This window comes from Xiphophorus maculatus, chromosome 14, assembly GCF_002775205.1.
Source record: "Xiphophorus maculatus strain JP 163 A chromosome 14, X_maculatus-5.0-male, whole genome shotgun sequence".
Taxonomy (NCBI): domain Eukaryota; kingdom Metazoa; phylum Chordata; class Actinopteri; order Cyprinodontiformes; family Poeciliidae; genus Xiphophorus; species Xiphophorus maculatus.
The window spans coordinates 27,031,645-27,152,071 of record NC_036456.1 but is presented as its reverse complement, the minus strand read 5'-3'; the positions used below and the strand labels follow the sequence as shown (position 1 = coordinate 27,152,071).

General features: G+C 37.9%; 3 protein-coding genes across 5 annotated transcripts in view; all 3 read left to right on the top strand.

Annotated features, from left to right (window-relative positions):
• Positions 1-13,225: 13,225 nt before the first annotated feature.
• On the top strand, positions 13,226-93,088 carry fgf11 (fibroblast growth factor 11). 2 transcript variants are annotated; one of them, XM_023345540.1, is made up of 6 exons: positions 13,226-13,431; positions 13,751-14,587; positions 51,049-51,159; positions 65,881-65,984; positions 83,546-83,744; positions 84,798-93,088. In XM_023345540.1, the coding sequence occupies exons 2-6, from the start codon at positions 14,395-14,397 to the stop codon at positions 84,938-84,940; spliced, it is 750 nt and encodes a 249-aa protein (XP_023201308.1). In that variant the 5' UTR covers positions 13,226-13,431; positions 13,751-14,394; the 3' UTR covers positions 84,941-93,088. The 2 variants fall into 2 exon arrangements, with proteins under 2 accessions (XP_023201308.1, XP_005810460.1); XM_005810403.2 differs by having other exon boundaries at positions 13,226-14,587.
• Positions 93,089-96,843: 3,755 nt separating this feature from the next.
• Positions 96,844-113,864, top strand: LOC102220371 (acetylcholine receptor subunit beta). Its single transcript, XM_005810404.3, has 11 exons — positions 96,844-96,907; positions 99,578-99,711; positions 101,565-101,609; positions 101,972-102,081; positions 105,066-105,174; positions 105,261-105,408; positions 105,673-105,858; positions 106,236-106,459; positions 109,386-109,561; positions 112,954-113,101; positions 113,209-113,864. Exons 1-11 carry the CDS (start codon positions 96,844-96,846, stop codon positions 113,353-113,355), a joined length of 1,491 nt encoding a protein of 496 aa, XP_005810461.1. The 3' UTR covers positions 113,356-113,864.
• A 4,316-nt stretch (positions 113,865-118,180) lies between these two features.
• Positions 118,181-120,427, top strand: part of LOC102220633 (acetylcholine receptor subunit beta-like) — a 16,945-nt gene continuing 14,698 nt past the window's right edge. For both annotated transcript variants that reach the window (XM_023346591.1, XM_005810405.3), the window contains exon 1: positions 118,181-118,293. In XM_023346591.1, coding sequence (XP_023202359.1) covers positions 118,206-118,293 — 88 coding nt within the window. In that variant the 5' untranslated portion in view covers positions 118,181-118,205. The remainder of the gene's footprint in view (positions 118,294-120,427) is intronic.

The window sequence follows — 120,427 nt, the reverse complement described above, 5'->3', positions numbered from 1 at the left end:
ACAGTGTGGTCACAACATTTTCAGTTCATTTATTATGGGCAACGCAACGCTAAAATCAACTCGAGGGCACCAGAAGGGAGGGATGCTGTCAAGCTGAAGATAGAGGCCTATCGGGTGGTTTTGGACTGTGGATCCCTGGAAGAAGCTGATGGGTCCAGGCAGTCCAAGCAGCATGATGTCAAGAATTGGTGGTGAGAGGTGGTGAGGCAGACGCTGTAGACCCAGGTAAGATGAATAAATGATTTTAATAACGAAAACACAGTCCAACCAACGGGCAGCACGGCCGAACAGAAGCCAGGGCTCGACTCCGGTAGCAACCGCTAAACCGAATGGCGAACACGAAGGACTCGGAACACATTAGACGAGGACCCCACAGAGACACAGGTGACACTAAACACACACGGGGTAATTAGGGAATGAGAAACACCTGGGAGTAATCGAGGGGAGAACAGGACAACACGGAGACACAGAGACACCGAAAATTCAAAATTAACACACAGAAAACACAGAACATGACATTGCCCCCCCATCCCCCTCAAGGACGGCTACCAGACGCCCAAAAAACAAAAAACACAACAAGGGTGGGTGGAGGGGCGCTGGATGGGGGGCCAGAGTCCAAAACGACAAAAAAAAAAAACCGACCCAACGGAGTTGGCGGAGGCAGAGGAAGGGCCAAGAGTCCAAAACAACAACAACAAAAAACTACCCACAGGGTGGGCGGAGGCAAAGGAGGTTGGAAGGTTGGGCTGGAGGCGGGAATCACGGAGGTGGTCCGCAGCGCTGGAGGTGGCGACGAAGAGTCTCTGGGGCCACCCTGAGGCGGCGACGACAACAACGACAAGGAGTCCCGGGGGCCTCCCAGAGGCGGCGACGAAGAGCACTAAGAGGCAGGGTCTCGGGAGGAGCACTAAAGGGAGGAGACTCAGGAACACTGAGGGGCGGAGACTCAAGAACACTGAGGGTTGGGGTCTCGGGGGGGAACACTGAGAGTTGGGGTCTCGGGGGGGGAACACTGAGAGTCGGGGTCTCGGGGGGGAACACTGAGGGGCTCTGGAGGAACACTGGGAAAGTCTGATGGAGCAGAGAACCCACTAACTGGGGCAGAGAACCCACTAACTGGGGCAGGAGACCCTCTTTTAAATGCATAGGATTAATAAATCTAAAACCAGTTTATTAACAAGGTAGATGTTCAGGTTAATGACTAGTAAGAACTAGTCATAAACCTGAACTATATTTGAAAATCATACTTAGAAATTTCATTACCCTTATTTTTGTCTGACCGTTATGCGGCTGTTGTCCTTTTTTCTTTAAAGCAAAAAAAGCTAATAGATAATTATCTATATCGATTGATATGAAACGCTCATATCGTGACATGAGCGTCTATGCAAAAGTTTATTCTCATTTTTCAATATCTTCTGAAAATTTATTTCACTGTTTTATTTTTTCATATTCTGAATTGAATGTTTTTTTTAATCATGATTTATTTCTTCTCTCGTATGTTTAGAAGGCCGACTTTGTAACTGTCTTTATGTGACTCTGTTATTAAAGCTAGAAACTACTGAAATCTGGGTGTGGTAATGAATTTGGACCAGGACCTTCATATATAAGGCATATTTGTTGTTTGAACTATTTAAAAAAAGCATTTATGAGCATTTTTAGAGGAAATCACAAGTATTTTTGATTTTAGCCATTTAAAAGCAGCTGTGAATACCAGAGTTCCACTTGTACTGGAGCTAATTAGGTTAATTTATTGTCTTGTTGAAATGGTAAAGGTTAAACAATGACAGAATGAGATTGCTGACTGCACAAACAGAGGAGACCTGCAGCAACAAACAATGTGCTTCCTGTCTGGTGCTGCGGACACTGTAAAAATCACTGTCTGATTTAAGACTGTAGCTTTATTCGCCTCATGTTTTAATGTTCGGCCGTCGCTCAGGGTTTACAGAGGAGCGTCCTCATTCATAAAGGCTAATCCTATTTATTAAATCCCCACATATGGATCCTTATACAGTATGGACCAAACTTATTAGCATGCATAAGGGGGGAGACGTTTTAACACAGAACATTATATGCTTTAATACCATTAAAGGTTATTCCTATGTGCTGAGCAGGCTGGAAATGAATGATATATATCAATAAACAAATAAAATATCACAAATGATAAGAATAAACTGCGCACAAGAGAACTTTATGTTCAAGTGGGACGAAACCAAAGTTTATTTGTGTGTAACAAAAAAATGGAATAAAAATCTTCCCTTTGAGCCCATTTTCAGCTGCAGAATAATAAAAAAAAATCAGCTTTGTATGATCCAGTCCCTCTTGTCTCTTGTGTGGATCATGGCAGACTAATCTCAATCTGTTTTGCTGTGATATCGCACAACGGCTCCACGGCCCGGCCGGCGCCAGCCTGCTTGGCTCGCCGCTCTGCCAGCCGGCATCGGCGCACAAAACGCCGCTCTATTGAGGCTGACTGTCCTTTGGCGCCGTCCAGACGCTCCAGTCTGACTAAAGTGTGTCTAAGCCTCCACTTCTGCTTGTCATCTCCATTTCCAAGAGCATCGCTTTGACATTTCCCACAAACTTAGCGGCTTTCTCTGGTGAAACCAGCTCAGAAAATAACATAAAAACATCTGAAAAGTGCTTCAGAAGTCAAATATTTTCTATCAAATATAGTTTTTTTTTCTTTTTCAAATAAATTTCAATGAAAGATTAAATTTAATCTTATTTTTTCGTTAACCAAAAAATGTACACACATTAAAAAGTATTTTTCATTTGAAAGAAAAATACTTTTCTTGTAAAAATATTTTTAAAAGAAAAAAAGTATTTCTTCTTTAAAAAGAAAAAAAATACTTATTTTTATACATTTCTTTATAAAAAATTATAAAGAAATTTGTAACTGTTTATAAGTTTCTTCATAAAAATAAAGAAATGTATTTTTTATTTAAAAATAAATGTAATTTTATTTTACATTTTGTACTAGGAGCAAATCAATTCTATTTAATTTGGTTAATGGAATATATATATATTTTTTGTCAAAAAAAGTTCTCATTTTTGTTGCTAGTAAAAAAAAAAAAATCCCAGGCCACGTAAATTAAAAAAAATATTCTTTTTAAAAATTAGGGAACTGTCCGCCTTGTTTTTTTGTTTTATTAATTTTTTTCCTGAGCAGATAAAAAAACAAAAATTATAAAAAATTTTGCGTTTTAAGTTGGAAAAACGATATGGCCTCGGAGTTTTTTTCAACTTTAGCTTTTTGACCCTTTTTGCATAAAGTTTGTGCACCGCTCCTCAACAGTACAGAATGGGGTGCACTTGCTTTTTCACTGAGATTGTTTAATTCTGTCAAGCTGAATAAAAGGATTTTACTCGTAAAATACAACAACATGTTGTAAGTTTAGCAGCCCAGGAATACAAAGGACGTCTTTTAGGAAGTTGTCATTAAAAGCTTTAATCTCTAATTAACTTTTTGAGCTCAGCAAAGTATTAAAAAGTATTAAAAAGGAACATCAGAAAGAGATTAAGGTGAGCACACCTGGGAAATCTCACAGAGGCACAGTTACAGAACGTGCTCCCGTCTTTCTCAGAGCGCACATATGGAAACGCTGCAACAGTTAATTAAAGTTTTCACAGTGGAGCTCCAGTCAAGAGCTGCCTCAGCGATAATTCAATAAACTTTTAAAAATGGAGCATTTTTAAATGGAAGACACCAAGTTAATGTCGAATTACTAGATTAGAAACAGCAAAGTGACAAGAAAATGGAAAACAGAAGAAAAACAGAATATAAGAATAAAAGACCTGCAACTGAGTAGAGTAATTGTAACAAAGTGCTACATATTCATGTATTTTTGTGCATAAGATCCAGATTATTCACAAGAAATTAGAAAAAAAAAAACTTAAATGAAGAGCAGAGATGTAAAAACTTATTGAATTTGTTGGGAGCAGTGATGGTTTTAAAGTAACAGCTGCTGCAAAAACACAAAATTTTACCAAGTATTTTTGGTCTAGTCTAGAGTAAATATCTCAATAAACTTGAAATAAGACAAAATAACTTCTCAGCAATAATAATTCCTTAATATTGATATAAACAGCTTTACTTCCACTGGCAGATTATTTGACATTTTTACGATGTTAAAAGTGAAATAATCTGCCTGTGAAAATTTTACTTTTTATATCAATATTAATAAATTATTGACTTAAAACAACCTGCTATGTTAATAAGTTATTTTTAAGTAACCATAAATACTTGGTAAAAGGTCCGGTTGTGGCAAATAAAGCCCAAATCATCACCCTTCCACCTCCATGCTCTATTATAATGCAGTGGTAAAATTAAAGGGGCAGTATCATATTTTCCAAGTACATATTGCCACTTTAATCAAGTAACTATGACACCTTCAGTTGTTATAAAAATACTGACTTAAAATACATTTTACTTGATTTAACGCCTTGAAATTGGGCCTCTGTCTCTTTAAAGTAATAATTGAGAAGTATCTCCTCTAACGAGCTCAACAGATGTTCTGGGTGTTTGCCAATTGCTGCTGGCTAGTCTGAAGGAGCTGAGTGGGGGAGGAGCTGCGTCTTGAAGGCGGAGCTAGGACCAACCAGGCGTTTCCACAGCTGAATGGTTGCCATGGAGATGAAGGGATTTCTCAAACATGCATGAAAGAGCCAAAGCAACACTCCAGATAAGTTTTTTGATCTAACATTATAACACGACGCTGGTTTTTCATGATACTGCCCCTTTAAAAAGGTTTAAGTAAACCGTCAAACAGTGCAGTTTGTGTCCTACTTCCTCTTTGTGGCGAACGGATCTGGTTTGGGTCTCTGAGCTGCAGAGGGATTGTTTGGTATCTCCACCAGGCAGCGGGTCGGGTCCGTCCTCCTCCTCCTCCATGTCTTCGCCGCTTCGGCTCCTTGAGAATTCAAAGCTGCGTGCATTTCTTCCTCCCTTGCTTTCTGTCGGTTCAGATGGAGCTTTTCTTTTTTGTGCCTCCCTTGTCAGCTTCCCTTCCCTCATCTTTCTGTTTTTTCCTCTCCTCCTTTCATCTCCTCTCAAGTCGTCCTCTGCGGAGCCGCAGAGTTCTGTCTCAGGACATAATGTCAGTGTCTCCTGGCCTCTGTCCTGTCAGGTCCTCTCTTCCCGTTTTTAACCGCCGCTCATGACTTCAGACTTCTTGTCTGTGATTCTGCTCACTCATGAATATTCAGAACACACAAAGAGACAATGTTTACGACGCCGGACGGTTTGGAAAAGATTGACTCATCACAGATGGAGGCACCGCTGCGCCTGCAGTAAGCCACAGGTCTGATCCTCCGGCCGTAAATCGTTGGTCGTATCGCTGCTGAATCAGAAACAAAAACTTTGTCAATATTCCGCTGATGTCAAAATAACACAATTTCCAGTCGGAGTGTTTTTATATGTGTGGCGCAATAAGAAAATCTTTTTTGTCCAGCGTCCACCAGGTGTTTGCTAATCGCTACTGGCTAGTCTGAAGGAGCTGAGTGGGGAAGAACGTTGCTATGGGAGATTACAGGATTTATAAAACATGCATGAAAGAATCAAAGCCGCACTCCAGATGCTGGCGACTCGTCTTGTTCGTCTTGCATTTATCACTGAAATCACTCACTTAAGCTTCAAACTTCAGGTTCTCCTCCAACGGCGCCACTTGAGTTCCACAAGGCTCTGTTCTGGGCCCACTGTAATTTTAATTTTACATTATTCTGTATTTTTATGATACTGGCTGACGACATCCGACTGTATCTCTCATTTAAACTACACCTTGTCACGAATCACTAGCTGCGTTTCCATTACAAATGTGTGCAAACCTTTGTTGATATCCCGCTAAAGTAGAAAAAGCACAATTTCACAATAGCTGCGTTTCCATTAAATAAAAAACGTAATTAAAATCACATTAAAAACATGCTACGCCATGACACTCCTACCACTTCCTGTCGTTTTCTTCATCGTTTCTGCCAGTAGCAACATCCGGTTGTTGATCACATGACTTGTGTGATGCAGAAAGAGTGTTTGCGTTGCCGTTTTATGAAATAAATAAATATTAGTACAGCTGAAAAACCACCCCAAGCAAACGCTAAAACTTTAAATAAAAAAGCGAGTTTTAAAAAAAAAGTTTAATCAAAACATCAAATTGTGTAATTATATGATCAATGGAAAAACAGCAAGAGAGTCAATTTTGTTCTTCGAGTTGTTTCTTTTGAGATTTAGGTTTCTTTTCTTTGTCAAAGTAGAAATCTTCCTCTATAAGTTCTAATTTAGATGTTTATGAATATCACATAAAACAACATTTTCCATCTAAAGTTGACTTTAACTAACGAGACAAAAAGAAAGGAGGAAACCATTAATCACAGGCATGAATGCTGCTTTAATTCAGGAGATTTTGATCATCTTTTGGTGCTGCTATATTTCCAGTCGACAGTTTTTCCTTTCCGTCGAGGCTCAGACTTTCTGCGCTCGCATGATGGTTCCAGTCTGCAGACTGGGACGTCTCTGGCAGAACCATTAGCGGGAGCTTCAGTGTTGTTACTCGTCTTGTAGAACAGACAGAAAAGTGTAGAAAGTGACGCTTTGCTGCTCTCACATAATCGCTTGGTGGGGAAAACATGAACTTTTCTCTGCTCACATGGTCACAAATTAGAGAGGAAAAAACTGACGGTCGGATGAATAAGCAGCAGCTAACGAGGTTAGTAAGTCCATCCAATCAAACGTCTGAAAATCCTGATGTTTTTATGAGTCTCAATTCCAGGATTTGTCGTGTAACTTGGTCAAGTTACTTGGAAATAGTAATTAGTTACTGCAAAACTAAAAGAAAATATTACCAAATATTTTTGTATTACAGTATTTCAAGTGCAAATTGAAATAAGAAAAAATAAGCAACTTTTCTGCAAGTTATATCAGCTTTATTAAAAAGTCAATTATTCCTTAATATTGAAAAAGTTCTTGTTCCGTTGGCGGATTATTTAACTTACAACATGATGTTTTCCCCTTGAAATTTCCGAGTTCGTTCTAGAAAATTTCCAAGATTAATCTAAAAATTTCTGAGTTTTAAGCAGAAATTTTCTCCCCTTTTGTGTATCTACAGTATCCATAACAAATCATAAGAAGCAGTCACATTACGAGAATAAAGTCATAAAGTCATGATATTATGACTTTGAAAACTTGGAAATTTCTGAGTTTGAAGAATCGAAGATTTAAAAATTTTTCAACTCAGAATTTTCCAGTTTTTTCTAGGAAATTTCTGAGATTAATGAAAGTTTTAGAGTAAATTTGTATGAGAATAAAGTTTAATATGAAAATAAAGTTGTAATATGAGAATGAAGTCAGAATATTACAAAGATAAATTCTCAATATTACAAAATAAATATAAAAACATAGTTGTATTTTTATTTATCTTATTATGATTTATTTATTATTGTAGATAGACACAAATAGCAGGAGTAAATTTCTGCTTATAATATGACTTTATTCTCGTAATATTCAGACTTTTTTCTTGTAAAACTCACCTTGGAGACCTTACTGATTAAAATCCAGCACCATAGGAAAGTCTGGCTAATTGGCAGAGCAGCATACATGTTACTGGTTTATAACTTTTGCACAGTCCGACACGCTGCGGCGTCCAGCAGATTTATGTGAATCTGTCGACCCAATCTGCAGCAGGTGTAGTAAAACCCGGCCACCATATATCTGCATTCCAGCCCGGTCTCTTTTTCTGTCACCGACTTTTATTTGCAGCATCGAGGGAAGTCGGAGTGGCGGATACCTGCATTATGTGTTCATTTAAAGTTCCCCGCAGGAAAGCCGCCATATCAATCCCAATTTGGGGCCCATTTGTCTCGGGCTGGTGCCGGTTAACAGCCCCTGACTGACACACAGGAGCAGTCCATTACTACATTATCTGAGACAGTGCTGTGCCGCTGAGGTGTAATTCAGGGTCTAATTCACTGCTGTGTCTGGAGATTTAGCGTTATACATGGTTTGACTCGAAAATGGAGCGCCGTCCGCCAACAGACCCACAAACTCAGGAGCAACAACATGGCTGCAGCGTAAACTTTCCTTCCTTATTGGATTTTATTTATTATTTTTTGTCTGGGCCACCAAAGACTTGGAGGGATGTTGGTTGAAATATGAAGTCATAATACATCTGCGCCCTCAGCTCCCTTCATGCAATTCCCCATGTTGAGATGACAAATCCTGACTAATAGGTTTGGTATCTCTACCATTTTTTATTCCTCCAGATGCTAAAACGTGATTAACAACAACCACAGTCACGAACGGGACGAATGGAGGAACCGGAGCTACTCTGGGACCAAAATCAATTTGAAAAGGCCAACTGGGTAAAGCTAGCCTTGTTTGTCTGATATTATACGCTTTTATTTTGGTAAACCTCTGGTTAGACTGCTGTACCGTAGCAACCGTGTTCCGTTGCTACGGTAACGGAACACGGTTCTATCTGAAAAGGTTATCAGAAAAAAGGATAACAAAGCCGCTCAATTTTAGCTTCAGTTAGTTCTGCCACAGTAACAAATTTTGCTGGACGATGAATTGTCTCAAAAGTTATTGCGATAAACAATAATGTTGTTTTGAGACGATTTTCAGGTGATATAACAGTAAAGGGAAACTTTTAATTCTAACAAACACTTAACAGTGGAGGAATATCCAAAACAATTAAACAAAACAACAGAAACAACAAGTAAAATGAATTAATAAGTTTCTGCAAACAAATTTGTTTGTATAAAAAAACCCACTAATTTAGACCAAAGCACCAAACTGAAGACTTTTATCATCCAGTTTTTGATAGGAAGAGAGAAAACATAAAAATGGAAATTATTGCTTTTGTTTCAATTTATTACGCAGTTAATTGATTTATTACTTGTTGCAATAAATCAATTTTATTATAATTAAATCAATAATAAATCGCAATAATTGCAATATATCAATAATAAATCAATAAAATTTAGCTTCAGTCGCTAAGGGAACAAGGTTTGTAACTAGGATTGAAGCTTAATTGATTAACTTGAAATGTTTAGAGAAAAATCTGTGATTGTTGATTGTAATTATTATTTATTCTTGTCTAGCTCTCAGGTTTGTTGATGAATGTTATGATGGCTGTAATAAATCATTATTTAGCCATCAGTTCTGGCCTTCTCAAAATTTACTGGACGCTACATAAATGAATGTAAAGGTGGAGCTGGTAAATAAATCAATAGCAATACAAACATGGTCAATATCAATAGATAATTCTATCAGATGATAGAATATTCAATAATTTCACCGGGACAAAGACTTTAACCTCTCACAGCCAGCTAAGCTCTCTTTGGTTACCTAGCAACTCATTCGTTCTGTGGTTACCTAGCAACAACACGTAGAGTAACTGGCACAGCAGCGGCTTAATGTTTCACCACTGTGCCTAAAAATAAACTGCAAAACCCCCCAAATCTTACCAAGTTTTATTGGTCTAGTTTCTAGTGCTGTACCTGAATACACTAGAAATAAGTCAAAACTAACTTTTCTGCAAGATATAAGAACTTATTTAAAATAAATAATTCCTTAATAATGATTAAAAGTATTATTAATTTTGTTTGTAACAATCTACAGGTTGAACTAGTGCCTTTTAAATCAATATCAAGGAATTATTTAATTTAGAAAAACTCCCAAATGTTGGTGAAAAAATACTTTTAAGTTGGTAAACCTGAAATTTGATAAAGCTAAGATATTAGCAGTAGCAACTAGACAAAAATACTTGGTATGATTTTGAGTTTTTGCAGTGTAAACAATAACAGCATGGAATGAAAACTGGATAAAACAGGAAGCCAGTTAGGCAGTTTTTCAGATATGTAAATCAAAAAAATGTAGCAATATTGACCGATATGAAACTCTTCCATAGTGACACGTTTCTCAGGCATATTGTACAGCCGCATGTACAAGTAACACATTTCAAGAAAATATTTCTTCTCATACTCACACCCCGACAAATTGGCTATGAGGTCTAATCCAATCCTCTCTGTGCCTCTTTGTTTTATTGTCCCTTTGTCTCCGTATATCTGTTTCTTGGCCAGAGTTTGTGTTTGTCTCCTTAGCGTTGCTGTTTTCTCCCCTGGCGTTCCCTCTTCTGTGTCTTGGCTGGTTTGTGCACAGTGATGTCTTCCTTCCAGTCTGCTGGTGTCTGTATTTTCCACTCTTTGCTTGTTGAGACTTTGTTCTTAAGGGTGAATCCCCATTTCACTTCTCGCCTCTATCACTTAGGCTCAATTCTGTTTCCTTGTGTAAAACTAAAACAGGAGTGTCCCTTGAACTTCTTATTTACGTATTTTTGTCCCTCGAGGCAGCGGTTAGGATACTCAGGTCTCCATGCTAGGCACTCTGGGTAAGTCTCTCCTTTTGCCAATCAAATGGTTTATTTTCACTTAGCATTTTTTCAGTGTGGCTCGACTCATCCTTAAAGCTCCAAGTACGCTCAGTCGTTGTAAGTTTTTACAAATGGCGGCTCTGATTATGGAAAGGGAGTCGCTCTTGTGACACAGGCAGTAACTCCAACCCCCTGGCAGAGCCGATGTGAATTAAGCCTCCACGCCACCAGGGGGCCTTAATTGATGTCGGTTCATAGACGCATTTACCGTCATAAATAAGCGCAAGTATTTCCAAATTAGTACCACAAACCCTTTGATTTTTATTGCAAAACATCACAAAACAATTATAAAATCCTGGAGGGACTCAAAAGATGTTCAATAATATTTTTTAACTTTAAGAATTCATTGATATTTTAGCAGTTTTGTGAACAGGTTTTATCAATACAATCTGCCACAACCGACCTTTTAAGAAGATTTATGATCTCGATTTGACCCTAAACAAAAATGAGTTTGACTCCCCTGATTTAGAGGAAGCTAAGTGCGCTAAACGTTTTCAATGTTAGCTAAAGCAAAGTTAGCTAAAGTTATGCTAAAGCAATAGAAAACTTGTCCAAGGCACAACAAACAGTAAATGCAAGTTTTTTATTCTGGTGCTTAGGGAGAGAAAATCCTGCCAGATTGCTTGTTAGGTTTCTAACAGGAATTGACGGTTTCACCCTAATTGACCCCAAAGGAGTCCCATCATGTTATTCACCGTAAATTTGCCAGTGTTTTGTTTCCGTTTAGCAGACTCTCTGAGTTTGTACCACATTGATCCTCATGGTGAATGTTGTGGATGCCTCCCACAACGAATACTGCTCTGAGTAAAGCACTGTAGTGCGGAGAGATAATTATGTTATTTAACAGCTCAGGAAACCTGCCACAGGTGAGTGTGTGTAAAGGGGGGGAATCCTGCAGGGTTTTCTCCTGCTGCTCTTTACTAGGCCAGCAGAAACGGAGAGGAATAGAGCGGCAGCGGCGGCAGCAGGCCATTTCCTCTCACAAATCACAGATTCCCTCGATCACTTTACATTTCATCCCAGGGGAATGCCGGCTGCTCCAAGGGGTGAGCACTCTTGCTTAGCTGTCATCTCAGTTTAATGCAAACCTTGTATAACATCAGAGCGGAAATTATTTTTCACCCTTTTTTCAGCTTGTGTGGGCAGTTTATGACCGCAGCTCCACTAAGTGAATTTTCTCCTACGGTTGCTAAGTAAATCTAAAACTCTTGTTTAACTCCAAAAATGACATCTTTTCTCCTATAAGTGAGCAAACTACCCTGACTTTAAGACAGGAACAGAATCTGCCTTGTCAACTCCACTGTTATGGAAGGGAACGGGGGTAGAGACTTTACTCATTCAATATTGTTTGGTATCTTTCGTGTCCTTTCATGGCTGCAATGAAGCAGGAGTACCCAGAGAGAACCCAGATATGGATAAGGAGAACATGCAGAAAGAGCCCAGACTGGGATTCACACCCAGGACCGTCTTTCTGCAAGGCAGCAGTCCTAAAACTGAGCCACTGTGCATTTTTATTAAAGGGAACCATTATTAAAAATTCGTATTTTGCTTGTTTTTATACTTTTATGTGAGTCTCAGCTGCTCTCGGGCAATTAGAAAATGTGTTTTGGTGTCTGGAAAATGAGTCATTTCACAAACCTCCCAATTGTTAGGTCACATTGGACTGGCACTGCGCTGTTACCCAAGCAGAGCTCTAGCACATTTGATCAGTTAGTTTTACCACTCTATGCGGTGTACAATGCTTGTTGGAAGAGAAAAGTGTTTTGTTGTTGACTTACCATCCAGAAACCACTTGCTGCATTCTTGTTGGTTGTGCAGGAGGCTCTACTACTGCTTTTCGAAGGAATATGGTTGTGTAATTGCACATCTGTTTGCAGCCATTTTCATGTGCGAGTGTAAAAGTTGAGTTGGGGGGCGCAGCCAGCAACAGCAGCTTATTTGAAGTGACTAAAACGGCTGGTTCTGAAAGGAACTCAAAACAGAACTTACCAGAATACAACCTCATTATTAAGACTCATTTTAGCCAATAGACTTATCCTAAGTTGTTTGATTAAGCATAATAGGTGACCTTAAAGCGGCAGCAACACTCTGAGTTTTAAAATCTCATTTACATGGGTGTCTTGGACCAAAAACATGATAAAATCCCATTTAACACTCATAATTTTACAAGTTATGAATCATCAGGTGATCACCAAAGCATAAAAAAGAGAAACAGTCAAATACTCGCATTCAGATCTTTGACTTACTGAAAGTTGGCTTTAGAACTACCTACAACAAGCAGCCGGGATCGCTGTAGACCAGAGTTTTTGTGCAAAGGTCCTTGTTCATATCCGGTCAAATCCGACTTCTTGTCATGTTAAGCCAGGCGGTACAAGTGTTTGATGGAGCGTTTTAGTGTTTGGCGTACATGACGGCGGTGACGTAAGGTTGGTGACTGGCCCAGACTGTGTCACGGCATCTTTACGTCCTTTCCAGAGCTCAGCACTGACAGGCTGGCTCAGTTTGTCTCTTTAAGCCAACATCATTCAGAGCGTGGTGTTGAGGGGGAGAAAGGGTGGAGCCAGGGGTACCCCACCAACCCCCGCCAAGCCCGACCCAACCCAACCCCGACCCAGGCGATAGGTGGGACCTAAAATCTCCGACGTGGAAGGCGGGATCTGAAAGACGGAGGGGGAGGAGAAATGGGAAAGAGAAAGAGGAGTGTTCAGGGAAATGAATTAAAGAGAGAGAGCGGGACTGTGTGTGTGTGTGTGCGTTGGCGTGTGTGTGTGAAGCATACTCGCTCAGTAATGCACTGTGAACAGGGAATGAGACGCCGAGTCACACACACACTCACCCCTTCACATGCCTCTGTCACACACCTTCACCTTGTGCCACCGCTCCATCTACACGTGCGCATTCAGAGAGGTTGCCCCCCGACCACTGACTCCTCTCCACACATTCATGGACACCCCTGCGCCCCAACCGGACCGGACCACTGTCCCCCTCCAGCGGAGACACGCGCATGAGAGTAAGGCACATCTACCTGCAAGATCACTCCACTAACCCCCACCCTCGTCATCTCATCTCCTCCTCTACATTCATTCATCCCCTGTCCCCCTGCTGTGAGGCGGCATGCCTGGCTGAAGGACACAGCGCCGCGCTCCGCTCTCAGAGTTGGAGAGCTCGATCGGACAGAAGGGGGGAATACGAGAGACTGAATGCTCTTCTTCTTGAACCCCCCTCCCTCTTCCCTGCATTCTTTCTCGCTTGTTTTTGAATGTCACCTCTGTCTCTGGGCAGTAGTGGATTCATCAAGCCTTTGTGTCTCTTTTTCCTTCTTCTCTCAGCGCGCAAGTGATCGGAGGGGTGATGCCAGGGGAGCTAGAGAGAGAGCCTGGAATCAAGGCACGCTCCATTCATCAAGGACCGCGTCCCTTGACAAGCTTGCAGACCTGATAACACGGGCCGGACGGGAGTGCTTCTTCTGACTCGTCTTGCTCCGACGCGGTCACGGATGGAGAAATTTTACTGGTGAAGGACAGAAGGTGAAGGGGCTGAAATCTGGACTGATTTGTGTTTGGGCTCATGATGTGGCGGATGGTTCGGTGTCCTTTTGGACTTGGTTGAGCTGAACTTGGCCGGAGCCGGGATTGCTCTCGGGGGAATTGGAAATGGCTCGTCCCAGCAGAAGATCGGTGACTTCAAACCAAAAAAATCATCTATTTCTTCACCTTCTTCACCTGCTTTCATCGAATCTTTACGGGATTTTGAAGTAGCCACCCTTGTTTTCACATCTTCCTCCTTATTTCTTTGGACCGTCCTGAATCGGAACCACCCCAACGTCTTCGTCCAATCTGCAGCTTTCCCCTCAGCGGTGCTTCAACGTGCTGGGTGAGCGGGCGGTGGGGGTCGCCCGAGGAACCCCTGGACCCCTGGGCGCCACCGAGCCGCCAAAGGCCGGCGAAGAGGGGTAAGGCTCGGCGCTGGGAAGATGGCCGCTCTCGCCAGCTCCCTCATTCGCCAGCGAAGGGAGGTCAAGGACCCCCAAGCAAACCGGCAGATTGCCAGCAAGCGCAAGCCGTGCCCAAAGAGCAACAAGTCGCTCTGCCAGAAACAAATCCTCATATTGATATCGAAAGTTCGACTATGTGGCAGTCGAGGGAGAAAAATGGAAAAAAGACCGGGTGAGTTGACTTTCTGTCCTTCCTTGCTGAGTTTTACAGCTAAAAGGATTTTGATTAATCCTGAACCGGAAAGCCTCACCAGAGTACATGCACAGCCCTTTAATTTCAGACTTCAGAACTTAATCTGAATCTGGAAAACGTCCCAACCAATCCTTCTTCACAGCTCTGCATAACAGCATCAGCAGGAAGGGGAGTAAACTCCAGCTTAACGTGCACGGTTCAGTTACACTGACCACCGCGTTGTGACTGCAGAGATGGCTCTGTTGGGGCACGTGTCAGCACACGGACACATGCTGGTAAATCTGGAGGCACACGGTGAACTTGGCTCTAACCGATAGTGATACACAGCGCTAAATAAAAATGTCAAGAGACGTCTCATTTCTGATTCTGAAAGGCCGGTACTCTGCCAGGGCTTTAGTGAAGGCAGCTCACACACTTTTACATGTGTTGCAGCTAATTGTGGTTATTACAAACCAATGAAGAGAACAATTTTGCTTCGGTTTTATCTAAGCTTTTGCCGTATATTTACCTTTTTTTCTGCTGTGTGATTAGTTTTGGGCATTTTGGGCATGTTTTAAAGGTTGAAACCATATAATATCACTGCAAAAACAAAAAAATCTTAAAGTATTTAGTACACTTGAAATAATAAAATAACAAATAAGTAACGTTTAAGCAAGATATAGGGACATGTTTTAGGTAAATAACTCTTTAATATTGGTGAAAAACTACTATTTCCATTGGCAGATTATTTTACTTATAATGAGACATAAGTAAAATAATCTGCCAGTGGAACTAATACTTTTTAAAAAGAATATTAAGAAATTATTTACTTAAAACAAGCTACTATATTGTGCTAAAAAGTTACTTATAAGTTATTTTAGTCTTATTTCAAGCCTTACAAGATATTTGTACTAGAAATCAAAAATACTTGGTAAGATTTGGTGTTTTTGCAGCGTAATTCTTCAAATATAAAACCATTTCAAAAACATGGTTACATTAGTTTAGACCAGGGGTGTCCAAACTGTGGCCCAGGGGCCCTTGGACTTATTTTGTGAGGCCCCCAAACAGCAATTAAAAAATTTTACAGATGAGACTTTTAATTTGTAATTAGGGTAAAAATTGTTACCAACATAATTTTCTTACACAGGAAAATGTAATGTACAACGCACAGTATTCTTGTTTTTCTAACTTTAACAAAAGGTAAAACCAAGAGACTTTTACTGAAAGTCAACTTTGTGGCACCCAAATCAGCTTTTATTCTTTCTTACACTTGGCTAAATATAGCAAGCATTATGAAAGAGAGAGACCCAAATCCTTTTCTTATTACTGATAATAAATTTATTCAGAAAGAAACTGGAAACTAGATTTCTTTCCTTTAATAAAGCAAACATGCAAAATCTGCTATGCTGTATTAGGGCAGTTGTAGAAAAAAAGGCAGTAAATTGTTGACCAAAAAAGTCATAACGTTAGAGAGTAATCTCATAAAATTCCTAGAAAAAACAAGAAAATTATCTTTTAGAAAATCACATTTTTAGATCAACATAAGAAATTTTCTGAAAAAAACGTGGAAAATTTCAAATGTCGAAAATTTTCTTTTGAACGTTTTTCTAGAAACTTTCCAACTTTTTCAGATAATTTCTGAGATTAATCAAATATTTTATGAGTTTTTGCTGGAAATTTATTTGCTCCCTTTTTTCTACCTACAATGACCCTAAAACATCATTATAAAAATCACTTCCAAGTTTTTGATCTACAATAAATATCGAGCTACTTTATTTGCGTGATGTTACGTTGGGTTTTTTGGCCCATGACTTCTTTGGAGTTGACAATTTTGGCCCAGTTGGCAAAAAAGTTTGGACAGCCCTGGTTTAGACTTTGCTGTTGCCACTTCAGTTTAAACACAGACTATATATTTGAGAAAACATGTTCGTCCATGTCTTCTATCTAAACACCAAAGAAATCTGCCCAAATTACTTTTGATTTTGCTAAATAGAAATGTGTTTCATTCACATAAATGACAAATAAGTTATTGTTTACATAGGGAAGAGGATTAGAGCCACTGAAAAACAATTTTTTGACTTTTTCCTCATAATAATTCTACTGAAGGGAAGTCCTTGGTGTTAAATCATGACACCAATTAAAAGGATAAATCTCAATAAAGACACGGTAAAACATGGTTAATATAAAAATGGCAGAGTTTCCTTAAGCAGATGAAGCAGATGAACGACTTCACCTTTGACTGAAGTGACTTTGTGCTTTCTGGGTTTTCCTCCTAAAATCAATAATGATATTTTTGGTCTTATTGGTGTTTAGATGGAGGGAAGACGTTTCCCACCATGGGAAAAAGTCGTCTGATTGGGTAAAAGGCTCCATTGACCCTCAGTATGATGAACAGATCGATGATTGGATGGTCTCTCAGTTTAACTGTTTTTTTAATGAGCTGCTATTAGATGGTTTTAATCAAATCAGTCTTATAATTTCAGCTTAATCTGTTTTCATTCATTAGAGAGCACTACTGAATGTGAAACCAAATAAAGTGCTTCTCTTACACACTAAATTTATCTGATAAATGTTGAGATTAAGTAGAGAGAAAAATCAACATTTTGAATAAATTATTATCATTATACTTATGTCCATTTTTAACTGAGTTTCCATCAGCATTTTTTTTTAAGTATCGCATTAGAAAATGTTGATGGAGTTTTAACATTTTTTTAAAATAAGTTTCTCAGTTTCACCAAAAATTGTTACGTACGCTTGAGGTGGTTTTTGGATTTTTTTGGAAGCACATTTCCTAACTAAGTTCTGAGTAGTTTATGCCAGTTTTCAACCTCTACTTCCTGTATATTAGGCTTAATTCACATTTTTTTTCTTCTTCTTCTTCTTCTCTACATTTTAAAATTTCGCTCGAGATTCACTTGACAATTGGATGAAAACAAAGCTGCTGATAAAGCTATTAATGCTTCAGTACAACTTTAATCTGAAATTTTAGGAGGTAATACCATGTAAGATAACAGCAAAGTAACGTTTTATTAATGTTGCTGTAACAGTTTGGTGTTAGTAAGATAGACATTAAATCCCCCGAGGAAATAATTCAGTGAACATTAGTAAATATTTTGGAAAACAATCAGTTTTTCTGTGTTTGAGCCTCCAGTCTACATGAAAATTTCACTTTTTTAATGAGAAAAACTGAGATATGCAGCATAAACCTCACATATATGCTTATACTATGTTGAAATTGTTGCTGATGTTTCAGAGTAAAAGTTTTAAATGTATATTAATGTTAAATCCTCCTTGCTAGCTACATTGCCTCCGCGTTATGAATGTAGGTAGAAACTAAAACTTTTAGATGTTTTCTTTTTTATTTTCTTACATCCATCTGTCTCTGTTGTGCCATAGTCAGTTTAATTAAAATAAAAAAAATGCTAAAATTATGTCAAAAATAACACAACTCACAGCATTTATTTTGTAATTTGATTGGTTGACTATGTAGACATTACCGCCATCTACAGGTGTGGAGGAGTTATTACAGCATTTCTTTGAATTTTTGTTATTCTCTTTTCGATTGAAATTATGATTAGATATAATTTGTTTAATAGTACCACTTATCAGTGATGCAGTACTTTAACAACATATCACAAATACTGCCATTTAGAATATATTGTAAATATTACATCACAGTACAAAGTTTCTTCTGATAATTGTTTTTTGGGGTTTTTTTAGTTAGTTTCTTCTTGCTTTATTTGTCTAAATAATTTTTGGGGGGTAGTTTAATTAGTTTTTTCTGCTCTCCACATGAAAGGAACATTCATTTATGATACTTTGAATAGACCCAGTCTTCGCGTGGAGCATGTTTTCATGTTATTACCCATTTCCTGGTTTCCTGACTGCTGCTCCTTCTTCTACCTGACTCCATTTTCACATAATGTGTGTGTGTCGCCTTCCACCTTGTGTAAGAGCAGCTGTGTGTGAGTGACTTGTGGTATTTATTACCTGAGTATGCCAAGTTCATCATGATAATTACGCGGGGAACCTCTAACGGGGAAGCAGCAGCTGCTATGGAGGCAACCGCTCTCTTATTGTAATTATGGTTGTAAAATTTGTTGGACAGGCCGTGGCAGTGAGGGCTCTTTGAGAAAAGGCCACACGTGAATAATAGCTATTGTTTGGACTAATTTGCACTCGAACAACCTCTCAGCTTCATATGGATTCAGTTGAAATTGGGCTACATATGACATATTTATCCATAAAAGCGCAGAGATGACTGAGTGTGTGTGAATGAACATTAATCTCCATCTTTCCCTTGAGCTTTCTGAGTATTTAGTATGCAGTATTGAACAAGATTAGAAGATTTTCTCTATTTTTGCTTGGTTTTGTTCGGCTTAGGTGTTTAAAATCATCAAACAAGTAAATACAAAATGCAGTTTTAAAACAAGCATTTCATTAACTGAAAAGCACTATCCAAACCTTTCCAAAGGGAACATATTACGGAAAATTCACATTTTGCATGTTTTTATATTTCCATTTTGTTCTCAACTATTTCTAAAAAACAGCCCAGGCGCTTAAAAAAAGTCTACCCAACTGTTGCTTTGGTAATAAAAAAATTTTTGGGTGTCTGGAAAATAAGACGTTTCAAAAACCTCCCAGTTGTTAAGTCACATTCCAGGGGCACTGCGCCGTTACCTAGCAACCTCAGGAGACCCCAGCCCCGTTACCTAGCAACCCAAACGGAATTCCAGCGCGTTTGGTTGTTGACTTACCGTCCAGAAACCACTTTCTGCATTCTTGTTGATCCACAAAATTATCTTAAGATTTGTTTCGAAAAAACACAATTTCGCAATTATGGTGTTTCTATTAAGTAAGAAGCTAAATAAAAATCACACATGAATAAGCTTGTTGATGTGATAAATCATCAAAAATCATGGTAGCAACAGGTGTTTCGTTAAATATATGAAACCAACTGTACATTAACTGCGTTTCCATTGACCATATAATTGCATAAATTGGAATTATGAACAAAAATATTTGCTCAATATAAACCAATTATGAAAAAGCTGAAGTGAGTGGTTTTTTTGACTGTATGAAAATTTATGTATTTTGTAAAACTGCATTGGAGACACTTTTTTCACATCACACAAGTGAAAAACTGCATGTTACTACTGGCGGAAACCACAAAGAAGACAACAGGAAGTGGTAGAAATGATGGTGCAGCATGTTTGAACACAGTCACGTGCAATTTTTTTATTTACTGGAAACACCACAATTGTAAAATTGTGTTGGGTTTTTTTGACATTAGTGAAACATCAACATAGTTTTGCACACAGTTATTGTCCAAAAAGAACAACAAAAACCAACCATCATGCTCCAACTACTTCCTGTTGTCTTCTTTGTGGTTTCTGTCAGTAGTGACATCCTGCTGTTGATCATGTGACTCGTGTGATGCACAAAAAGGGCTTTGAAATGGCAGAAAAATCACCTCATCCTAGTGCAAAAACGTTTTATTGAAAATTAATTTTATTTTCTAATTTACAGTGATTCCATGACGCAAATTTCTTTGATTTTGTATTATTTTATGGTCAATGGAAATTCAGCTACTGCCAGTTACCGCCAGTTATCACCTAGCGAGGTTTGACTTGGTAGCTTTTTATTCTCAATAAACAAAATCATCTGAAGACTGTTTTGTATTTATCAGTCTGTATTTGCCTGGGATAAATTTTTGTGATGATCTGAAACTACTAAGTATGACAGTAAAGAAGACTATAATGGGGAAATACTTTTCCACTCCGGTGTATGTAGGACACTTCTGACCTCTGGCCATGAATATGTGTGTATGAGTGAATTCTCCTCATCTGTGAGTTTCTTCCTCCCTCGCTGAGCTTCATCCTTAGGCCACGTTTGACCCTTGGCCAAGAATAATCGACTAGAATATTCCTAAGTCGTGTCCTCCTCTTCCTCCTTCTTCTCTTCTTCCTCCTGCTGGCATAACTTCAGTGGCCTGCTTACAGTTTGCCATCACTATGCCATTAAATGCCTTCCATTGACTGGCCAGAGAATAACAGTGGCATGTTTTAATAAAATATTGTGCTCTATCACATCTTTCTTTAACATTATGGCTCAGCTGAGAAACCGTTTGCTATATATTTGAAATATTAGTCAAACAGTTCTGTGTTAATTTTGTTAATATTTGTCATTTTTCTATCTTGAAAATATTGGCAGTAGTAGCAGTCTTGTTTTGAATCTGTAGAATGTCTTTGTTTTTTTGCCATCTCCATCTGGATGGTAAAATATGTTCTGGCATGCCATTGTTTTACCGTAAGTATTTGTGATTTCAACACGTACCAATTTAAAAAATGAGTGACTGCATCTAATCACAATTTTATGGACTAGATATTAAGTTAGTAAATTTCTCTGTAATATTGAATTTAGAGCTGGTTTTCACATATTTACCTTTGCTGGACTAAGATAAGCAGTTATCTTGACTCAAATTAGCTGTTAGCTTGACCCAGATTAGCTGTTTGATTTACTCAGAGGTGATGTTAGCTTCACTGTGATTAGCTGTCAAGCTAACACCCAGGCATTTTGCACTGCTGTTAGCTTAACTCAGATTAGTAGTTAGCAAGACTCTGATTAACTGTTAGCTTGAATCTGACTAGATTTTAACTTGACTCTAATTTGCTGATAGCTTAACTCAGAGAAATTGTTTCTTTTTTATTATTTCTTTACATGGAGACAAATGTTACATATAAACACAAACATTTATTCCCTTAGCTAATTTGCAATGCATGTCTCTAGATGGGTCTTAAACACCATAAAACAATTATGTAAATTAGCTTACAAAACAATTAGGGAAGTTAGCCTTACTCAGATTAACCCTTAGCTTTTCTCAGATTCGCTTTTAGCTATACTCAGATTAGCTGTTAGCTTTACTCAATTTAACTCATTGGTAGATCGGGCACTTGGTACTTCAGTCTTTGGCAAAAGACCACAAATAATTTCTTCCGTGTGTTTTGATTATATTTACCCAGAATGCCCAGGGTAAATAGTCCACTTCATATATGCATTCAAACCGCACCAGAGTTCACTTCAACCGAACCGAGACCGAGGCTTTTGGGCGGACCAGAGTCCAATTGCGCGTTCACATCTCCCCAAATGAACCAGTTAGATTAAACTGGTGTGAATGCACCCTCAGTGTATCAGCACATTGTTAGATTCCGGTGTAAAAATCTGTTCTCTCCATTTTAAGCCCACATCTTTCCCTGTGTGTAGACGTTATCATGCATCTAACGCTGTCTGTTACTGCGTCATTACATTGGGACCGGATTGTTCAGGCTCCCTTTGTGCTGCTGAAGGCCATTTGAAGCTATTGTAGGAGAGGAGGAGGTGTTACAATATAGCAAATGCATGTGTGTGTTTGTGTGTGTGTGTTTCCTCAAACAGTTGTTGCCTCTATGTGACGGATGGTGGTGGTGACAAATTTGTGTGTCCCTTTTTGACCCTTTGGTTCGCTCTTATGTGGCTATTCCCCATCTCTCCCCCTCTGTGTTACCCTCTAACCTCCACAAACACACACAAACACCGGCTAACCTAACCCATACTAATGATGCCCCGGCACTACAGCCCACTCAGCTTATAACAAGGTCATCTCGCCCTGCAACAACACACACACACACACACACAGGTACCAAGAATCACAGCAAAATAAAACACACCCACACACATTTAGAAAAACTAATAAATCAGCAGACACAAACACAAACAAATGATGAGATTCTGTGATAATTGAGGAAGGGAGTGTAGGTGAGAGATAATTTCACCCCGGCTTTCTGTGTGTGTGTGTGATATAATCTACTGAGGATGATAAGCCGCCTATTGGATATCAAACAGAAATAGCTCAATGTTAACAGGCTGGAATAACACTCGGAGTTGCTGTTGTTGCGGCGAAGGGGCTAAGTGTCCGTCCTGGTGCTGCAAATTAGTTTCTGTGTGTCACACACTCTCCGTTTTCTGTGTGTGTGTGCGTGTGTGTGTGTGTGTGTGTGTGTGTGCGTGTGTGTGTGTGTGTGTGTGTGTGTGCGTGTGTGTGTGTGTTTAAGGCTCATTGTGTCATGATTCATCAGACCACATTGGCTTCTCTCATTAACACATACTGATTTATCAATAATGTGCAGCGGCGTTTGGAGAGCGCACACTGAATCCGGGGAAATTTACTGTCTCATCTCTGGGCGGACGCTGTGGAAAATCCACGCTTAGTGAGGACTGTTTTATCTTCCTCCCTCCTTTCAATCCATCACCTCACTCCTCTTCTCTCATTCTAACCTCCCTTTCTTCTCTCTCCCTCTTCGCCACAGCCTTGATCCCCCTCCACACTTATCATCTCAAGGACATCTAGACTCTTATAACTGTCTGTCCCAGGGTCTTTCCGGCTCTCGTCTCTCGCTGTGCCTAATCATCTCGTCTTTGGCCCAGTCACAATATAACGATGGCCATGTCAGCTAGTTTGGTAAAAAAATCTGCGTTTTGTTCAGACCCTCTGCTATTGACTTCCTGTTGGAGATTTTACCCACTCAACAACGTTTCATTGCAAAAACACCAAATCTTACCAAGTAATTTTGGTCTAGTTACTACTAGAGATGCACCGATCTGATATTAATATCTATATCAGTAAAATATGTAGGGGCAGTTTTATGTATTTTCCATTTTATAGCCAAATCAAGCAACTATGTTAGCTCCAGTCGTTAGAAAAATACTACATTAATCAAATATGATTTCAATAAAATTTTATTTCCTGATTGAAATCGGGTCTCTTTAAAAACTCTGGCTCATCACAACACCGCTCCTCTATCAACCCTTTCACACGGGTTTTTACCAACATTTAAGCTCATAAAATAAGATGCATAGTTCCACCAGGTGTTTGCTAATTACTTCTGGCTAGTCTGAAGGAGCTGCTCTGTGAGATGGAGTCTTGGTAGCTTGGAAGAGACGCCTGAAAGAGCAAAAAAAAAAAGCCTATTTAAAGTATTTTTGAATTTGAACGGCAGCACTGAGGAGGAGCTGCGTCTAGAAGGCGGAGTTATGTCCACCCAGGCGTTTTCCACAGCCAAATTGTTGCCATGGAGATTAACGGATTTCTCAATCAAAGCAACTTTAAAAAAAAAAATTTGTGTTTCGGCTGTTTTACAATTTCCCAGAAGTTTGTTGATGACAGCCAACCTGTTCTGTACTTTATATTATACGTCACCATAAGTCAACCAGACTCACTCTTTTCTCTGAACCAGCCTCAACTGCAGACATAACTCATAATTTGGACATTTGGTGATCATTGTTTTCCCTCCAAACCGCTTTCATTTCTATCAGCCTGTCATATCTGGTGTATGTTTGGTTTCTCTCAGAACAAGAGGAGCTGCTTGGACTCTATGTGGATCGTTCTTGGCACAGATCCGCGCAGACATCACCAAAGTGTAATTAGAGCAGGGCAATGAAGCAGAGGGACCTCGGATCTGGTGGCTCTACACTTGAAATGACCTCCAGCTGAGATTGTGCCGCGCACATTTTATCTACCCAAGCATGCCACATCTTCAGAGCTCTTAAACCTCAGTGTCCTCAATGTCACAAGAAGAGTGCGCTGGCCCTTTTAATCGATATCTTATGGCTCAAATTGCGATATTAACATGCAGAGGACAGTAAAGCCCGCATTAGCATTTCACATGCGATCAATTTGCCGCATGGCTTGCGTGCACAGCTGAGCGGGACGCGTGCCACATGGCGACGGCGGTGCAGGGCTGCGTGGCAAAACGTGGAGGGGAGATGAGGAGCTGGAATCCCAGCGAAGTGTGGAGAGCCTGATCTCTCTCTCAGCGCCGCCACAGCGTCCCTGACCGGAGCAACACTGTCCAGAAGACAGCTCTTTAAATCACACCATGCCGCTCCCCCTCTCTCTCTCTCTCTGTGCGTGTGTGTGTGTTAACCTCTCACACACCTGCTGTCCGTGAAACCACATAACAAACTGGCCTTATGGGAAAAGACTGCATGCTTTTCTGCTTGCGTATGTATCTGATTACGAGCTAATTTACTTTGATCACAGAGGCAGCGGGGAGGAGAGGGAGTTACTGACAGCTGCTGCAACAGACCAGACCTCTGGGAAAGAAACTTAGAAATCATCACTTACTCATTTCTAGTTTTTCTATAAACAATAAATAGATAGATCACAAGATAAATTAAAGGTTACGTTCACTCCAGCGTTAAGTGACCAAATCGGACTTAGTTTTGTCCAAATGCGACCTGATCTCATCGTTTTATGGCCGTCTGAACAACACAGGCCAATTGATTATGTGTTCCTAAATCCAATATGTATCTTTATCTTTTCATATATAACGTGAATTTGCGCAGCCAAGTCAGAGTCATCCGACCGGACCGTCTTTGTTACTCGACGAACGTCATTATTCTGCGTCCTGATACGCAAAACGGGAAGAAAAACAACCATAATGAACGATGATGAGGATTATGTTATTAATATGCTTATTCCGGTTGGATAACAACTTTAAAACCGTAAAAATGCTGTTTGGCATCCATGTTTACTTCCGCAAACACTGAGCACTGCTTCTTCTTCTCCTCTTTTATGGCGGTTGGCACTGAGAACGACCTGTCTGTGTGACGTTGTTGGGCCTCTACTGCGCATGCGGGACACTTTCAGGTCGTTTGCAGTTCACACTGGCGATCACATACAGGTCCCGTATGTTTGGAAGTGAACGGCTATGCAAAAGAAAGAAAGAAATAAAATACAAACTAAATCAGAACTGAGCATTAAGGCCTACAATGTGAACATAGCCAAGTTTCCATTTGCATAATTTATTGTTTTTCTCTCTTTCTACCAAAAACTGGATGACATAAGCTTTCATTTTGAAGGTTTGGTCTGTTTGTTTAGAGACTTCATAATATGGGTGTAAATGCAGTTTTCTGGCCGACCAGCCATCTTTAAAAAGCCCGACCTGCAGATTTAGATTTTGTCCGATACAATTTCTTTGAAATGTTTCTAAATATAGCAAGAAAGTCACTGAGTTGGTAACAGTGGGGCGACTATTGTTAACTGAAAACGTGCAAACATGACTTGGTGGGCCGGTCTGTCAGTCAAACATCTCTAGCAGAAGATCGCAGTGGCTGGCAATAATATTGTTGTTTTGATAATATGTTGATAATGGATTAATAATGCAACTTTTCCCTCTACAACATTGATAAACTTTTATTTTGTAAAGAAGAGTTAACACTACAACTGCAAGATACTTTAAATATTCAAAATAAAACATGGCAATTAAACACAAAAAATAAAACGGAAAGAAAAGTCACCTTCATCCTAAGTCATAATTAAAATTGATTACAAAGTCTCTGTAAACTAAATTTCCATTCAAAAATGATTAATAATCAGAATTGAAATTGTGAAGCTCGTTCTAATTTATCATGCGATTAATTGCTTTGTTGCTAATTGTGACAGGCTTATCTCACGAGTTTGGTCAAATGTGTAGAAACAACATAATTTTACTTTGTTTAGTCACTGCAATTAGGAACATAATCAATGTAAAATAAATGATAAGGAAACTGACAAAGACTTGACTAACTTGGTCAAACATGTAAAAAAAAATTGTAACAGAAAATGTGATTATTACATACATTTTATCTATAAATACAAACAAATACAATCAATATAAACATTTATATATAATTTTCAATTCCTGTGTTGTGCCTGGAGCAGGTTGTGCACTGTGTGTGTTTGTGAATAGGAAATAAATACGGAGCTAACGCATAAATGGTTGTGCTTGCTTTGAAACAAACCTAAGCAAATGAAGGTGAGACCCACAGCGAGTGTCTTTGATATGTGAGGGACACCTTGCTGATTGCAGCACCTTGTCTACCTGTGTGCAGCTCCCATGTGGTTCACACGAGCAGAACTGCATGACGTGTCCTTCACTTTAATGTGTCATCAATCTGGGAGGCTGGATTCGAGCCAGAGCGCGACCTACACGCACACACGCAGTAAAAACGGTGAAAATATCTCATCTTTGAAGAGGTTCTTTTGCAGTACGAAGGAGAGATTCCTCTAAACTCAGGGTTTTCCTTCAGACATTAGATTATCAGTTGGAGGGATAGAGAAGGAGGTACAAACTTCTGTCACACAAAAATGTGTGATTATGCCCAATTTATGCTAGTATGTGTTGAATGGATGCATCTAATATTGCCCATATGTGGGTGCTGTGAGGAAATAGGGTTATGTGACAGCGGTAAATCTTATCTGCCAGCAGGAGGTTTGCTCAAAACGAATCAACTCAAAAGGGGATCAGAGTCAAAATAAGCAGGATTGTTATTTAATACAACACCTTCAGATAAAGTACAGGAGGATAAATTGCATGAGATTTGAGCATTTTTGTGATCATTATATCCCGATTAGAGCAAAATTATTTTAGAAATCATCACTGTGACGCTATTCAATAAAATACTGTAAATTAGTTTAGAGTGGAAATAAACTAATTTACAACTTTATATTTATGACTTTATATTTAGTCATAAATTTTGTAATGAACTTATGACTAAATTCAGGGGGGGTTCAAATTTTATATGAATGGGACATCTGTATTACAAGCGATCTTTGTCAACGAGAGTATTTTCTAGTGTATTTTCTGAATCACGACCGAGTGAGAACTCTTAGCGACAAACTATCTTTGACGTATAATTCTCCGGTAACCATGTCAACAAGAATTTAGGCCGTTAGGAGAAAGTAAACGGCTAATTAACACGATGAATGAACTCTATACGCGTTGTATCTTGGAAAACCTTCGTATTTGTAAGTATTAATATCTTTGGAAGACACTTATACATGTTGGTTGATAAAATGTAGAGAAATATACACAATTTCCGAGTGTAAACATTAAGATAGGCTATTAGTCAGTAACATGTTTCTCTTCATTCTGTGATATTTCGTTACAAAAACGTTTTGAGTGTTGCATTATAACGAGTGTATTAGCCATTAATGCATATTTTTTGTTGTATTTCAGTTTTAAAAAGTCCGTTTATAATTGACTTCAGGTTAAGAAGAGCAAGCCCTGTGTGGAGACTTGTTTGCTGGCTGCTAACAATGCTAATGTTGCTATATTATAGAAAATTGTGTTCATTATTTCGATTAACCCACATTTTATAAACCGGGTTTGAAATAATATTACAATTTAAAAAAAAACAACTAAAAAAAAAATTCTTATGACATTTTTTATTTGTATATATCCAATAATATACATTAATAATTTAAATTAAGCAAGCAATTTTCCAAAACTTTTTTGCATCCATTTTCCTCATTTTGTCAGGGATTTCTGTATTTGGTAAAGTTTAATCAATTATAGCAGAAATAGTCTTGTACCACAAAAAAAAAAATTAGTTAGAGGGGCTGAACAAAATCTTCCAGAGAAGATTTTGTTTTTCTCTGGAAGAAGAAGGACAAAATCTTCTTCTTCTCTAGAAGAGAAAATCTTCCAGAGAAAATGGCCACACTTTTTACACCCCTTAATCTGAAAACTGTTAATACCAGACCTTCTATCTTTGTATTTCGCATTCTTTATTATTTTTCTTATACACAGTTTGTGCAGAGTAGAAGAGAAACTACAGTTCGGTGCTGGGTGTTTCCCAGGAGAGCGACTAAACCGGAGCCTTGCAGGTCACTTGCAGATTCGCATCCAAATGCGAAGCCATAATGACTTATTGTCAGGTCGATCATTACTGTCATGTTACAGCAAGGCCAAACAGAGGTAATTGCTTCCTTCTAAAATCCTCAGAGATTCCATTTCTCCATAAATTAGAGCTTGCAGAGGGTTAAAGGGGAGGGAGGCAGCTTTCCAATAAGGCGATCACTTCTCTTCTGTTACTTTGCTCTTTGATTTCTCTGCCTCCTTTCTGTTTAATCAGAGGGAAGGCCAGGCGATCATGAGATACTGGTTGAGGGAGTCATTGGCTACTTTGCTCTAATTGCAGAAGTTTAGTAATTACATTTTACATCTTCATGCACAGGAACTTGAGTCGAAGTTGTGTACAGTGAAGTTAAAGACATTCACTGATTGGACTGCTAGGTGTTGTCTCCCATCATGCATCTGAGAATGTTTCCAATAGTTTGTTTGGTTTTCAGGTGTGTCTGTTTGGTGTTAAGACTAAGAGCATTGGGAGCTGTTTGTAAAGTTACACAGTAAAAAATTAACAGCAGTATTTAGATTTATTTAGTCTGTCATACAGAAAAAAATGTGTGTTCATTTTTCAAAGTCATATTTTCACCACGTTTTTATATATATATAAAAAAATCATAGTTCCAAACTAAATAAAATATTTAATTCACAATATTTAGTTTACAAACTAAATGTTGAATTTGGAGCAAAGTATTTAGTTTGGAAAATAAATATTTAAGCATTTAATTTTTAAACTAAACATTTAGCTTGAACCTAAATATTAGCTTGCTAACTCAATATCAAGGTTGCTAACTAAATAGTTAGGTTGCTAATTCAATATTTAACTTGATAACTAAACATTTAGCTTGGTCACTACATATCTAGCTTGCTAGCAAAACATTTAGGTTGCTAGCTAAATATTTAGGCTCTTAGCTAAACATTTAGCTTGCTAACTGAACATTTAAATTGCTAGCAAAATATTTAGGTTGCTAACTAAATATTTAGGTTATTAGCTAAATATTTAACTTGCTAACTAAATAATTAGGTTGATATCTAAATATTTAGCTGCATAGCTAAATATCTAGGTTGCATCACAGGTGCAAGCTTATGCAATAAGGTTATTGAAACTGTTTGCTTATTTTTTTAGTTTAAATTTAGAGGACATGTTAAATTAAATCTGAATAAACTCTATCATGGTGTCATTTCTGCCATCAAAACAAACTGCCTTTCTACTAGCAGTGCATCCAGCCCTCACCGCCGCTACATGTGGTGTAGCATGAATAAAATAACAGCATTTGTCTGTAAACTGCAGTCGTCCTCCCTCTGCTCCACATCCAGTTGCACAGCCTTGAAAAGCGCCGACTCGGCATATATTGACCATCGAACCCGACTCAGAAATCTTTACTCGCTAAGCGCAACACAAAGCATTTCTCCGTTTCCAGCCTGCGGCGGTTCTCACCACCCTGTGTAAAACAACCCTGACAAATCACTGGATGTGTGTGTTGATGTGTGTGTTGAGCGTCATCCACACGAGGAACGTTAAAAGTTATCAGCGTGTTTTTATTCATGCTGGAAAAGCTGCTGCTGCTGCTCTGATTGTTACAGAGGAAAAGTTCAGACAAACATCTTTAGCTTGTTGTTAGAGGACAAACTCCAGGCTGCACATCATGCTGACACTACAGATCACAGAGTTGCTGCTTCACGCTCTAATATTTCTCCAGTTGTTCATGGCTGTAAATATAAATCCACAGCTTATATAATATAATAATTTTCTCTATGAAACACTTTCTAAGCATTTCTTTGTCTTTTATGGCATTTCTCTAGTACAACAGAGCATTAGTGTCAGGCTAAGTATTATTTATTAATTATGAGGAAAAAATCATAACATTAGTAGAACGAAGATGCAATATTACAAAAAATGCCATAAAATTATGAGAGAAAAGGTGGTTTTAATGAGAACACAGCTTCTCTAGTTAAGTGGTTTATTTGAGAGAGATTCAATCGTTTCACAGTTCTGCTACTGATAATTAGATGCTAATATGTCAAAGGATTATTTCCTTATTTGTGAGTTCTTATAAATTTACTAATTTGTTCTAATATTACAACTTTATTCCGGTAACATCAAGACTTTTTCATGCTTTTGCCACTATTTTCCTATTAGTAAAACTTTTGTTTTGTATTATTTCGACTTTACGGAATATACTTTTTTTTTCTTGTATTATTTCAACTGTTGTAGTACAACTTTATTCTAGTAATATTATGACTTTATTCTCGTATTATTACAACTTTTTCCCCCTTATATTGCCACTTTAATCTTGTATTATTTAAACTTTATTGTCATACAATTTTTTTCTCAGATTGCAACTTTATTTTGGTGATATGATTTCATTCACACATTATTTACTACTTTATTCTCCTATTATTGACCGGTTTTCCTTGTATTAGTTATACTTTATTCTTGTTATTAGTCTGTCCCTAATTCTCTGTCGTATCATATTTAGCAGACCTGCCACAGATAACGAGCTAAACGTGTGTCTGGACTTTGACTAGGGCATTCTAAGACATGAATATTCTTTAATCTAAACCAGTAATAGAATTTTCACATAAACTATATATTAAACAATTAATCCCTGATGTGTGTTTAGGTGTGTGCAGGCTTCCCTGTGTGTGTGTATCTGCACACTTATTGAATTATGCAGAAATACTGTCATTGAGGGTACAAGGGCATCGCTAAAAGCCCTCTTCATGCAAATGGAGGTGTGTGTGTGTGTGTGTCACAGGCTGCATCTCATAATGATAACTTACAGCCTGGAGATACGGTTGATATAGAATATGACACACACCCACGCACACACGCTGAGACGCATGATCTTCATTTCCTTCTCCCTCTTATTGTCTTACATGGAGAGCTCATTAACAAATTTATTAATGGCCTCTTAATAAGCCTGCTTATCTTTTCCTCACCAGGCTCTAATCTCTTGGCGACACACACACCCCCACACACACACACACGCACGCCCGCACACGCCTACACACAGAGAATTAAACACATTTTTAAAACTTTAATGCAAAACCACATCAGAGGACTACAAAGTGTTTTTATTCAAGCGAAAACCTGAATGTTTGTGATCATTTCTGCTTCTTTTTCTTCAAAATTTGATCTCTGAGATAGAATATTAAGTCCAGGCTAAGAAAAAATAAAATAAATTTGAGAATAAAGTCATAATATTGCGAGAAAAAGGACAAATACGAGAATAAAGTGGTAATAATAAAGAAGAAAACATGTGGTTTGGAGTTGCTTTTTCTTTTGTCACATTTCTGTAACAAAACAGAAATGTGTTTTGTTGCAGAATATTTTCACATCACTTCTGTAACTGTTTTTAATTCACTTTAACTGAATTTAAACAGTCTAGTTCTCTAAAACTGTTTTTAACTGAATTAAATGTAAAAATGTACATATTTATGTTAAATGGTTAGCTTATTTATTTATTTATTTTTTACAGAAAATGGCATGGAACATTGCCTGTTTCACACCAGGCGCTGCATCAGATTCATCCAGCAGCTCTTTTATCTGATCATTAATCCTCAGAAATAACCTGAAAATTTGGTCAATTCTCTTTATCTGCAGCTGCAGGAGATTAAATCCTGATTATGTATCACTTAAACCTTCATATGAGGGTTAATGACTCTCCTTATTGTAGATTAGTTTAAATGAGGTAAAACTCTTCCGTAATAACCCGTCGTTATTAGGTCTGAATTCTTCTAAGTGAACGTTTAAATGGATTACATGAAGTACAGGAGAACAGGAGTGATAATCTCAGTGAGTCATCCTCATCTGCAGCTTCATCACTTTAAATCTGACTTATGACCTTTGAATGTCAGCTCGCCTCACAAGCCTTAAACTGCTAAGCGAAGACGGGCGCCTAAGAAAAGAAACGTTTTTACACGGTTTCTGTCAAATAACACTCACAAATCTCCATATTTTCTTATTTATTCTCATGATTGCTCTTAAATTGTGACTTAAGCTGCACAAAATCCTTATTTTTTATTAATCTGAACCTTTATAAGGTCATTAGTTTTTTTTTTTCTCAAGCACCAACAACAATGAGTTTCTCCGTCTTTTTTAGGTGAAACTGAAAATTTAAACCATTCTGTGATAGAAACATTGAATTTCTGCTTACATTGCATTTATTTGTTGATAAATGTAACCAATTTTTATTCTCTGTGGGTATTTAAGTGGCGTTTGCTGAGAATTGGTGCAACATAGTGTTAGGTGATACAATGTTTAGACGTCTTAGGGGTTTAAAACATAAAAATGGTAATTTACCAATGAAGAGAGATCATGACACAGAGATTTAATTAAACTTATGGGAGAACGATAACTATCGGCCTGATAATTAACGCCTGATAAGGAATTATTGGTCTAATATCATAGCGAATAGCTCCAATAACATGTTTAGTGGTCTGACCATTTTCTATTTTAAGCTCGTGGAAAGCATTTTTGTATTTATTTTAATCCCCGATCAATTCTACAGACCTTGTTTGTTTTCTGCTTTTCTTTACGTCAATGAGTAGTGAACCTTATTTAAATAAACATCCACCTGAGATCTGGTTTCTGTTGATATATTTTTGGCAAATGTTGGCTTGGTATTAGTTTTTATTTCAAAATTTTAAAGATTCAAAAGTTTTTGGTCTCAGTCAGAGTATTGATGATGTCACGGCCTTGCATTTTTGCTTATTAACATTCATTACTTCCAAATATATTTTCAGTTATTATCTCTTATCGCTGCTTACTATCAGTTATTAGCACTATTTATTGCTTACCGGCTTTAGTTATTGCTTTGGAATGAGAAAACTGTCAGTTTACTGAATAGGTTTTTGAAAGAAAGGTATCTTTCTTCCCTAATCAAAATGTAATCCTCCTTAAAATGAAACCTGCTTTTATAGCTGACTCCTTTAAACAGAATTACAAGAGTTTCTGTGCAGGTGTGCGGTTATCTAATGGGATTGGAGCGGCTTAATCTGTAGCGACGACACGCATGGCGTCGGTAAGAAAGCAGCAAGTCAGACAAGATGACCTGCTGACACCGAGGAAGGAGATGCGGGCTTTAGAGGGGAACCCGTCTCCGTCCAGTTCAGGGAAGCAGCTTGCATAACGACAGTGTGGTTTACCAGCCGGAGCGAGGATTTAATCCCGTTAAAACCGGAGCGGGAATGACGAGTACGGAGGGGAAGGTAGATAAGCGCGTGAGGAGAGAGGGGGATTCAAAAGACGAGCAGAGCGTTCCGTAGTTTCACATTTTCCATTATCTTTGTTCTGCAAATTAAACTGCAAGACTCGGGAGCTAGCTGCGGGAAGACTTGGAGTGTTGCTTCTTGTTTGCAAAGATAAGCTGCAGTGGGATTTAAAATAAAATAAAATGAAACCAAATGAAATCCCCACTCTGGGATTCCCCATTATAAACCGAACAAGCGTTCTGGTCGAAGTGACGAGCCTTTATTTTTGTGTGTTACTTAAATTACACATTTGGGTTTGAGTAACTCCGTATCCTAACCCTAAGCCTTTATCAAGTGGAGTCATAAAACTGTTAAATCTGATGTTCGAATGTTTCCTTGCAGTTTGAGGTCTTCCCCCAAACTGACTTAGATTGAATATGTTGCATAACGTTTAACTTTTAAATGACTATTACTCAATTTTCTTCTTTTTTCAGTGGGAAAGTGGGAGGAAATGTCCAACTGTTTCTCAAAAGGTTCATCATAAGCTGCAGATTTAAATAAAATCCAGAAACAAAAACTAAGAAAATGCTTCACAAAATTCAATATTCACTGTTTGTTTTTAACATTTAAAATACTGCTAATACGGCGATTCACGTGGATATTTATGTGGTTTTCCGATTTAATTTTAAACATATCTGATGAGATAATTTTGATAATTTTTCTGTTATTTGTTATTAACACAGTCAATAGGTTCTAAAATGTGTTATCTCAGTGTGACCTTTATTTTTAGTCCAGTAGCATACCGATTTATAAACTGTATATTATATGAATCAAAAATTGTATAAAAGCAACATAAACTGTGTATTATATAAAACAAACGTATAAAAACAGCATAAACTGTATATTATATGAAACGAAAACCCATCAAAACAACATACCACTTTATAAACTGTGTCTTCTATTGAACAAGCACCTATCAAAACATCATGCTGCATCATAAACATTGGTATAATGTTTGGATAAAGAAGGTTAAATTGACAGGTTTGACAGGAAACATCTGGTTTGCTACACCAACAGAACAGCGGTTGAGTTTCTATTCACATATTAACTTGACCAGCAGCTAGTCTACGGTTTCCCTCCCTTGAAGTTCTCCTCGGTGGCTGTTTGTCGTGGAGTCCCGCTGTTTGTTGTCACCCATCAAAGAGCAATTTCGGCACTGAAATCAGGAAATAATTAGGAGGAACTTTTTGTGAAATATCGCCGACACGGGGGGAGAGAGGAGGCGCCGCGCTGCCTTCATTTTGGTACCGAGGGGCCGCCAATGAATTGAGGACAGACTCTCTGAATCAGTTTAATTAAAGAGTATCGATGCATGAGATTAGATGGGAAGCCGATGGTGTAAAGGATATGATTACACAGGACGAGGAGACAACCGGAGAGCGCAGCACATAGAGAGCGATCTGGGAGAAACCGCGCGGTTGTAGCCGCCGGTGGGCGAAGCGCGGCGGTCCCAAGGCGGCTTCTCAGACTGCAGATGCACCCTGGGTGTTTCCTGTCTCGATGTTTCCTCCTGAGTCAGGCGCTTTGTGCACGTGTGAGGAAAACCTCACTGTCTGCTGCTGAGAGGATAATTAGGATGGTCTCAAAGACGCTGCTGCACAACTGCTGCAGGATATGTGTTCATATTCGCGATTTTGCTGAGTGCCTTTGTTCGGCGGGAACGCTGAGGAGAAGTTTTTACACCAGAGGCGGCGACTCATAATGTCAGGGAATGACTGTGAATTTACTTTGGCGTCAACTAACGGTGTTTCAAGATTTAAAACTGGATTTTACAGCCACTAACATCTTGGTCAGGTTCATCCACTGCAGATGCATCTCATAAATTTGTTTGCAGTACCACAGCTGCCTGTGAATCTCTTAAATCCATGACCACCTCTAAAAAGTCTTCCAACTTTTTCAGTAAGTTCAAACTACAGCTGGAATGATTTCTCTGATTATTCATGATGAATCGATTATTAAACACTGTAAAAACACAAAATTTGTTTCTAGTTTGTGGGGCAAATATTTTAGTACACTTAAAATTAGAAAAAAAAGTAGGAAGTTATTACGATAAACTATAACATTGTTAATAATAATGCAAGAAGACATTCTCAAAAATCAATAAACTTTAAATTTGAGCATTTAACACTGGAACTGGAAGACATTTTAAATATCCAAAAATACATAAACAAACAACAGATATATAAAATAAATCATAAAGTCTCTGTAAACAAAATTATACTTCAAAAACAGGACTAGTTGAGAGCAGAGCACCAAAATGAAGACTTTTATCACCCAGAGGGAAAAACGATAAATCATGCAAATGAAAATTATTGTCTTTGTTTTAATTCAACGTGCAATTAATTAACTTATTGCTTATTGCAACAGACTTAGACAAAAATAACTTAAAAGTAGTTTTTCAGCAACATAAATAAGTTTGTTTTAAATCATTTATTATTGAATAAAGATTCAAATAGTACTAGTTCCACTCACCTATTTTCTTCTCATTAAAACAGAATAAATGTCTTGTTATAAGTGAAAAAAATGGAACTATTACTTCCTGTTTTATTCATATTCAACTACAGTAGCCACCTTCCAACTTCCAAAGAGGGCAGCACTGAGATTGTTTTAGGCAAAATGTTGCAAAAATAAACAGAAATGCCACAATTTGCAGATATATGAGGATAGCACCCTTAAAGGTCAATTTAAACAGTTTATCTGTAAAAAAAAAAAAAAAAAAAGTGTCTCGATGTGGAAACCATTTGAGCCGTACCACAGACACTACTATCAATAGTCTTCCTGATTTCCGCTCTTTACAGTCAATCAGTACAAAGGAAAATGAATGGTGCTCCTGGATTGGCTGGTTTAGTGTATCAGGTATTATTGCTAAGTACTTCAGCTTTCTGAGCTTTATTTTATATAGAAAATAATAGATTCCAAAGATTATTAGACATTTGAAACTTAGAGGTTTTTTTCTAGAAAGTTTTTGACCTTTTGAACATTTTTTTCTGAGTTTTTTGGCATAAATGCACTCCTTTTGAAAATCATTTTTCTATCTACAATGGTCATAATGAGCCATTATAATGACGCCTGGTGGAATTGAACAAAAACGCATAAAATCCCAATTTAAAAACTGAAACCTGAAACATTTCAGCGCGGCAAAAAGTGAAAACTGGAGAACTGTTAAAGGGGAAAATCAAATGTCTAAAAGTATTTTAGTTTTTATTTCCTTAAACTTCTTCTGGCCAATGACAAACTTGCAGGGTTTCCCCCGGTTTATTTAAATCTTTTTAAAATGTTGAATTTTTTTAAGACATTATTCTTGGTGTTCAGGTATTAATCTTCCAATCTTTTCATAACACATAATTATCAAGTCATATTTTTACATTTCCTGTCAACTTTAAACATTTTTTAACTCAAAAAGACGATGCTGGATGAATGATTGCCCAAGGGTCCAAACACTGGGCTTAGCAAGTTTTCTGGGGGAAACGTTGACTTACATAAATAATTCAAACTTTACCTTGCATTTAAAACATTTTAAATGCTTATTAAGTTTCCACTGCTGTGTCTCCATGTGGGCAGAACATTATTTTCTAATTTTAGCCTGGTTTTAGCTCCATAATGTTGTTCAGCTTTCAAACAGAGATAACAGAGTCTACATGACAGATGGCTGTGGAATATTAGTATTATAACCTGAGGGACAACACAGAATTATGGCAACATGGCTTTTGATTGCCTCTTTTGGGATATAATGCTAACATAAAAGGAATAAACAGAAATGGAGGAGAATTAAAGCATGAGGCAAATGATTCCAGTGCGTTGTTAGACGAGGTTTTCCTCCTCTTCGCTCTGACGGAGGAGCATGAGGGGCTGATCTGTGTTGTGCCTGGGGTTTCGCTGCCGAGGCTTCAGGAAAGAGGAAGATAAAAATGTGAGGGAAAGACGGAGGCAGAGGAGTGCTGACTCAGCAGGAGGAAGAGGAGAGCTGGGGAAGAAGATGAATGAGAACTTTAAAAATTGGAAATGACTAATTTGGTAGAAGGAAAACATTCTCTGAGCCGCTCACATTTGAGCTGTGAGGAAATAATGTTTGGCATTAATTGTCAAATAAAATGTCCCTGTGCAGTCATGAAAGGTCTATAAAAGTATGGAAAAGAGATAACTGAATGTTAAATAGTTGTTTAAATTAGCAGACTTTAGTTGTATTTTCATTTTCAAAAAGATTTCTATGATAAAATGGCTTTGTCAGTATCTTATAATAAAGCTAAAATGGAGCCACTTAGTGGCTTCATTCACACCAACTATGTTTAGTCCGTTTTAACTGAACTCTGGTTCGTTTGTGTAGAAAGTTTGGTTTGTTCGTGGAAGTGTGAATGAGTAATCAAACTCTGATGTGGACCAAAAAATCGAACTTTAGTCTGTATGCAGATCTGGGTCTCAGTTCGATTTAAGTAAACTTTGGTGCAGTTCGAATCCATATGTGAATACCAAGTGGACCGGAGACTGCTTCAAAAGCAGAAAGTGGACTACAGCGCACGGCATTTTGGGTAAACAGACTCAAAACAAATGTACTAGTCAACACTAGTGGGAGAAACGATGCATGATCTTTTAACAAAGACAAATGAGAAATCCTATGCCACTCCATTTTGCTTACATTTTGTGAAGGAGGACGTTGCGCTGTGTCGTCTTCTCATGGTTTTGTGCTGTTTCCTGCAGTGATTCTTGTTGCAGCGCCCCCACACACGAGGAGGGAAACAGGTTTTTCAATTAGTTTGGATCGCTTGACACAGTGAAGTGTGAAAGAGAACCACATCACCTGAAAATGTAACAAATGTTGCAATTTTCATCCCCAGTCGAACAGAGTCTATCTGGTGTGAAAACACAACTCTGGGTCGATGTAAATTAGCATTTTAACTTGCAGATTTTAAACTTGGACTGTTTTGAATGCCAAAACACAACATAGTTTTTTGTCAAGTGTCAAACACTACAAACTGTGCTGTAAATTTATATTTTAGTCACTTGTCAGGTTTAGTTTCCTCTCTTTTATTTCGGTTTGACAGCCACTGCCAAGTTATTGACTTACTGCTGCATGACTGAAAAAGAAACTTTTACCACTGGTTTCACTTTGAATCAAACTGTATTCTTTGTACGTTTTGATTGATTTCAACACTTTGTCCCACAAATTCACATGACATACAACAAACTAATCCAAACTAGCATTTTCTCAGAGAGAATACTTCAGTACTTATGCTTTATTATCTGAAATAGCCAGATTAACCTTAACATCAAGGTTTCACAGTGTGTTTGACAATTATCCAGAGGACAGTAATACCTTTGTGATAACAGTCTTAAAGCAAATCTGCCTGCTCTTTATTTCCACTTCATTTGGACAAGGTCCAGCTGAAGAACGTCTGGTTTGTTTAAATTCACCCTTCCCCGCGGCCCATTACCCATCTGCTCTGACACACTTCCACCATCTCCACTTGAGAGTGAATAGCCCACCTGTGACGGTGTGCATTTGTTGGGAGGATAGCAATTGGCCCTTAACTAGTTCACAGAGGGAGGGTGTGTCTAATGCCGCTGGCCCAGGGCAGAGGATGTGAACAGTTTGAATCCATATGTAAATGGATAACAAATAAATGGATAATCTGTCTCGCTGTTAGTTGTGGCCTGTCTAGCTGTGTGACTTGGTTTTAGTTGGACTTTAACCGGCTGTTAGCTTGGCTTTGATCAGTAGTTGGCTGCACTCTCTTGATTACCTGTTATATGGACTCTGATTAGCTGTTGACTGGACTTTGACTATCTATTAATTGGATCCTAACTGGTCTTACTTGCTACCCGTTAGCTAGACCCTCTTCCTAGGTGTTAGCTGGACACGGACTCTGTGAATACCTGTTAGATGTACCGACTGACTAGCTGTTACTTGGATTCTGACTTTTTACTGGACCTTCATTATTTATAACCGTTAGCTACACTTTCTGTCTAGCTGTTAGCATGACACCAACTATCTTTAGCTGGACACCGACTAGCTAATACGTAGACTCTCTAACCTGCTGTTTGTTACTCTCACTAAATATTAGTTTCCTTCCTCAGAGAAAACACCAAATCACAATTTGTACACATTTCTTTTAACTTTCTTTTGCATTCTTATGGAAAGAAATGAAAACAAACGGCCAGTTTTTAATTTTTGCTGATATTTTTGTCTATTTCTGTCACTTCATGTGAGGAGAGAATTAATTCTCGTTGTCATTTAGTGACTCAGATTCTGTATGTAGTATATTAAGTAAACTATAATAAATGACACTCTCTGCAAATGTATATACTTACGTTTGCAGTATATAACACCGGTCTATGATCATTGTGTCATAACAAAAAACTCACTACTATTATGGTAAGAGCTTCCCCTTATGAAATATATGTCAGCTTTTTCAGACATTTATTGTCAAGGAGCTATAAATTTTGTGAATTTTGGCCACTTTGTGACTTTCTTTCAAGTTTTTATGTTGAATATTTTCCTCCTCCAGTTGTGTGTTGCTGTGAATTACAGCATCATATGCTTGAAGTGTCATCCAGAGACCCTCTATAGACTGGAAACTGGCTTGTTTCTGGCTCTAATGGCTCTTAAGGGAATATTTCTGTTTATCTCCGTATGGGTCAGCACTTACCAGGAGGGGCAGAATTATGGCATGATGCTAAAAAGCTGCGAGATGTAAGGTGTTGTTTAGAGAGAGAGGAGGAAGGGGGCGATAAACTGTGAAGCTGGGGCTTTTGAAGGTATGAACAAGCGAGGCGACGGTGATGAAGAGAGAAAAAGTGCGTGGGTGGAAAGTTTGGTTCTTGGCCATTGACTCTTTTTCAGCGTTACAACACCAGGGCTGCTGGTGATTGATTTCTCCATTCTTCTCTCAGTCTTTTCTTTCCCGTCGCGCTCACCCTCTGCTCCTTTGTCTTTTGTTAATTCGCTGGCTCGATTTTCTTTCCTCCCTCTACAATATTTTTCGAATAGTTCATCTCTATCTCCCTCCTCCTCCTCCACCATTGACAGGGTTTTCCCATCTACGTCCTCCCCTCTTTTTCCTCCATTGTTATTCACTCCATCTCATCTCACTTTAATTCTTCCACACTTGTTCCTAACTTACCTGGTATCTACAGGTTTCAGTAAACAGACCATTTTACGGATGATTTACAAGTTTTTACATTTTTTTGGGTGAGATTTTCACTGACAAGTCAAAATTTTTGTCTTGTTGACCACATTTTTAATGTTTTGCATGATTAATCATTTAAAGATCAATTTTCTACAAAAGTCTGGCTTTGTTTTGTTAAAAATATACAAAATGTAGTTTTTGGTTTTGCATTTCTTCACATAATCATTGTGTAAAATGAAATGAGAGCAAAAGTGAATACTGATGTAGTAGATTAATGCTGCTGCCATTTTGCTAGCGGCTAAACATGCTAATGCTAACATGTTTAAGCTAATAGCAAAAAAAACAGCAAGGTTGTTTTGTTTTTAGCAAAACAAGACAATGATTATGTGATACAAATATAAAACACAACATATTAACGACACATGTAAGAAAAAAAATATCCACAAATGTTTGCATAAATGAGTTAAACAGTAAAAATAAGATGCTTCCTGTTTCCCTCACTTTATATCGCCATCCAATGGTAGAACGTAGAACTACAACAAATGACTTTATATTAAAATAGAGGATACTCTGAACTCTGAAGGTCAGTGGTCTGGTTTAGGCAGTTAAAAAACTTGCCAAAACGCCTGATGTTAGTGTCTTCGTCCTTCTTCGCCGCTCTGTCTCAGGTGATATTGGTTCCTGGCGTTGAGCCGCGTGCGGCGGGCATGGTCCGGCTGTCGATCGTTACTGTAATTAACTTCAGTGAAAAGGGTCCTGGGATGCGGAAAACCTCCTCACAGTGTGGCTCACGCAGCGCGCCGCCTCCTTCCTCTGCAGCAGCAGCGGCAACATGACTTTAAAATAAACACATCATCTTTATTTATAAAAGAGAAACAAGTCAGGAAGTTAAAGCATCAGCTTTAATTGGTACACCAGGCGTTATAATTCTCTAGTTAACTCCTGTCAAAGAATTAATCCAAATCAAAAATACTTTATTCATCCCAGAGGGAAATAAAGTTTTGTTGTAACTCATATTACACAATTTTTTTCAAACATGGTTACCAGTTGTTGTTGTTTTTGTTGTTTTTTTGTAAATGTTAGAATATTATACTAATGATTAGACACATAAGTTCTCCATTCTGCAATATTTGATTGCATCGTACTAATTTTATTTATTTATGAAGTATTTTAATATTAATCTTCTTTCCTTGAACTATTTATGATTGCCGGCTGCTTTCTTCACCAAAAGTTTTACAATAAAATGACCTTGTCTGTCTCAGCGGAGCATTTTTACAGTGAAATCAACTAAATAAAAATGACGTCAGGCGTCCAACTTTCCATTTTTGTTAGCAAGCTTTACCAGTGCATAGGTTGTCAATAGTTTTTACCTATAAATGTTGCTTAACTTGCACAATTTGGTGTCCTTATTCTGTAATTTCTGCCTTTACTTTTTTCTGTTCTCCATGTATTTTCCATTTCAATCCCAAGTGCATCATCTTCCTCCCAGGATTGCTGCCTATACTGTTTTTCTGATTAATGCCCCACGTCTTTGTCCCAGTCTTCCACCCTTTCTGTCCATTTTTCAGTCACGTCCTTTATCCTCTGTCCTTATCTTGCTCTCCACATTCTCTCACTCACTAATTTTGGGAGACAGCTGCTATTGTTTCCTTCCCTTTGTTTCTGACTCCATCAGTGGGTCATTTATCAATGTTTTAAATCATTAAGCTTCAGGAAAACACCAGAATAAAGTTCCTTTCTAATCAATCCACAACATCTCAAACCGCATGCCGGTGATTTATGACGAGGCTGTGGATTCAACTTTCCTGCTGTTTGTTTTCTCTGTTGTGCTGTTGGCATGTTTGAAGGTGAAAAGAATTAAAATTTTGTTTGGTTACCTTTAAAAATGGTTTCCTATATTAAGGTTTTCAGTGAAAACTCTGACGACACAGACTGGATAAAGATTTTTATTTTAAAAAAGTCAGTTTTACAAATTGGTAGACAAAGTCTTTAAAGGACTATAACTGAACAGTCTGTTTTTTATAGGCTTATAGATAACACACAGCTTTTTATATATGGGTTTTATCCTCTAAACATACAGTTACAGTTTTGTGTATTCTTCTCTTCAGGCACAAACTTCTCTATATTTAGCAACTTGGCTTTAAGCATGTGAAATTATTCTTTACAGTGTAATTTTGTACCACTCTTAGTATAAGACTGTTGCTTAAAAATGTACTCCATGATATGTGTCTTCAGACACTTTGTGAAAAAGTTGCTTTACAGTTTTTCCTCATATATATTCAGACAGAATCAGAAACATCAGATCTTCTGCATCCTCACTGCATCCTGAGTTAAATACAGTGTAAACCTATAAGAGAAGATTTCCTTTCTCTGGATTACTTCATTGTTGAACATCTTCCACAGTACATTGTGTTATGGTTATTTTTGACTTGATGTAAATTATACAGTTAAAACTGAAGAAGAAAAAAAAAATTTATACTCTGAAATTTAAAATAATATAAAAAAAAATAGATTTCATCAGTCTTTTTTATAATACATATAAATGTTTAACTAAAATATTTATTTGAATCAAAAAGAAAAGATACCAATAATGAAAATTTTGTACGTGCTGATCCAGAACCGCATAGCATTCTGGGGGATGTAGGCAGAGGACAGATTTTAGCTTCTCAACCTCTCATGGTGAGCTAAGGAAGTTTGCTCACCAATTCACTCACTCTTTGGTTACCTAGCAACTCACTCACTCTTTGGTTACCTCGCAACAACTTGTGGAGTTACTTGCGCAGCAGCAGTTTAATGTTTCGCCACTACGTCTCATACCTGCTTAAAAATAAAAAAAACAGCATGGAGTAAAAACTGTGGATAAAACTAATCAATGATTACCGATATCATTGAAACGCTTATATCGTGATTTGTTTTTCTGTCACATCGACCAGCCCTACTATTGGGAAACTTTCGCTGGACTTAAGGATTAACTTCATGCAGTTTACCTGCAATGTTTCGTAATCTAGCAAAAACTTCTACAGTTCTTGCTAGTGACGTTCTTGGAAGTTGTAGGCTACTGTCCAGATCTTACTGGTTACTTTTCCGGACATATTCTGTAAATTCTGGGAGAAAAAGTGTTGAATATGTCAGTTTGAGTAATGATTAGCATGACTCTATGTAGCTTAAGCTAGTTTATGTCTGATTAACCATTAGTTTGCCTCTAAAAAGGCAGTGACATGACTCACAAGGCATTAGTTTGTCTTGGGTTCACTGTTAGCTTGATTTTGAGTAGTTATTAGCTTGAATTAGCTTGAATTTTGGTTACTGTTAGCATGCCTCTTAGAAGCTAAGTAACTACTCAATGTGTAGCTTGAGTTTGAGCCTTTATTTGCTTGATAATATCTATTACCATGAATCTGATAAACCATTAGCTTTACTTTAACTAGCTAATTAGAATAGCTTCATTTTAAACAAATTGACCTCTCCCTTTTAACCAAAGCACAGACGTTGTAACTTCTGCCAAACATGTATAATAACTGGTTAATGTACTAATATTTATCAGTATTGGTTTTCCTGAAAGCTGATGCTTGAATGTAGTCAGAAAAAGAAAAAGATCGGATAAAAAACAGGGAGAGACGGTTTGTTTTGGGGGCGTCCCGCCTCTTTTTTCCTCTGCATCCTATGAGGGATGAGGCGGATGGTGATTTTTATGTGATTGATGGTCCTTGTAAATATGGTCATTACCATATAGGCTCAACCTGCCTTCATCGCCATTATTCACTGTCAGCTGGGGATACTGTGAGCCCATGGCTTTATGCAATTTAATACTCCACTTAAAGGGAAAAGTGAAATATGACATATTTTATGCAATTTTTGTGTTATTTCAGTTTTTTTATTATTATTATTATTTTGGTTAGTTGTTTTGGTTAATAAATCCCTTACTTTAACTCATTTCCAGTTCTGTAGATGATAAATCTCATGTTTTTTTCTGAGCCAGAAGAATCCTGGCCAGAATAAATGAAAGATGAAAAACTAGTTGTAAAATCCATATGTCCATGGATTAATGGCTTCAGGCTCTTAGGCAAGTGGTGAGAAAGACATTACAGTCAGTGGAGAGTAACAAGCTTATTAACAGAGAGAAGATTTTCTCAGACCGGTGTGCAGAGGCATTGCATGTTAAGTAGCAGAACCCAAGCAAGAATTTCCCCACAAAGCTGTATTTAAAAATAAAAAATCCTCTCTCAGCCGACATTTTTTCACCTTTCTGATGATAGTCTGACTTAGACAGTGATTTTTATGAACAATATAAACAGAAACTTGCAATAGGAAGGTAAATATAGAGTGTTCCTGTTTGTGTGCAGCAGCAGCAGCACAGGCAGAGTAGAAATATTACTCCCTTACTGCATGAGCAGCGTGCAGCTGTAAATTAGTGCTGCTCAGCCTGGAGGAGTAATTACTTGAAGAAGTCAACTATGCTTTGTTTCCCTCTGTCGCAGCACACAAAGAACAATCTGTCAGCGCACAGACTTGACTTACAGTGGTTGTCTCAGGTGCAGTGTTAACTATTCAATTCAGCTTGGCAGCTTAGAGATTGGATAGAAAAACCTCGGTGGTGGTGTTGGCGCCTCATGTTGATCTTGTTTGGGTTGTTGACAGAGTTTGTTTTGGTCAAACTTTAAACATTGTTCACGCCGCTGTGAGCGGAGTTATGCTTTATAACGCCCTAAATGAACCCAATACATCCAATAACTGTTGTTTATCCAGCCGACAGCTGTTTGGAAAGCTCAGTTATTTGTGTGTTTTGGGAAAAGCGAACAATACAGAGAGCTAGCCACAGAGTGAACAAGGTGTTTTTCTTCCACTGTGGGGTTGATGCTCCCATTTCACATCAAAACATGTTCATCTCTAGGATCATTTTTTCATAGTAAAGTCAAGTTTATTTGTGTAGCACACGATAATGCTTAAATTATGAGTTTATTGTAAATTTTCCACCAAAATGGTTAAAAACATTGTGTTGATAACTCCCACCTGCAGGTGGCAGTATATCTTATTTCTACTACATTTGTTCCTCAGCTTGATGTCAAGTAATAATCAAATAAAAAGTCACATAATTACAAATCATGCATATCTGCAAATATTACTAAATATTTTGTGGTAGAGTGCAAGCTAGCATGGGTGTTAGCATGCTGTCAGAACAGCCTTCTTCATATGATGTTATATTTGTAGTGAGCGCATATATCTTTAACAAAGAAAAATCACATCCAGCAAATTAAATTACTTCACCAGGTGGCAGACATTAATGAAAATGGTCAGATTTAGGAAAACATAATACAATAAATACTTTAATTTTGTAGCCTATGATATTTAGTTAATATGCTAACTAATTGTTGTCCGTTTTGGTGATATTTCTTTGAAGTTATTTTACGTTTAAATGTGACCATAATTACAAACTACTTAATTAGGGTTTAACCAAAATGCAAAACAATTACATTTATTTTGTTTGAATTTTTTTGTGTGGTTTTTTTTGTGCCTTTTTTAGGACATGAATACCTGGGTGTATTTTCAAATGTCTTCCAAAGTTGTAAACTTTTTTTAGACAAGGACCTTGTTGAGTGCTGGGTGAACTCCCTACCGTCACTGGGCTTAGAAAGTTTTCTGAGGGAAAGCTTGATGCTGTTCATAATGGCATATAATCATTTCAACAAATGAACGTGAAACTTTCATGCATCTGAAACTGTAACCAAATATAAAACTGACTTATTGAGGGCCCAAATTCTCTTCCTGATATCTTGTCTTATTTTTGTCCAACTTGTGCAATTTTATGTTTGATGGAATCACAGCTAGTGAGGCAAAATGTTGGTTTCACCTGAGTGTAACTGTAAATGTTGGGAGCAGCTTCTGTAAGAATCTCCACTCGACCCTCTCACAGTTTATGATCTACGGTGACCATAATTTGTCAGCACTGTTGCACATCTGGACTCCCCGGGCATGCTAACGCCGACAGAACGGGAAACGCTTCAGAAAGCGACCCGACAAACAGATGGACGTATAATAATCCGTCGGCTTCAAGCTGTCCGACCGAGGCGGAAAGAGAAGAATTTGCACACCTGCTGAGGTGAACCAAAAACCTGTTCAAAACACTTTTTAAATGCTTACCTTCAGCTTCATCTGCGGCTTTTCCTCCGAGTCCCGGGTCTGCCCTGTCCTCCTCCCTCTGAGTGACAGTCTGTCATTCAGCTGCTAAGTGCTGCCGCTTCAGAAACAGCAACAGTAAGGGGTTTCCCTGCAGATTAGCTCTGCAGTTTTAGGGATGAGGTGGGTAAAAAATACAGAAGAGAAAGAGGAAAAGGCCGAGAGGGAGGTTGATAAAAGTTACATTATGCAGAAACTGGGGTTTAATTCAAGGAGGGATTGATAAATGACAATTCTGTTAAAATGTATGCAAAATGCAAAACCTGACTATGTGCTATCGCTAAATAACAGCCTGAAAATTAGAAAATAATTCAGATGTGTAGACCAGCCTTAGTGTAGGCTCTCATACAAAAGTTTCTGCATTAATATTTCACTCAAGCTTTAAACTTATGGTTCTGAAATGTCTAAATTTTTTATTTTAAATCCTTTTTTCTGCTTTTTTTGGTTTAAATACAAGTATTATTTACTTAGTTACACCAAAATCTTTAAGATCTATAAAAACGTAACATAAATATTGATCAAGACTTTTAAACCAGTCTACAAATCAAAGTCAAAATTATTGTTTTGAAAATAGTTTGTTTTACTTCATGTTCCTGAAAATATATGGAGATAAATTGGGGCCATAAAGTTTGTTAAAAAGAAAAAAATTAATCTTAAAATAAAATTTAATCTAAAAAAAAATGTGAAAGAAAATTTTAAAATGTATTCTCAGATTCAGAGATTTTTTCAGTTTCAAATAATTTTTTCTGTTTCAAATCATTATTTTCAGTTTTGTCATAAAAGGTTTTTCAGTTTTAAAATAATTATTTTGTTTCAAATGTTAATTTTCAGCTTACTTTTTTTGTTCCACTTTTTTTAGTTAAAAATGTTGTCAGTTTAAACATTTTTTTCAAAACTTTTTTCAGTTTTAAAATAATTGTTTAGTTTCAAATCTTTAATTTGAGTTTCGAAATGTATTTTCAGTTTACTCTTTTTTTTCCGTTTCAAACTTTCTTTCGGCTTCATAACAATTTGCCAGTTTCAAATCTTTTTATTTTCTGTATAATTGTTTTTTTATTTGAACAAACTTCGCGGCAGCCATTTATAATAAATCTTGCTGTAGCTCGTAGCCTGCTGAGTTCAGCGCGGGTCTGACCACGGATGCGCTCGTCTCTGTTGGACACGTTGGAAATAAACAGTGAGGTAAAAATAAGGCGATCTGCCGCCCAGTTGTCATTTGACATTATGAGGCTTCAGGGTTCAGAGAGACTTTAATTGCTGAGATTCTTAATGTGGGAAATTAATCCCCGGTTCTTTAATAAGCTCACAGCTCAACTGGCGTTCAAATAGAGAACATGTCACTAACACCGTCTCACATGTCTCTGTCACGTGTTTATTCAGTTCTTGCACTTTTTACTTTTACTTGAGTAACTTTACTGTGAACTACAGTATTTCTACTCTGACTTGACTAAAATTTCTAGATATTCAACCCAGTGAGAGTAACTTCACTGAATGAAAATTTCACCAGACCTGGAGATGTTTTTTAAAGTTTTATAAATTTTATATTGAAACTGATTTGGAAATGTTTGTTTTGTCTTATTTTGTTATTTTATAATGATGTTACATTTGAATAATTTTCATTTGATCCTTAAAATACCAAAATTTTCAATTAACTTTATAGTTTGGTCCGTCTGAATATGTGATTTTTAAATATTAAATGATTGATAATTTGATCAGTTATTCAGTTCTTGAGTCGACTTTTTACCAAATATTTTTTACTCTTGAGTAATTTCCTAAATGGTTACTTTTTACTTTCACTTGAGTCATTTTACTATGAAGTATTTCTACTCTTAATTGAGTAAAAGTTTGGGATTTTCTTCCCACTGAATGAAAAACAAACATGTTTTAACCAAAAATTCACCAGACTCAGACACACACCTGCAGTTTTTGTTAGGTTTTATAATGAAAGAAATTTCCTGATTTTGTTATTTTTTTTGTTACTTACATTAATTTTTTTCATTTTGATCCTTAAATACAAAATTTCCACTTAACTTCATATTTTGGTCCACTTGCTTACGTAATGTTTTAAATATTAAATACTGATATTTAATATTTAAAATATTAAATAAAATATTAAATCTACTCAAGTACCCAGTACTTGAGTAGATTTTTTACCAAATACTTTTTTACTCTTATTTGAATAAAAAAAATTTGGAAGTCGTGCTACTCTTACTTGAGTATAATTTTCAATCCTCTATGCACCTCTTATTCATACTTAGGAGGTACGAATAGTTTTGTCAGTAAAATGTGTCTCAGACGTTGCGTGTTAAATCTGCAGGCTGCTTGTGTTGCTGCTGATGTCTCGCTCGTTCTCTGCAGGAAGTATTTCCTCTGTTTGAAATGCAGCTGCAGAGACTCGCTAAAGGTCAGCGCTGCGTGTTTGCTGCTCAGGTCCTCCGTGGCCAGCAGATGCACATGGCTCGCTGTGTGGCACGGAGCTTAATTTGAGATTAACACGTAACAGATTACCACACTGACCTTCTGTGTCCAGTCAGCTGGCAATGGATGGATGGATGGATGGATGGATGGATGGATGGATGGATGGATGGATGGATGGATGGATGGATGGATGGATGGATGGATGGATGGATGGATGGATGGATGGATGGATGGATGGATGGATCATCTTGGATAAGGATCGCTGTAGTCAGGTTTAGTATGGAAGTGGGGATAAAAGAGAGGAAATCTTCAGTAAATCCATAACATGATGGTTATGAATATAAAATAAAGTCAACCTGAATTTCACCAGTTCCTGTTGGAAACATCTGTCCTCTGTGATTTTAGTGATCATCAAGATGTTTTTGGCAAATCTGATTGTTTCAATTGTATTTTATAAACACATGGCATTGCATATTAATAAACATTTACATGCAAATATATCAGATTTAAGCTAAATGGCTAATCTCCATCTTTAATCCCATTTGTGTATGATTAAGAAAAGTAATAAAAAAAGAAGCCTCAGACTTCTCCACAAGGAAATTAAACAGTTGTTTACAATATGTAGTCTATAATGTTTCAGTAATATTGACCATACATTGATAAGTAGGTTGACTAGAGTTAGCATAATGGCTCTAAAAACAGAGTTGTATACAGTTAAAGCTATGCTAAGCTAAACAAGCTAATCATGTGACTAGAAAACTCAGCCTGTGTCCAAACAAATCTACTGCATAGTTTTCGCTAAACAGATCCATCTGTTTATTTATGTATTTATATTTTTTTTGTGGTAAATAAGTAGTTTTGTCATTCCAGTTTTGCCCCATCGTTCATTGTAATATGACATTGCAATTTTAGTTTGCAAATCTGTGGAAAAAAACCCCAAAAACATTCCAAAACACAGAGACTATGTTTGCTTGTACGACTTGAAAAGTTTAAATGAGCAGATTTCACAGATCGTATCTTTCTTTAGTCCTCATGCACTAAAATATCCTTTCTGTCAATTGAGGGCAAACTGTCAGCTGCCCCCACACTCCTCCATCCTCCTTCATGTTTGATGAGATTCATTAAATGTTTATTGTGGACACACTTCACCACCCTGACATTTCGTCTGATCCTCCATCTGGTCCTCCTCAGCACTTCTGAGCCTGAAGAAATACTCACGCTAGCTCAAACAAGCCAGGTGCTAATTGCTAGCATTTCTGTTAGCAAATAATAAGCAAACTATAAACTGGATATTAACCTTTTACTGCAACCTTTTAATACAACTACATTTATCAAGTGAAAAGTGCTTTTTGGGTAAAATATTCAACTTTCAAAACATGTTTAGCTAGCATAATTTATTTGCTATTTTAAGCCAATGTTGAATTTGCTACACCTCATGCAGGCCAAAGCTAGTTTTAGTTTTAGTTGTGATGAATGAAAGTCTTGCTCAAAGTACATTTCTTTAGTTTTCCATCTAGCAACACATTTATTTTGTGCTTCCTACTCCCAAATGTGTGGCTTGAATTAAAGAAGCTAAGCTAAAGAAAACAGCTAAACACATATAAACCCCTTTCCATCTAAGCATTTAACCGGATAAATTGTAAGAATTCCTTCTTGTTTAGTCAGTGTCTAGGCTCCGACGTGGCCATTTGCTCTGATAAATGCCACCTGACAAGTGTGTGTGTGAGAATGTGTGTGTTCCTGGAGGCTAACATGTGCTGTTAACACTGTGTTTGCTCTGCAGAGCCCCAGCTGAAGGGCATCGTCACACGACTCTACTGCAGACACGGATTCTACCTCCAGATGCTGCCGGATGGCACTATGGAAGGCACAAAGGACGAAAGCAGCTCCTTTTGTGAGTCAGAGAACATTTTATGTTATTTTGTGATGATAGATTTCACATTTTACACTGCTCCAAAAGATATTAAACTTGACAACTTTTACTGTAAATTCAGGATTTGTCTGCAAAATGCAAATTAATTAGAGCATCTTTGCTTGGTTGCTGCTCTTATAAGGTTAAAATCAGTAGCTGTAATAACACTGTTATGATGTACACTGCAAAAACACAAAATACATATAAAGTATTTTGGTCTAGTTTCTAGTCCAAATGTCTTAGCACACTGGAAATAACTAACAAGTAACTTTTCACCAAGAAACATGAGCTTGTTTTACATCAATAATTCCATAATATTGCAAAAAAAAGTGTGATATTTGTACACTGTTTATATTCTGTAGATATATTTAAGTTCCTGCCGTTCCTTTTGTTCGCCACTTGTCTAGATGTAGTCGTTTATTGGAGTTATTGAACCGGAAATGAGTTCAAACACTGCAAAACACAAATTCTTACCAAGTTTATTTGGTTTTCTTTCTAAAGCAAATATCTTAGTACACTTGAAATAAAACAAAACTAACTTACAAGCAACTTTTCAGCAAGACATAGGAGCTTGTTTTAAGACAATAACTATATATGCTATGCTAAATAATTACCAGCATTTAAAAAACATTCAATAATGATACTATCTGGGATAAAACCTAAACACTTTTCCTTTTATTTTCACCTTCAGTTTCCATAGAAACACATCATCAGCCCGCTGTGGGTCGCCTCCTCTGTGATTACTGACTAAATCCGCCGGATCCCAGACTCCAGGAATCCCTTCAGGGTTCCCTCACAGATCAATAATATATTATACAATATCCCTGGTGTGGCAACACAGCAGGTTTTTTCTGTCAAAACAACAGTTTAGGTGGAAAACATCTAGTCGGCACAATTTCAGATTTACAACCTTCAGCGGGTGGGGAAAAAGAGAAATCACAGTTTAAAGCTTGTACATTTCGTTGTTTTTTATTGAAATGTCAGGATGTGGCAGCTGAAGTGTTTCCAAACTCAGAACCCAAACATTTGTCCTGAAGCTGGGCAAGGTTCCTGTAGCGCCTTCATTTGGGTTTTTACCGAGTAAAACAAGCACTGCAGTCAACAAACATCTGTTTGAGACTTTAGAGAAAGAGCAGCAGATAAGAATGTGATCAGCAGGGCCGGCTCAAGCCTTTTTGGGGCCTCCCCAATATCAACATGTCAGATGCTTCATCATTAAACTACTCTAACATAACTACTAGCATCATTTGTAATTAGCTTACATCATGCTGATGCTATTATAGCTGTTGATTTTAAGGAGCAGCAAATTAAACAAAATATTATAATCATAAGTGTGTTACATTATTTTAACTATGTGAAAGTAACATCGGCTGAAAAACACCAAATATACAGTAAACAAATTTACAAGTTTAATGTCTTCTATTTCCCCAAAAGCAGGAAGAGATTAACCTATTAAATATGTACCAACTATGAAAATAATATCAAAATTGTTATTTTATATGTAGTAGCACTTAGTCAGTTTTATTCAAACTATATGCATTTTTATATCACACTAGCTTTGTGCTGTTGGGGGCCCCCTGGTGATGTGGGGGCCCTAAGCATCCCCTTAACTCGCATATGCCTTGGGCCGGCCCTGGTGATCCAGAGTTGCCAGATTTGACTGACAGCTTCTAGCTCAAAAATAAAATAAAACCCAAAAGCTTAAAAAACCAAACTAGCCCAAAACTCAACCTCTAATGAAATGTATGACATGTAAATATGTATATATGATATTGTGTCCCATACTTCATCGACTGCACTCAGATTTGTGAAAATTAAAAACATTTTTGGCCGTTTTTTATTATACACTGATTGGAACCAAATCTAACGTTTGAGACTGTTAAGGTCTTGACTCTTTAAATCCAATGAAAGTGGAGTTTTTTCTGCCGATTTTTACTTTTAAATCATGATGCTGCATCAATGCATTATCATATCGTATCGTATCATATCATATCATATCATATCATATCATGTATTATCATTGGTTAACTAAATCAACCAGTGATTAATCATTGATGATGTCACTTTGAATAGAATCTATAGATTTCAAAATAAATTTACAAATAAGATAAGTGCAATAATATCATGTCTATTAGATATTTTGAATATCTAAAACAGAAACAGGAGGCATGTACATAACGTGAAAAAAGTAACCATTTATATGTAAAGTTAAAGCTCTACATCACTCTGGTTCACATTACTGACCTTTTAATACTGAGAAAATCAAGACTACCTTCCCATTTCTTTTTAAAAGCATAAAATTTCACTCCAAGACAATTTCTCGGGTCTTTCTACCACAATAACTTCAGAAATTACGTTTTTCCACAGCAACCATCAATGGATAACACAAAATTTTATTAAAAGTTGTGTTTTCTGCCACACAGTCACAACTATTTCTAAAGAATTTTGTTCTTCTAAGAACCTGCGGCCTGCCAAATGTTGTGAAAAGCAGCCCAAATTTTAACAACCTGTTTTTTTTTTTTGTTTACCCAGCCAAATGTTTTCAAAATCAGCCCAATCGAGCAGAAACCCACCCAACCTGGCAACGCCGACCACGTCCAGAAAGCTCAGATTATTCCCACTCTTATGCAATCGCACACCTACGCTCAGCGGCTGAACTTTAAACAGTCTCATGTCCAATGTGAAATATTCATCACGTAATACCGCAGGGCACATCCGAAGGCGAGCGGGGCTCATTTCCCAGACAGGTGTAAAGATTGTTGTTGTGTAACGCCGCTTCGCTCCTCATGTGGCGGCGCGTCGAACATCAGTCAGCGGAGGTCACCCCCGCATTCGCCGGCTCGTTTTATAACGGCTGTAACTCCATCACATGCCGTTTTTTTTTTTTTTTTTTTACATTCTCAAGTCACAGCTCGGAAATTGTTCCCTTCCTGCCAGAGTTGGATTATTTAGTCGCTCACATCATTGGAAACCGGTATCAATCAGCAGCACAATCATCTACCTGACTGCACAGAGCATTAAAGGAGGAGGGGGAAATTGCTGTGTGAGCATGTTCTGCAGCGCTGAGTGGGATATGCATGAAAGAGACGGCGGAGACCTTCACTGTAAAGCGTTACTTCAGAGCAGACAGCCTTCTGTTACAGCTGCAGCTCCTCCTCACTGTCATGTCTAAGATGTGGGGAGATTCCTGAGAATCAGCTGCTGCTAGCTTTGGTTTTCAGCAGCTCGTTTTATGGTTTTGATTTTATTCCACCTCATAAATGCGCTACCATGGAGCCATCTTTACCTTTCTGATTGTTGAATCAGGAATCCTTTAAGATTTTTATTCCAATTTTGTGTGGTGTGCTAAAGGGCACCTATTATGCAAAATTCAATTTTTTAATGGTGTTGTGCTTCCTTTGTGTCTCTACTGCTTCTAGAAAGAGCCCTAAAAAAAGATTCGGTGGATTTAATGTTTTTTGGTGTCTGGAAAATGAGTCGTTTCAAAAACCTTTGGGATGTAATCTACCAGTTTTAAAGGAGCGGTGTTATGTAAAATGGGCTTTTTTGAGCTTTTAAATTCAAAAGTACTTTATTGATCCCAGTTGGAAATGAGATGTTGTTGTAACACATATGAAGTCAAATAACTCTTTAAAGATTTGAATTAATATGAGCTACATCATGTCATAATGTTATTCGCTCACTTACCTGAGTGTTGCCTTGGTTCTTTCATGCATGTTTGAGAAATATTTTAATCTCCATTAGCAACCATCCAGTTGTCCAAAACGTCTAGGTGGACCTAGCCCCGCCTTCAAGGCACAGCTCCTCCTCAAAGCTTCAGCCTCACAGAGCAGCTGCTCCTCACCCACTCAGTTCCTTCAGACTAGCCACCAGCAATTAGCAACACCTGGCGGCACTGAGTTCATTATATTAACTATTTCTCAGTGAAACGCTGGTAAAAATGTTGCTAAAGGCTTAATACAAAACATTATTGTGATGACGTGCTGAAATCGGAGTGACAGAAAGAGCTTCTTAAAGAGACAGAAGCCCAATTTCAAGGCGTTAAATTGCGTCAAATTTCGTTAAAGTAAAATTTATTTGATATACAGCAATTTTATAAGATACTGCATTGTATCTTCAGATTCTGTGGGGAAAATGTGAGTTATGCGGTAAAAGACTGCCAACTCATTGGTCAGCATTTGGTTGCCATGGAGACGGAACTCGGACTGGAGAAGAGTCATTGTTAACCAAGAAGCAGCTCCGAAACTCAGCTTTATCAGTAACACACGACTTTCCTGATACCCTACTGATATGTCTGTTACAATAACAAACTTTTTAGACCATAAATCGTCCCAGAAATTATCGCGATAAACAATAATAATGTTGTTTTGATACCACTTTCAATGTTCGTAGTATAATAATGCAAGTTTGGCCCCTGAAAGACTGGTGAACTTTAATTTAGTCCTGAAGAAATTTTAAAATATCCAGAAACGATAAACACAATTATTGAAAAGAAAATTATTGAGCTCATTTTAATTTATCAAGTGATTCATTGCTTATTGAGTCAGACTTGTGAAACTTATTCCTCTGTGTTTTTGATCCATTTGAAATGATAACAAGCTACTACTTCTTGTTGGGGACTTGGTCTCCTGAGAGAGTGACCCACTTCAGCCAGAATTAAGGGTAAGGTAATTAAAGTTTTAAAAAAAATCTGTCAGCTGCTTTCTAAGTAAAAGGAAGAACTCTCCCTCTCCTCTCCTCAGCTCATTTTTCTTTTCGCTCTGTTACATAACAGCCTAAAGGAACCAGGAGGAGGAGGAGGATGGCAGCTCCTCTGACCTCCCAACAGAGGGGGAGACGCAGTGATTGAGGAGCCATCAGCTCCATGCCAGCTGCTGCGTCTCCTTCTTCTTTTCCTCTCTGTCATCCTCACTTTTTTTTTTTTTACATTTCTCCGTCTCTTCCCCTGCCAGCTCATCTTGTCTCGCTGACTCGTTTTTCTACAGCAGGTCGCCTTCCTTTCTCTTTCTTTCTTTCTCTCCTCCCTCCTGTTTGATCCTCTTGTTCTTTTGTTTTCGTCCCCCGTCTCACTTTGTGCTTTAACACGGAGCCACTTTCAGCTTTGTGACAACTATCACCTAGTTAGGGAAGCCCTAGGGGAACTTCCATAAAAAAAGAAGAAGTGATAAAACTAAAGCAGCTCCCGTCTCTCTTTTTGTGTTTCATTAGATCCCCTCAGGGCTTTAGCTGCTTCCTTTTTTCCGCCTCACCTACCGGTTCTCTTTGGTCCAGATAACGGAGAGGTTGGACCTGGACAAGAAGAGAATGAGTGTGGCCCCTTTGTGGACTAACTTTTCTTTCTACGTCCAACTTTAATCAGGATCTTTCTACCTTTTTTAAAATTACATGCCGATTTATTACCACGATTAGTGAAGGAATCAACGAACAAACAACTGACTTTATAAAATTTTATTTGTAATCAGCGAACCAACAGTATTGATAGTGATTGGCTATCACAGCCACCCATGAAATCCATCAAAATTGACATTAGGACAATATGTCTGAAAAACGTATCACGATACAAGAACTTCATATCAGTCGATATCAATAATTATTGATTAGTTTTTTGTTTTAATTATCTGAAATGCTGCCAAACTGCTGGTGTGATGGTTCTGGTTTTATACAAAGTTTTCACTTCACACCGTTGTGTTTTGGTTTTAAGCAGTTATGAGGCGAAACCTTGAACTGCTGCTGCACCAGTTACTCAACAGGTTGTTGCTAGGTAACTAAAGAATGAGTGGGTTGCTAGGTAACCAAAGAGCGTGAGTCAGTGGATTCCACCAACATTTCTTAGCTAACTGTGAGAGGTGGAGCGGCTAAAGTCTTTCCTCTGAGTTCAGTGAAATTATTTTTAATGGATTTTGATCATACATATATCGCAATACATATTGTTATTAATTTATTGTCCAGCTCTAATGTAAAATAGAGTTCATGTGTGGCCTATACACATAAAAATGTTTATAAGTTTTCCTTGATTTCTGGCTAGGTGTGGACTAGGCCGTGGTCTATCTTCAGTTAGTTTGATATTCCCCTTAATTGGAGGTGAGAGAGGAAACCTGCTCTGTGGGAGAACAGCAGACCTCCAGAAGGAAAAAGAAAAGCAAAGAAGTGGAGTATATGAAGCAGAAAAAGAAAGAGAAAAATCACAATATGAGGCGAGGAAAGCAGTCAAATACAAGGGAGTAATAAAGAGACGGGCAGGAGAGGCTGCAGGGCAAAAGTGGGACAAAGATGAATGGATGGGAATAAAAAGTACTGGTTTCACACGACAGGGAGCGGCAAGGGGCAGGAAAAATGGAACGGCACACATAAAATAATACAACACGGCGAGTTAGGAAGTAGGCTGCTAATTCATGACGGGAAGGATGGACAGAGCGCCATGGAAACCAGACATGACCTTTAAACTCTGGTGTTTTAAACAGAAATTAGCAAACAGAGCCGTTTCAGTCCAGACGACTCTTTATTTCTCCTTCCTTATTAGTTCAGGCGTCATTTTAATGATCCCAGCGCTCAGGGCGCTCCACCAAACACTCAGCTTCATTTTCTCACTTCCTTACTGGAATCAGGATGCTGATTAAATATCATAAATATTAATTAATGTTATAAAATAATAGACATACTGGTGGAATAGCATGCTCTGGTAAGGCAGTTAGTTTTATTTATTGGTTTTATGCCAGCATGGGGGTTTCCTGTCTGAGCCACCAATAATAATAAAAGATGGAGAATCTGGAGGCACAGAGATGCTTCGGTCCTGACCCGGCTGGACTTCTAGATCAGTTTTTAGGGTCTACTTCAAGTAAGGTTTGGGTTCTGTCCCAGTTTATAAACAGTCTGTAACAGTTTGGAATTTGATTTGAGTGTTTTCAAGATCCAGATCATGATGAAAAATTTAAATGATCAAAGAATTATGGATAACTGAACTCGATTATCTGTCTGCTGCTTTACACCAGAATACAAACTGAGTTTCATTTCAACGATAATACAAGGTAAACGCATCCATCCATCCATCCATCCATCCATCCATCCATCCATCCATCCATCCATCCATCTAACCATCCATCCATCCATCCATCCATCCATCTAACCATCCATCCATTCATCCACATCCATCCATCCATCCATCCATCCATCCATCCATCCATCCATCCATCCATCCATCTAACCATCCATCCATCCCTCCATCCATCCATCCATCCATCCATCCATTCATCCATCCATCCAACCATCCATCCATCTAACCATCCATCCATCCATCCATCTAACCATCCAACCATCCATCCATCCATCTAACCATCCAACCATCCATCCATCTAACCATCCAACCATCCATCTAACCATTCATCCATCCATCCATCCAACCATCCATCCAACCATCCATCCATCCATCCATCTAACCATCCCACCATCCATCCATCCAACCATCCATCCATCCATCCATCTAACCATCCATCCGTCCATCCATCCATCTAACCATCCAACCATCCATCCATCTAACCATCCAACCATCCATCTAACCATTCATCCATCCATCCATCCAACCATCCATCCATCTAACCATTCATCCATCCATCCAACCATCCATCCATCCATCCATCTAACCATCCAACCATCCATCCATTCATCCATCTATCCATCTATCCATTCATCCATCCATCCATCTAACAATCCATTCATCCATCCATCCAACCATCCATCTAACCATCCATCCATCCATCCATCTAACCATCCAACCATCTAACCATCCATCTATCCATCCATCCATCCATCTAACCATCCATCGATTCATCATCCATCCATCCATCCATCCATCTCCATCCACCATCCATCCATCCATCCATCTAACCATCCATCCATCCATCCATCTAACCATTCATCCATCCATCCATCCATCCCCATCTATCCATCCAACCATCCATCCATCCAACCATACATCCATCATCATCCATCCAACCATCCATCCATCTAACCACCATTCATCATCCATCCATCCAGCCATCCATCTAACCATCATCCATCCATCCATCCATCCATCCATCCCCATCCATCCATCCATCCCTCCTCCATCCATCCATCCATCCATACATCCATTCATCCATCCATCCATCCATCCATCCATCCATCCATCTAACCATCCATCCATCCCTCCATCATCCATCATCCATCCATCCCATCCATCCATCCAAACCATCCATCCATCTAACCATCCACCATCCATCCATCTAACCATCCAACCATCCATCCATCCATCTAACCATCCAACCATCCATCCATCTAACATCCACCATCCATCTAACCATTCAGCCATCCATCCATCCAACCATCCATCCAACCATCCATCCATCCATCCATCTAACCATCCCACCATCCATCCATCCAACCATCCATCCATCCCATCCATCTAACCATCCATCGTCCCCATCCATCCAGCTAACCATCCAACCATCCATCCATCTAACCATCCAACCATCCATCTAACCATTCCATCCATCCATCCAACCATCCATCCATCTAACCATTCATCCATCCATCCAACCATCCATCCATCCATCCATCTAACCCCAACCAGCCATCCATTCAGCCAGCATCCATCTAGCCATACCATCCATCCATCTAACCATCCATTCATCCATCCATCCAACCATCCATCTAACCATCCATCCATCCATCCATCTAACCATCCAACCATCTAACCATCCATCTATCCATCCATCCATCCATCTAACCATCCATCGATTCATCATCCATCCATCCATCCATCCATCCATCCATCCATCCATCCATCCATCCATCCATCCATCCATCCATCCATCCATCTAACCATCCATCCATCCATCCATCTAACCATTCATCCATCCATCCATCCATCCATCCATCTATCCATCCAACCATCCATCCATCCAACCATCCATCCATCCATTCATCCATCCATCCAACCATCCATCCATCTAACCATCCATTCATCCATCCATCCATCCATCCATCCATCTAACCATCCATCCATCCATCCATCCATCCAACCATCCTTCCTTCCTTCCTTCCTTCCTTCCTTCCTTCCTTCCTTCCTTCCTTCCTTCCTTCCTTCCTTCCTTCCTTCCTTCCTAACTAAAATGAAAGCTGTATAAATCATGTAAGATACTGACTGCTCAGATAAACTCCACAGTTGCTGCTACTTTAGAGGAAATTTAAGCCATCTCTTAAAGATAACGAGTTAAAGGTCATTTTTCTGATGTGCTGACTCACCAGCCGCCTGGCCACTTCTAAAATCAACCATGCATCTCAATGAGCCCGATCAATGTGTTTTCAGCTCATTCCCAGAGCCTGAAAATTGTGTCCAGACAAACATTGAATGAGTGCATTTAGATATCTGTGTTGCTTTTTAGTCACAATGCTTTCAATCTGGACAGTTTCACACAAGAGGAAATGTCATAAACCTCCGTTTGTGATGTTTCCTCTCATTACGGCGGGTTAAATCTGCAGCTCAGCGTTCAGACGTCCTGCTGTGCTCAACCTTCTCTCGTCCAATTTCTCCTTGTTTATTCATTATTCAGTTGATCTCAGGATTCAAATTGACTCGTGGGATTGATTTGGCAACACCTTCCCTTTCATTTCCATGCCCCGCTCCTCCATTTTACCTCCCTCCAAAGACTTTTGATTAAACTAGAAGTCCGCTTTGAGCTTTTAATTCAAATGTAAGGACAGATGAGAAAAAGCTTAAAAAGAGTTACAGTTATGAGAACCATGTGATAAGTACATTTCTTTTTATTGGGGTAAGAAAATATCTCTTATAAAATGTAATGAAAATTGAGTTATGATGGTCATTTATTATATGGGTGATAATATTTTAATGAATCGTGACGTAGGCAGGGGCTTTCTTGCAAATTTGGGGTAATTTAAACACAGTATTTCATACTGAGCTCATGACATTTATGTCTTAAATACACTAATCTTTTGTGTTAAAATACAACAAATTGTAAGTTTGACTTGACAACAAAATCCCATTTATGTAAGGAGTTTCATTTAGGAACTGTAAGCTAGTTAGCTGTAGATGCTAAAGTCTGTTTGGGGGGGAAGATAATTGTCTCTTTTCTTTACCGATCTGAAAACATATTTTTTGGTTTGGAGAAGTTACCATATAATCTGCTTGAATAAGGAAAAAGGTTGTCAATTACTCCTGGTTTGTAATCTTACGATTTTCATTTTATTAAACAAATCAAGGTATCTGCAGATGGCAACAATAAGTCTTCCAAAATTAGACTTTGTCTCTTCACAATTTTGATTATAAAGTTATTTTTGAAGTAGTTGCACAATCCAAGTGTCATTTAGCTGAGGAAGAGGAAGTGTTTAGTTTTTGTTTACAAAACTGAGCAAGTTAGCTTCAAATGCTAACAGTAAAACATGTTTTAAACAATTAATAGTTTTCTTTGCAAGTTTAGACCATAGCTCTAGTTTTGAAAGAGTTACAAAACACAACCACCTAATAGAGAAGTAATGCTTGTTCATTTCTTAAACACCAAAGATCTGACGCTAGTTAGCTTCATATGCTAACAGTAAACCAGTTGTGAAGACAAATTTCACTCCTTTCTTTAAAAATGTAATTAAACAGATACTCAATAATCTGATTTACTTAAGAATTGCGGCTCTTGAAAAGTAATGATTTCTAGAATTTTTCTTAAAATAGTAAGCTAGTTAGCTCCAGAAGCTAGCAGTAAACCTGTTTTAAAGACAAATATTTTCTTTCTTTAAAGATTCTATTGTGTAGCTCTTTAGGTTGCAAAAGGTTTCTTCATAAATTGGTAAAAATCATCTTAATAAATAATGCTGTAATTTACATTTTACAACCGTAAACTTGTTAGCTCTGGATGCTAATTAGTAACCTGTTGTAGACATGATCTATTTTTCTTGTCCTTTGTATTCTTTTTGATGCATTTCTTTAGTTGGAAACAATTTGGTAAGAAATATGATCCATGCTGAGTGATTGTTGCTTCATTTTTATTTCATAAAAGAGGACGACACAACAGTATCTTGTTACATGGGAATTTTTATGTGTTTGTGCACTTTGCTTTGTGAGGTCACGGAGTAGGAAGAGTAAGAGTGGGAGAGGACTTTGGTGTGTGTGTGTGTGTGTGTGTGGGTGTGTGTGTGTGTGTGTGTGTGTGTGTGTGTGTGTGTGTGTGTGAAAATTCCTGATCTATTTGTCATCCCGGCTGCACTCTTTGGTGACACCTTGTTCATTTGCGAAAGCCGTTGTTTGAGATGCAGGGATCGATCGAGCAAATAGAAGAGTGGAGCCCTGGAGATACAGAGAAGGAAGGTAAAGGGAGAAAAGGTGCAGGTCTGAGATTTATGGTCAGGTTTTATTACCAATATTTCAACCTTAAAACTGGGCACTCATCACTGTCTGGGCTGACAGGACTGTAGAGTACAGGAAAACGTCACAAACACCTTTACAAACATCACCAAATTTACCATAGTTAGCCTTAAAGTTGACCTGAAAGTTTCTGTTAATGCAAATGTTCCTGCAGTTTAAATTTAAAACTTTTCTTAAATTCAGAGCTGACAACTTTACTGGACAGTCTCATAACTCAACTTTCATCTGTAACCTTCCCAGAAGTTTTAGATTTACGGCTGATGAGGTTTTAACAACATAACTAAGTTTTCATTTACAGATGGATATTACAGACTCTTCCATTAGAGAGTAACTAAACTAATCGATAAAGTGCTTTCTGTTGATTAAGACCATGAAATGTGGAAGAGAGCTTCTGAAGAAATAGACTTTCAAATTTCCCTTGTGTGTCGTTTTAAAAATCGTAACTAGTGAATAGATAAGTAACCCCTTTCGTTCACATCTTATTTTCTTTCCTGGGAGGCACATAAGAAAAAAGAGATGGATACTCTGCTGTGGAGGCCCAAATAAAACCAAAGCAGTTGGTAAAAGCAATTTTCTCAATATAGAAACCTGATTATATTGGCGAGTTAAGTAGCTGCTTAGGACCTCCATGCCACCAGGGGGCCTCCAAGAGCACACCAAACTAGAATTACATATATATATATATATATATATATATATATATATATATATATATATATATATATATATATATATATATATATATATATATATATATATATATATATATATATATATATATATATGTTCTGCTCTTTGTGTGGGAAATATTTCCGTTTTTTTAGGGTCGTTGTTGTCAGTTGCTATGGCACCAACTGTGTCGATGTCACACAGTTGATGACAAAAAGCACTGTATATTATATACATAACCTAAATTATGGAAAATCAGTTTGTATTTTAAGTGTTTTTTAGCCATTTTGTTGGCGACGTACAGACAGGAGGAGCATGCTCCCATAGAATAGCAGCCAGTGCAGTTAGTGGGAGGTTGATCAATCCCTTCCTGCTGCCTCACCGGCTTCGCTTCTGAGCATTTGAATAGGAAAATGCGAAAATTCAGCAATTTTTAAGAACAAATAATTGGTTAAGCTAAATGAAAAATAGGTACTTCGTAGTGCAAACTACAGGGTGAAAATAGCAATATAAATAATTTCATCATTATATTATTTTTCTATGAGGACAGGTGAGGCTCTGCCTCATCAGCTGATTTTACCGTGAAAATGTTAAAATAACATGAGACTAAAATAACTTTCTGTGCTTCAAAATCAAAATATCATTTTTTTAGTTGCCTGTTTTTCCGGGGGGGTTGTTGTTGTTGTTTTTGTTTTTTGGCTCCTTTGAAAGGATGGAGGATAAATGTAGCCTTGAGTGAAACCACATAATAATTCTAAAAAACATTTTCAAATAGATTTTCAACAATTTGCTAAATTTGTGCAAAGTACATGACATTAAAGCTGCTGTATCCCATTCTCACTAAAACAAACTTAGCATGGTGAGCACACCAAGTGGTCAAAAGGTTTCTATAAAATTTCCTCAACCATTCAGTAAACCGAGTTCAGTGAATCTTTATTGGCACAGACTGAGCATATGCATGGAGTAACACAGTATTTCTCAGTGGGTGGAAGGAGCTTTACTGTTTTCTCTTTTCATGCCTGACTGATAAACATTTTCTCATTTGTAAAGCAGATATTAACTATAAATTTACAAGATGCTCAGTATTCCTCACTTTAACAGCTTGGTGTAGAGTTCTCATAAAATTACTTTACAATTTCATTCCTGCAATGAATAAAATTCACAGTAAATAGACTAAGCCTACTTACTGTGAATGGAAACTGTTATGCACTTTTCTTCACAAGCTGAAATATAAGCATTATTATTGGAAATTTTGCACAAAAAATGTTAAAATGTAATATATTTTTTGAAAAGAAGTAAACTTAAGAAGCTGACAGGTTGCCAATGTTTATAGTTTTAAAAAGTTTTACTGTGTTAAGTGTGAAAATGAACATTAAGGTGAATCCTTTGCACTTCTTCTTTGTTGAGTGTCTCACAAACTGAGCAGTTCTTCATTAAATGATAATGATTGAGTTAATAAACTGAACTTGGAAATTGTTTTGAGACATAAAACAATAAAATGAGCAGCAACATTTTATTTATAATAATAATCAGGTCGAAGAATGCTGGTTTGTCTAGATAAATAATTGAATATTATCAGATTCTCATTAGTATTTTGATTAAAAATAACAATATTAAATAAAGTATAAAATCACCAACAGCTAAACGGACCAGTTTGAATAGTTTCCAATATGTTATTTGGAGTATTTTGTGTTTTATTTACGTGGATTATGACTATAAAACATTTGCAGGTCCATCCTGATCCAGGAATAATTTTCTCAGAAAGTTAGACGTTTCCTTCCCAGCCAAAAAATGTGGAAGAGAAAAGTGCAGCAGCACAGCATTAAAGTTTTTATCTATCTAATTTTTATTGTGATGTGTTTTATGGTGGAGTCTGGTCGTCATGACATTATGACAGAGCAGCTGGAGGCTGTAAATGTCAACATCACTCAGCCGGCCGTGTCACTTCCTGTTAGGAATCGCCTTCTGAGGACTTAAACTCTGCAGATGTGAGAATAACAAAGGTCTTCGATCTGTGTAGCCGGATGTGACATCATGGCTACACAGATAGATGCTAACATTTAGAAACACCAAAATCTGGAGCAAAATTCAATAAAAGAAAAGAAAATTAATGTCAAACACAAGTAAAGTGTCTGAACACATAAAGAGGGCAACTGCTGTAGTCTTCATTGTGACATATTGTTTAATTTTTCAGCTCTTTTCTCTACTGTTGTGATCTATTCTATTCTTTAAGGATGTGTGACTGCTACTACTGCTGGTAGTTTCCTGAATGTTTTTTCTATCTCCTGACTGAATTTTGGGGTTTATCTGTGGAGCTGTAATAAATCCAGGCCTCCTGAAGAGGGGATCCAATAAACTGCATCACCGACTCAGTTTAACTGTGTCAGTAAAGATACAATCAGTTTTCAGCAGACTCACACGATGTCACTTTGTAATTTATTGAGTTTGCAAAGCTTCAGTTGAAGTATCTCTCTCTGCAGCGGCCGTCCGGTTCCAGCAGATTCAGCCTGTCAGCACCAGGAGTTCATTTTTTTACTCCTTTTGTTTCGTTTTGTTCTCGCCTTCATTGGATGAACTTGTGAATGAATTTTTTTTCTAACGCTGTTTGTTGTTTTCATGTCCTGCAGTGCAGTTCAACTTGATTCCTGTGGGACTCAGGATAGTGGCCATCCAGAGCACCAAGACGGGGCTCTACGTCGCCATGAACAGCGAGGGCTACCTCTACACATCGGTACGGTCAGAACCTGAGGCTTAGAAACCCGACATGTGGTTTCATTAAACCCGCCCTGGCTGGAGAACCTGGTGATTTTACTCCTGCTGTTTGAGATGAGCCCAGTATGAGGAACCAGGCTCCTTCTAACAGATGTAATGTTCACATATTTCACAGGTTCCTTGTGCTTATGGAGGCTTTTAAAGTCAGACTGTGTGGCAGAATCGCTCAGCTGAATATCAGGCTGAACACTGATGGCCTCATATTCACTTATTACCAATTTTTCATGCTGAGATCTGTTAGACTTTAAATTACATCATTACATCAGCAGCAAATTGCAGTACAACATATACTTTTATTTAAGGAACCAACTGCTCTGCACATTCAGAAACACATTTTGAGCAGTGGCGCCTCCAACGGGGGGCCAGGAGGAGCCATGGGCCCCTCTGGGAAAATACCGGCCAACCCACAGAATCATTTTCAAGCTATAGAGAAGTCATCTTCTTCATTCAAAACATAAATGTAAAACCAAATAAATAAACAAAATTGTAATTTTTTTCCCTCTACATCCCTACTGCCCCGGTCTGACCACCCTGTTAAAATTTTCTGGAAGCGCCACTGATTATGAGATGAGACTTATTTTTCCTACAGTCTTATTGTCTTGGGGAAATATTGACTAAAAAGATTGTGCTGCATCTTTTTCACAGAGAGGAGGATTGAACTTCCAACCTACGGTCAGTTAGCATTAAAGTTAGCAATTCCTACCTACCTCTAAATAAAAAGCAGCATATTATAATGTAAATGACTGGAAGGGCTAAGTAGCGCCACGTTCTCAAAGACTGACGTTGTTTGTGACATGTTGTTTACCGTCGCCTGATAACTGGAGGCATTGTTTCCACAGGTTGAAGCAGATATAAAAATATTTATATATATCTCATTAATAGAGGAAATGCACAATAAACGGAGTCTAAGGTAAAATGAGATGCAGCTGTCCCAGGTTCGATTCCCAAACCTTCTTCCTGTCCAACTACTAATGACTAAAAGCCACTAGTGCCAATAAAACATTTTTAACAATTATAATTCATTTAATCTTTCTCAGTTACAATTTTTTTCTCTATTTTACAATAATTATGTAAACTTTTCTTATTAAATAAAGATTTCGGTTATAGTACTTTCCAACAGTTGGATCCCGTCAAACCAGAGGTGTCCAAACATTTTGTCACGTGAGCCAAAATAGTGTCAAAAGTCACTCACTCGCTTAATTTTCAGAATTCTGACTTTTGATATGAAAATTCTGACTTTTTTCTCAAAATTGAGATTTTTTCCCCTGAATTCTGCCTTTTTCTCTGAATTTTGATTTTTGTCCTCCCAAATTTTTGACTTTTGATCTCAGAGGATCAGAACTCTGTGAACAAAGGCAATTTCTTTTTTCTCCAGATGTCCTAATCCTGTCCAGTAATCCTGAGCTTCCACGCTGCGGTGCCTACATTACTGAGGTTTGAACATCAGAGATTTTGCTTGATGCCAGCAAACATTTGTGTACCAAACAGGTTCCTGTTTTTCGCTCCCAGCAGAACGCGCCGCTGCTTTCTCTGAAACGGCTCAAACAAAACCTCCTCTGGGCTGTTTAGCATAGATGTGCAGGCGAGAAGTGACAGATTTAACAGGTGGATTGAATCCAAATAAAAGCACTTCCTGCCTCTGACGGCGGCGTGTGTGAGGCTATTTTTGAAGTGAAGCAACGTGGCGCGCCGCCTGAGTGGAGGAGAGCGGGTCTCTGTCACATTCAACAACCCGAAAACGGGTGAGGAGGAACCGCGGAGATGAAAACCGTCCTCATGGTGTCAGATAAACAGAACCAGAACATCGCTCAGCTGTCGAGAACCGCGCGCCGCTTCATGTCGCCCTGCCGGCTTCACACACGTTCACACTGAATTCATCTGATTCAGATCAAAGCTGGTCTTTAGAAAGGCTTAAAATCAGCTCAGCTTTTATGGAAACAGCTTCATTTTTCACTGGAAAATGTGGACAAATCAACCTTTAATTTGGGAATTAGTGGGAGAAAAAAATCCCATGTTGAGAAATTCATGGAAGCATTTTTGTTTTTATGCAAAGCTTATAGTATTTCCGTTGTGTTTCCATTTTGTACGTCCATCAAGTTCTGTAAAAAATAACACAATAACAAAAATTATATTTGTCTTTGTCAGGCTCAAAATTGATTTACCGTATTTTCTGGACTATGAGTCACTTTTTTAAGTGTTTTTGCTCACAGTTAGGTGTGGCTTTTATACGTTTGTTTTCTCTTCATGAAGCATTTTTTAACTGATGCATTAAACATTAATTAGGGCCTGAACTTTAATGCATTAATTGCACTTAATTAATTACATAGATTTTAAATGTGCTGGAGTTTCGTTTGGTTGCTAGGTAACGGGCTGGGCTTGGCTGGGGTTGCTAGGAAACAGTGGATTGAAACAGCTCAATTTCCAGAAAGCTAAAACATTAACTTATGGCCAAAGAAAACACCTGGCTGTTTATTTAAGCTTTAGCTGTTTTAGAAGCAGTTGAGAGCCAAATGGAAACATAAAAATGTACAAAATGTGAATTTTGCATAACAGCTCCCTTTTAAAGAGACGGAGGCCCAATGTCAAGGCCTCAAATACAGCCAGGATGTAAAATAACATTTCTTTTAAGTCATGTTAAACGTATTCTGCATTCTTTTTATAACAACTGAAGGTAACCCAGTTACTTTCTTGTGCTGTAAAATGTCACTGCATGCCTGAAAAATACATAAAATGACCTCTTTAAATGTTTTAAAACGGTCCAAACTTTTTCCTCTAACGAGCTCCAGAGCGTGTCAGGCGTTTGTAACCTCTCCCTGCAGAAAGCGAAATGTCGTACGAGCATAAACACCCCCAGTAAGCCGGCGTATTCCCGGCTGTTCTCCTGACAGAGAAGAAGGTGACCCATTTTCACTGAGGGGAACAACCACAGCAGGCGGAGAATCCTCCGAGAAAATCCCTCTGACAGCGGACAAACCGCCAGCACACTTTCTTCTCACCAACATTCAAACTTTTGTTCGTAGCCAAGAGACGACATGAGAAACGCTCAGTTTGTTGCCTAAATGCATCACATGGTCTTGATCTTGCGTTCCTCTGAAGTCAGGACGTTCTGATGCGGAGGTTTTGTTGGAGCAACCCCAGACTCACGGCGTTTCCGCCGGGCGGCATTAATCTTTCATGGACCTCTGTGGCGCGTTGCTCTCCCTCTGCAGCCACACACAGATAAGGAGATAATTACAACACTTATTTAAAGGATTGGGAAATAAAACTCCCCCTCCCAGCTGGTCGGCGGCCAGCAGTGACTCACAGGAAGACAAAAAGTACTTTTCCACCCCGTCGTTTGTCTTTATTCCAGTCGGATTGCTTGTTTTTTTATTTTGTCTGAATTCCCTGAATACCTTTAATAAACTGAGACATTTCTGACGACGTCGGTTTACCCTGGTATGATATTTTTATATCTAAAAATGTTTATTTTGTCTTCCATTTTAAATGAAGGAAGTAATTAGAAGGCATTAATTAAGGATGTCAGGGTGTTTAACGTTTGCTTTGTTTAGCAGCTGAATTAGGAAAATTATAAGAAATCTGGATTTCCAGCCTTTTTTTATCAGTTTATTTCTATCTTTTGATGTTCCTTCCTTCTTCCATCCATTTCTTCATTTTTACTTTTCTTCTAATCTTCCGTCTTTCGTTCGTTCCTTCAGGTTACCTAACCTTTCAGCGCGTCTTTCTGCTTCTGACGGTTCCTTCCTCCCTTCCTGCTGCAGTTAGTTTGTTTATTCTTTACTTCCTTTGGCTATTTCCATCCTTCCCTTCATCTTTTGTGTTCTTCCCTTCCTTCTCTTCCTTCTTATGTTCTAATTTCCTTTCTTTTTTCCTACCTACCTTCCTTCTTTCCTATGTCTGCCAGTAGCAGCGAGTACATGAGCCTGATTGACAGCGTTAAGACCCTCCTCCTGGCTCTGATTGGTCGCTGGTTTTTCAGATGGCTATGGCCGCTCACAGAGGAGCTGGAGATCAATCTTTTCACAGATTATATGTCACACAAACTGTCACAATTTAGTGACATTTTTAACAAACATTTAAAAAAAAGAAGCTTTTTTAAATAAAAGTTTCATACTGCAGCTTTAAATAAATTTGAGGTCCCCATGATGGTGCCTCATGTTTGCCCAGGGCACCATGCAGGCTGGGACCGCCCCTGCTGATGTGTAAATGAGATTTGTTCTGCTAAAGCTACACAGTCACATTTATATACAATAGAATAGAACAAGAAATAGTTTAAAAATTTAAGTTTTAATGTTTATTTACTTGCGGTTTCGCTTCCTGGTGCTAATTTGCATAATATTTGAGCCTGGTTGAGAGAAACGGGCCGTCGGGTTGGGCTGAGCAGCGCGACAGACCGGATCTCAGCACCAGTACTTCAAATGGGCTGATTGTTGTCTGGAGGGAAGGAATGATGGAAAGATTGGGGTAAAAAAAGAGAGAAGTATGGGCTGACAGGACCGGACTGGGAGCGAGCATAACGTCTCCTCTGGGACCAACAACCACCTCCATCCTTCCTCCTCCTCCTCTTCCTCCGCCCCCCGTCTCACTTGTTCAGCTTTTGCTTGCCTGTCAGTCTGTCTTGCTCCCTGTCTGGTCATCTCTGTCTCTTGTGGCTTGTCATTTTTCTCCTCTTTGTACCATCCGTTGCTTCTTGTCATCCTGTGAGTCTCTTTAATTCAGAAGATGGATCCTGCCTGTTCCCCTCATGAGTCCTGGGTTTGTCCTCTACGTCTGTCCGGTTCTCCTCTCTTTCTTCTCACCACGACCGCCTCTGTGCTTTAGTCTGATAAACTGATAGCCTTATAGCACAGCTATCAGTCCAAGTTATTTATTATGTATTTATTCAGGATCTGAAACATTTAACGGTGATAAAATAACAAAAAACAGAAGAAACCCTGAGGGACAAAGACATTTTCACAGCACAATGCAAACACAATTAAAAAAATTAGAACATTGTTTCTTTTTGGTGGATTTCTTTTCAGTGATAGCATACCTAGAAAGTTGAGTGGAAGGACGATGTGGAATTATGCAGCAACTCAAAAATAAAAATTGTTTAAAAATGTTATAGAAAACTGGGTGGAAATAATAATTGTAGTAGCTCAAAAAATATGAATATTGTGAGAAAAACACTTGATAAGCAACATGTACATAGCAATACTTCCCGCGTTGATGCACTACTTCATTAAAAAGGAAAATACTTTTAAGAAGCACGACTCTTCTGTTTTAAAGATAAATTGATTCTTATATAACTTTATAATTTTCAGTCTTAAACAAACAAATGTGAAATGAATCCATATTTTTCTGAAATGAGTGACGACCAACTGAATTGTTAAAGAAAGAGGCCGACATGTTGGCCAGCAGAGGTTAATGGAGGACTCCTGGTTTCAGCTCCATTGTTTAAAGCTGCTGGCGCTGCTTACCTGCGGGCGCCACCTGGAAATTACTTCCTGATAAAAATAGTGTTCAGCCACGGACCTGGCCCACTTTATTAGCTGTGGAAAGCCTTCCGGGTGGAGGGAGGGATGAATGGTTTAGCAGGCTGATGGGGAGAGTCTAAGCCACGGAAAGAAATGAACTCACACACACTTTCCCCCACATCCCCACAAACACACGGGTGCAGCCAGGTATAAACAATCTGACAGAGGCAGGCAGACATAATTGGGTCGGACTCGATACCCGGGACCGGCTCTGGCCAAACTCTCTGCAGCTAACAGGGGAAAGTTGAGCAAAGTCTAAACTTCCCTCAGATGACTTCAGGGATGCACACAGAGGAGAGACGGGTCCAGACCCACTTTGGAGGAACACGGCGCTTTAATAGATTGGAAACACCCACACCGAGCCGGCTCTACGAAACAATACTGTGGCAGCTTCTATGCAGCACAGATCTGGAACAAACTGAAAAACAGCTGAAAAACTGGCTGAGTTACCGATTCAATGTGTGCAAAGCTTCACTGATATTCTGCTAATGTCGGAAAAACACTTTTTTGAAATTGCATTATTTCTGTTAAATAAGTAACAGGATTAAATCTTACATTAATAAGTCAGTAAAAAACAAAACCGACTACTTCCTGTTGTGTTCTTTGTCGTTTCCACCAGTAGCAACATTCCGTATTTCCATTGCAGTTTTGTGAAATACACCAATTTTGATACGGCCTAAAAAAACATCTTATCCTATCGCAAAAACGTTTTATCGAAAAACTTGAGTTTTTTGGTGTGTTTCCATTAAGCTAATTTAGTTTTGTAATTCCAGTTTACACAATTATGTGGTCAAACAAAATGCAGTTATACTTTGAATAACTGGTAGTTGGACGCTGCTGCTTGACTGGTTCTAGGCTCTTTTTGCTTAATGCTGAGTAGTTTTTAGCTACTAGTCAATATAAAGAAGGTGTTGGCCTTAAGTTTAGCTGCTTAACTTACCTTGACAACCAGTTGCTATTAACAGTCGTTATTGTGACTCCAAGGGTGTTTTCATGCCAGTAAACTGGTTTGATTTGGGACTAAAATTGCAACATTACCCTATTTGTTACATTTTCATCTGCTGACGTTCACAGAAAAACATGTTCCCCCATTCGCCTGTGGAGGCGCTGCACCACGAACCACTGAGCACATCTTCCTTCTTCACACAATGTAAACCAAAATGGATCAGCATCAGATTTTGCAGTTGTAGGATTTCTCTTTTGTCTTTGGTAAAATTTCTACCACTGGCGTAGACTCAAACATTTGTTTTGATTGTATTTACCCATAATGCACTTTGATGTAGTCCACTTCCTGCTTTTGGAGCGGTTTCTAGTTTGCTTGGAGTTCATTCATGAATTCAAAATGGACCAGGGTTCACTTAAAACAAACCAAGACAGAAGTTTTTAGGCGGGTCAGAGTTCACTTCTCTGGTCCTCATCAGAGTTTCAGTACGTATTCACACCTCCCCAAACCAGCCGGACTTTATAGACAAGCGGACTGGAGTTTATAGGCTGCTGGGAATGTAGCCTTAGTCTGGATATTCGTGGTAATGTTGAAGACCCTTTAACCGGACCCAAAGGGAGTTTTGTTAGTAACGCTTACTAAGACCTTCCTGTTTGTTTTTTTCCTCTTTGCTCTTTCTGTGGCCCTTTCTCAGCTCTCCACTGGGGACTTGTTAGGAGACGGATGGAGCTCCTGGTCTGTAAACAGGGAATGCCTCTGCTCACATGACTCTCCTTGAAGCGGTGCCAAAGACATGAGCAAGAGAATTAGAGGAAGTAGTGTGTCGTTGTCTAGAGAAAGTAAATATGTTGGTCTCCAAAAATTACTTAAGGGTTATTGTGAGGAACAATAACAACAACCTTGCTGCCTTTTAACTGCTTTACTCAACACCCTGAACGGCTGGATTTAACTGCTACACACAAGAAAGGTGTATTTATGGCACATTTTACACCGTCATTACAAAATGCCTACCATAATGGTTCTGAGAAGTTCACAAGCTTTTTTTCCACCGTGAGCTAATTTCTGTAAGTGGACTGTTCTTCATCAGTTTTATACAGCAGCAGCTTCCTCCCTCACAGAAGCAGTTAATTGGGATGGATGGTCTTTGGTGATAGAGAGAGTTACCACATCCATCATCGGACGGCGCTGTGTAGCTGAGAGCGCTTCGTTTGTCTGTAGAGACCGGCTGAGAGTGAGAATGAGAGCATGGATGGCCTCTTCGGCTCACGCTCCGCTCGGCTTTTCTATGGCGATGAAGCTGCTCCTCTTGATTTCAGCTGTTAGGTTATATAATAGGTTTGAGTTTGGAGGATTTTTTAAAATAAAAAAGTTAAGTTCACTTAAGGGTAGACAATATAGCTGAAAACATAAGCGTTTCATATCAGTCGATGCCTATAATTATTGATAAGTTTTTTTTGTTTTAAATATTTTAAACACAGCCAAACTGGAGGTGTCACCTTTGTGTTTTCACCCACAGTTTCCACTCCACGTCCTTGTTTTTATTTTAAAGCAGTTATAACTGGCAGTTATAAGGCGAAACCTGAAACTGCTGCTCTGGCAGTTACTCAGCAGGTTGTTGCTAGGTAACCACAGAATGAGTGCGTTGCTAGGTAACCACAGAGTGAGTGAGTTGATTCCACCAACCTAGCTTAGCTAGTAGCCATGAGAGGTTGAGCAGCTAAAGTCTTTCCTCTGCCTACATCTCCCAGAATGCTGATTGCAGCATTCTGGAACAAAGTTGATATTGATCACATCTCTATCGCGATATATATTATTGATACGCATTTGATTATAAAATGTTTATTTCAGTCAGCAGAGACTTGGAACTTGACTTGACTTTTGGAATATATGACTTGTAAACATTTCTAGAAAGCATAAAGATGTTTTCACGTAAACACAGCTGAACAATGGGGATCTCACAGTGTGTTGGTGTTTCACTCTGATTTAGGGCAACTTTTCGCTTGCTGGTTGTTTCTGGCGCCTCCTTTTGGCAAGGTCAGGTAATAGCATAAATGTTTTTTATAAAAATGTTTAGAAAGGTGGGATTTTGTTTGTTTGCTTTAGTGCATTTAGGCTGATAGATGAAAGAAAATAACCAAACTGAGAATGTTAAGACAGCAATGGAGTATTAGGGCCTTGGTAGATAGTAAAAAAGGACATTTCTGCCAAAAAACTCAACAATTTTAAGTTTAATCTCAGAAATTTGGAAATTTTATTAGTGTCAAAATTAGATTTTTTGACACTAATAAAATTTTCAAGTTTTTCTAAAATAATTCCCAGTCTAATCTCAAAATTTCTGATTATCTTTCTAGCAAACTTTCAACTTTTCAATATCAGAAATTTCCAGGTTTTTTCTACAGATTTTCTGAGATTAATCAAAACTTTTTGAGTTTTTTGACAGAAATGTAATCCTGCTTTCTATGTGTCTCAAATTGCCGTAATACTCCGTCGTATGAGATTCAATTTTTATGAAATTTATTCAGCTGTCACAACACACCAAGTACCATATAAGTAAAAACTGAAATCAGTATTTTTCATATATTTACCTCCAGTTATTTGCATATAAATGTATTTATAGATGTTAATGCCTCTGCAGCAGATCCTGTTTCATTCTCAACCAGCTGCTTTTGACAGCTGCTAAACTGGCAATTAGTCGGTTTTCTTCAATAACGTCTTTTCTCAGAACAACCCGACACACACACACACACACACACGCTCTCTGCGTGGTCAGACCTCCCGCTCCTCCTCCTCTGACCTTCCTCACCGGCTCTTTGGATGGGAGAAACGCCGGCTCCTTTCCTCTGACTCCGCACTCTTGTTTCCTTTCCTGCCGTCCGTATTTCTTCCTCTCTTCTTCCTTCCTTTTTTTACTTGTTTTTTTTCCTGCTCTTTCTGCTGTGTGGTGATGTAAGTGTGAGGAAGATGGAGGGGCGAAGTTAGAGAAAGATGAAGAGGGAGGGAGGTTTGGAAAATCCTCAAACACACGGCGAGGGTCAGGCGGGCAAGGTGAGAACCAGAGGACATCCCTCCATCCCTCCTTCGTCTCTCCTCTTCCTCCCCCTGCAGCTGTTCTCATTATAAGTGTGTGTGATTTCTGTGTGTTTTCTGTCGACTCGTTTTCCTCGGTGTGTGTTTGTGTTTCAGGCTCAGATCTCGTTTATTATTCTGTCTGTTCCTGACAGACGCAGCATTACTCCAGTTTCTCCGTGTCATCCAACCAAACCAAATGTCAGAGGTCACAGCAGACCAAACACCTCTCTCTCTCTCTCTCTCTCTCTCTCTTCGTCTCTCTGTTTCTGCTTGAGGTGTGAAATTATTGCATTTTCCGCGTCAGCAACTCAAAGTTGCTCATCAGGGTTTTGAGTTCAGAAAAATCTGACGGTTGGATTTACATTCAGTTTATTTTCTGATTTATTAAGAGTAATTGTGTCACTTTTTTATTTTTGTGTGCAAACTGATTACAGCAACTGAAAAATTTAGATATGATGATTTTTTTTCTGTTTTTATTTGATTTAGTTAGTTTTCCTTTCATGGTTTATTTGTGGCTTAATTTGGATTATTTTGTGTTCTATTTTGTTTCTGTTTAACACATTCTATTTTTTACTTGATTTTTATTTAGAAGTTTTTTGTTTGTTTTCTGTATTTTCTCTCATTTTTAAAATGGTTTCTTTTTTATTGTTTTTGATTTGTTTCACTTCAGTTTTATTTAGTTTAGTTTAGTTTAGTTTTCTCACTATTTGTTTTTATTAATCTGATTTTTTTTCTTCTTTGTTTTTTGTCTGAAATGAGTTTTGAGATGTTTTTATATTTATTTTTGTTTTGTTCTTTACCTATTTTCTTTTGCTTAATTTAGAATTTTTGATTCATTTTTATCATTTATTCATTATTCATCATTATTTTTATTTAGTTTACTTTTAGCTTAATCTTATTTTACATTTTTATTAGTTTTAATTTTTTTTAAACTTTATTTATTTTATTTCTAAACTAAATACATTTTTAGTTTTTTTCCCCATATTTAGTCAATAGGAGTTATAAAGTAGCTTCATGTTCATTTCTGAACAAAATTTAAAAAATAAAAAAAATTCTACTTTGATTTTAGAGACTTCATTTTTTATAACTCTTTAGATTTTCTTGTTCTGTTTACTTTCCACCAAGGTTTTGGTAAACCTGTTCATTTTATGTTCAGAAATCATCTTCCTGAACCTCTTATCTTATAAGAAAGCACTAAAGTCTCATAAATTTGATATTTTTATGATATAAATCACTACTTGTTATTTTTACGTAAGTTTTAAACTTCTTGAGTTTTGTTTCCTCTGCTGCAGCCTCAGTGAAAACGACGCGTCTCTTTTCCTCAAACGTCTCGTCTTGATCGTTTTTTCTCCGACTGAGACAGAAAAAGTGACGCATAAAGCCGAGGCAGACATTTTGAAAGTTAAACTAAACAACTTCAAAAGGCAGCGAATGTCGACGTTTTTCATCTTTTGCTTCTAAGCTTTTCAGGATTTGATGATCAACTTGCAGCAGTGATGATGAAGCAGATTGCTTTAGTCCGGGTTTTCTTTTTTTTAATAAACAATAATGGTGCCTTTCTTCAGAGAATTGATTTGCAGCCCCCTGTGATGCTTCCTCAATTAAAGTTGTTTTCCTGCTCATTTGCTCAGCTAATAATCAGCTGCGCTGCTGATGTTTTGTGAGGCCAACCTTCGCCGTTGTCTGACTCTCATCCTGCTGACCGGAGCGTCGCTCACTTCCTGAAATGATCGCGTTTGTTTCGGTTAAAATCCTGCACACCATTCTGAAGCTTTGTGGTTTATTCATCAGATTTCTACATTATTTAAGCAATTTGTGTCACGTAGAAGCATTTGATGCAGAGTTTCTTCTGCTGGTAAGAGGATAACTTTTTATTTTTTTAACTGAAACAATTATTGAAATGACCTTCAACAAATTTAGTAATCGATTTATCTGGAGTATACAAACACAAAAAGAGCCATTTGGTAAAAGAACAACACACCTAAAAATTACATATTTAGTTTGTAAAAATCTCCTTGTGAGCTTTTTTAACAAAACAAACAAAACTCTGGCCATGTGACAAACAGAGCTATGTCCATCTTAATGTTTCTTTTTATTGACCATTTCACTTCTTATATCGTTTAGAAAAGCCCATCTAAATTAGCTTATGCTATAAACATGGCTTGGCTTATAGCATAAGTTAAATTATCTTATAGCTTATAATTTAGCTGCAAAAATCCAAAAATATGTGGCTTATAGCTAAATCAACTTGCAGCATAAGCTAGTGAATAAGCACTGCTGTTTTATTCTATTTGTCGATGGTTATGTGTGTCTGCCCCATCAATTAAGCCTAATAAATAAAAGTCCAATTATTACTCAGTTAAAAGTCAACAGATTAGTCCTGCTATATTGAATTTTAGGCAATAAAACACTTATTTTCTTACTTATTATATTTATGGTAAATTCCTGTTAAAGCAAACAGACTAAATGATGGAAAGTAACAATGTATGTGAATATTAGCCTGTGAGTCCCAACTTGGTACAACGTTACCTGAAATTAGCTTTAGCTTCAGTTTTAGATGAGAAACCTGGAAGTCCAGGAAAACAACCTGGAAGTCCAGGAAAACAACCTGTTGCCCAAAACTAACCTGAAAGTTTTAGAAAGCGTCCAGAAAGAGTTAAAAACCCTGTTATTTAAAACGTGCAGGCAGTTTTGAACTGATGTCAGCCACTGTGCTGAAGTTTTGGCGCCACAGGAAATGCTTTGGCTCGGTTGGATTGTGAGGAGAGCAGACAGCAGGTCATGACATCAGGCTGAGGATGTGATGTCATAGACAGGCAGCCGGCGGCCTCGAGCGTCTGAAGCCAGATTTATCCCTCGGATCTTCGATGACATGATTAATCTCAATCAAAGAGCAGCTCAGGAAAACTCTTAACTTCACTGAACAGGGTTTTATGAGAAAGATGGATTTGAAAAGAAATGTTTATAAAAACGAATATCTCCGCTACGTTGTTTTAATAAAAATATGTCAAAGTTCTCAGTCACATGACCTGTAAATATTTCCAAAAAAAAGGTTTTTCTCATCTTCTCTCCAACTTCCTGAGATCCGTTTAGCACCAAGCAGTGATCTAAACCAAACAGGCTGAGCAACAATATCTGGTCATGTAAAATGTCTGGATGATTGGCTGAGTTTTGTAGTAACTATTTACTGAACTACATTTACTTGAGTAACTTTTTTGTACTTTTAGGAGTATTTTTACTTTTTACTTGAGTAATTTTATTCTGAAGTATTTCTACTCCTACTTGAGTGAAACGTCTGGATTTTCTACCCACTGAATGAAAAACAAACATGACTTAACAAAAAATTCACCAGAAACAGACGCACACCTGCACTTTGTGTTAAACTTTCATCAGTTTTTTACTAAAATAAACTGATTAGGAAAAAATTAATCTCTTCTGATTTTGTTATGTTTTGTTACTTATATGAATTATTGTCATTTTGGTCCTAAAAATAGCAAAGCTTTAACTTAACATTATGTTTTAGTCTGACTGATGATGTAATTTGTAAATATTAAATGGTTGATAATTTGATCAGTTACTCAGTACTTTTTACCAAATACTTTTTTTAATTTTACTTGAGTAATTTCTTTTATGGCTACTTTTTACTTTTACTCTGGCAAAAATACGTTGAAGTATTTCTACTCTGACTTGAGTACAATACTTGGTGACTCTACCCACTTCTGTAAATACATAAATATTCACATAACAATATGTTGCTAAATGTAACTCGGCGTTTTCAGACGTCACAAGTTGAGGGATGATATTTGGTTCTGTGAAGTTTCTGGATCAACCTGTTTGTTCACTCTGTCACCATAAACGCCTGGTCCAGTTTTTGTTTTTCATTCCGATGCTTATTGACCGTTGGCAGAGATCTCACGTGGAATCAATCCCCGCTCAGAGTGAATGGGCGGCTGCTTGTTCAGCGGCGCTGAATGATGTCATCCGGCGAAAATAAGACGAGGAGTCCGTTTGTGTCGCCACCGGAGACTAATCCGCTCTGCGTCTGGTTCGCCCCGCTCGTCTCTCATGTCGTTTTCCCGCCGTTTTATGGTTCTGTTCTTCCCCTCCCCCTCCTGTTTCTGTGCGGCCTGTCTGTGGGCGTGAGTGATGAGGGACGGAGAGGGTCCATCCGTCACCGCGGATGCTGCGCGTGTCGGTGTGTGAGTGTGTGTCATCTGGCGCTGGGTGGCCTCCCACTGATGTACGGGGGATCCGTCATGTCTTTCTGTCACAACAGCAGACATGCATGAGTGGACGTACACACCCCGAAACACACACACACACACGCACACACCAAAACACACACAAAATCTGGCTGCTTAAACTGTCTCTCACTTTGCCTCCTAATTTAATTAACCAGTGTTTGATTAAGCTATTATTTAACATTTTCCATTTACCTCAGTTCTCTTTCTCTCTCTCAGTTTTAGTATAATTAAAGCTGACATTATGTAAAGCTAATTATTTAAATAAGGCAATCCTAAAGGATATAATTTCAGTTGGAACAAAAACAAATATCGGTTTTTACAGCAGCTCTTAGTACTTTTCTTCCTGTTGATGTATCTGTACAAAATCTTCTTACCAAGTAATTTCTGTCAAATTTTCAGAGAAAACATTGCAGCGGGGATGTGTATTTAAAACTAATTATTTAAAAAAAGGCAACACAACAGGTAGTGTTAGTTGAAACAAGAGCTCAAAGAAAGACAAACGACATTAAGTTGCCCTTAATACTTTTCTGCCTGTCGATGTATCTGTCTGTTGTCTCTTGGTTTGAAGTCAAGCTAAAAGCTAGCCTAAATCATGCTAACAGCTGTGTATCGTGCTAACAGACATTGGATTTCATAGTAGGTATGTTACACACACAGAGTATTTAGGAATAATGAAGCATCTGGTGTTGATTTGTTGATGGGGGGCCCAATGAAAATGTGCTTTGGGCTCCAAAGAGGCTTGGACCGGCCCTGGTCTGTGGCACTTTGTCATATGAGACATTTTAGCTTAAGTTTAACTAAACTTTGAGTTTAAAATGTTTAAAAATGTTCAAATGGACTTTAAAAACAACTGTAGTTTAGATTATGTCTTGTGTCTTGAGTTGTTTTAGATACAAATAGAGATTTTTAGAGGAAAAAAAATAGACTTACTTCTTGTTTTGAGCGCCCCCTGCTGGCCACCGGAGGAACTGCACCATTGATAATAATGTCTGGGTTGTTTAGCAGGAGGAGAAAGAAGGACAGGCAGAAGATGGAGGATCAAACTGGTTTGGAGGTCAGGATGTAAATGTGAGAGGACAGTGGACCGCCTGTCCTTTGAGACAAACAGGAAGTGACCTCTCAAAGCACTTCCTGTTGTCTGCCAGAGTCGTCTGTGCAGACAGATGTGCATCTGTCTCCTGTGAGCCTGCGGTGAGAATAATGTGTGCAAACGAGACCTAATAGTGTGTTATCCCATTAAGCTTCACAGCGGCTGACACGATGAGTCAAACTTTCAAAGCTGCTGGAATAAAAGACAATTTTCAAAATAGTTTTACGCATTGAGTTAGGAAACTTTCATTGATTCATACATAAAATCAATTATTTTAGTTTATTTCTGTGTTTGTTGCTGTTTTTCTTTTTCCATGCTGTTTATTTTTGATCAGGTTTAGATTATTATTATTATTATTTAAAAGAGCTTGTTTTTAATAATAATTTATAAATATGAATATTTATTTTAGGTGGGTTTGCTTTAAGAAGTACAGATTTTTAAAATGTTTTTATTTAAGGATCCATTTTTTAGGTCCGGCCAAGTTTTCTTTTACTCCCGACTTTCAAGGGGAAAGTAGTAAAAATCTTTAAGATTAAAATATTTTAAAATGTTTTTCCCCTTGAGGAGCATTTTGTTCCTGAATAAAAACAAATTTGACCTCAAAATTTGACCCACTGTGTCTTTCTATTAAGCATTTCTAAATATAAATATATATTTCTTTCAACCAACAGAGTTGAAAATATGTTATTTTATTAGTATTTTATCTCTATTTTTATTTGGCTTATATTTCAAGGGCAAGTTAAAATTAATTATAAAGTATATTTTTTTCTTCTCATTCAACACAGGAAAAAAAAATTATTTGCCTAAGCAAAAGAAAACAATATTTTTCTCTGATATCCAAAAGTCACAAATTATTGCAAGAAAAAAGATTTCAGATATTTTTAGATTAATTTTTTAAAAATTTCAAGAAAAAAGAAGAAAGTTTCTTAGCTTGAAATGTAAAAGAAAACTTTCAATTTTTGAAAATTAATGTTTGTTTTTTTTTAAATTGAAATTTGTTTTACATTTAAAAATGTTCAACTTTTGTAGCTCAGAAATGGAATTGTTTTTTCTAAAAAATTTCTTAATCTCAAAATTTCAGAGATTTTTGGCAGAAATTTGCTCCTTTTTTTCAGCGATTTGTGGAGTTCATAGAGAACTGACCTTTAAACGGGTTGTTCCACCTCTTTTCCTTCTTTCCTTTTCCCTTCATTCAACAAATTTAATTTTTTGAGTGCAGTTTGGTCAGGATCTGATGAGTGCTCTGGTTTCCCACACAGCAAACGCACCACAGATATTCAGTTTAATTAACCGGATCAATCACTTAATGATCCAGGTAGTTCTTCAGATCGTGTGCAAGAAATTGATCAGGCTTTCCGCTCTGCACACCCACAGACAGTAATAGTAATCTGATTACACTTTCCCACTCCATTTGCTGTAGTGGAGTTAAAGTAATGAGTGACAGAGAAACTAATGGATGTGTAATTAAAGAGCGATGTAATTGTTTATGTGCTGTAAGTGTTGAGGCCCGGCGGACGGACAGAGGGACGCAGAAAAGAGATAGAAATCAGAAAGATGGAGGGAGGGAGAGAAAGCAAACTCCTTGTTCAGGCGGTTTTTCCGTCACATCAAGGCTCCAAATCAATCCTGCAAATTGGTTTGTTCCCCGACAAGGTCACCAAATGACGGGGAAACGGAGGGAACGCGCTGGAGAAGGAGAGGCGGAATAAAAGATGGAATACGTAACGAGACGGAGAGAAAGAGGGAGAGATAATTGTGCTACAGTATGACGGCCTGACAGAACACCAGGTTCACCGTTTGTTTCGTGACTAAACGGTCCTGCGCATGCGCGATCGAGTTTGTTCACGCTTAGTTAGTCGATGCGCTGCGTATGATCCTGTTATCCCGTCGCAATGAAATGTTTAGCTCATTTCCCCCCAGTGAAAATGTTTTATTTTTCTGCTGGGAGTTTAATTCTTTATGCTGGAACAAGCATTAGACAGGGTGGTAGCCCAGGGCTGCAATTTTTTGGGGCGACCCAGACTTTATATTTTAAAAAAAAATTAAAAGTGTATTTTGCATTGTATTTTATATATCAGATGAATTGTAATAATATTTTGGGATGTTTATGAATATAAAAATTATTGAAGTATTTGAAAATTATGAAGTTATAATGTTTGGGGTGGCAACATGGAGCTACTGGTCAGGGGACGTATTAAACATACATGCTTAGATTCATGTGTAGACATAATTACAAAATAACAAATTAAGGCAGAAGAAACTTTTATAAATATATAATGTATGTTAGAACAGGATAAAGTCCTTCTAGTGACACTATACTTATATAGAGAGTTTTTTGTATCTTTTTGACCATAAAGTGTCTCTAATGAAACTAACATCAGGACACCGAAGCTTGTATTCAAATAGTAATTCCCACTTTAACATAAACTGTACGAGTGTTTCTGTAGTTTGTGCATTTTTGATTATAAAATGTTTGTTCTTCATTTAGTGAAGTCACTCACAGTGGGCAAAGTATCCAGAAACTTTACTCTAGTAAGAAAAGTGATACTTCATAGTAAATTATGCAGTAAAGGTAATTTTTTCCAAAAAGTTACTCAGGTAAATGTAACTGGTTACTACCGACCTCTGCCTATACGTTCTGGTTTGTGTGTCTTACAGGAACACTTCACGCCGGAGTGCAAGTTTAAGGAGTGCGTCTTCGAGAACTACTACGTCACATACTCGTCCATCCTGTACCGGCAGACCCAGTCGGGGCGAGCCTGGTACATCGGCATCAACCGGGACGGTCAGGTCATGAAGGGAAACCGTGTCAAGAAGACTAAGGGTGCTGCTCACTTCCTGCCCAAACTCATCGAAGGTACGAAGGACAAACGCAGTTATTTAGGGGTTTTTTGTTTGTATGTTGTTTTTTTTTACATCTTTTTTATTTGTTTTTAGCTGCTTATGTAAGTTTTACATTATTTTAGTAATGAAAACGGATATTGTTTCTAATGTAATGGCCAGGAACCAACTTTTAGTTCTCAATACTTATAAATATTTATGAAAAATCACAACTGTTAGTTATTAGAACAGAGTGAATGAAGCCAGCTAACATTCTGCCTGCTGTTATTATATCAACGTATTCAAAGTGTAACTAACCTCCCAAGTCTTCTAATACTGTGGGTTACAACAGCAAACTCATGAAACTAAAGTAATTCATGCAGGTTTGGTGGCAGAAATGTAAGCTGGAGATAATTACAATGAGAAAAAGTCAAATAACAAACTTTAATTTCGTCCAATCAGGTGTGAGAATTTGAGGCACTCTTTGTTTTTTGGTTGTCCAATCAGGTGAACCTGTTGAGAAACGCCTGGCTTTGGAAATGTTCACCTAAGTGGGCGTGGCCAAGAGAAACGGAGGGGCGTGGCCAAATGTGGTGATGAAAGGAGCTGTAGTCAGGACGAGGGAATATACGCTCGCTAGCTTATGAACTTTGTCGTTGTATTTATTAACTTTTCAGACCCATCTGGCAACTGTTTTATTTAAAAAAATCAACTGGTGACATAAAGATTTTAAACAAACGGGAGAATTCAACTGCTTGGGCACCGTTTGACCCAAAATGTTGTGCAACTAAATAACATTACATAAAATGTCAAAATTACACAGAATGACAGAACCCTAAATAACCTGTGTAGACAGTTTATCAGCAAAACAAGTTTGAATGTATTGCAGATCTTTTCCAGGAAACCAACCAGTTCACCAGATCTCTGCCAGAATGTTGTTGATGGCTTGGAAAACACTGAAAACGATTCTGACTGGTCTAAATGGAGCCAAACTGTGCAGTTTAATCAACAAATAAAGAGGTCTAACAAGGTTTTGTTCGAACCTTTTCAGTTTTGATGAGCTTCCTGTCTGTATGTTTTCCCTACTCAGTGGCGATGTACAGGGAGCCGTCCTTACACGACGTCGCCGAACAGAGTCCGCCCAGAAAAACGCCGAAGACCTCCAGTGACTCGCCTGTGCTTAACAACGGCAAGAAAGAAGCTCAGTCCAAAACCAAAACCTCCTCCTCCTAGCACCGAGAGACGCGGCACGGAGGACAGGCTGGACGACGCCGGGCGGCGCTCACCAGCGGACAGCAAACCTTGACTCGGGATGTGGACCTGAAACGTCCGGGTGTCCAAAGGTCCATGCAGGGGGATGATGGGAAAGGGGAAGACCCCTTTTGTCTTCTACCACACCAGCCCTCCACCTTCTTGCCCTCTACGGTCAGCTGAACCTGGGGTGTAATAGCAATAACTCAGTGTAGAGCTGAACAGTGGCCTAGTGTTTTAAAGCATGTCACCACAGCCTGTCTCACCAGCTGGAAGGACGCCCTCCAGCCGTCACGCCAGCGAGAAACCCTCCGGTCAACCAAATATCCCAGCAAGGTCTTCCTGGTTCCACCGCGACGGGTGCAACGAGAAAATCTGTCCCCCCGCAGCACATTCTTCACAAATGGGTTTTTATCTCCCTGCAGGGTTTTCTGCTAATGTTAGCTTGACACAAAGCCATGTTAATGTGAGGCTGTCACACTGTTTCAGTTCTGCGGCCATCTGCTGCGTCCACATCTTCTGTTTGCGTCAGCAACTTTCAAAGATGGCCTGAAGTCTCGTCAGGCGAGTGTGTGTGAATGTCTGTGAGGGGGCGTGTGTGTGTATGTATGTATCGCAGTGTTTTCTGTTCTTTTTCACTCACCTTTGGCACAATTTGATTAGTTTGTGACATGGACTCAATTTTCCACTCTGCGGCACAATAAAACTCCCTCCCGTCCCTCTGGCTCTGCTAATGGAGTCAGAGGCTGATCAGAATCTTTCGACCCTTAAACAAGCAGCCAATCACTCCCTCGACACACTCCGTAACCACACACACACACCCACACACACACTCTCATATGTATTCTGTTGTACTTACAGATGAAAATGATCTCATGACCATTACGATGACATGCATTCACTCAGTGGCAGCAGGTGTGAGGTGATGGAAGACATAATGAGTCGTAATGGAGCCGTTGTGATTGCATTGCAATGGCTTTTCTTTTGCACAAACCCTCCAGGGCAACATAGCATCTGCATGTCATTGCTGCCAAACTAAATATGCTGATTTTTTATTTTTTTACAAATCTAAACTGTGCTACAAACGCGTGTTGAGCTGCATTTGCAGATTATCAAACACGCTGTCAAAAGGTCAAGCATTTTGTTGACCATGCTCACGTCACTGACCATGTTGGAGTCGGTTCAACTTGTCCACATTAGTTTTATGGATATTTAAGCCCCACATCGGTCAGTTAGCGTCCATGAGAACGGGATGCTGATGTTTGATTATGTTGGTGATGAGAAAAATGGCAATTCATGCAGCTATGCAGACTGTTTCTTTTTATTAAATAGTTTAAGTTTAAGACAAAAACATCAAGCGTAAATAATTTGATTAGAGAAGTGAGTTGTTATTGTTTTAGCGTCTATTAGCAGCAGACAACAGACAAAAATCAAGGTGAAAATTAGCAATGGGGAGTCAAAGAAACTCATTTAAGCAACGGTTCCCAAAACTCAAGCTAATAATTATTTAAATATAAGCTAATGGACACCCTAAGTCAAGCTAATAGCTAGGCAGTTGAGCTAGCAACTTTTTGACCTAACCGCTGTTTGGAGTTAGCCCAGCTGCATAGAGACATAACCTCACAATTACCAAATAAGAAAGCTTATTGCTACTCAAAGCTGAGCTAACAGCTACCTGAATTTATAGCTACTCAGAGTCAAGCTAATAGGTCAGAGTTGAGCTAACAGCTATCCAGAACCAAATTTCTCAGAACCAAGCTAACGATTTTTCAGAGTTGAGCTAGCAGTCACTCATAGTAAAGCTAATAGCTACTTGTCAAGATAACAGCTATCCAGAGTCAAACCAACAATTTTCCAGGGCCAAGTTAATAACTACTCGGAGTTAGCAGTCACTCCAAGTTTAGCTACCATTTATTCAGAGTCTAACTAGCAGCTCCTAGTCAAGTGAACAGCTATTCATAACCAAACCTACTATTTTCTAACGCTGAGCTAACAGCTACTCATAGTTGAGTCAATAGCTATTCACAGTCAAGATAACGGCTGAGAGTCAAACTAACAGCTACTCATAATTGAGCTAACAGCTACCTAAAGTCAAATTTGCATTTACTCAAAGTTAATGCTACATTTACAACATGGTGCAGTTCGGTTTGTAAACGACCTCCAGGGGAAACGAGCCATTAGATTCAAGCTAGCATTTACTCTCAGACTCAAACTAGCTGCTCAAATCAAGGTGAAAGCTACACAATTGAGCTAACAGCTAACCAGAGTTACGCTAACATCTACGTAGAGTGTAGCTAACAGCCGCTCAGAGTTTAGAAGTTGTCTAGTAGCCACTTAAAGTGGCGCTAGCGACTAATTACAATCATTCTAATAATTGTCCAGAACAGAGCCTGTTGGAAGAAATATTTTCCAACTTTGAAACCCATTGTCACTCTAATTGGGCAAGTTCTCTCTAATATTTTATTATTTATCCAAAGTTAAGAACAAAAGTTCCTTTCTGCCTCCACATTCAAGGTAACTCAATTATTTTCCTAACTTGGGTTCATGTAGATAAATTTAAGGGCTGGATCATGTGCATGAACCGCAAGGGACGGCAGTGACTTTCTTTTTTATGGTCTTATTACGTTTTTATTGTCATCAACACAGATAAAGAAGTCATTTTTTTAGCCGTCTAGTTTTACAGTGTGGTAATAATGTTCAAGGTGATATTTCACCTATGCGGACTTCCATATGTGTTGAAACGGGTCAACGTTCCCACAAACTTTACTCTGCATGACCTCCATGTTTACCGGCATTTAAACATTATTAACGAAACTTAAAACTTAAATCTAAACTGTTTATTATTTTACAACAAAATAAATAGATGTCATCAAATGGGATGATGGGAACTGGAGACATAATTAAATAATTTTTTCTACATTAAACTTTCTTGGTACAATTTGATCAAAAGAGTAATTGTTTATAGCATAAAAGTAATGTATTATAGGAAATGAGTGGAAGTAAAGCAACGCAACGTAGAAGATGTGGGTGAAGAAAAATGGATTGTTTAAAGGAGGCAAAAGGACATTTTAGAAAGGGTAATTAGTGTTGATAAGCAGAACAAAAAGAGATTGAAGAGGGAATTACTGCACTGGACGGTCGCTCTTTTTTGCACGTTTCTCCTTCCATGCATAATCTTTTGCTCCCTTGAACCTGTAGTTGTAAATAATAATAAGTGATAACCAAATCGGGCAAAGTGCTGAGCAAAGTAATCTGCTACCTGGGAGATAAAGCTTTCCAGAGGAAATCGAAAACAGTTAGGTGATGAATAAAAAGTAAAAGAGGAAAATATACTAGGAGACAAAATGAGGAAGCAAAGAAGAGAGAAAAGGGTTTCATAATTCAGCATCTGTTGATTTCCTTTTTTTATTCAAGCTACATTTAAAAGCTCCTTTAATTAACCACCAGCTTTGGTTTGGTTGTGTTTAACACACGGCCTCTATGGATCTCTGTATTCAATGCTTTGCTAAGTAATTACTTAAATGTTTAATTAAATGGGGCTTCCTCCAGTTTATCAGGTTAGTGTAAACTGGGTCTGGATAATGTTTGGTAGATACATGGAAAAAGTTTGTCAAAATGACAGTAATCTTATTGTGAAGTTTGGAAATCAAAGATTGATTCAAGTTTGAGAAAACCTGCTAAAGGCTAAAACTTTTGTTTAAGAGATTTATTTTCTTTTAAACAAAAGTCTCATATAAAATTAAATTTACAGGATTTATCAGATATTTTATTGTATGCGGGGGTAATCCACAGATTTCAGATAACTATATATTTTTACCTGTAAAGACATTAATAAAACCCATGTGACATGTTAGCATAGCAAAGAATAATTGATATTACTAATAGAAATTAAAAATAGATGTTTTTTGTTCCCTGAACTTCCAGATTAGTTTTGTTTAAGAATGATTCACCATTAGCTTAACTCATAGCTGTTAGCTATGATCACTTCATTTAGCTTGACTCTTAGTAAGTAAATAAGTATTTACTTAATAATACTCTTATTAAGTAAATACTTATTAGCTGTTAGCGCCAGTAACAGCTTGATTCTTACACAGTTAAAACTTAACTTTACAGTTTCACATTGAATCACTGTTTATTCTGAGTAGCTGTGAGCTTGATGTCAGTTTAAGTAGCCATTAGCTTAATTCTGGTTAGCCGTTAGCCTGATTCTGCGTAGCCATTCACCTCGCTCTGTTAGCTTGGAGCTGGACTTTATTTACCTGTTAGCTTAACTACAGGTAGTTGTTATATTTTGAGTCTAATCTTAACTCTTAGCTGTTAACAACAACTAAGAATCATGTCAGAAGGCCAAATTTTAAATCACTGGCCTCTCCATGTTAACTCTGCACTGTTCTGGTTTATATTTAAAAGCTATATTATAGAAAAATATAACAACATTCAGCATATTTTATTTTAAGACAAAATGATTGTAGAGTTGACATTTTAAACTCCTGTTAGCATCATATATTAGCATTTAGCATAATGTAGATTCTTACCTTGACTCTAAAATCTCCAAAGGCTACCAACATTTCCAAATCTGGCACAAGTACCTTTTCAGTGAACTTTTAAAACGATGTAAAAAGAAAATAGAAGAAGAAAATTCGAACTAACTGTGTTTCCGTGTTCTGGTTTGAAGCAGATCAACCGGGCTTCACAAAGCGTGACGCTACGCATGGCTGTAATAAACAGGAAGCAGAGGATGAAAACTAGCATGGACCTTAGAAAAACAGGGAGTTCTTCTCCCTGAGCTGGAGGTTTGGACATTTTTCTGAGTTTTGTTCCTCTGGTAAGGCAGAGAGGCCCTCCAGTGGGTGGGAACGTTCTGTACATCACAAATTATTCAGCAAATATGTTTCCATCTTTTTGGAAAAGCCAAAAACCATCTAAAGTGAAAGTAAAAACTTCTCTACAAAATTAAAGAAGGTTTTTTTGTTTTTCAGATTTAGCTGTTTCCATTAACTGACTCTTCAAAATTGTAGATCAAATGGCGCCCCCTAGCTGTAATGCCTTTGGCCTTCCTGTTATCTACTGGTAGTTTCTCTCTTCCAGCATGAATGAATCTCATGCATTTCAGCAGTAAATACATATTTTTAAATATGAGACTCCGTGATTGGAGGGTTATTAATTTATTTTGATTATCACATCATGACACATTTCTGGATCATTTATTGCGAGTGGAGTGCATGATTGCATGAGCGTGCATTTTGCCTCCCCAAACCTTCAGGCCAGTCACACCATGTAAAGTTTCCCATCTTTCGGAGGTTTGATTGGTGAACCGACGGCTGAATTTACCGCCTTTAGCGTCTCCGGGTTTCAGACTCCCAAAATGTTAAACATCTTCCCCTCGTAAGAGTTTGGCGTCGCCGTTTGTCCGAATGAAAGGAGTGGATGTGAGCGGATATCGAAAGCGAGTTAAATGATGTATATCTGATTCAGCCGCTCTCTTAACACACACCTCTCTCCCCGGGGACTCCCTTCACTCCCGTTTCTCTCGAGTCAGGGCCTCCCTCTGCTTACAGAGCGAATTACAGCTGCAGAGAGGGAGGGTCACGCACGGCTTTTCTGTTTTCGAAGGACTCGGAGAGGCGAAGCTTCCAATAAAACCCACCTTCCCTTTAACCTGGAGGCAGAGCGAGTGTTCGAGGCGCCTGGTGTGAAATTTTTGTATACATGTGAGAAATTGAAATCAATACGCGCGGGTCCTTGGGCGGAAAGCAATAAAGTTCATTAACAAGGTGCAGCCACATCATCTGGAGGAAAAAAGTGTGTGTATTTATTGCAGCTTTTATTTTTTCCCTAACGTTTTGTCCCTTTTGGTGTGGCAGCTGTTTAAGTGTGCGTGCATTAGTTTGAGGTGGAGTCCCTTCGCCACATCTGCAATGCAGCAGAAAACACAAAAAAAAAAGAAAAGGAGAGAGGGAGGAAGAGAGAGGCTCTGACTCAGACCGACTTTTGGTTTAGCTGCTTCATTAAAGTGCTTTTACACTGGAATCCAGAGTGCCTACTGTCACATCCTGTGTAGCAACACATTAACTTCACGTGAATACATTTTTAAGGCACATGTGCATCGCTCTCATCCACCAGGACGACGGCCGGGGAGGGACTCCACCTCCTAGCAGCTTACACACTTTTTTTTATTTGAAACTTTGAACTCCCTCCTTACCTGTCCCTGGCTGTTTTGACTGTATTTTAAGGCAATATGGATTGTGATGTTGGTATTTATTGGTGGAATTACTGTGAACTGTGTCGACATTGTAATTCCATGTTTGGTCTAGATATGTGTGATTTTCTTTTGGTTCATTTGGTGTCTAACGTCATGCTGATCTGGTTCTACTGACTTTTAAAATTGTGTGAATTTAACCTCAAGTGCACAAGAAGAAACAACAGGATCCTGTCTGACTTTATTTATCAAACCAGAACCCAGCCGAAATGGACTAAAAGAACCGTTAGAAGGCGTTTTCTGTGTCTTGGCTGCTTCAGTACATTGTAATATCTCAAGGTGTGGAGATTGACTGGACCATTGTGGCACCTTGATTATTTTCTTTTTCAGTCATTATGTTGCAGGTTTCTTGATTCTGGGACATTAGTCCTGTTTATGACCAACTTTGGGCCAAATTGTTACTTTAAAAATGGAAATTACTCAAGTTGCGTTTCCATTACAAATATCAATATTCCACTAATGACGAAAAACACAATCTCGCAATTTTGGTATTTCCATTAAATAAACACAAGTAAAATCACACGTGAATAAGTTTGTTCACACCATCTGACACTGAAAAAACACGCCATTATCCTTTAACTACTTCCTGTCATGACTGTTTTCACCAGTAGAAACATCCAGTTATTGAACACATGACATGAAAACAGAAAACAATATGGCCAAATAAAATACAGTAAAGAGTTTATTGAAACTGGCATATTTTCATTAAGCAAATTTATATTTGAAATGCCAAATTGCGCAATTATATGGAAAGAGGAAACGCAGCAAACGAGATTTTTTTTCACACCTGATAGACTTGGTTCAGTTGATTAGCTTGTGCGGTTTGATTTCACACTGCACTATGTCCAACGATCCAAACCCTTTGAAAAACTCTTGGTTCCAAGGGCTTAGAACCAAACCAAACCAACCCATGTTGGTTCCAAAACCACCCAATATGGTTTAAAGGGTCGGTCCCTTTAGAACCAAACCAACCCATGTTGGTTCCCAACAGTTTGAAACCAATGCCGATATGGACATAAAACGTTTCCTATGGACTTCTTCTTTGTTTATTAAATATAGCCAGTGTGGATCCTGTTGAGAGTTTTTTATGTAGTCTTGATGTTAAGTATGCATTAATTTTAAAACCAGGTAAAGATCAAATAGTTTTCCTGATTCTCTAACATTAAAAGAGGGTGTACTTTCTTTTCACCGTGTGTTTTGCCTCCACATTGTGGCATATGTGAGTATGAAACTTTAACTTATAGAGGAAACGTTTCATACTCACCAACCGTCATCAGTCTACAAACACCTTCTTCATGTTATTATTTTCTTTTAACTGTTGTGTGAGTCTTCCAGAGAAACCGTAAAGAAATCATTGCAAACGTTTTGTTTCAATTCCCGTCTTCCAAATGCAAAAAGAGTGCTTCCAGTTATCAAAGCCACAATGAGACTATTTTTATATTCTACTGGGGCAAAAAAGTACATATATCTAAATATATTCCTTCTATATATGTGTATCCATGCAAGCGTGCCGGGGGAAACGGGGCGACTCTTCCTGTTTCCAGCTGGGTGGAAAAACGGCGCTAATCTCTGCCATCCAGACCTACGGATCATTGGGGAAAAAGGAGCTAAAAGGGGATCATTGAGAGCCTTGGAGCTCAGACTGCATCCAAGTGGAGGGACTGTGAGCATGCATGCGCTGATCATTTACTGGACAGGAGTTACCCAGTATTTACTCTTTGAGCCCCTTTAACCACCTAATCTTCTTCTCACTATCCCAAACTCTCTGCATTTGCAATATGATCTGTATTTATTTCTATAATAACTTACACAAAAGTCAACGGAGATGTATTATTGGATATAATTGAATAAAACAAACTAATATATTTGTATGATTGTAACACTTGTCTCTGAAGAATTTTTTTAATGGGGACGTTAATGGGGTTATCATTCTGCAATAAAACCCACTGGTGATGTATTACCACTGTTTATTGTGGTACTATGCAGTAAGTAGTACTTCCACCCTCCAGTTTTTCGTGATTCTATGATGGCGGAAATTTAAATTAAATCAACAAATTCCTAAATTTTTATCCATTACTGCATTTTAGGGACATTGTAAATGGAAAAATAAAAAAGGAAATGTACATTTTTGTCAAAAAACAAAAAAAATTGATATTAACTTCAGAAATTTTCTTAAACAAAAAATCAGAAAATGTCAAAGTTTGAAAAATTGGAAAATTATGCTTTTTGGACATTTTTGTAAAGTTGAAAAATTTTTTACTTTTCAAGCTAAAAGATTTCTGAGATTAGTCTCAAAATTTGTGAAGGGTTTCCTATAAAAAAAATTTACTTCTGGAGAAATTGAGAAATGTCCTTGTCTTTTGTAGAAAATTTATGACTTTTCAAACAGAAATTTCTATATTCTTTGGTGGAAATTTACTACAACCTTTTTTTGTTTGTTTTATATCTACAATGTCTTTAATACGCCGTTATATTTATGTGCTAATGGATCGAGAATTTACGGCAAATTTTCAAAAAACAAAATCTATTTATATATATATATATATATATATAGTAAAAAAATAAATTTAAAACATCGGGTTTCAGTGATGCTAACTCCCACCTGCAGGTGGCAGTGTTTCTTCTACTAACTTGTCCATGATTCGCCACACGGTGACCTTCTTCCTGAAATATAAACAGTAATGGAGTGGTGTCACATTTTAATTGTTTTTGGATTTATCCTTTATGATTAATAAAAGACTATGAGCCATTTCTCCCACTAATTTTAAACTCGAACGTTTGTTTTGGTTGCATTTACCCAGAATGCCCTGCGCTGTAGTCCACTTCCTGCTTTTGGAGCGTTCTCCGGTCCGCTTGTTATCCACATTCAAACCGCAGCAAAGTTTACTTCAACCGAGCAGAGACCGATAATGTAAGGGTTGTTTTGGTTCTTTACAATTTGTTGCTTTATTTTAGGATTTAATTAACAGTTTTACTTAAATGAGAAAGGTCTAATATTGTGCTTTAGGGTTATGGCTAGCTACAAACTCTGGTTGCTTTAAGACAATTTTTGGATAGTTATCCTAACCCAGTGTGTGATTACATTATTTAGAAGAAACAGTTTATTTTTTGAACTATCTTTTTTTATTTTGTCGACCACCAGACACTCAGGTCTTGTGCCGCATTAGCTGACTGTGAAGATCTACGACTCGATTAGCAGCACATCCGGGTCTCAAAGTGCCCTCGATATCTGTGTGTGTATGAAGCCACTACAACACAAACAGCAATGCAAATATGCGATAAGGAGCCCCGTTTGGGTGGATGAGAAACACATTAGGAGGTAAGATAAGTCCTGAAAGCCGCTTTGTCAGTAAAGACCATTTACTTTCTTCCAGGACGGAAAGTGCAGCTTGCCACGTTTACCTGGATCCGATCCAAACAGGTTAGTTCTTACATTCACAACACTCTTTAAAGCTGAGTTATATTACTTTAAAAGAATATGTATTTTTACATAATTGTTGAAACTGTCACTATGTTGTGACAGTTTTGTGCAAAAAAAGTTTCCAAAAATTGTACTCAAGTAAGAGTAAAGATACTTCAACGTATTTCTACTGAAGTAAAAGTAAAAAGTAGCCGTCCAAGTAAGACTAAAAAAATATTTGGTATAAAGTTTACTGAAGTGCAGAGTAACTGATCAAATGATCAATTATTTAATAATAAAAAATACATCATCAGATGGACTGAAAAATAAAGATAAGTGGAAATTTTGGTAATTTAAGGATGAACATGGCAATTATTCATATAAGTAACAAAATCAAGCAAAATAAAGTTTTTCCAAATCAGTTTATTTCACTAAAAAACTGATGAAAGTTTAACAAAAACTGCAGGTCTGTGTCTGGAGAATAATTTGTTAAAACACGTTTGTTTTTTATTCAGTGGGAAGAAAATCCAGAAATTTTACTCAAGTAAGAGTAGAAATACTTTATAATAAAATTACTCAAGTAAAAGTAGAAAGTACAGCATAATAAAAAAAAAATCGAAACAGTTGAGCTCCTCTGCCTTCTCCCAGTGCTAACTAGAAACAACCAATCAGAGCCAGGAGGCGGATCTTAGCGCTGTCAATCAACCTCCTATTGTCATGAATGCTAATGCCAATGATGATGACCACTGACGATGTCCGATAAACAGTTTTTTTGTAATGGTAAGCCATTACAAAAAAATGTGCTCCTCCTTTAGCACATTTGTAAGGGCATGCACAATATTGATTGGCAGCGCTAAGCCCCTCCTCCTGGCTCTGATTGGTTGTTTTTGGTTTTTAGCGGTTCATGTCTTCAGACAGCAATAGCAGCTCAGTGACTAAGTGGAGGAGATCATAAAAAAGCATATTTTTTATGAAAGTTTAACCAAGTACATAACTTCAAACAATAACTTGTAATTTTGTTAATTAAGAAATGATAATTTTTTGCAGATGAAAAGTATAATTTAAAGTGTTGTAAGTGAGCCGTTTGTGATTCTGAGTCGTCTACTCCCTCCTGACCACAGATGTGCTGAGTGACTCTGGCTGCCAGCTGTTAATAGTTACCTTCTTTCATAATTAAATTGGCCGCGGGCCAAATGGCACAGATAGCAGATCGTAAATTAAGGCTGAGTGGATCGGTGAAAGATGAGTGTTAGAGCAGAGTGGCGTGAAAATATGAGTGTAGGAATGTGTTAAAAGAAGAGAGAGACTTTTCACTTCACGAGCCTTCGAAGAATTAAACCGCATCTGGCGGGTAAATCTGATCAACTCTGTTAGGAAAACAGACAGGTTGCTTCTGTGTTTCTGCATCTAACATTCATGTTTCTATTATTCAAATAAATTTTTTCTGGTATTTAGTTCTATAAGGTAATTCAGTCAAATGCAACTGAATACAGCTTTAGGGAGCGAATGGATGAATGAAGTTGCCATTTTTGGTGATTTCAGTTCTGCAACAAGTTGCTGAAGACGTTTAAATAAGGATTTAGGAACCATCAGATGATGAAATAATGGGTAGGGAGAAAGTTAACAGTAGAAGAAGGAGAAAGAATTCTTTTGGGTTCAAATGAACAAATTTTATAACAATAGGATTTTGTCACTTTCTTTCAAAAATGCTTCCTGACTTTAATAACTTGATCAACCTGGTTCTGCTCATTATAAAAACATAATTATAAAAAGTCAAATACATAATAAATGACATAATTCTACCCTAATTACAAATAAAAAAAAATCTTCATATGCAAAAGCATCCCAAGAACCACAAAAGGCCCCCGCGCCACACTTTGGACACCCCTAAGTCAGACCAAAGGCAAAAATGTCCCTCAGGATGGTAAAGATTTCTGGATTTACTAATTTCCCAGTGGAAATCAGAGGCTAGTCTCTGATTTGATTATTGTACTGTTAAGTCTTTGTATTGTAAGGTAGTTTTGGTCCGACATGCCTGACCCACATAGGCTGAGAGCCCCTCCCTCCTTGGGGTAATCGGACACGACCAGTTGTCCAGGCAGGCCTGACTGACAGACAACAACAGCTCAAACCGGCCAAACCAAACTCAGCGTCAAAACGCTCCCCGGATCAGAAAGGAGAAAATCTGAATCTGAGGAGTTGGATTAACTGGTTTGAAGGTCCGTCATGGAAAACCTGCTGAGCAAGTTGCTGCTAGCATGTTGCTTATTCAGCCTGAGCGCGTTAGGAGGTAAGACACATCACTGAACGTACTCAAACCGGAGCTGTGGTCAAGATATAATTTATATAGAGATCAGAACAAAAAGTATGGAATAATATTGTTGCTCTACTGTAGTTGATTTCACAGAAAAACTAAAATACCAGACATATTCTGATTAAAAACATCCAAAAGATTGATTTGGTCTTCATTCCCAAACTTCTTCTCACCTTCAAAATAAAAGCAGCATCAACTTCTGACCCTGACAACCAACAGCAGAAGAATATAAACAATGATAATAAACCACAACTTTGCCTGAAACTCTACAAAAAATATTAAATGGTAACATTGTTTTAACTTTAGGGCAAATACTGTATAAATATCTTTCAGTTTTACTAAATAAACATTTTATTTTATAAAGCTGTAATGGAGGGTGACTTGCTACTAACCAGATGCTAACTCAAACATGCTAACGTGTTCATCTGTTTAGCTAGGTGCACAAAAATGATGGCAGATTCACTCTAGCTGTGCCTTGATTACAAATGTCCACAAAACTTTGTCTACATGTTGAAAAAACACAATTTCTTAAATGAGGTGTTTCCATTAAATAAATGCATTTAGAATCACATGTGAATAAGTTTGAATAAGTTATTAAAAATATCCACTAACTACTTCCTGTTGTCGTTTTCTTTGAGGTTTCCACCAGTAGTAACATCCAGGTGTTGATCATGTGATTCATTTGGTGTGAAAAAATGTTTCTGTGGCAGTTTAGTGAAATAATCCAATTTCATGCACCCAAAGAAACCACGATATCCTGACACCAAAACATTTTATTCAGAACTGGCCTGTTTCCATTTAGCAGTTTTATTTTTTAATTTTGCAATTATATGATCAATGGAAATATATGGAGCTAAATTGGGGCCATAAAGTTTGTTCAAAAGAAGACAAAAAAAATGTAATTGAAAAAACATTTAAACTAAATAAAATAAAAATTTAAAATAAAGAATTGAAACTTGCAAAAATAAAGATTTGAAACTGAAAAAGTTTGAAACTTAAAAAAAAAGAAAACTTAAAGATCTGAAACTTAAAGATCTGCAAAACATTAAAAAAAATTAAAAAACCTGAATATGAGATCTGAAACTGAAAAAACATTTTTAAACTAAAAAAAATAAAACATTTTAATTTTAAACTGAAAAAAGTTAAATTAAAATTAAAATAAAAACTGAAAGAAAATATTTGAAACTGAAATTTTTTTTGGAACTAAAGAAAATTAAAATAAAAAATAAAGATTTGAAACTGAAAAAAATGCTCAAAACTAGTTTTAAGATTCATGTCGGCATTCATTAAACCAGCAAACTAACAGAGAAACCATACTGATGTAATCTCCATCTGAGGGCCTTTCTTTGGAGAAATCAATAATTTTTACGATGAAACGGAGTAAAACTCTTCTGACAGTGACGTTTAAAAACTGCTGCCAGTTTTTAAATGATGCTCATCACCTCTTTCAGCTTAAAGAGCTACAAAGAAGTGAGACAAGCTTTATGTGAATCCTCACTAAAGAAACCAAAGCTTGTTTTCTGTTTTAAAAGCCAGAGTTCTGGTTGTTGTTTTGCATCTAGTCATGGTATTTCTGCGATAAGGAGCCAGTCAGAACCTCCTCCTGTCTCCAAGCAGCGTCGCCTCCCTGTGCCTCGTTAATAGCGCCGCCTTGCTGGGTGATTGTTGTCATTTATTCCTGTCAGGTCAGATTGTGCTGGAGCCACAGCGAAGCCAAACGTGATGGATGCCACGTCACCAGTGCCACTGATTATAAATGCTCCTAACCTTCCAACACCAAGGAGGAAATGGGGGCGACTTGTGTGCAGAAATTCAGTTTAAAGGGAAGAAATGTGGTTTTAATAGCGCAGCACTGAAGCCGTCAAAGACCTTTAGTCTAAAATTATGGCACAGGATTTAAAGCCAAATGATCAACTATTTTGAGTTTTTAAAGGTCTGACTTTTCTTCTCTGAGTATTGGAAGGAGTTCTCCATTAGTTATGCGCTAAAGCTTTTTGCTAAATATTTAAAATATAAAGATTTTGCATCAGTTGACAGTTAAGTTGGGTTATTTTAATTTCTCTTAAAGCTACAGTATGTAACTTTTATTTAAAAATATTTGTTGAAACTGCCTCCATGTTGTTACAGATAATCTGTGAAGAAAATTGGCTTCTCTGCCTTCTCCCAGTGCTAATTAGCAACAACCAATCAGAGCCAGGAGGCGGGTCTTAGCGCTGTCACTCACCCTTTTGCTTTCTGCTATGGTACAGCTAGTTGAGAATGCTACGGCTAGTTAGCATAGCCACATTGGATGGCAGTTAAGCAGTTTTTCTGTATCATTAAGTAGTTTCTCCACCATTTTCACATTTAGCAACACATTCATGAGTTGATTGACAGCACTAAGGCCCGCCTCCTGGCTCTGATTGGCTGTTTTTGGTTGGGAGTGGTTCATTTCTTCAGGGAAGAGGTGGAGGAGATTGATCTTTTGACAGATTGTCAGCATGGTGACAATTTAACAAATAAATATGTAAAAAAGTAAAACATTTTTATAAAAGTTTTAAAGATGTCTTCTTTCCTGGTAACTGTTGATTCATTTAACTCTGCTTTTCTTGTGTTTTCTTCCACGTTCTCCTTTCCATGATGTTTTCTGCTCTTTGTGTTGTTGAGGCGCTGTGGAGGCAGAGCAGGCCTTGATGAGGAAAGTCTTCACTGATTACAACCTGAAGGTCCGGCCGGCTCGCAAACCCGAAGAGAGGGTGGTGGTCCGCGTGGGGATGATCCTCTCCTCCTTCGTTGGGCTGGTGAGCAAATATTTTACCTTTTCTTTCCTGTTATGTCCCTTAGAAAACTTTTCTGTTAATGTACAGACTATGTAGCTACATCCCTGTCCTCAGTCTTGGCTGTTTTTAGAAGCACTTGAGAAACAAATGGAGGTATAAAAACATTCAAAATATAAATCTTACATAACAGGCCCCCGTTAAATTGAAAGTGTCATGGCTTTTGGTAACTAAACCTTCATAACATCGATGTAGACGCCATGATACACAGCAGCTGAAGCCCCTGTCACCTCCAGTCAAGGTGAGCCTGCTTCCTTAAAGGAACAGGACTCTTTTGGCTCTGATGGGAAGCTGTGTTGGAAAGTGAGATGCTTGTTGGTTCCCAGTGATCAGCTGGAGGTGAACTGGTACAGGAAGTGTCAGTAATGGCAGAAATGTGTTTGGGGTTTCAGAGCCCCGCTCTCCTCTGATGTCGCTCCAGTTGTCTTACTAACATTTCTGTTTGTGTTTTAAATAGCAGGTCAGGCTCAGAAAGTTAGACACAGAAGAACGGAAATCATTTCAGCTTCAGCTTCCTCTTTTAATAATATTTTTAAAACTATCAATATTATGATGTTTTGGACTTTTATTTGCTTGTCTGACAACAACAAGCACATTTTGCTTTGCAAGCAGAACCTTTTCAGCTGCATTCAAACACAATTTATTTATTTTTAACTTAGATTTCTGTTGGATCCGTTGCAGTTTTTCATGTTCTAGACGCTACAGTGAAAGTTTTTAACTTGTTTTACAACTTTCTACATTTATATAATGGATTAATTTAGTTCATATGCACATAAGTGACTTTCTCCATTTATTTTCGTATTGCAACCACAAACTTTAATTTATTTTAGGGGTTTTTGGTGTGATTGACCAACATCTATATGGAGACTCGTTCATGCCACATTCCAATAAATAAAAGACTTTTAAAATAATTATTTAATTAATACAGAAATCATTTATTAAAATATAGAATTAATTATGTGTGCCTCAGTTAAATTGATTTCATTTTAAAAACAACATATTATTTCATGTTTCTGTGCTGACAACTTTCATACGTAATGGGCGGGATTACGGGACACCCAGACGTCTGATTGGCTGCTTCAAACAACAAGTCAAGTCAACTTCCTGCTAAGTTTGTTACGATTCTGAGGTCAATATTTTTTTTTAGACGCTCCCATAATTTCACCGAGTGTTGAACTCAAACAGAAGACATTGGCAAACTTTTTTTTTTTCATTGAAACGCCTTGGTTTTTGTCTTAAAGGTGCAGTACATAACTTTTTTGCATGTTTGTTAAAACTGTCGCCATGTTGTGACAATATAATATGAGACAGATTATCTGTGAAATTATCACTCTCCTCCATTTATTACTGTCTAAAAACACCAAAACAACCAATCAGAACCAGGAGGTGGGCCTTAGCGCTGTCAATCATCCTCATGTACTCACTGCTAAATGTGCTAATAGCAGAGAAACAGGTTATTGTTACAGGAAAACTGTTTATCTGCTGTCATTTGTGGCTATGCTAACTAACCTTAGCATTCATAATGGACTTAGCTTGCTGCAGCATTTTAAGGCACACACACGGGATTGTGATTGACAGCGCTAAGCCCCGCCTCTTTGCTCTGATTGTTTCTAGGTAGCCATGGGGATTCAATTCTTTCTCTTTTTCACAGATTATCTGCCTCATTCCAAACTGTCATGACATAATGACAGTTTCAACAAATACATAAAAAATATTTTTTAATAAAAGTTATATACTTGGCAGAAAATCTGAAATGTTTCAGATTATTATTATTATTAATAATTATTATTAACGCGCTGTTTCATATTTCCTTTCAGAATATGAAAAATGAGGAAATGAGCACCGTTGTTGTCATGAATCTGGTAAGTTTATTTGCAGTTCAGCTCTGTTTGTTGGTCCAGAACCGCTCGATAGTTTGTGGTTCTGATCATATTTTACGGTTGTTTCCATATTCAGCTCAGAACAGAACAGTTGGAGTTCAGTAGGCAGAATTAAAGCGTTTGCAAATACCGTTATTTTTATGCAAATGCAAGGAAAATCATCCCTGAGGACGCAAATTAAAGTGGCGGCAAAATGAGAAGAGGGAGAAAAAGTGATGAAATGACAAAATGCTTCACATTTGTACTGAATGGGCAAAAAGTTTCTGCCTGCTGTTTCTTTTTTTTTTTTTTTTTTTTTTGCTGTTTCTATTTTTCTAATAATCCAAAACTTTCTGTTCTTACAGGAGTGGACGGATTATCGGCTCAACTGGAAACCCAAGCAGCACGATGGCATTGAGGTGCTGCGCGTCCCGTCTGGGAAGGTGTGGCTTCCTGACATCGTTCTCATCAATAAGTAAGTAAATCAATTTTATATTTGTACTTTGGTATAAATATAAGATGGATATGATGAGCTTTACAACTTTTTCTTTTCAATTTTCTTCTGACATGTGACTGATAAATTCATTTATTATAATAATGTTTACATCAGAGGAATGAAATGAGCTCAAAGTTGCCAGACGTTGCCTAGCAGAGATGATGTCATAACAGAAACACCAAATTTGGGCATTAACGAAGAACCAAAAGGACAATCCCAAAAAAAATCAGAGATAAAAAGTCTCCAGCTCAAATCTGGGTTTATAAGGTGAATATGTAAATGGCAATATGTCCAATTAGAAGAAGAAAATCAGGTGAAATGTCAAGGAGCAGCAGTTTGGAGACCTAGCTAACCAGCACCCTACCCATAGATCTTAAGGTTTCCTGTAGAGAGCCCATGGCAAATGTGAACAAAACTGTTCATGAAGATAAAACGCTGTAAAATAGGACTGAACGCTATAAAATATATCCTCCAAAGGTGATAATACGGATATCAGTAGGAATAGATGCTTATTTTCTTCTTCCTCTCTTTCTGATCTGTGAATCTTTAGCCTTTTAGGAAACGTTACTAGTGTTCGTGTTTGTGAATCAAACCTTTAAAAAAACAAACAAGCAAATGAAGTAGCTCAATATTTATTGTAGATAAAAAACTTGAAAGGGATTTCTATGACAATGTATTAGTGTCATTGTAGATAGAAACAAATTAGTAAATTTCCTCCAAAAATTCAGGAATTTTGTGACTAATCTCAAAAATTTGACATTTGAAATTCTGATTTAAAATTTTGTTGTTGTCTTCTTTTTTCTTTTCTTTTTTGAAAATTTCTGATGTTAATCTTAAAATACGATTTTTTTTGTCTAGCAAATTTCCTAATTTTTCCTAGAAGTTTTCTGAGATGAGTTAAAAATGTGCGTATTTTTTTCCACAACGGCCCAAATGCACTGTAGTAGATTTTGCATGTTTGCAGAATTAAAATAAAGCGTTCTAGTTTTCAGTTTCTTTTGGGCTCAATTGAATAAATTTATTTTCAGTAATAAGAACAGGATTTGGATCAAATTCTTTCAAAACGCTCGCTATGTTTAGCCAAGTTTCTGATAAGAATAAAAACAAAGTTGGCTTTTCGGTAAAAATCTCTGTATAAACTTGGTTACAAAAACAAATACATTTTGTTATACCTTACATTTTCCTGTGTAAGAAAATTACGTTGGTAATGTTTTTTTAACCTGATTACAAATTAAAAGTCCCCATCTGCATCTAAAGGCCAAATTTGTAACAATTTTGAATTGCAGTTGGGGGCCACACAAAATCAGCCCAAAGGCCACAATTTGGACAGCATACAGCATTCATTCAGTGAATAAAACTGCATGAAAATGCATCAAATTAGAGACTCAAAGAGCAGAAAGAGGAGGCTTTATGGTCCCCGTATTCCAACACATGTGCATGCCCCCATTAACACCACTGTAACTGTCCCCACTCCTCCATTTATCAACACTTTATAGGCAATTAAGCAGCATGGCTCTCTAATAACTGGGCTGATGGCGCCGTTCAGCAACTTCAGCACACAAGGCCTTCATTTGGAACATGAACACACAAATATCTGCATCAACACAAGCCTCTGTGTGCTTCCCAATATGGCTGATCAATACTGCTAATTTCAACAGCGCCGTCACAGATAGTAGGGTTTTATTTGGGCTAACACAAAGTCTGCTCAATTACCTGTATCATAAAAGCCTAAAACTGTGTACTGTGAGAAGGTTAAATCAGTCTCTAATTAGCTTGATGTCTCAGTTGTGAGTTTATCTGCCAGGAAAGCTTTGTGTACACGATCCAACGTTGGCCGGCCCGACTGCTTAGCTAATGTTTGCTTTTTATTGCTTATGCCACATAAAATGTTGTGATGTTGGGTCAGAATGAGGCTACAGCCAACAGGAAACTCAGAAAGAAGTTTGTAACAAAGAAACTGAAATCGTCTTTAACCATGTTGGTGAAGCTACATTTTATGTTAATTAACCATAAGAGGAATATCTACATATTCATGATGTGGTGAAAACAAAGAACTAATGTGGCTATTTATTTTTTTTAATAATCAATTTTTTTATTATCTTGTTTTTACATTTCAGTAGAGTAGCTGAGAAAAATCAGAAACATATTTCTCGTGAGAGTTAAGGTTATAGCTAGACAGAGTCAAGCTAACTGGTATTCATATCCAAGCTAATTGCTCAGTAAAGTCAAAGCTAGTCAAAATTACTAAGAGTCGAACAAACAGTGAAAAAGAGCAAGAATAAAACATACTTAGTTCATTTTTAATAGCTGCTTTGATAAAAATTAAACAGCTAACCAGAATTAAGCTAACCACTGCTCAGACTGAAGCTATTAGCATCCCAGAGAGAAGCTAATATCTAATTTAAGAAATTATAACAGTTAATCAAAATTAGTCTAACAGCTACATAAAGTTAAGTTAAAAGCAACAAAAAGTCATGCCAGTTACAAAAAGGAGTAACAGGGACTAAGCTAACAACTAGCCAGCGCTAAGCTCACTAGTGCTCAGAGTGAAGCTAACAGCATCGTGTAATAAAGCTAACAGCTAATTAAAGAAATGCTAAGAGTTAGTCAAAGTTAATATAAAAGAAACAAACAGTCATGCTAGTCACGGAAAGGCGTAACAGGGACTAAGCTAGCCAGATTTAAGCTAACCAGTGCGCAGACTGAAGCTAACAGCTTATTAAATAAATGCTAACAGCTAATTAAAGTTAATCTTACATCCACATAAAGTTAAGCTAAAAGCAACAGTCATACTAGTCATTAGTAACAGGAACTAAGCTAGCAGCTAGCCAGATTTAAGCTAACCACTTTCCTGAACCTTCAATGTTGTTTCATAATTGCAAATCACTTAGAATAAAAGCATCAAATAAACGTAACAAAAGATGTAAAAGCAGTAAATGTTTCCTTTGTGTGTCTGTTTGCAGTAATGACGGCGTGTTCGACGTTGCCCTTCAGGTCCACGTTCAGGTTTACAGTAACGGCAGGGTAACATGGACGCCCCCCGCTCTCTACTGCAGCTCCTGTGGAGTCAAGGTGGGAGGACATTTTTTTACTCTTCCTGTTGTTTTCCCTTCAGTTTGTTCACTTACACATCTGTGATTGCTTGTTTTTTTCTCCAGGTTACATATTTCCCGTTTGACTGGCAGAACTGCACCATGCAGTTTCGCTCTTACACGTACGATTCGACGGAGATTGACCTGCAGTATGCGAGAGACTCGAAAGGCAAGGAGATCAAGGAGATCCAGTTGGATCCAGTTGGCTTCAGTGGTGAGCTTCAAAATGTTCTTCCATGTTATAAGTGAATTAATGTGTCCATAGAACTAGTATTTTTTCATCAATATCAATGAATTATTGACTTAAAACCAGCTCCTATGTTTTGTTGAAAAGGTATTTGTCGGTTAGTTTTATCTTATTTCAAGTGTACTAGGAACTAGACCAAAAATACTTGGTAATATTTTGTATTTTTGCAGTGTATTGAAGATTACCAAGGTGTCTGTGAATTTAAATTTTCCTGTTTTAATGTTTCTTTAGAGAGCAGCGAGTGGTACATCAGACACAAGCCAAGCAGGAAGAACATGAACGACGACACGTACGAGGAAATGACTTTCTACCTGATCATAGAGAGAAAACCTCTCTACTACATCATCAACATCATCATTCCCTGCATCCTCATCACAATCATTGCCATTTTCAACTTCTACCTGCCTCCCGATGCAGGTAAACACTTTTTACTCTCGAATACTTTGGAATATAGAGGAATTCATGGTCCACTTTAACCAGACTGAGGTTTGTAGATCTACCAAAGTTTGTGACCAAAGTCACCGAACTTTCTAGGTAAACAAACTGGAGTTTGATTAAAGATGATTAAAGTAAGTCTTCTGTCCAATGGACACTAATTCAAAATGACAGATTTCAAATTGGTTGGTTATGACTCTAACCAGACCTATACAACATCTGAAGCTCCTGCTTTTATTGACTAATATTACTAATGATCATCATGAATCAACCACCAACTTAATTTTTCACACACAGCTTTTCTTTTACTGACTCTGGGATTGAACAACCTGATGCTCAACTGTTTCCATCTCTGCCAGGAGAGAAGATGGGTCTGTCCATCAACGTGCTGCTCACCCTGACTGTGTTCCTGCTGCTGCTGGCCGATAAGATCCCAGAGACCTCGCTGGGCGTCCCCATCATCGTCAACTACATCATGTTCACCATGATCTTGGTCACCTGCTCCGTCATCCTGAGTGTGGTCGTCCTCAACCTGCACCACCGCTCCCCCAACACCCACATGATGCCCATGTGGATACGCAAGGTCAGCTTCGCAGACGCAGAAGCATCAAGCCGAACTGGGGATTTAGAAACTGTCACAATCTAGACACAACCAGCTGTACTTGAATTCTATAAATTTGTTTTCTTGTTAGATTGCTTTCACACCTGACAGTCTGGTAGACTCAGTTTGATTGGGGATTGAAATTGCAACATTTTTTTTACATTTTCAGCTGCTGTGTTTCGCTTTCTCGCTCTATTGTGTCAAATGAACCAAACTCTTTGAAAAACTTGTTCCCTCCTCACCTGTGGGGGCACTACACCAAGAACCACTGAAGGAAATGATACAAAAACCTCTGAAGAAGACACTGATAGCAACTTTGTTCTTAACAAATTTATGCAAAAATGGAGTGGCATCAGATTCTTTTCTGTTTTTGGAAAAAGAACATGAGCTATTTCTTCACCTAGTGCTAGACTACAGCGTTTGTTTTAGTTGTATTTACCCAGAATGCCATGCATTGTAGTGCACTTCCTGCTTTCTGGTCCGCTTGGGATTCAGATCTGCATTAAAACTGCACCAGGGTTTACTTTAACTGAACCCAGAGCAGGTTTGTAGGTGGACCACAGTTTGCTTTATTGGTCCGCATCAGAATTTGATTGTGCATTCACACCTCCCCATACGAATGCACCCTTAGCTTGCATTCACACCAGGCCGGTTTAGTCCACTTTAATCAAACTACAGTTCATTTACCTAGAAAGTTTGGTTTCTTTATGGAAGTGCGAATGCGCAATCAAACTGGTGAGGACCAAAAAGGTGAACTTAAAACCTAAGTCTTGGTTTGGTTGAAGTGAATTGAAGTGAAGTGAACACCAAGCGGACCAGAGTCAAGACAAATGAGAAATCCTACAAAAAAATGTCAATCCATTTTTGTTTACATTTTGTGATGAAGGAAGTTGCGCTCTGTGTCTACTTCAGAGGTTTTCATGTCGATTCGTTCAGTGATTCTTGTTGCAGCGCCCCCACAGGTGAACAGGGGAACAGGTTCTTCAATTAATTTTTATCCCTTAGGGCAGTCCAGTGGGAAAGAGAACCAAACAAGCTAAAAATGCAACAAATGTTTCATTTTTGGTCCAAACCGAGTCTACTGGAGTATCATACTTCTCACTACCTTAGACATTATTCAGAAGAAATTCTCGTAAATTAGGTTAATATAACAAATTGTAACAACTGATCAATCATTAATTTAACTAAGTTTTAAAGCTTAAAGAAGTTAACTGTTATTGACTCCAATTTCCTGTTCCAGTAGATGGAATTGGGTTTAATTTAGCATTAATCTGTGTGAGGAGGCAGCGATTGTTGGATTAAAACAGAGTCGCCAATGTAAATGTCATCCTGTACCATTAACCCCCATCAGCTGCTGCTGCCCTCACTGTACATTATGTGAAGCTAATTACGGCTCTTTACGTCGGTCTGTCACGCTTTTCAGGGTACGCTCACCTTAGATTGTACCTCAGTACTTGCATACAGGTGATTTACACGGCCTAATGGAGCTTAGCTGGAAAAGATGACCTTTATATGTTCAGCTTGTTTCAGTCCTGCTCTCCAGAAGATCACTGGGTTCATAAAATGATGGAGGAAGTAAACTTCTGCACAACGGAAAGCACATTTATATTTGTTTGAGGCTTCATTAGAGATAGAAATCCCAGTTCTTGCAATTAAAGTAAATATCTCTATTCACTGCATATAAAAATAATTGTTTCTCTCACTTTCTGACATGATGAGTTATTTAAAAAGCATCTTAAAGCTCATCAAACAGAGCAGAAATGAGCCGTTTAAAGCATTTATTATATCGATCAAGGCCAACGTTTGTCCGTATGGTGTGCTATTTTCTCACTGAGTGCCCTGCTGGCTCTTTAAAAGGCAACTATTCATTCTCTCACATTGATCCACCAAACTGTAAATTTGAATTTAACAGCAGAAACTTGGGTGTTGCCCAACGCGAGTCCAACTCAAAGTGCTTCTTTGGAAAATCCAGAGGAATTCGTTTTTTTTATTTCTCAAAGCAACATGAATTGCAGAGCAATGGTTTCTAATCCAACGTTTCTGAACAGATGTGTTGCTGCTAATTTACACAATAAATTGAAAATGGTAATTTGTCCAGAGAGAGCAAGGGAAATAGAAGAAATTAGCCTGGAGACCTAACCAACCAGCACCCTGCACAGGGATTTAAAAGCTCAGTCATCTGTAATTCATGAGCCAAATGTGATGAAAATTGTTATTCATGAAACTAAAACTTAGAGCTGTAGCTAATGATCATTTAAGGAACTGATTATTCTCACGATTAATCAATTAATTGAATAATAAAAAGGTACACTAAAGGTACACTGTGCACCTTTTGGACATTTAAGACTTCTCATACAGTTTTAGATATACATTAAAAGACACAAATAAACAATTCAATTCCATTTTAAAATTAAAAAATGAAAATTTTATCTACATTTAAAATTTTGGAATATAAAACTTAAAAAAGTCTTTGTATTTAACAAAATATAATGGATTGGTGGCCTTAGTTTTTGAGTAAAAATTGCTGAATTTTTATGGGAAAAAAAACAAACAAAAAGAAAAAAGTTTAGTAAGAGAAAAATTCTTTGTGTTGTACTTAATTTTAAAATTATAAAAACTTTCAGGGCCGCCAGGGCCACACAAAAGTATTGTAAGGGCCACAAATGACCCCCGGGCCACAGTTTGAACACCCCTGGTGTAAGATAATAACACTTGGAATATATTAGCCAACAATTATTGAACTCCAAACAGACTTTTGTGATATAAATGCAACAGAAATTGTTTTTTAAAGAATAAGATAATATCTTTAGTGTGAAGCATAAAAAATCTAGTTAGTAAGAAAAATACATTTGTATCGTCATAATCTGTCAAATTACGTGTTTGACCTTCACTCTCCGTCTCCACCCAGATCTTCATCCACATGCTGCCTCCTTACCTCTATATGATGCGTCCCAAAGTGGAGACGCCGCTTTCCCTCGAGATGATTCCCCGCCGGGAGAAGCAAATGGTGATGACCATCAGCAAAGCTGACGAGTATTTCATCCGCAAACCGGACTTGTCCATCCTGTTCCCCAAGCCCAACAGGTGAGCATCATGAGGCGCTACCAAACTGGATAAAACCAGCGAGGTGCTAAAGAAACAGCTTGATTTGGAATTAAACTGGTTCAAACGCAGGCAGACATGTGAAATATTTTATTTACAAGGAGCTAGCGGATTCCAGAGGGCGATCACCAATCTCCCAAAATTAAGGAAAACGGCACCAATAAATCGGTGCATCCCTAAAAATATACTTTTTTACATATTTTTTTGAAATATGTGAAAAGAGACAGATAATCTGTGACAAAATTCAAGCTCCTTTGCCTTCTCCCAGTCCTCCCAGTGCAAACTAGAAACAACCAATCAAAACCAGGAGGCGGGTCTTAGCGCTGTCAATCATTCTCATTCTCACAAAATACATTTTTCCAAATCAGTTTCTTTATATAACAAAACTGCTGAAACTTTAACAAAACCTGCAGGTGTGTTTCTGTGTCTGGTAAATTTTTTGGTTAAAACATGTTTGTCCTTCACTCAGTGGGAAGAAAATCCAGAAATTTTACCCAAGAGAAGAAATACTTCATAATAAAATTACCCAAGTAAAAAGTAAAAATACAACTAAAATTTTTATTTTTTCAAAATAAAAAGTGAATGTAATTGAGTAAATGTAACTAGTTACTCCCAGACTCTCAATCCCTCCTTCATGTTTTTCCACTAAACTGTCCAAACTGTCCCAGCAGCGCGTCTGTCCTCTGTGAGAAGTAAAATATGTCTGGAGGGAAAAGAACAGCCGCTGAAATAATAATGACCCGCACAAATTGACTCTGACACAGGAGAGCGGTAAGATGTGTGTCTCAGTAAAAGGAGGGGCGGTTGTGTCAGAACAATCTGATGAGACAGCAGTATCTCCCGGTCGGCCATATATACACTCACATGCACCTTCTAATTGGTTTAGCGGATGTCTTGGCACCAGACGTGGCCAGTTTTCCTTAAAATTAATCTCCCGAATAGTAATTTTCTTCTTGCTGATGAAGTGAGAGTCTATGTCGTAAAAGACGGAGAGCACGGAAGGGGTTGAAAGGTCAAATGGTATCTGCTCTCCATCCTTTCCCCGCTCTCTGTTTCCGTCTACCTGATGGAACTTCACCTGTCTGAGGTCACAGCCTGCTCACCTGCCGCGCTCAGAGAGCCGTGATGGCAGCTCTGCATCGTAAACTCAACGGTTCATGAGCAGAATACCAAGCAGCTGGTCGTTATCCTCAGACCGCTGCATGCAGCTACAGAGCAACGCTGCCCTCTGGTGGATGGCGTCTGCAGTGGCATAAAACTTCTGTTTATTACAGTGTTTTTAAACAAAAATTATTTTTAAAATGTATAAAAATTATTATTTATTTTGTCAAGAAATTATTATAAATAGGAATACTTTTAATTATTATGACAAAGTCTTAGGACCAGGCTAAGAAAAACAAAACAAATGAGAATTAATTCATAATATTTCAAGAATAAAGCCAAGAAATTACCAAAATGAAGATATAATATTATGAGAAGAAAGTCATAGTATTAAGAGAATGAGGTCATAATATTTCAGGAATAAAGTTGTAGTATTTTGAGATTAAAGTCATAATATTTTGAGAATCATAATATAATATTAAAAAAATTAAGTCAGAAAATTACCAGAATAAAGGTATAATACTATGAGAATGAAGTCATCGTAATACTAGAAGGAAGTCATAATTTTACCAGAGTAAAGAAATTTTTAATATATAAACATATGGAAATTTTGTTTTTCTTGCAAATTTGCAAGTTTTCAACATCAGAACATTTCCAAGTTGTTTCTTGTACATATTTTAAATTAATCTTAATACTTTTGAGTTTTTGGCGAAAGTTGTACTTATTCTGTTTCTTCTTTTATTCACAATTTCCCATTGTAGATATGCAGTTGTTAACCACTTGTTCAGGACTACAAAATACTATTTGAAATGCAGTTTTGTTTTCTTTTTGTGTTAAATTTGTATCTCTGCGTACTTTGTTGGTAAGTATTTTTATTTATTATGATATTCTTTAATATTTTGGTTGAGTGTAGAAGCTGTGGTTGTGTTTTGTGCTTCAGCTCTCAGGCTGGTCTCCCTTTTTCCATATAATTTAATGTCACCGGGAGGGAAAGAAAGTGTGAATTACCGTGGCTGTGAACATTTCTCAGTGGCAGCTGTGCAAGACGGCCTCGGAGCGTTTTTCTGGCTTCCCCCAGCGGCTCCTGGCACCGGCTGATGGTTGGTAACTGAGGGAAACAAGTAAACACTGAAACATTCACACATTCTCACGTAGAGATTCTGGGCGGTCAGCAGGATCCAAGCAGCGGCTCCCACAGCGGTACCGGCGCTCCTGACCTTCCCTTTATTTCTCTGACTGGCAGAAGAGAGGAAGCCAGACGTATTGCCTGTTTCACAGTTTTATAGATTTTAATTTGCGTTTGGACCTGGACTAGATCTGCAACCCAACGTGTGTCTGCAGTTTGGAAATATAAATGTTACTTTTTTGGGATATGTGTCCCAAATGTATGAAATTTAAAAATAAATTAAAATGAGCGTGATAATTTCATTCTGATAAATATTTCTTGAAGGGTAATTTTGTTTAGAAAACGTAATAATCTATTTTATTTATAGTTTCAGTTGTGTGTGGTTTTTATTTATTTTATTTATTGTCTTTGGTTGTTGTGTCTTATTTTGGATATCTAAAATATTTTCCAGTCCCAGTGTGAAGTGTACAAAAATAAAACCCAGCCAGTTTTTGGCAATAAGTTGATGTTTTTTGGTGTCTGGAATATGAGCCATTTCTCAAACCTCTGAAATGTAACATCACATATCAGCAGCCCTTATTCTGTTACCTAGCAACGCCAGTGAAGCCCAGCCCGTTACCTAGCAACTCAAGTGGAACTCCAGCATGTTTACCGCTGCGTTTGCTGTACAATGGCTGCTGGAAAAGACACGTATTTTGTTGTTGGCGTAACATCCAGAAACCACTTGCTGCAGTCTTGCTGGTTGTGCAGGAGGTTCCACTTCTGCTTTTCAAAGATGCAGGGTTGTATAAATGCACATCTGTTTGCAGCCATTTCCATGTGCTGCAAACAGCACAAGAAAATGAGTCTGGGGGGCACGGCCAAAAAGAGATTGTTTGGATTAAAGTGACAAGACGCCCTAAAACAATTCAAAATCGGCAGAACTGATCAGACTAAAATCTCATCATCTAAGAATTATGTGCAAAAAATGTAATGAGAATGTTGTATATGGGCCATAGACCTGTCCTAACCTGTTCAAGGAAGTGTTATGGGTAAACAAACAATGCAACAAACTTTCTGTTATGAACTCTACATTCATCCAGATGTTCTCTGGACCTCTGACTCATTTTTAGCATCTGTAAAACCTGTTATGTCCTTTGCTCTGCAGGTTCCAGCCAGAGGGACTTTGCACTGATTTAAAGAAGTTCATTGACGGCCCGAGCTCCTACCTCACTCTGCCTGACGAGCTCAAGTCGGCCATCGACGCCATCACGTACATCGCTGAGGCTCTGCAGGCTGAGAAAGACTACGAAGCGGTGAGTTTTCCTGTCCTCTGGTTACATCACAAGATCCCTGCAGACTAATCCTAATGTTCTCTGGTTTCTATCTTCTCTGCCTTTTCTAAATCCCTCACTGTCGACAGCTGAAAGAGGACTGGCAGTTCGTGGCCATGGTGGTGGACCGCATGTTCCTCTGGATCTTCGTCGTCTTCACCACTGTGGGCACTCTGGCCATTTTTGCCGACGCCAGTTTCAATCACACGCCCACAGATCCCTTCAAATTAGCTTGAAACGGTTTGGTGTTCCTTCAGGAAAATGGAGAGTATTCTCCCACTAGCGTCAACAGGAAAATATAAGTAGTGTTGGCCCGAACTTGGTAATCCCTTGCTGTCGGTTATTGCTTGGACTGTAGCAACCCGTCTAAATATAGCATAATCCATAATACATATTATGCTATGATGTGACTTTGGTGTTTTTAAAGCATTTTAGCTGCAGATATGTCAACATGCTGTTAACACATAAACACCATGATAAAGCAGCTGCTGTAATAGACTGGCTAGTTGCCTTTGAGAGAGTGTGGCACATGCCTGGGGGATATTTCTGCAGCCAAAGTAATCCTATTTGTGCTTTAGACACTGGTGTATAGGCTAATCTTGTGTCGGAGTCCAGAACATCAGTGTCCTCCGTGTCTCACTTTGTCAGGGGACACGAGGACGCCACATGTCCTTTATGGTACATACATAGCTGCAACTGTGCTTTTGTTTTTGTCATTTCAATAAAGATCTGAGGGGAGGATATATATCAAAGGCCCCATTTGTTGTCACAATGCTTCAACACTGCGCATCACCTGCCCATTCAGCTAATATTAGACCAATTAGTAGGTCTAATAATAGGCGCTGGTTACTGCACACCGGGTTTATGTTCCTCATATCTATCAGTTATTTGATCAATTCCCCAAACAGAAAAACTGAATTTAACAAAGCAAATGTAGGATCCACACTGTTTATTACAAATGTTTATACAGATTACAACTACAATTTGAAAAGGTGCAGTTTTATTGTAGAGCAAGTTAAAAAATAACAATTTTATTATTTTTGTTCCACTTTTGGTCTTTTTCAGTGTTCATTGTAATTAAATCAGCACCTACTAGTGATTTTTAGATATGCATATAAATCATTATGTTAATTTAAAGCTTAATAAAAGAAACTGAATATACAGTATAGCCAAAAGTTGCACTAAAGTTACGACTGAACTATAAACACAGATTTGCTGCATTCAAGGCAGCACATTTTTAGATGGGAAGCTAATGATGAGCCAGACATGCAGGAGATTTATGATCTTTTAATTAATATTGGGGAGGTAATTTTACATTTTCTTGATCTCCACCTACTTATTGATGTCAGCCGGATTCTGTTTTATGGCATTTTCTGATTCTACACATCTACCTGCAAGTCAAACACACAGCAACTTAAAATAAAAGTAACACCTAACTAGAGTCAAGCCAACAGCTACTTAGGAAGTCAAGCTAACTGCTAACTAGAATCAGGTAAAAAAACAGCAAAAAATTTTTGTCCGATTTTTCGCGTAGTCCTTCTTGCTACTAAATAACCGCAATCAGACTTTTCAGTAAACGTTAATGACCCCAAAGCGACCCGCATGCGCAGAAGAAGGATGTTGACGTCACGCAGCTGCGCTCTGTTCACAGAAAAAAACAAAAATGGATCAAAAAATAAACATGGATCCCACTGTGTATGGATCGATAGTAAAGTTATTCACCAATGTGAGATAACAGAATTGTCACACGATCATACAAGACGAAGGAAGCTAATAAAAAAAGAAAGAACTGAAGACGCTGATCGCAGATGACGTCAGTGTTGCCCGGATGTGCGGACAAGGAAGAGCATGAAGAGAAATGGCGACATTTGAAGAGGGTGTAACTTTGGAAGATGAGGAGCGCAGCTTCGTTTCTTCAATACAGAATCACTGCGTGGAGAAACTTAAACCTTGATTGTAATGTGAGCGTAAAGAAGGCATCGCTGGTTGAAAGGTGGGGGATTTTGTTTTAGCTGCGGTGTATGGCAGCCAACACTTAGCAACACCTAGCACTAAGTTAACTTGGATTACCTTACCAAGTTCTTGCGCCACAATAGTTGTAGGTAAAAATTTTTTTGATTTATTAATGCTTTACGGTTTATTTTTGCAATTAAATATCAATTTGGCAAAGCCTGTTCTCTTGTCAAGCTTTGGTGAGCAGCACCCAGCAGCTCTCACCGTTACTTTATCAGCTCCGTTTCATATAAAACAGTTCTTCATCTTGATTTGTGGTTGTCAAACAACTGTTGTACATATTAATAACCTAAATCAGAGGATCACAAACAAAACTAGCTGTTCAGACAGCTTACCGCTCTTGTTCGTCCGAACCTAAAATGGCGGTTCCCTGATCTAAATTTAGTAGTTTGACGCACGTGATCAGTGGTGTGGCAATGACCTTTGGTGGATCTCTGACTGAAACGTTACAGGGAGTCAGTCTGGATGTGTAGTCAGAACCAGCAGTGGAGGGATTGTGATGTGATGCGCTTCACTGAAACGGACTTATTTAATCATTTTTTAAATTTTCATAATTACAGTTTTCAGCCATTGTTTACATCCAGATTGACCAAGTCTGGTTTCTGTTGTTGCAGAATTATGATGAACGTCAGACACCAATGATGCAAAAGTCAGATAAAAAGGAACGTCACCGTTCAGTTTGCGGGCGCTTTAAAAAATAACCGGATATGTATTCAATTTACTACCACATTCAGATGTAACACAAATCAGATTTTTTGAGAGGTTGAAAATGTTGAAATCGAGCCGTTCAGACTGCTGTGAAAAAGTCGAATTTAATTCACATTTGCATGACTGTGTGCAAGATGATTGTTTTATGAGTAGCCAGTCAGCGATGCCTTCTTCAGTGACATTTCTATATTCCTGATTTGAAGTGCGTGAAGCATTTAAAGCTGAAACTTTACACTCTACCTCATCAGCTCTTCCTGTTGACACTGCTGATAGCCCTTCAATACTATGTACCTTTACACAGCATTACCACTGCCCTACCGGTCAAGTTGCACTCATCTCCTTCCTCACACTCGTAGTTAACACTCTGGCCTTGCATTATACTGCAAATTAGCTGTTTAGCGGATGCATGAAAATACACAGGGGCCCCTATGACCGATGTATTTATACCCGGTGCGTTGGCATGCACGGGGCAAACCTGAGACATTTTGCTTCTCTCAGCCCTCATTGTGGCTCTGATTTACGGCCAGGGGTTTTTTTTAGAGAGAGGGCATAACATGACACAGGAGGCAAGAGAGGACAGAGAGGAAGAGCTGGATAGCATTAAGTATCACTAAGTATGACAGAAGAGCAGGCACTAAATCACAGGAATCATCTTCATAAAGTGCAAGTTCGGCTGGTCCTGATGAAGAAAGAGGCGAGTTAAAAGTCTGAATTTTTGATTTACCAGTTCATCTATGTCTCAGTCCTCTGCACGTATCATAAGTTATGGAACAAAATATCTGATAAAAGCTAACAAATACAGCTATGAGTATGACCGCATTGCAGAGGCGTCAAACAGACTCAGTCGAAGTGGTTCAGTCAACTGGTAGACTGGGGTCAAAGCTCAGCCAGTCTATTTGTCATCACTACATCACACCACAGGGCAGCGAAGCCTGTCTGTCAGTAGCTGCGTTTCCATTACAAATGTGCACAAATCTTTGTTCCTATTCTGGGAATGTCGGAGAAACACAATTTGCAGTTGAGGTGTTTCCATTAAATTAGAAACAAAATAAAAATCTGAATAACTTTGTTCACATGGTAAGTCATTAAAAATCATGGCAGCAACTGATGTAAACAGTTACATGAGATATATTCATAATTCATTCATGGTGTTTGCAGTCATCATCTATCAGCCACACAACTTTCTATGAACTGTTTGATGGTTTGATTTTGTGGAACCAAAAACAAACCATCATCCTCCTACTATTTCTTGTTGTTTTCTTTGTCGTTCCCACAGGTAGTAACATCCGGCTGTTGATTATGTGGACCAAACGAACCATTTCAAAAACCTCTGGAATGTCACAAAACAGCCCTTGCAAGTCAAGAGAAGCTTCACCAGTCGGTCAACTGGTTTTACCACTGTATGCGCTTATACAATGGCTGCAGCAAGGAAGAGGGGTTTGTTGTTGAAACGTTGAAAACCATTCCTTGTTGGTTGTGCAGTTTGCTCTACTTCTGCGTTTCAAAGATGTACTGTTGTACAATTGCACATCAGTTTGCAGCCATTTTCAGTGTGATTGTAAACATTGAGTTGGGGACCAGCAGATTATTTGAATTTAAAGTGACAAGACGCCCTAAACGGCTCATTCTGATAGGAGCTCATATTAGGCAGAACTGACCAGACTAAAACCTGAAAATTATTTTGTGGAACAATTTAATGAACATGTTTTGTATCACCCGTAGGCCTATCTTAACATTTTCTAAAATAAAATCTAAAATATCTGTGAAAATCTCACCCTAAAATTGGCAAAAGGGTATCAATCTGTATCAAATGACTATAGAAGAGGGCCACATTTGTACTATTGAGGATGAAGGGCATACAGAATTGTTGTAAGTGCCACAAATGGCCCAGAGCTTTACTTTGAACACTTCTGAGTTACAGGATGGGAAAGAAGTCCAATTAACTACAGATGCCTGCAGTAATTTTCTTCATCTTCAATAGATTATCAATCCTCCACCTGTTCCAAGAATAAAACCCGTCACAACTCATTCTGCCCTGAAAATATCTCCACTGTCATAATCCCATCCCCTACTCTTCCTCCTCCTTCTCTTCTTCCTCCACCCACCCATCCCCTAACCTCAGATTGGTGAGCACCAACAGGTGTCCACGCCGCAGGCCTCCCAGTACAAACACATTCCACCCTTTCGTGACTCCCAGCATGGGGTGCCCAATCAGGCCGTGGTTTGACCAGTGGAGCCACAAAGATCCGAAGGGGCGGGAGAGACACGCGCCGGACGGACAGAGTGTCCCGCTGGAGGACGTAGTCTGGATTCAGGGGTTCGGTACCGAGGAGTCAAAACGACTGCAGCCTTTAACAAGGATGTAATGGTGGCCATCATGGGTCGGATGAGGCTGAGTTTCAACATGGACTCATTTCTCACAATCTGCTGCATTCTTTGTTTCACCTCCACAGGTAGGAAATCTACCTATTTTTAACATGTATTTTATTATGTACATGTTAAAAGTTTGCATTTTTAAAATCTTTATTATTGTTATTTATTTATTTCGGTCACTTTCTGCTTCAATTTCTACTGCTTTGTATTTTTATTGTTTGCTTTCTAATTTTTCAGTTTTTCCATGGCCCATGTATGTGTCTGAATAAGGTCTGATTGAAGGATTTAGCCTTTCCATACACAAGTAAAAAACATTTAGAAAGCAAAAGAAGGGTAAAACACAAGACAAAACTAATACAGAAATAGATGAACAATGTTTAAATTCCTGTCAATGGACTGAAGAAGGTGTACATTTATTATATCTTTATTTATTTTATACACAATCAAAATAGCAAAATATTTTCTGTATATTTTCTCTGCTGATTGTGTAAACAAACTAATAAAAAAAATAATTGTAATCAAACCTTATTGTTTTTGCTGAGCAGCAGTACATAATACTAAAATGTATTGATATTAAAGTGAAAAAATCTGCTTTTTTATTTTTGCAATTTTTTAAAACAAATTTGGATATTAAATAATTCTATTTAAATAAAATAAAAGTAATTCTCTCCCAATTCCTGTTTGACCCCGAATAACACTCAGGAAAACAAGGTGTTGACCTTTTCTGGTCTTTGGCCTGTGGTGCAGTCCGACATCGATATTCTTTATTGACAACATCAAATACAAAATAAAGACACAAATAAACCTCTACAGCTGAAATACACGCGGGAAAAAAAGCAGGATATTTACTTTTATTACCTATTTATCAATACTTTCTGTTTGTATTTTTTATGAAAAAAGGAAAATGTCATCTATTTCTTCCACAGGACCATCTAATGAACGAAATCAACACGTCATTGTTTGTTAATCAGAAAATATTTCCGTCCCCGTTGGAGACGGTGTCCCAGAAATCCCTTTGATCCATCTTCCTCGCAGCGTATCCGTCACATTAGCTCACTGAATGACACTCGTTGACCCTTTTGTGTGTCCTGTTTGTTCCTCACTGTCTCTCCTGAAAATTATATTTTATTTATTATATTTATTAAGCCAGTTCAGCTCTCATAATCCTATTTCCTGCTGTTACCAGGAGAACAATATTGGTGGTTCATAAAAGCTGTTTTGTTGTTCTAAAAGTTTCTGATAACTGACTAAAATTGTGCGTCATTTTAATTACTTATATTAATAATTTTAATTAGTTTAAATATCATTTTCCACAGATTCATTGATGAGATAAGATAAGAATATTTCTGCTGCTTTTGATGATTAGGTCTGACAGCTTGTGAAAAACTTAAATTTTGTTTCTCGAATAATTAAAACATTTTTAAAATTATTTTTAAATAAATATTGAAATGTGGTTGCAGCAACTTTTGAAGATTGATTTTTCTATTTATGCAATCAAAACCTGAATTAATTCATCTGTCTGATTTATATTTTTTACGATAACTTTTTAAAAAGTTTTTACAGTCATATTGAGTTAGTCAGGATATGTGTTCAGATCAGGCTTGATCATCAGATTAAAATCACATTTTTAAAATAAATATTTAAACAGCTTTTGAACATTTCACATTTTATTTATTTAAGTTATTTGAAAAAAATTTTTTTTTTCCTTTTTTAACGGAGGTTAAGATGAAAACTTTGTGAAAAATAGACGCATCTGAAGGAAATTTAGAAGATATTCAACTGCAGATTATGTTGAATTTTGGACTTGAGACTTGTGGGCTAATTATTTTATTGAAATACAGTAATTGAACCCTTGTGGTTGTTAAGACAGTTTTTGTTTTAGATCACTTTGTTTTGTCAATGTTACAAGGCTTTGAATGTCGAGTTAAACGTTATTTTCCGCCAAGGATGTTCACCAAATCCATCCCATCATATCTTTAGGGTATGGCTGGATGATATGCCTGAAAAACCTACCACGGTATAAGTGTTTCATATCAGTCGATATCCATAATTGTCTATTGATAATTAATTATTATTTATTTATTTTAAATATCTGAAATGCTGTCAAACTGGTACTATGGTCTTCCCTGTTTTATTCACAGTTTTTGTTGTTTCTTATTTTTAAGCACTTATGAGGCACAATGGTGGAGCTTTAAATTGCTGCTGTGGCAGTTG

Bases quoted from the DNA above. Each gene is read 5' to 3' on its own strand.
- fgf11 (XM_023345540.1), top strand. From the start codon at position 14,395: ATGGCCGCTCTCGCCAGCTCCCTCATTCGCCAGCGAAGGGAGGTCAAG. The intron at 65,985-83,545 runs GTACGGTCAGAA...TGTGTCTTACAG, and splicing joins AGGGCTACCTCTACACATCG to GAACACTTCACGCCGGAGTG. The intron at 83,745-84,797 runs GTACGAAGGACA...TTCCCTACTCAG, and splicing joins CCTGCCCAAACTCATCGAAG to TGGCGATGTACAGGGAGCCG.
- LOC102220371 (XM_005810404.3), top strand. From the start codon at position 96,844: ATGGAAAACCTGCTGAGCAAGTTGCTGCTAGCATGTTGCTTATTCAGC. The intron at 105,859-106,235 runs GTAAACACTTTT...CATCTCTGCCAG, and splicing joins CTACCTGCCTCCCGATGCAG to GAGAGAAGATGGGTCTGTCC. The intron at 109,562-112,953 runs GTGAGCATCATG...TTTGCTCTGCAG, and splicing joins CTGTTCCCCAAGCCCAACAG to GTTCCAGCCAGAGGGACTTT.